The 105,000-nt window shown below is 39.8% G+C and overlaps 8 protein-coding genes, 7 long non-coding RNA genes and 1 pseudogene across 19 annotated transcripts; 14 read left to right on the top strand and 2 right to left on the bottom strand.

Moving 5' to 3' along the window:
* Positions 1–6,123: 6,123 nt before the first annotated feature.
* Positions 6,124–7,253, bottom strand: LOC134193545 (uncharacterized). The gene is made up of 3 exons (XR_009972089.1): positions 7,151–7,253; positions 6,307–6,359; positions 6,124–6,165 (listed from the first exon to the last, which is right to left on the bottom strand). It is a non-coding gene; the product is annotated as an uncharacterized LOC134193545 (long non-coding RNA).
* Positions 7,254–15,394: 8,141 nt separating this feature from the next.
* LOC134193445 (synapse differentiation-inducing gene protein 1-like) lies at positions 15,395–16,417 on the top strand. The gene is made up of 3 exons (XM_062662277.1): positions 15,395–15,426; positions 15,520–15,606; positions 16,103–16,417. The coding sequence occupies exons 1-3, from the start codon at positions 15,400–15,402 to the stop codon at positions 16,241–16,243; spliced, it is 255 nt and encodes an 84-aa protein (XP_062518261.1). The 5' UTR covers positions 15,395–15,399; the 3' UTR covers positions 16,244–16,417.
* A 6,843-nt stretch (positions 16,418–23,260) lies between these two features.
* On the top strand, positions 23,261–24,807 carry LOC134193364 (uncharacterized). Its single transcript, XR_009972059.1, has 3 exons — positions 23,261–23,390; positions 23,453–23,539; positions 24,041–24,807. It is a non-coding gene; the product is annotated as an uncharacterized LOC134193364 (long non-coding RNA).
* A 6,716-nt stretch (positions 24,808–31,523) lies between these two features.
* LOC134192838 (zinc finger SWIM domain-containing protein 1-like) lies at positions 31,524–32,916 on the top strand (annotated as a pseudogene).
* A 1,604-nt stretch (positions 32,917–34,520) lies between these two features.
* Positions 34,521–37,637, bottom strand: LOC134192717 (uncharacterized). Its single transcript, XR_009971968.1, has 3 exons — positions 37,493–37,637; positions 35,309–35,509; positions 34,521–34,627 (listed from the first exon to the last, which is right to left on the bottom strand). It is a non-coding gene; the product is annotated as an uncharacterized LOC134192717 (long non-coding RNA).
* Positions 37,638–37,978: 341 nt separating this feature from the next.
* LOC134193290 (uncharacterized) lies at positions 37,979–42,394 on the top strand. 2 transcript variants are annotated; one of them, XR_009972048.1, is made up of 7 exons: positions 37,979–38,097; positions 39,007–39,117; positions 39,159–39,187; positions 39,245–39,347; positions 39,865–40,061; positions 40,125–40,195; positions 42,028–42,394. It is a non-coding gene; the product is annotated as an uncharacterized LOC134193290 (long non-coding RNA). The 2 variants fall into 2 exon arrangements; XR_009972047.1 differs by lacking the exon at positions 37,979–38,097 and having other exon boundaries at positions 38,156–39,117.
* Positions 42,395–42,777: 383 nt separating this feature from the next.
* LOC134193380 (synapse differentiation-inducing gene protein 1-like) lies at positions 42,778–45,591 on the top strand. Its single transcript, XM_062662213.1, has 3 exons — positions 42,778–42,935; positions 42,998–43,084; positions 45,238–45,591. The coding sequence occupies exons 1-3, from the start codon at positions 42,807–42,809 to the stop codon at positions 45,376–45,378; spliced, it is 357 nt and encodes a 118-aa protein (XP_062518197.1). The 5' UTR covers positions 42,778–42,806; the 3' UTR covers positions 45,379–45,591.
* A 7,624-nt stretch (positions 45,592–53,215) lies between these two features.
* On the top strand, positions 53,216–54,201 carry LOC134193454 (uncharacterized). Its single transcript, XR_009972085.1, has 3 exons — positions 53,216–53,470; positions 53,539–53,624; positions 53,802–54,201. It is a non-coding gene; the product is annotated as an uncharacterized LOC134193454 (long non-coding RNA).
* Positions 54,202–57,010: 2,809 nt separating this feature from the next.
* Positions 57,011–57,599, top strand: LOC134192763 (synapse differentiation-inducing gene protein 1-like). Its single transcript, XM_062661512.1, has 3 exons — positions 57,011–57,148; positions 57,211–57,306; positions 57,380–57,599. The coding sequence occupies exons 1-3, from the start codon at positions 57,053–57,055 to the stop codon at positions 57,524–57,526; spliced, it is 339 nt and encodes a 112-aa protein (XP_062517496.1). The 5' UTR covers positions 57,011–57,052; the 3' UTR covers positions 57,527–57,599.
* A 992-nt stretch (positions 57,600–58,591) lies between these two features.
* On the top strand, positions 58,592–61,269 carry LOC134193120 (uncharacterized). 3 transcript variants are annotated; one of them, XM_062661911.1, is made up of 11 exons: positions 58,592–58,611; positions 58,675–58,811; positions 58,871–58,952; positions 59,019–59,118; positions 59,723–59,808; positions 60,040–60,133; positions 60,194–60,273; positions 60,394–60,491; positions 60,738–60,876; positions 60,938–61,051; positions 61,123–61,269. In XM_062661911.1, the coding sequence occupies exons 2-10, from the start codon at positions 58,790–58,792 to the stop codon at positions 60,942–60,944; spliced, it is 708 nt and encodes a 235-aa protein (XP_062517895.1). In that variant the 5' UTR covers positions 58,592–58,611; positions 58,675–58,789; the 3' UTR covers positions 60,945–61,051; positions 61,123–61,269. The 3 variants fall into 3 exon arrangements, with proteins under 3 accessions (XP_062517895.1, XP_062517894.1, XP_062517893.1); XM_062661910.1 differs by having other exon boundaries at positions 60,738–61,020; positions 61,080–61,269; XM_062661909.1 differs by having other exon boundaries at positions 60,738–61,051.
* A 3,545-nt stretch (positions 61,270–64,814) lies between these two features.
* Positions 64,815–66,183, top strand: LOC134192837 (uncharacterized). Its single transcript, XM_062661597.1, has 4 exons — positions 64,815–64,901; positions 65,086–65,559; positions 65,634–65,838; positions 65,903–66,183. Exons 1-4 carry the CDS (start codon positions 64,815–64,817, stop codon positions 66,181–66,183), a joined length of 1,047 nt encoding a protein of 348 aa, XP_062517581.1.
* A 2,884-nt stretch (positions 66,184–69,067) lies between these two features.
* LOC134193286 (synapse differentiation-inducing gene protein 1-like) lies at positions 69,068–72,855 on the top strand. Its single transcript, XM_062662110.1, has 3 exons — positions 69,068–69,196; positions 69,252–69,338; positions 72,395–72,855. Exons 1-3 carry the CDS (start codon positions 69,137–69,139, stop codon positions 72,548–72,550), a joined length of 303 nt encoding a protein of 100 aa, XP_062518094.1. The 5' UTR covers positions 69,068–69,136; the 3' UTR covers positions 72,551–72,855.
* A 10,380-nt stretch (positions 72,856–83,235) lies between these two features.
* LOC134193420 (uncharacterized) lies at positions 83,236–90,083 on the top strand. Its single transcript, XR_009972078.1, has 3 exons — positions 83,236–83,669; positions 83,734–83,820; positions 89,842–90,083. It is a non-coding gene; the product is annotated as an uncharacterized LOC134193420 (long non-coding RNA).
* On the top strand, positions 87,571–89,128 carry LOC134193344 (uncharacterized). The gene is made up of 3 exons (XR_009972057.1): positions 87,571–87,862; positions 87,925–88,201; positions 88,364–89,128. It is a non-coding gene; the product is annotated as an uncharacterized LOC134193344 (long non-coding RNA).
* Positions 90,084–92,955: 2,872 nt separating the features above from the next.
* Positions 92,956–93,712, top strand: LOC134193336 (synapse differentiation-inducing gene protein 1-like). 2 transcript variants are annotated; one of them, XM_062662170.1, is made up of 3 exons: positions 92,956–93,095; positions 93,164–93,259; positions 93,332–93,712. In XM_062662170.1, exons 1-3 carry the CDS (start codon positions 92,973–92,975, stop codon positions 93,476–93,478), a joined length of 366 nt encoding a protein of 121 aa, XP_062518154.1. In that variant the 5' UTR covers positions 92,956–92,972; the 3' UTR covers positions 93,479–93,712. The 2 variants fall into 2 exon arrangements, with proteins under 2 accessions (XP_062518154.1, XP_062518153.1); XM_062662169.1 differs by having other exon boundaries at positions 92,956–93,101.
* A 4,580-nt stretch (positions 93,713–98,292) lies between these two features.
* On the top strand, positions 98,293–102,249 carry LOC134193423 (trafficking regulator of GLUT4 1-like). The gene is made up of 3 exons (XM_062662255.1): positions 98,293–98,444; positions 98,502–98,588; positions 101,893–102,249. Exons 1-3 carry the CDS (start codon positions 98,385–98,387, stop codon positions 102,046–102,048), a joined length of 303 nt encoding a protein of 100 aa, XP_062518239.1. The 5' UTR covers positions 98,293–98,384; the 3' UTR covers positions 102,049–102,249.
* The last annotated feature ends 2,751 nt before the right edge of the window (positions 102,250–105,000 follow it).

The following is a 105,000-nucleotide window of genomic DNA, read 5'->3' as shown; positions in this document are numbered from 1 at the left end:
GGCCGCTTGTCTTTGCGTGCTTAGGAGACTTACCGGTACGCAAACAATAAGATAACAGTGATTATCGCACACTATGAGTGTTTTCTTTTGAAATCTATCTAAGACTTTGTGACTCAGTTATGGAAGACGGACTAGCAATGTTCTTCTGTAAACGTCCACTATGTAAACGCTTGTTTATTTCTGACGCATTACTAAAAGAACACGAAAAAGACCACAGAAAGGTAATTTTGACTATTCATAGACGTCTCTAGCAGGAACTAGTCTCTAGAGGTATACAAGTGCAGTACTGAGTTTGAGAGTCGGTCTTCTATTGCTGTGACAATGTAGATATTACTACTGTACACCACAATAAATGTGTTTATATAAAATCTTACAGCTTGACGCCTAAAATGTGACTAGAGTCTCCTTGATGAGTTTACGCATAGGTAGATATCGACTTGTCATAAGACTGTAATTACACTGTCTATTTGTCGTTGTCAGTTTGTATGTACGTATGTATGCATGCTCATCTGCCTGTATATCTGTCTGTATGCAGGTGTGTATATGTACGTTTGTACATGACTGCATGTAAAAAGTTGTATTTAGTAGTTTATTGTAAATATAGTTTGAAACTTAATTAGTTTTAAAAATTGCTTGTAGTTGTTTGTTGGAGACGGAGCGACTCTTTTGCTAAATACACAAATGGATATATAGTTGTCACGACTTTAATAAAACAGAAAAATGTATGTATGTATATATGTCTGGTTTGTAAATTGTTATTCTGTAAAGTCCATACTGTAAACTTTTCTGTAATTGTTGTTGTTGTCTTTGCCACACACACACACACACACACACACACACACACACACACACACACACACACACACACACACACACACACACACACACACACACACACACACACACACACACACACACACACACACACACACACACACACACAAACAAACATCAAGATACTTGTGATCGCGTAACATATTAGTGACTGAAGCAAACTGAAAATTATTACACGTGGTACAAGAGTATATCTACAGACATGGAGTAGCCGTTTCTTGTATACAAACATTTCAAGCAACTTCTGTCAACCAAGTTCAAGAGAGAAGGGTTTAAGAGTATACTTCTAATCAAATAGTGGATCAAAGCTTGAGTTTTCGTAGAATGCAACTTGGAGCTCGTATTATTATTCAGTTCCAGTGTAACCTTGAATGACACAGAGCCCTAATCGGTTTTAGTAAACCAAAAATTGTGTATGTATGTAACAAGTAAATTGAAATAGATACTCTTTTCTACAAGACGAATATGAACAATTTGAAATGGTTTGGATCTGTGTACACAGTTGAAGTTGGTTCAGAAGGGACTACTGATTGCCAATGCTTCAACTAACCTCTTGAGAAACTTTTCATATTAATATGAAAATGATACGGCTTAAAAATTCTGAATACTGCGAAGACAGACAATTCTGAATTAATGCACACATGGTTGTACTGTATTGTTAGTTTTTTAATAGATTTATTCGTGTATTTTCTTGAGAGACTAGACTACATTAGACTGGCATAACTTTGATTCGTTTTGTAGGAAGAGTACATACATTTACCAATGGCTAGAGTTTCTGTTTGCATGGGGTACAAACAATTATGAAGAATATATACCTTTTAGTAGGTGGCTTGCAACTTCCTCTGCTGTCTATATGCAAATTTAATTAATTAAACAATGTCAATTGTCTCATTACTACATATACTTCCTTGCAAATCGAAAGATGATTGTGCTCATGCTTAACTGTAATGGCAACCTCAAGCTTTTGATTTGAACCTCAAGCTTGGTAAAAAATAGAACATTAAAATGCTGGTGCTAGTGTCAGTGCAGTCAGTGGGAGCTAGTGTGTTGACAAATAGTAACTAAACCAAGTCCTATTATCTTATCCTATGTAGAATGAGCAAGGCACTGCAACAGCTGCAAGCTTACCGTCGTCACATATGAATTGCCCTGAATGCACCCAACTTTCAAATCAAAGCAAACACTGAACAGGCACAGAAAAAAAGAAGCACACCACTGTGACTACAAAGGTCATTTGGCACAATTGTTAGAGAAGTCATGTACACGTAAATTTATGAAAATCTTACTGATGATCTTATAAGTGACCACAAGTTAGACTTGGGTGAGTACTAGTAACAGATTTTAGCTAAGATTCAAAACTTCATTTCAAGTTGGTATTCCGTGTTCATGAGCACAGGCATACGTGAACTGGAATTTAAAAGTAGTGAAGACTTCTATTCCTGGAAAGAAGCAGAAGAAAGGAAAACTTGCACATATTACCGCATGGAAAGATTAACAAAATCTACACAGACAACTAATAAACATGTTGCATGGACGCAAACAAGTTTTTAGACACTCTTCTGTGGTTATAGTTGAACATCCTGTGATCATTATAGTACACTTCACTATTACAGAATCATACACTGTCTACTATGTCTGTTGCTGCAGTCATAAAGCCAAACGGGAGAAAGGACCAGAATGTGACGAAAAAAGAAAGCAAACCAGGGAAACAAAACGCATGCCAACTGTGCCTGTCAAGAATAAATGCAAAATTCCTTCCATATGGAATGGTAATTGTTTGGTATGTAAGTGCCCAAACCAATCATTACCCAAGCCAAAAAGAGATGCAGTATTTACCAATTCCAGGCAGTGTCAAAGAGATGGTTTCACAAAAACTAGCAATGGGTGTGACAACCGAAATAATTCTTAATGGTGGATTGTAGCTTTTAATTCCTGTAATGTCACATATTAAAGCTGAAGCTTATTTCTACAAAAGCCGGGTTTGCCAGCAGGCTTCTATTCAGGACAGGCTTCAAGTTTAGATAAGTATTATGCAACAACCATACTACTCTAATAGTTGTAGATTCTAGTATGGAATGACTGGTGCAATTCTGTAGGAATGACTTATCATCAATCAACCTTGGCTTGTATTCAAACTGGCTACCGTGCCAGAGACAATATTTAAAACAATGGCTTCTATTTGAGACACGACTGGCTTTTCTTCAAAGTCGTCGACTTTAACATGCAACATTATGGTGTATTGTCTGGTCTGATATAGATAGTTAAGTTAAAGCTGTTTTTTGTAATAGATATATGGAGTGGCATAGGCAACAGATGTGAGAGATCATCATTCAAGGAGCTTGTGAAACAAGAACACTTTATCACCAGACAGGATGTTCACAACTTGGCACGATCAATGTCAGAGCTCAACCACTCTAATGATGCACAATCTGTCAAAGCAATTGTTGAAAAACTTGCCACAGAACAATTCAATCCAGTTTTGGGCTACAAGGAGTTTGGCGTGCATGATAACAACTTTCCTAATTTACCTACAGACTCGTTTCTCCTGATTATACAAACGAAACATCAGAAACAAATGTTTTAGAGACATAGTGCACAAGTTGTCTGTGTTGATTCAACACATAATACAAATCAGCATGACTACAAGCTCATCGCAATAATGATAAGAGATGATTACGGTCAAGGTATCTAGATATAAATATTTATCTATAAATGTTTACTCACCACAAATGAGAGTACACTCTTTCCTACTTCTTGTAACTTTGCACTTTGTAGGGAAAACTGTAGCTTGGGCAATCAGCAGCAAAGAGGAAACTGCACACATGATCTACTTTTTTGAAGTTGTCAAGAAAGCATCACCTGATGCAACAGTTGCAACTTTGATGAGTGATGATGGTGTGTATAAATTTAATAAGATTTGCTTACTTTGCTTTTGAGAAACTCTAATTAAATCTTCATGTGCCAGACAACGCTGCGTGGTTTGCTGCTAAAAGTGTATTTGGTAGTGGCATCAAACACCTTCTTTGCAATTGGCATGTTAACAGGTAGACCTATGTGCACAAGCAAAAATATGTAGCTAATTTGATACCATTATGTATACATATTTAGAAACATTCGCAAGAACTTGTACTGTAAAGTAAAAAACAAAGAAGACCAAGTAGCTATATATATGAGCTTCTACATCATTCTAAATGAAACAGACAAAAGTAAGTTCCATCAATATCTAAATTCATTCATGAAAACATGGTCTACCAAACAACCAAAATTTATGGAGTATATGAGACTACATTAGAACTGCAGACTAGGTAGCAAGTGTTATTACCACATTACAAATAGTGGCAATAAACAGAAACTGTTTCAGAAAAGTGGGCCATGGCATACAGAAATTTTGACCACGCAGACACTGATACAAACATGGTCTTTGAAAAGTGTGTTCTATGCATGATTAAAAATATCAAACTATTTTGACAGATAAATGAGTAAGTCATAAGAAACTGAGCATTCTAACATTTTACAGATAATCTTTAACCTAGAAAAGTTGTCAATGTTTAGCATGAGTACTACATATACTGTACTCTTATCTGTACAGTTTCCATAGCAAGCTGAAAAGACACCTTTCATATCTTGCAAACATAGCTAATAGGAGAATAGACCATCTGATCAATGTGCTACTGAAAATAGAAGAAAGCGAGTTCTTAGATTCTCGAAAGAAAGAGCACTGGAATTCAGCCAACCGTTGGACACAAAAAGAAGAGTCACGACATCACCGTGCAATGATGATTAGTGACACCGATGTAGAGGTGTAAACACAGCATATTGCAAATTACGTGGAAGTTCATTGTTTACAATGTCACTAAAGGATTGTGGCGATAGTAATTGGAGAGTCAGGTCACAGTCAATTCCAGGGAACATCTGCACTATTAAGAAGCTTAGACAAGCATGTCCTCAGTCTCATTGCACCTCCTTCAATTGCCCCGTGTATGGATGCTGTCGGGATATGTACGAATGCAGTTGCTTTGACTTTGCTACTAGTCATCTATGTAAACATATTCATAAAGTATGTGCCATATCTACCAGCCATTCTACAGATCCTGATGAAGACACTGCAGAGAATGATTGTGAAGCCAATCATCCAAACAGCCATCCTCAAGTTCAGGTCAATAGTCAAAACCCAACGGTTCTTTCTGTACCAGCAGAAGACCCACAAATATCTTCCAAAGGTGACCACAATTACTAGAATGAAACAGCAGAAACAATTATTTTTTATTGCCATATAACCTTGTTATAGTGACATGTAGTCAACAGTCAAACAATTAATAATTTATTGATCTGACAGTAGTATAAATTACTAATAATCTGAATAATATCAGGGCTACTTGTAAGTATAGGTTATAGACCGGTGGCGAGTGTATAAACGAAATATACCCCGCTCCGCCCACGTTGGCACGAGGGCGAAGCCCGAGTGCTAACGAGCTGGACGCAGCGGGGTGTATTCGTTTATACACTTGCCAAAAGGTCTATAACCGACTTGTAGCACCCAGATGAGGCGATGATATCCTTGCACAAACAATTCACATCTTGATAAGCCAGCAGCCCAGGCAGTTATACGGCCCGATTTATTGACCGGTTAATATGTAGCGGAAGTGGGATATGTCACATATTGTAAGCGAATACTGGACAGTGATTGGCACAGACGAAGCTAGGGTGCTAAAATAATTATTATTTAAGGTAAGCCATTTCAATGTGATCAGCCGAATTTCACATTAGAAAAATTCTAGCTGAACTTTACTAATAATAACAGTCAAGAATAGATTATCTATTCTATTCCAAGTAAAACCAAAAAGTCAGAATTCACTTTTCAAACAGCTATCAAATTTTCAACAAAGCTACACAAACATCCTGACCATTAATTCAACTAATTAAAAAAACATTCAATGTCTGACCAGTTGTAATTGGCTCTGACAATTGATCCAGTATTGAAGCGACTTACCCATATTTTTTAATAAAAAGTTAGATGCAATTGTTTATTGTAAACCAACTGACATACACAAGCAGATGATCTTTGGACTATGTAGTTTAGATGTCCTAGTAGTGAAATAAGGAATTATCATAATATTACTTGGCAGACAGATAGATAAACAACACTATAAAGAGACTAACGAGATGTTATGCTTTGCAGCAAGTGCAACACAACTCAATTTGGTGACAACACTTGTCACACGATATGCCAAAGAATTGAATAAGGCAATTTTAACATTATTGTATTTGCCAAATGTACTGTCTCACCTCAAAAAGCAGAATTAACAAGCAGACTTGATCAGCATACACCATCTGCAGCAATGTACAAGAAAACAAAAAAAAGTGGCTCCAGGAAAGAAGAATGAACAGCAAGTCAAAGGATTTTACAGAGTGTCAGCAAAGAAAGGTAGAAAACGAAAGACAGATGTGTTATAGTATCAGAGCTTGCCTTACGAGGTGTTTCACATATAGCCAACTTGTATGTTTGTCAACTTAGAGCTCCAGACCTGCAAGAAACCAAAAGGATAAAAGATATTGTCCATAGGGTAAGTTTCATAGTTAGTTCTAATTAATGACGTTTCATGACATTGCAATAAAAGACCTGTTGACAGGACACAGACCATTTCCACATGTTGACTGATGATGAACCTGAAGCATCTGAATGTTCCATGGTGGGCATTGTACATCTACAGTTTGTTTCTTTCAACAAACCAATTTGAAAGATAGCACCTGTTCATTACATTACAGGTGTCTGATCATACTTATGCAAGAGCTAGTCCCGCTGCTGTAAGCAACAATACCTCACTACATAAAGAAGACTTCTTCATAACTTACGTTCATGTAACTGTAGGTAATTGATTATACTCATGAACTGACTGGCGACACATCTACAGTGATCAGAAGACCTGTTCCTACCCCTCATTGTGTGCAAGTTGGCAAAGGAACAAAGATTGATTGGATAACAAAAGAAATGCGAAAGCAGATGGAAAAACGAGGAAACAATCAGTTTGTATAATGTGGTTTAATTAATACATCAGCATTCCTGTGTAACATCTAGTTATCTAGTTGAATAGTAGTTTACTGTGTTTGTTCCACAGTATTTCAATCCTCTCCAATTTATCAACAGAATACACATTCTATTTGCTATTTATTTATTATTTGTAAACATTTGAGACATCTAAAACATCACACACACGCACACACGTACGCACACAAAATAACAGTTAGCTTGGCTGCTACCAGAGTATACTTTGTATTAGATGTTTACATGCACAATCCCTATGCTAGCTAAACTTACACGCAACTCGCTTCAAAAGTTGATAATAGCAGAAAGACCTCCGACGCCAACGAACTTAGGTGTACGTGTACAGCACTGTACACCATGCATGATGCTGTATGTACACTCAGTGCGATGTGAAGCGCGCTACAACGTAAAGGTACACTATGAACACGTGCTATGTAAAGCACACTAAGAGTCCATGGTGACATTTAACGGGCATCGTTTTGTTTTGATTAGCCTCGTACCCAAGCCCTCTTTCGCGCAAGAGGGCCTGGGTACGAGGCTAGGTTTTCATTGCAATCATAAAGACTCAAATGTCCTTCAGTACGTGCGCACGTGAGTAAGTTTACGCCTTCTGCAACCGGTCTAGACAAAAGAACACACGTAACTTCGCGTCGCTTCGCGTCGGGTAGCGTCGCGTCGAGTAGCGTCGCGTCGCGTCTGAATAAAAGCAAATCCTATGTCGGAAACGGACTCCTTTGACGCGACGCGACGTGGTTGTTTTGTAACTAGTTCTAGGTTGCACTCGCGCAAACAGCTTGTGCATGACGTCATAAGTAGACAAAGTCCAGTATGTGCACGAGTCTATTGCGCAGTAATTGTTCAGAGCGATGGCAGAGCTTTCCAATTCTATCGAGTTACAGCCAATCATATCTCAGCCACCGAACCACGATCTCGATGATTCCTCCCAACATGTCTCCCCTGGTTATCCAGAAGTACCAACTACCGTCCCCAGACAGGTTCAGATGTTGCTATATATAGACTACTATTACGTAACCCGACAACGTGTTTCTGATCTATAGGTGACAGACTATCTGCCACTGTCTCTGTGTACCATGATGTACTGCTTCTTTCCAATTGGGCTATGTGCTCTCCTGTACTCAATTAGGGTAACGATATCAAAATCTATTTTTAGCATTAATTTTTTGAGTGAGTGATGCGGGGAAATAAGCCACGCCTCTTACCCACACGTCATCCCTACTGTTATCTCTATTAGGCCTGTAGTCATAAAGTAGTAGAGTTGAAAATTAATATTATTTACTTAGTGAATTGATCGTGCTTAGCACTAAGTTTTGCAACAAGTCGTAAATAGAACTAGACACTAAACTATGCTATTCTGAATGCCTTGACGATGGACTGTAGTGACGTCAACAAAAACTAAATATATAAAATATTTTATTTAGGTATTCCTTATTTCGGAAGTCGTAGAAATCAAAGACTGACGAAAGTACAAATTTTAAAAAGTAGTGGAGTTGAAACCCAGCCAATTCTACGAGTGACTACAGGCCTGCCTACGTCTTTGTTGTGCGCGCCATCTACGTCTATTCTTTCGCGTTTTTGTATGTAGTGACTTTGTAGCTCTCTAGACGGTTTTTCAATTTTCTAGGTTCGCGAGGCCAATTTGGTTGGTGACCAAACTCGAGCGCAGCGAGCATCTCGTATTGCCTGTGTACTGAACGTCTTGGCAGTTATTTTCGCTGGGATCACTGTCGTAGTCATTATGTTTTCAGTGATAGCTTGCGCGAGTGAATACTCGAGTTGTTGAATTGGAATGGAAAGCTCCATTCTCGTTGAGATTATGTAATTTACTGTTGAGTTTAGAGTATAGCTAACAAAATCTGATATATATATATATATATATATATATATATATATATATATATATATATATATATATAGATATATAGATATATAGATATATAGATATATAGATATATGTAAGTTTTGCAGTTATATCTGATTTTAGCAATAACTTTACTGTATACATATCCTAAATCCTAAATATTAAGAGCTGCCTCTCAGAGGACAGACCCCCAGCGGCTAAGCTGGGCCCAGTGAGCTACTCGGAAAACTGTGGGTCTGTGCTAGCAAACTCCTTGAGCAGGGCCAATCACTCGCAGAATCCATATCACTGACTTGTAAAGCCAACTGTGGTGTGAACACCCGAAGTCTCACCAGGACTCTAGTGGCTAGTCGACCCCTGTGTTGAGAGAAGCAAATGTGTGTTAGCTTCTTGAACCTGCAACCATTTAAGGTCCCGGATGTGAACACGTCATATGATAACTCTAACCAACTGAGCTATCGCACCACATCTAGTAATCTCCAAGTACATCGTATGCTCTGAATCCCAGGGAGGCCACGCGGCACTGCAATCGTTCTCAGTCCAACAGGTCCTCAGAAGGATGGCTCCATTGAAGATTGCAGCCTAGCGTGACTTTAACGTAGCTCCTTGGTGCTTTTGCTTTATGATCATCTGAAACACATATAAGGTACAAAGCTAAAATTCTAACTGCAGCAACATAAGCAGAACAATTGTAATCTAATAGAAATCTGATAGAAGAATCGTTGTGAGATATTGTCTAATGTTCCATTTCCACAAGGTAGCGGTGAAGCCTTATCTAAGGATTCTGTTGCATTCGACGATTGTAGCTAAACTTGAATAGGCCTGTCGACTTACTGGAGTGCTTGAATTAAGATCAAATCACAACCAGACAAGTGTAAACAAACTTACCGAGTCTTGGTGTCTGTCTTCTGTTTTAACACTCCTTCTACCTGATTGCTGTCGTACATTATATGGTTTGAGTCTTGTAGAGCAGTAGAGGGTATAGTTGGCATTAACATCACCACTCCTTTTCAAATAATAGGTATGGTTGCCATTCTTCTCAGTGATTTCGTATGGTCATGACCATGCTTCTTCTGTTTTGCTTCCTTGGCAAGAGAGTTTCTTCATACTTCTTAGTACCATGTCTCCAATCTTACATACATATATCCACAACAAACATTGGTGGGATTGCATAGTTTTGAAAGAGTAAGAACATTTACTTTGTACTCGCCTTTTCTGTGTCTGGCATCATACTGAGCTTCCTGACGTTGTTGTGCCACTGATATGTTTTCTTGACTTCTATATCTATTGTCTTTCTCAGCAGGACCATTTCCTCAATTGCTGCAACAAGATCCTCGGCAGATAGATAAATTGTACGTGTATCATCAGTCAAGTTTTCTAGACAATAAATCTACCATAGTGTGTGTGTGTGTGTGTGTGTGTGTGTGTGTGAGAGAGAGAGAGAGAGAGAGAGAGAGAGAGAGAGGAGAGGGAGGGAGGGAGGGAGGGAGGGAGGGAGAGAGGGGAGATGAGGCAGACAAACAAACACACTAACATAACAAATTTTTTAATAAATACAATAAAACTGTATTCCCAAGTTATAACTACTAATCATTCAAAAGCATTTTCTTGCAGCAAGATAGTAGGGAAAGCACGTATATAGTAGAAAGAGTGTGTAACTAACCTTTTTTCTCTGTAAATACATCAACTGAAAATCTTGTCTCTTGACCATAGAGCAAAAAGAATGGAAAGTACTTACTGCTATTGTAGGCAAAAACAACTTGTTCCAAATACTTTCAGCAGTCGCTTTGACTGTCTCTCTAACAATTTTCAGAAGTGACCTCTGCAGAGTTTCATTGAACTTTTCAACAAGGCCATTTGTTTGTGGATGATAGGCTGTAGATATAATGTGATTTACTCGAGTCAGCTTGAACAACTCCATTCAGACTGTTTGCAAACTCTCTTTTTTGGTCAGACATTATGTGAACAGGCAGTACGTGCCGACAGAGCAATGTAGCAAGAAATTGAGCTACTCCGGATGCAGATTTAGTACACAGAGCACCAGCCTCTGCCCATTTGGTGTAGTAGTCAATGCAAGTCAGAATATACCTAATACAAAAATAGGTGTACAAATCTACTAAGTTTCACATTTCAATACTTTTGTTTATATAGAACTAGTTGTATAAAACAAGCATGCTTAAAGTAAGATATTTAATGATATTGGTTTATACTTAACAGAACAAACTCCATATTAATTTGTTCTTACTTTCTATATAAGCTTCATGATAACCAATATTTATCAGTTAATATATCTGTCTGTGTCTGTGTCTGTCTGTCTGTCTGTCTGTCTGTCTGTCTGCCTGTCTGTCCGTCAAAGATGTTTCGCTATTGATAAAGAACTTTAACTCTACATGACATTGAAATGAAAACAACTATGCTAGTGTCCGACATGAGAGTGTCTGATATCTGTCTGTCTGTCTGTCTGTCTGTCTGTCTGTCTGTCTGTCTGTCTGTCTGTCTGTCTGGGAGTAGATAGAGACATTCAGTGTTTTACTCATTAGCAATAGTCTCGGACTACAAGTAGAACATTTCATTTTAACAATAACTGTTTGTAGTAGTGAAGATTGTTGACAATAAACTTGATTCTGTCTGTCTGTCTGTCTGTCTGTCCGTCCGTCCGTCCGTCCGTCTATCTGTCTACCTGTCTGCCTGTCTGCCTGCCTGCCTGTCTGTCTGTCTGTCTGTCTGCGTGTCTGTTCGTATTGTTTGATAGTCTGTTTTTATGTATGTCTGTATAAGTATGCGTGTTATAATGCGGTATGTATTAATTCATGCAATTTTGTATGTAGTGCATATAGTATCTTTAGATATGTATAGACAAGTGTGTATTGTCATTGGATACAATTGCAACCTGTATGCACACATGCTGAATTCATAAAACCTCACTTGTGACCAAAATTAGTAACAAGCAGTGGACCAACAAGATCAATCCCAATTCTATGCCATGGTCTCTGCATTTTGATTGATTTGAGTTCTGACAACGTCTTCCTAGACTTCATATTTGCCTAGATCACACGTCTCAATGACTAACAATGAAAACAAGTACATTAACAGTCATTTCTATTTTGTCAAATTATTATAAATTCCACGTTATAGTCATTGAATATTTAACAATCCTTGTAATTGATCGACTAATTAATTCAAACGCTTTGTATCATAATAATTTCCTAGATTTAGATTTATTTCTACTTTATTTCTATGTCATTCTATTTAATATAATTAAACGCCATACTTTGTGACACGTTGCACATGTTTTGATATAGCAATGCACGTCCTCTACCATACCATGCCAAAAATACCTTTTTGATATTTTTCTCGAGTCTTGTCTCTCCCAAGGTGACAGCCGCCTAGAGTGTCATCATGAATTGACTGCAAGATCTGTTGTTGTCTTTCAAAGTTTGCAATCCATTGTCGTTTACTGTTTTCTTTCTCTTCGTTGTACCACAGGATACCGTGCTGCATAGATATCCGAGCTTGTGTAAACCTTCCATAATGACCCTCTTCCTGCTTTCTGTCACTCCTTCTACATACATCCCATCTTCAGGGTCTGTCAAATAGCGAGAGGCTTCTTCGTAACTCACAGGATTCCTGCAACCGGACATCGTTTCGCTTGTGAATACGTCCGGGAATAGAGAGAGAACAAAACTCTAACCTCTAGCCCAACTATGGAATCAATTAATCAATCAATAGTCGATCTGCCAGTGTTCTTGGTGAGCGCAAGTCTCTTATAGACATTCAAACTTGTATATCGACATTTTCTAAATTAACCTTGACCTGCATGTTTGTTTATTTTAGTGACATTTGTCTATTATGTATACTAATTAGAGTATTTAGTCAAGAGCATAATTTTCATTAGAGTGTTTTAGTATACGTGTTATGTATATAGTAGAACAGGGCTCAGTGAAAGGTCAGTACACTGTACCTGTACAAATACAATCATCATTTATTTCAATTCACACACATAATATAGCTATAACAGCTAATCAATCAATTGAACGGAACCAATTGTGTTACTATATAACCTACTGGATGGTCATGCAACTTAGATAAAGTATCCATGTTTTTTAGCAGCAGTCAGCATAGTTCCTAAAACATTGAAGTCATGTTAAACATTTGAGTCATGGAGAACAGAAACCTCAATAAATCATTCTTTCTACTCTTGTTTGCTAAATATCTGTTCAGTTGAATTCTACTTTTCGTTCTGTTTGTATTGGAAAATTGCACAATATCTGCACTTTGTCCTTCTCTTGGAATTTCTCTCTGCTGCTAAATCATACCATGCATGATCAAACTTTAAAACAAAATGACGAGCAACATGGAAGTAGAACAATTCTGCAACACCATGCACACAGTGCCACACACACACACAGTGCCACACACACACACACACACACACACACACACACACACACACACACACACACACACACACACACGCACACGGCACTTTGTGCCAACGACGTTTCAAAAAATTTCTTTGCTATCATCTGGTCGCTATGACGTCGACCCCATCCTGAATAGAAGCACCTGCGTTCACGTTCCATGTCTCAGGCAATCAACAGACGCATCCCTAGCACAGTCCATGTGATCCAAATCTAGTTCGATCACTGCAGGGAATCCGAGGAAGAGACTGTGCGCGGAACCGCAAAGCTCTGACTATGCGTTAGCGCTAAATCCGCTACTGCGCTAGGACCTAATCCGAGAAGAGAAATGATCCGATGTAGGCGCGATGTGCTAGCGCAGAATGTCTTTCGGTAGAAGTCCATTAGCAAGCAGATCTATTTGACGACCGGACCTAATCTGCTGCTCCGGCGTTGTCGTGTTATACGGGAACCGGGCACGACGGCGCGAGAGGGTCTGGTACGAGGCTAGGTTTACATTGATGTCCGTTAAATGTCACCATGGACTCTTAGTGTGCGTTACCGATATTGTAGCGCGAGTGATCAGATGTAGCTAGTGGGCGTATCAGGACAATGCGCGCGCAATTCAACCCTTGCCGCCAAACTACTTCGCGTAGAAGTCACTGGCCGCTTGTCTTTGCGTGCGTAGGAGACTTACCGGTACGCAAACAATAATATAAAAGTGATTATCGCACACTATGAGTGTTTTCTTTTGAAATCTATCTAAGACTTTGTGACTCAGTTATGGAAGACGGACTAGCAATGTTCTTCTGTAAACGTCTACTATGTAAACGCTTGTTTATTTCTGACGCATTACTAAAAGAACACGAAAAAGACCACAGAATGGTAATTTTGTCTATTCATAGACGTCTCTAGCAGGAACTAGTCTCTAGAGGTATACAGGTGCAGTACTGAGTCTGAGAGTCGGTCTTTTATTGCTGTGACAATGTAGATATTACTACTGTACACCACAATAAATGTGTTTATATAAAATCTTACAGCTTGACGCCTAAAATGTGGCTAGAGTCTCCTTGATGAGTTTACTCATAGGTAGATATCGACTTGTCATAAGACTGTAATTACACTGTCTATTGTCTGTGTCAGTTTGTATGTACGTATGTATGCATGCTCATCTGCCTGTATATCTGTCTGTATGCAGGTGTGTATATGTACGTTTGTACATGACTGCATGTAAAAAGTTGTATTTAGTAGTTTATTGTAAATATAGTTTGAAACTCAATTAGTTTTAAAAATTGCTTGTAGTTGTTTGTTGGAGACGGAGCGACTCTTTTGCTAAATACACAAATGGATATAAAGTTGTCACGACTTTAATAAAACAGAAAAAAGTATGTATGTATATATGTCTGGTTTGTAAATTTTTATTCTGTAAAGTCCATACTATAAACTTTTCTGTAATTGTTGTTGTTGTCTTTGCCACACACACACACACACACACACACACACACACACACACACACACACACACACACACACACGCACAAACAGACAAACACACACACACACACACACACACAAACATCAAGATACTTATGATCGCGTAACATATTAGTAGTTTCCTAGAGTGGCATTGTATTAGACCATGTTAGCATTTGAGTATGTCATTTCAATGTAAAAAATTACAGTATGCTGGGTAAATTTGGTAAAACCCAAAAACAATAATTATTGATTTAGTAAGTTCCAAATACAAAGAAGTCAACTGAGTAATGCAGACTACATTTAAACCTTTCAACAGGTGATGGTTGCAAGCAACATTCATCTGTTTAACATCGTTGTTGAACAGGTTGAATCTATGACAGGTTCTACATCGCATTGTGCACTGTTTTAGTGTCAATCCTATTCATCGCAGCCATTGTTAACAACGGAGAGAAATCGCTGGAAGGGGGTCCTGACTAGAGTGTTACCTTTAATGCACGCGTTATGTGTTTTTATTTGTACGGTGTGGCTCCATAACGCAAATAGAAGCCACCCGAAACAAATTTGCGGCGCACCGTACGTCGGAACAAATCCGCTACTACACCGGACAAATTCGCCCTTTGAGGTTTTCCTGAAAGTCACACCTAGACAACGACCAGGATGTGCACGGGTTTATTGATTGCGCAGTCAGTTGTTCAGCGCGATGACGAAGCTGTCCGAGTCTATCGACTTACAGCCCATCACATCTCAGCCACCAATAGACGATTTCGATGCTTTCTCGCAGCCTGTCATCCCAGGTAAAGAACTACCGACCGTCCGCCGTCAGGTTCAGATGTTGCTATATTTAGACTCTAATACTACGTACCGGACAACGTGTTTCTGATCTCTAGGTGAGAGACTATCTGTCACTGTCTCTGTTTACCATGATGTATTGCTGCTTTCCAATTGGGCTATTTGCTTTCTTTTACTCACTGAAGGTAATGATATCAACATCTATTTTTAGCATACTTTTGTGAGTGAGTGATGCATGGAAATAGGCCAGGCCCTTTACCTGCACGTCATCCCGACTGTTTCTCTATCAGGCCTGTAGTCATAATGTAGTAGAGTTGAAAATTAATTTTAATTACTTAAAGAAATGGTCGTGCTTAGTACTAAGTTTTGCGACAAATTGTAAATAGAACTAGACACTAAGTTATGCTATTCTGAATGCCTTGACGATGGACTGTAGTAACGTCATCAAAAAGGTAAATATATAAAATATTATATAATCGGGTATTACTTATTTCGGAAGTCCTAGAAATCAAAGACTGACGATAGTACAAATTTTGAAAAGTAGTGGAGTTGAATCCAGCCAATTCTATGAGTGACTACGGGCCTGCCTCTGTCTTTGTTGTGTGCACTATCTACGTCTATTCTTCACGTTTCTGTATGTAATGAGTTGTAGCTCTCTAGGCGGTATTTTCAATTTTTCAGGTTCGCGAGGCCAATTTGCTTGGTGACCAAACTCAAGCGCAGCGAGCATCTCGTATTGTCCGTATACTGAACGTAGTGTCAGTTATTGTCGGTTTTGTCACTATTGGAATCCTTGTGCTTGTGGTATTATTAGCAGCCTGAACACTCGAATTGTTGAACTGCAAGGCAAAGTTTTATTCTAGTTGATATTGCGTGATTTACTTTTGAGTCTAGAGTATACCGTATCTACCAAAGTCTGAAATATGTTTTGCATATATATCTGCTTTTTAGCAGTAACTTTACTGTAAACATATAGTAATCAGCTTACCAATCAAATAGTACAATTTGTGAAATATTGCGGTATCACTCAGTTGCAAACAAGTGTTCTCTCTCCATACAACAAACTAGCGTTTAATAGCTACCCTCGTGTTAGTTGTGTGTGTATTTATGTGTGTGTGTGTGTGTGTGTGTGTGTGTGTGTGTGTTTGTGTGTGTGTGTGTGTGTGTGTGTGTGTGTGTGTGTGTGTGTGTGTGTGTGTGTGTATATGTGTGTGTGTGTGTGTGTGTGTGTGTGTGTGTGTGTGTGTGTGTGTGTGTGCGCATACATTGTTGAGGTCATGCTTGCTTGCGTGCGTGTTGCGCGCTATGTGCGTGCTCGCTATCGCTAATTTAACTTACACACACAAACAAACACACACACACACACACACACACACACACACACACACACACACACACACACATACATACACGCACACACACACACACATTTAAAATTGATCGACAAAAATATCGGCTCATGTATGTATTCTTAATCAACATTGTAAAGCAAGTGATACATCTCAGACTTGCGCAATCCCACTCAGTAATAGCAGGATGGCCGATGTTCCTTCCCAGTCTATTGATCATGGCAGCGTGTATACGCCACCAGCTAACATTTCTTTTCCCCGCCAAAATTACGTGCAGTACATGTACCGACCACAAGTTGCAACGGTTATTGATCAGGTTAGTTAAATCGAATTGTTATAGTCTCGTTTAGTGTATCAATTTCTTGTGATCGCTAGAAAGTAATCCAACCGAAAGACTACATTGTTCTTTCGTTTTTTACTACATTCTGCTGTTGCTTTCCACTCTGATTTATAGCTCTAATGCTATCTGCAAGAGTATGTTGTGAACGCAGCATGTCTCTAACGAGACTGGCTCCTCCTCTTCACGTGTACACGTAACTACCTTGTTAGGCTCGCGGATGCAAACAACTGGGAGAGTATGCTGATGCGGTGTCTGCGTCCAAGTTTGCTCTAAGATTTAATGTCGCTGCTATCATTTGCGGTGTATTTTACTGCAATAATTGTCGTAATTGAAGTGATTTACGTAGCAATTTCATTGTCGTTGGTTGATAGCTACTGAGGAAACGCAGAAGTTGAATGGTGGAAGTATCTAGAGAAGTGAATCGGGATTTGATTAAAACTTTGAGAGTGTCAGGATTTGTGTTGATTGACTATTTGTCGCTTGCTATTAATTTACCTAGAACAGGCTCGTTGGAAGCACTTCAAAAGTAGTCCGGCCTAAAGCGCGCTAAGAGGACGTGGCCGGCATATACTGGCTTACTTCCTAACGTATTTACACAACTTGTTCTTTGATACTTACTCTCACTTACAAACAATATTAATTATTGTAATACGTAACTATACGCAATGACCACTGGGCTGCGAAGATGCAATAGTAACTTACGTTTAAACTTAATTATAAAATATTAGATATTGAATGACTTACTTCAAACAGGAAGTTTCGGGCAATCGTCAATTGTCCGAAGTACAGTTTTTGAAATAGTTGGGCAAAGACCAGGCCTACAGGATCGGAGCGAAAATGATTACGTCGTCGTCATTATCATCATCCATCATATTCTATGCATTCGTAATTGTTATCTTGTTTGCAAATGATCTGTAATGATTACAAACGTGTGTATACATTATTTTGTGTACGTGTTTATACCAACTAGATTATGTTTATTAAATATTGTTTACACACACACATGTTGTGCCGTCACTCTAACTGTATAGTGTTTATCTGGTAATAATTCTTTTGTAGTAGTAGTGGTAGTATATATAATTAATTGCTCGAGTACTTTGCACTTTTCTAATTTTATTATTAATTTTTATTAATTAAATTGCAAACAGAAATTAATATGCAATGAATAATATGCAATTTATTGTATGCAGTGCATACAACAGTGTCTAAATATTGACGCCTACAGGCTAGTTCAATCAATGCAGATCAGAGTTCGTAGCACAGTAAAGATTTTATAAAAAATAAAAATATGTTTAACGTCAAAAAATTATAATTATAAGTCAGTATACTCAATTGCCATCCTGGAATTCAATTTATTTAAAGGCGATTTGTGTCGAGAAAACAACGTTCAGCAGACGACGTTCAAAACTGAGACTCCCTTTCACTAGACGGTACATGTTTCTGCCAGAAACGTGCGCAATAAGTCAGCACTTTATCTAGATGAAAATCGCTGTTGTACCATGTCTGTTGAGTCTGTGACTCCCGAGAATCAACGGCTGCGCAGTAGCATTGTACTACCAGACCACTGGAAAACCGGTGCAGCTGTGGATTAGGTCCAGCCGGTCAAAAAGGTTCGCTTGCTAACGCACTTGTACCGGAAAACATTCTGCGTTAGCGCAGCGCGTCTCCTTCGGATCCCTGGAATCAATCTCTTCGCGGATTAGGTCCTAGCGCAGCAGCGGATTAGGTCTGTCGGCGATATTTTTAATTCGCGCATTAGCGCGCGCTCTTATTGTTCTTATATATTCTGCTCCTCTGTTTGTCTGTGTAGATATTGTCGAGTATGATATTTTAGGGCGAAAGACCCAGGCAAGAGTGGAGTTAATCAACAAGCTGATGCACAGGTCAATAATGGCCGTCAAAGTTTAAGTCTTGAACTCTCCAGTGTTGCCATTTCTTGTCCAAAACCGTTTACTACTACTAGGTGTACTGTTGATATAAGGTAAATGGCTGAACGGATAGCTGATGCAAGTGAATTAATTAGAGCGTAACTATCATGTGATCACGTTTATGTACATGTAGTATCAAGGCAAATATAGTGTAGTGGTAGGTCTACCCTGCAAGAACAAGTTTTAGTTTTCCCCAGGACATGAACAGGTTGTGTAGAGCGGTTGCATGTGTCACATGTCACATCTTTTCATTACAGTATTTACTTTACCATCATAGCTACATAGGTACACAGTATATTCTGGGCAATTGCCTCGCCACTAACGCCAGAAGAACAATGCAAAAACTCAAAGAAGTGTTCCTGAACAAGACCTGATTTATCAACAAACCGAATGATGAGTGCAAGCTGTTCCTTGTTGGCTGCATCAGCAGCCTCGTCTGCACATACTACAAAGAACTTGGCTTCTTTAACTTCCTGAATAATTTTTTCTGTATCCATTGGCTAGTAGCTGCAATTAAATCATTTTGGATAGTTGGAGAATAATATTGCGCATTTCTAGGTGCAGTTGCAAGATGCTGCCTGAGAATTTGATCACCAGCATCCATACCAAACCGAAGGAGTGCTTGAAAATTCCCAGAATTGCACACGTGCTTAGACTCCTCATCTGTTGCAAGCTTGTTCTCACAATGACCTCTTAGAGCAATGTTCTGCCTACAACAGAATATAACTGCTTTGAGAATACTCCTCAAAAAGGCTCTGTTTCTCTGAAATGACATCAAAAGCTTGAGTTTGCAACTGCTGCTCAACAGACGAATGTCCGTCCTCCATTTGGCCTATGTATGCTGCAGAATCCTCCAATGCTACTCTGTGAGTCGCCTGCACATTGTGTTCTTGAAGTGTTTGTTTCGCACGAGTAAAACATGTCATGGGAGTTGTTACCAACTGTCCAAGAGACAAGCGGCCTTTGGCAAAGAGAACACAGTTCACACAGAAGCCCCATCGAAAATTCAAGAGTAGGCCAACCAGGGGTACTCTCTTAACCATGGATGTTGAAATGACCTGGTTTTACCGTACTCTTTCTTGCTAGAAAACTTGAATTCGGAAGTTGACAGGAAGGCGTTAGTGAGAAGCCAGTACTTCCTCTCATCAGTGCGTGAGCAAAGATAATCCGTACTGTACCTTCCTAGGTCAGGGCAATTGTTAGACTGGGAGCAGCAGGCTGCTGAATAAACCGGGGTTGACTGTTCACTGCAAGTCGGTCGAGAAAGTACGGAAGAAGACGCGGAAGACAAACGGAAACGACTGCCGAGGCCTGTTGCGACTAAGACTGATATGAGCTCTATTTGATGAACTAAGTGCAGGTCAGCTAGACCATAATGCATGCTTCACAACTGACCTACAAATAACATAGTAGTGCAAAATACAGGCAACAAACGAGTTAGCTGTTGTTTCAGCTTCATCTTCCGTTCTCTTGACGAAACCAAACGACGGTGACAGTAGCGACGACTGTTCTCGCTTCTTCATCGTAATTTATTTTTCTAAAGACCTACAGTTTCGCGAATCGGAAAAGGGGCTTATGCAATGCAGTAGACACACCCACCCTCTTGTGGGTTTCCGGGCAACGTCGAAACATGCCTGGCTACGCCCCTGACACACACACACACACACACACACACACACACACACACACACACACACACACACACACACAACGGCACTTTGTGCCAACGACGTTTCAAAAAATTTTCTTTGCTAGCATCTGGTCGCTATGACGTCGACCCCATCCTGAATAGAAAACACCTGCGTTCACGTCCCATGTTTCAGGCAATCAACAGACGCATCCCTAGCACAGTCCATGTGATCCAAATCTAGTTCGTCGTCTTGGTCGTCGTCGTGATCACTGAATGATTGCAGGGAATCCGAGGAAGAGGCTGTGCGCGAAGATGTACAGCTCTGACCATGCGTTAGCGCTAAATCCGCTACTGCGCTAGGACCTAATCCGAGAATAGAAATGATCCGAGCTAGGCGCGATGCGCTAGCGCAGAATGTCTTCCAGTAGAAGTCCGTTAGCAAGGGGATCTATTTGACGGCCGGACCTAATCTGCTGCCCCGGCTAGCCTCGTCCCCAGACTCACGTGAGCCTGGCAGTGTCCGGTTCCCGTATGAAACTTTTAGACATCCGTGAGTCTGGACTCACCGCGCCTACTTTCACACACTTACTTCACTAAGTGTCATCGCACGTCATAGTCTTGGCACCCCACGTGACTACATAGTATTACGTCACAAACTCAATTAGCTTACATCTATGTAATGTGTGACCCAGCAGATTGTGTATCACGCCCAAGCTTCCAAACAGTGCATGGTGACTCTCCACGGTGAGTGATTCACCACGTTCACGCTATCCAAATCAAGACGACTTCAGCATGTGGAAAGGTGAGTGTATTCCTAGCTAAGTTATTGTCCTACTCGCGTAGACTGGCGAGCTTGCCAAGTCTAGTTACAGCGATCTGGACTCCACGTGTAGTTCACTCGTTGTTTGTCCGGACAAAGATGTCTTTTCCCCCTAGAATGGCCCTGGAGACTTTACGTTTACTCTCCCGAAAGTCATCATAATTGAAATCACGGAGAGCGGACTGCAATTCCATGTCAATGTGTCTCTTGTTGCCATTGCGTGCCCTACTGGCCATTAGAGTCTGTGCACTAGCAAGGGCCGCGCAGATAGCGGATGTGCGACGAAACAACGAGTGAACTAAACGCGCAGTCCAGATCGCTGTAACTAGACTTGGCAGGCTCGCCATTCTACGCGAGTAGGACAATAACTTAGCTAGAAATACACACACCTTTTCACATGCTGAAGTCGTCTTGAGATTTGGATAGCGTGAACGTGGTGAATTACCCACCGTCGAGAGTCACCATGCGCTGTTCGGAAGCTTGGACGTGATACACAATCTGCTGGGTCACACATTAGATAGATATAAACTAATTGAGTTTGTGACGTAAGTGCTATTTAGTCACGTGGGGTGCCAAGACTATGACGTGCGATGACACTTAGTGAAGTAAGTGTGTGAAAGTAGGCGCAGTGAGTCCAGACTCACGGGAGGCTGAAAGTGTTATACGGGAACCGGACATTGCTAGGCTCACGTGAGTCTTGGGACGAGGCTAGCCCCAGCGTTGTCGCGTTATACGGAAACCGGGCACAACGGCGCGAGAGGGTCTGGTACGAGGCTAGGTTTTCATAGCCTCGAATTTCCAGACCAGAGAGCGCGCGAAGCGTGCGAACTCTACTCTGGACCAAGTCGATACTAAAATGATTTCGGAAGTAATTATCAAAAGCGATGGTAAATGGTGTCTAACAGCATAGGATCGTTTACCTAAATCAATATATATCATTTGTAAATGGCATGACATCTCACAAACAAAGAAGAGACGTCTGCCGTGTTTGCGGCGATATCTTGGTGGACTGCATGAAACGACGACTCTTTGATTCTTCGGCAGACCGCTACCTAGTCTAACCGCTCGACTAGCGAGACTACCGCTCGACCAGTTGTTACAGGTGATGGTCTAGCGACGCTGCTGTGCATGTCCTCTCACCGCAAACTTGAAAATATCAAAGAACTGAAGCTGAAACTAAAACTAAGATGTGTGTGTGTAGAGTCTGATCATTGTTTTTGGCATGCAGAGTCTTGTCATTGTTGTGGCGTGCACTTAGCCGCCCACGAGGATTTCACACGCGCGCAATCAGGTGCTAGTGCACTTAGCATAACCAAGTATTGCTAAGCCAATCAGAATTTACAACCGAGATTCGGGTTGTAGAAGCTGATTGGCTTAGAAGGGCTATTTCCGAAATCATTTTAGAATCGACTTGGTCCAGACTAGAGTTCGCGTGCTTCGCGCGCTCTCTGGTCTGGAAGTTCGAGGCTAAGGTTTTCATTGCAATCATAAAGACTCAAATGTCCTTCAGCACGTGCGCACGTGAGTAAGTTTACGCCTTCTGCAACCGGTCTAGACAAAAGAACACACGTAGCTTCGCGTCGAGTGGCGTCGCGTCGCGTCGCGTCTGAATGAAAGCAAATCCTATGTCGGAAACGGACTCCTTTGACGCTACGCGACGTGGGTGTATTGTAACTAGTTCTAGGTTGCACTTGCGCAAACAGCTTGTGCATGACGTCATAAGTAGACAAAGTCCAGGATGTGCACGAGTCTATTGCGCAGTAATTGTTCAGAGCGATGGCAGAGCTTTCCAAGTCTATCGAGATACAGCCCATCACATCTCAGCCACCGAACCACGATCTCGATGATTCCTCCCAACCTGTCTCCCCTGGTTGTCCAGATGTACCGACTGTCCCCAGACAGGTTCAGATGTTGCTATATATAGACTACTATTACGTATCCGACAACGTATTTCTTATCTATAGGTGACAGACTATCTGCCACTGTCTCTGTGTACCATGATGTACTGCTTCTTTCCAATTGGGCTATGTGCTCTCCTGTACTCAATTAGGGTAACGATAGCAACATCTATTTTTAGCATTAACTTTTGTGAGTGAGTGATGCGGGGAAATAAGCCACGCCTGTTACCCCCACGTTATCCCTACTGTTGTCTCTATCAGGCCTGTAGTCATAAAGTAGTAGAGTTGAAAATTAATATTATTTACTTAGTGAATTGGTCGTGCTTAGCACTAAGTTTTGCGACAAGTCGTAAATAAAACTTGACACTAAGCTATGTTATTCTGAATGCCTTGACGATGGACTTTAGTGACGTCATCAAAAAGTAAATGTATATAAAACAATTTTTAATCAGCTTTTCCGTATTTCGGAAGTCCTAGAAATCAAAGAGCGACGAAAGTACAAATTTTGAAAAGTAGCGGAGTTGAAACCCAGCCAATCCTACGAGTGACTACAGGCCTGCCTATGTCTTTGTTGTGCGCGCCATATACGTCTATTCTTTCGCGTTTCTGTATGTAGTGACTTTGTAGCTCTCTAGGCGGTTTTTCAATTTCTAGGTTCGCGAGGCCAATTTGCTTGGTGACCAAACTCGAGCGCAGCGAGCATCTCGTATTGCCTGTGTACTGAACGTCTTGGCAGTTATTTTCGCTGGGATCACTCTCGTAGTCATTTATTTTTTAGTGAGGGTATGCGTGAGTGAATACTCGAGTTGTTGAATTGGAATGGAAAGCTCCATTCTCGTTGAGATTATGTGATTTGCTGTTGAGTTTAGAGTATAGCTAACAAAATCTGATATATATATATATACATATATATGTAAGTTTTGCAGGTATATCTAATTTTAGCAGTAGCTTTACTGTATACATATCCTAAATCCTAAATATTAAGAGCTGCCTTTCAGAGGACAGACCCCCAGCGGCTAAGCTGGGTCCAGTGAGCTACTCGGAAAACTGTGGGTCTGTGCTAGCAAACTCCTTGAGCAGGGCCAATCACTCGCAGAATCGATATCACAGACTTGTAAAGCCAACTATGGTGTGCACACCCGAAGTCTCACCAGGACTCTAGTGGCTAGTCGACCTCTGTGTTTAGAGAAGCAAATATGTGTTAGCTTCTTGAACTTGCAACCTTTGAAGGTCCCGGATGTCAACACTTCATAAGATAACTCTAACCAACTGAGCTATCGCACCACATCTAGTAATCAGCTTACCAATCAAATAGTACAATTTGTGAAATATTGCGGTATCACTTAGTTGCTAGCAATTGTTCTCCCTTCATACAACAAAATAGCGTTTACTCTCATGGCCTGGTGTCAGTCTTGTGTGTGTGTGTGTGTGTGTGTGTGTGTGTGTGTGTGTGTGTGTGTGTGTGTGTGTGTGTGCGTGCATGCGTGCGTGCGTGCGTGCGTGTGTGTGTGTTGTGTGTGTGTGTGTGTGTGTGTGTGTGTGTGTGTGTGTGTATGTGTGTGTGTGTGTGTACGTGTGTGTATACGTGCTTGAAAGCGTGTTTGCTTGCGTGCGTGGTTGGGACCTATGTGTATGCTTTCTATATAGCACTACTCCTCTTCATGTGTACACGCAACTTCATTGTTAGGCTTTCAATTGCAAAAAACTGGAAGATTATGCTAGTGCGGTGTCTGCGTCCAAGTTTGCTCTAAGATTTATTGTCGCTGCTATTATTTGCTGTTTATGTCTCATCACCTTAATCATTGTCGTAATTAAAGTGACTTACGCAGCAGTTTCATTGCCGTTGGATGATAGCTACTGAGAAACACAGAAGTTGAATTATTAAAGTATCTAGAGAAGTGTATTGGGATTTGATTAAAACTTTAAAAGTTTCAGGATTTGTGTTGATTGGCAATTTTGCTCTTGTTATATATATATATATATATATATATATATATATATATATATATATATATATATATATATACCTAGAACAGGCTCGTTGAAAGCATTTCAAGAGTACTTTGGCCTAAAGAGCGCTAAGAAGACGTTGTCCAAGAATAGCGCCAAACGAGCAGTCTAACCTAAACTGGTATACTTCCTAATGTATTAACACAGGTTGTTCTTCAATAATTATTCTCACATACCAACAATATTAATTACTGTAATAGGTGGCTGTACGCAATGACCAAAGTGATGCGAAGATGCAATAGCGACTTTTGTTTTAACTTAATTATAAAATATATTAGATATCGAATCACACATTTCAAACAGGAAGTTTTAGGCAATCGTCGTTGTTGGAAGTAAAATTATAAGATGGTTGAGCAAACATCAGACCGACAGGATCGGAGCGAAAATGAATATGTAGTTATTGTCATCGTCCATCATATTCTATTCAATAGCAATTGTTATGTTGTTTGCAAATGATCTGTAATGATTACTAGAGTGTGTATACATTATTTCATGCTCGGTTTTATATCAACTACATTATGCTGCACACACACACACACACACACACACACACACACACACACACACACACACACACACACACACACACACACACACACACAGATATATTATGCCGTCGCAATAATCGTATAGTGTTTATCTGTTAATAATATCTTTTGTAGTAGTAATTGTAAAATATAATTAAATTACCTGAGTACTTTGCACTTTTCTAATTATATTACTAATTTTTTTATTAATTAATTGCAAACAGGAAATAAATTTGCAATAATAGTAAACAATTTGTTGTATTCAGTGCATGCACCATTGTCTAAATAGTGACTCCTACATGCTAGTTCAATCAATGCAGATATTAGTGTGCGTAGCACGAAAGAGATTTTAGAGAAAAATAAAAATTTGTTTAACCTCAGAGAAAAATAATTGAAGATTAGTATACTTGCCGTCCTGGACTTCAATTTATTTAATAAAGTCAATTTGTACCGAAAAAACATTGTTCAGCAGACGACGTTCAAAACTCAGGCTCCCTTTCAATAAACGGCACATGCATGGCTGCTCTAAAGGTGCGCAAAATTTTATCAGTATGTTTATGTCAAAATCGCAAATTGTACCATGTTCATTGAGTTTTTGACTTCTGAGAATCAACGTCAACGCCGTAGCCTCGTACTACCAGACCACTGCAATACCGCCCAAATTCGCTCGTTGAGCTTTTCCTGAACTTTCACAGCTGCTTTTTTATTATGAAGGTGAAAACTTGTTTGCGCGTGCGGATTAGACGGCTGCAAATTATGTTGGAACAGGAAGTTACCTAGACCATAGATTTGCAGTTACAGTTTGTAGTAGAGGGAACTTTCTGCAAGCTGTAAGTTACTAGGTAGGTTGTAGATTTTTACTCACAACCAATAGTTTTTTCAGCATTAAACGAGACAGTGCTTTAACTATAAGCAGACGCGCAATTTTTGTTTGCCTCCGAGTTTCCCCAAAGTGCTTCATGTGATGATTTTGACCCTTTGCTATGTCTCTAACTTTTCTTAAATTGGATACAAATGATGGCGAACATCAACTTTGCATTGCTCTCAGTTCATCGTCTTACATATCAGGAGCAAAAACTATCAAGGTAAGAATTACTATTTGCAATGTCTTACTACTGAACTATCTAACAGTTAGTTCTCTATCTTTACGTGCTTGGAAGTGACATCATTGTTTCTCTTTTTTGCATGGAGGTCGGAGACTTAGGAGTGGAGCTCTGACAACAGTTCCTAATTGTTTCAGACGATTCCTGACATTTACGTTTTTCATTTGCGTTTCCAATTACGTTCTTTATTCTTGCATGAATTGATTCGGCGTAATGTTCACTATAGAATCCCAGACCGAATCTTAGACAATGTGTGTTTTTCAAAGATGTGCTTCTTTGGAGTGATTTTGACTCTGTCGGTAGTAGTTGAGAGATCTGATTAAAAATCACAGTCAAAATACAGGTAGATCAGCATTGTTGACTTGACTGCTGATGTGTGGCTTACCTAATATTGTGATTTCTTATTCTGTCATTTTTCTGGCAACGCGATTATATGTGTTGAAACGAAGTTTATCAAATGAATTCAGTGCTGCTTCTGCCATTTCACTAACTTGAAACTTGTTTTGAGGATTGTTTTGTTTGAATGTTGAGTGTTGAAATTTTTTGAGAATCTAGTAACTGAGGTACGCCCTTGTTCGCAGAAGCAAAATTATGGATGTCTGAGGTTTACATTCTTTTTCAGTCTTACACTGTTTCTGTTTGCCTGGTATTCTTGGACATCCATCTCTCTACTGTTGCTTGTAACTTTCACAAACATAGCATTGTTTGTCATGATGGACTTGCCCTCTAACTGCTGTTCTTGTAGAATAATTTTCTTTGCCACTGGTAGCACTCTCATTAAAAGCGTCGAACAGACATGTGACATCTAACACATATTGCTGTGGGATGAATCAGAAAGGAATTCTTTTTCACATAAACTCCAAACAAGCTTTTCAGTTCAACTTGAAGTATACACTGCAAGGGAACTGACGATCAGTTCTGTCGAACCCTAACATTCAACAAACGAACTCTTTAAACCGAACTGTTGTGCATGTCATGTATACTATAGTAGCAGAGAAGTTTTCTTTCATCATCTGTGTTACCATGTTTTGAATTGTCATCTGTGTGAACTTTGGTGTTCTGAGTTAGAGAATTTAGAGACGCTTGTCTCCGTAAATTTGGTTGTACATACTACATAATGCAGGTCAGTGTAAACGTCTACTCGGGTATTTTTCTTTGTGCTAATGTGTGAGACGTGATAATGTGCAGCTAAATTTAGCTATTTCTTGTATTACTTTTAGCTCTACAACATACTTTTCTTTACAGTGTAGTTACTGTAGCTGTTACTGTAGTAAGTCTTCACTAGTTATTCTGAATACACGTAGTTCCAATTAGTAAGCCTTGGTGAAAAATATACATTATGTGTGTTGCGTATACAATTTAAAAATTAGAGGCGAACACGTGGAGGCGTTTGGTGACGTGACCAGTGCTAATTATTCTTTTTCGTGCACGCCAATCTTTAATCCTTACTCATTCCACTTGTCTCTGGTGCTTTCTAGCTTCTGTACAATGTGGTCAGAACAGACGTGTGTGTACTTCAACCTGATCTGTTTCAGGTCTTTTCTGTTGCTAGTAGTGATCCACGTCTCTTGTCGCGGTTCGATCAGTTTTCGAAATTTCTCACCTTTGACCGTCACAATCGCTGGCAAACAAACGAAACTAATGTCTCTGTCACGATCGGCACGGTTGCCGCAACCCACAACAGCACAGCGGTTTTCATTTCAATACTAGAGTCTCGAATGTCCTCCAGCACGTGCGCACGTGAGTAAGTTTACGCCTTCTGCATCAGGTCTAGATGAAAGCCACACGTTGCTTCGCGTCGCGTCTGAATAGAAACAAATTCTATCCAACCGTCAGAAACGGCCTCCTTTGACGCGACGCGACACAACGCGACACTGCTAAAAATGAAGTGCTCTAGCTCCTCCTTCGAGTGCTATTCTAGCCCTTGTTTGTGCTGTACACCTTGGTGTAAAGTTATACACCTACTCACTGTTAGAACTAAAGTGCTCTAGTGACACCTTTCAGTGTTATTACTGAGGTTGTAAAATTTTGCACCGATATCGGTGCAAACTTTACTCCAAGAGGTGTAGCAATACCACATTACCTGGCTCAATTGCAGAGAATCCTATATACTTACGTGTGAGTGGCTGAGCGTGGATTGCCGGCGACATTATGAAAAAGACCGTGATGCAGAGGTACAGTATTTACAGTAATAATTGTCATGTGTATAGCGCTCAACTTCCCAACTTGCAGACTAGGTGTTTGTTGCAAAAACGAAGTGGCTAGAGAACCGGTACCGGCCTCGGATGCGGAGGACTTGGATTGCCGGTAATTTGCACGTGACCGATGATGTCATGCTCATTAGAAGCGACGAATGGCGGGAAGTTCGACTGATTCCGCATTCTTTTCTGTTGGGAAGAGATTCAACTCATTCGCCGACCTACAAGGGCGATTGTCGGTGTATGAGTCATCAAGATACACAAAATTATGAAGAAGAGACTCGAGAAGTGTTGAGGCTACCTGGAAGCGAATCAATCGTCCCCTTTCTGACGCAATTACATACTACGGGATTACGTATAGCTGCATTCGCGGAGGCAAAAATTCGCTGCCCGTGGAGAAGGAAAGCAGTCTACATCGTAAGTGCAGCTTGTGCGCTAGTAATTGTTTAGGAATCCAAGGACCTACACCTTTTTCATGGTGATGGGGCAAATTGTGGCCCCAGGCTAAAATACTGTACATACAGTAGTCTCAGATAAAAAGAACAAATGTAAAAAGAAACAGTAATTAACTACGCTCAGCAAATAGTGTTATTATATATATTATATATTATATATATATATATATATATATATATATATATATATATATATATATATATATATATATATATATATATATAGTTGATCAGTGAAACCTTTGATGTAGTTTTACATCTGCACCGCACTGTACTACACTATTGAAAATACATAAATATACCCAGTATACATCATTGCTGCTTTACCGTCTTCATTCTTTCTTCACACTTTCTAAAGACAGAAACGTCTTTCAATGAAGCATGTTCAAAATACAGCAAGTCACGGGCTGGGTAAAATGCTAAGATTCTCTCTCATCTATTAGTTTGTATCACGGTGGCAGTGTAGATGCATTTGGATATTCTATATTCTACAATTCTTAAGCAAATTTGAAATTACCACATTTAATATCAACTATGCAACAATAAAATTAATATCAACAATTGTTGGGGTACAATTTTAGACCTTTGGTTGATTTGTTTTCTAAATTCAACCGGTGATCTGAAACATATTTCTATATCATATTACACATTATTTTGTAATTTTATACAACAACAATTTCCTACTTTTAAAAACACACCAAAAATTTCGTCATGCTGTTACTTCTGTACCGAAGTGCAAAGTAACGTTACTTGTTGTGAGTGTTGCCTGACTTCAGTTCAGTATGCAAGCCATAAAAGAGCAACAGGATTTCCCTAATATGTAGGCTTTACGATCAATTCCATAACAAACCATAATTAAATATTCCTTGTACATACAGTACTAAAAATAAACTTCAAAGGATAAGCAAACACACCAAACTGCACCTAAGCTTAATTAATTGATACCAGAATTTTTTGCTAATGCAAATTTCTTAAATTTTATAACTTTAGTAATTGCACTCAACACAGATTTTCATTTAATTTTCCAATTACATTTTCATTGTGTTTTGTATTTTTTCTTTGTTGTTTCCATCAACAGGACTTTTAGGAAAGACTGCCCATTTGAATTGTCCTTAAGAGCTTCTGAAGATGGTCAATCACTAGTTGTGCGAAGATTTAAAGAGAGCCATAATCATGAAATATCGAGAGTAAGAATAATTAATTCATCTTGTACATGTACATGTACAGTACCAACACATACCCTATTATATCTAACATAAACGTCCTTAATTTTTCAAAGGGCCTGATAGATGTGACTTTATTAGAGACCAGACTGTGTCTTATGTAATTTCAATGTTGTTTAACTCTACATGGTTACATTAAAAATACAATTTAGATATCATTTATTACCATCCGATACATTACGTTTGACTACTGGTAATAGGTACTTTGCGAGATGCGTGCTTTTATTGGAGACTGTGCTTTTCATTCTTTGTATGAAGTCCCGTAGCGTGCTTTTATAGGAGACGTAACTGTATTGGAGACCTGTGTTTATTTTAGAGACAATACGGTATTCACCAATATGATAGCTGCATTAATACGAAATAGTATTATTGAATATTATAAACCTGTACAGGAACTATTCAAACAACTGCCCAGTCAGAGAAAGCTACCATTAGAAGCAAAGGAAGAAGCTGAAAAGCTAATAGAACTAATAGAAAAAAATGATTCAGAACAAGCTGGCAGAAATGACAGGAAACGTAGTGCTGCTAAAAAGTTGTGGTGTTTTACTTGCAGGAGCTAGTGTGAATGTTGTCGTCAGTGAAAATAACGTGTTGCAAGGCATCTTCTTTCAGGTTGAGGAGATGAAGCAGGCGTTTTCAGCATACCCAGAACTACTGTGTATTGATGCAACTTACAAGCTGCTGGAATTGAGATTTCCTCTCTATATAATGCTATAGAAGATGGCAATGGCCATTCTGAAGTGGCTGCTGCATTCTTGTTATTAGAAGAATCCAAGGCATCAATTACATGTGTAGCAAATATTTTCAAAGAAAACAATCCTGAATGGAAGTCTGTAAGAGTGATAATGGCTGATAAAGACATGACAGAGAGAGATGTTCTTGCTGCCAGCTTCCCTTCTGCTGCTATTTTGATACGCTTATATCACACATTGCGATCGTTTCGAAGAGAGATAACGATGGAGAAGATGGGCATTACCTCTGGCCAGCGAAGCACATGCCTTGAAATGGTACAGCAAATGGCCTATGCTTCAAGTGAAAAAAGTACCTGGATCTGATAGGCAGTTTCAAAATTGTGCTCCTGTGATTGTGTTGAAGTATTTTGATGATCAGTGGCACCCTATTAGGAAGCTGTGGACGATGGGGATGCAGTACAGCACAGGAAATTTCCTCAACAATACCAACAATAGATTGGAGTCCCTGAATGCAAAGTTAAAATCAGTAATTTCACGGTACTCATCACTAGAAACATTTGTTGACAAGTTCTTTCTTATTTTACGAGTGCTTTGATCAGAACGAGACTATCAAGCAAGCCTGTCTACTCTCAAAGTCCCTGTAACATACCATTCTATCACTGATGCAGCACTGATTAACTATATGAAGTATCTTACACCTTATGCCTACAGATTTGTTGCCCAACAGATGGATATGAAGACAAACGTACAGCTCGCAAATGATGGCAGCCAACATTACCATGTTGCATACAACGATAGTTGAATAGTAGTCACCCCCGCAACATGCCAGTGCATGACTCGGCAGTCAATGAAGTTGCCTTGTCATCACATACTGGCAGCTCGATCTGATCTCGGATTGAACATGTTCACTGAAGAACTTTGTGACAGAAGATGGTCTTTAGATTACTACAAATCTAACCACAGACCATTTTCACCTATTGCTCATCAAAGCCGGTCTACAGCAACCATCGTTAGCTTTGAAACACCATCAAGAAAAGTACACTCTCATGTGTGTTGTCAAAGTGATTCTCAACTGTTACACAAATTAGCACGTGTCCGTGTTGTAGTTTGAAAAATTCCATCAGGCTTTAAAGATTGCTACCAAACTTGTTAGTTTAGCTTCAGAAGCATCAGGAGTCAATTTCACCAGCAGATTAAATGTAATGAAAGAGTTGGCTTCTGCTTGGGAAAATGGACAAGTAGTGGAACTGATCAGTGATAAGATTCTGCTAGCGTCCATGCATATATGCAAACATATCTTTAACATCATACAGCCATATTAATTCTTTTGTGCCAATGGATTCAACTGAAGGAGAGAAACATGATGAGGTCTTACAACTACTGCTTAATTTTGACAAACCTTTGGCAGGTAATTGTCTGTCAGCATCTACGGATACCTGTGTATGTACATACTTACATACCTACCTACCTACATACTCTTGTTGGAGACACATGTATGGGTTAGGGGCACCAGCCCCTCAAAATCACTAGGGGATCGAACCCGAGTACTTCCGCTGACCTCTGCCTGAGTTGTTTTTAAGCAGACCTCCATGTATATTCCTAGGTGTGCCCGCTGACTAACTGAAGTATTACTACATGTAGGAAAGATGCACTTATGGCTCCTCAATATGACCTAAGTCAATCCGCATGATGTCCATGCAAAGTCAATCATCAATCTTCATAATACTTGCCATTAGCTCGATTGACTGACTGACTGACTGACTGACAAAAATAATCATTACACACAAGCTCTTGTTGCATACAAAACACTAAAGTTAAAAATATTATCCATGACAGTTCAAGTCAGTAGAATCACAGCAAACTGACTGACTGACTGACGATAATTTATTAGACACAAACTTCTACGTACAGAACACTAAAAGTTCAAGTCAGTAGAAGCACGGTCTCAGCGCTGATGGACTCACTGATCGAATTAATGAGAGACTACTAGTACATTTTATCAATTCTTTTGTGCCAATAGATTCAACTGAAGAAGAAAAACATGATGAGAACTTACAGCTACTGCTTAATCTTGATAAACCCTTTACAAGTAATTGTCCAACAGATTTTACACATACCTGTGTATCTACCTACATACCTACCTACCTACCTACCTACCTACACCTACCTACCTACCTACATCATAGTGGTTCACTGGTTTCAGTGAAGACACTTATGTAGTGTCTGCTTGCTCTCTATGGGAAGCAAGACCTAAATTAGAGATGTGTGTAGGACAATAAAGACTGAGAAAATTACCAACAGACGATATTGTAAAATATTGTACAACACTGATACATACATTTTTTCTTTGTATTATAGGAGTCTGCACGACTTCACCAAAAACGTACAAAATTTACAACAAATCACTCTAGTCACAAAACACTATGAAATCTAATCATGGTGTTACAGACTCAACCAATGGTACCCAAAACTTATAAAATTATTCTGTTTCTTTGCGTCTAAACCAACAGTGTCTAATACACGCATACATACATACATTTATACATACATGCATGCATACATACATATACACTTATACCATGGTCACAAGACGTGCGACCAGTCACAAGTGCTTAGTTAGATGGAGTATATGAAATATTGTACGGCAAGTGTGCAAGAAGTTCCGGTTAATATTGCACTCTCGCTTATCATATACACATCACATAACCATGGTATAAATTACTTATTATATAATTAGCATGCTATATGGCTTTTGGTAGCAGCAGAGTTTTAGACCTTGATAACCATGCCCCTCATGCTTTAAAACGCAATATAGCATGCTAATTACACAATAACCTATACATACATACCATATTTCCTTGAATAATAAACTGTACTCGAATATAACTGAAGGATCTGATCAGTTTGAAAGGATAGTAACCCATGTTTGAACAGTAACCCATGCCTTGGAGCCGAAGACTGGTATCCCACATTGTTCACACTCATTGTTTAGTTTGCCATTTGCCAAGAACTGTCCACGAAGAGAAAAGAGATCTGAAAAATTGAATATTGTCAAGGAAGGTAGAGCATCATCTCTGAACAATGTGTGGCAACAAAATACAAAATCGACAAACAGAACTTTCGTCAGTGGATAAAAAGAAATTTGAATAAATCTACAGGAAAACGAAAACAAATAAGTGGAGAAAGGCATAATGCCAGATGTTGAAAAGTAGTAAACATGTGCTTGAATAGTCACCTATGGAGCTAATTAGGTTGAAATAATAGTAACCCACGTGTTAATATTTGAGGAATTGTGGCACATACATGCATGAACACACACACACACACACACACACACACACACACACACACACACACACACACACACACACACACACACACACACACACACACACACACACACACACACACACACACACACACACACACACACACACACACACACACACACACACACACACACACACACACACACACACAAATATACCCTTTACACGCATGCACACTTGTATACTGTGCATACATACATACTGCACACATAACTACATGTATGCATTAACATATTACCTCTTTTGACACAGACAACAAACCACATTATTGTAAGAAAAACTAAGCTAATATGTTCCATACAATTATGTGTGTTGCAGCAGATGATCATTCCCTAAAATCAGACAAAACAAACTTTGCAAAGAATAAAGCAGTATGTGCACCTACTGAAAATATCATTGTTCAGGGTAAGTTCTCAAAACACTTCTCTTATTGTTGAATGCTAAGTAACATTCATGCTGTTTAATACATTGTGTCCGCTGATGAATAGTTTTCTATATTGACAGAGCCAAGAAGTGTTACAGTTAGTGAATCACAACCACTCTCTCATCCATCAGAAACTCTCTCATCTGAAGCAACCACCTCTAACTATGACAAAAGAAATTTACAAAATCTCCAAAGTGAGTTTTAACCAGAGGTATTAATTGCATTGATTTGAATACTCTACTTACTTACAACCTCATTCAATTTAAGTGATCAACATATCTGATAGCAGACTCTGTACCTAACAGTTTCACAAGCAACTAAATGCAAGCACCATGCCAGCTAGTTTTACACTAAATTTTTAGGCACAACAATCAGTATATCAACAGACTGTATATGGAACTACCTACAGAGTAACTATTTAATCAAAAACAGAATTAAATAACATGTTAGAAAAGATGATTAATTTTGGTGGTGTATGTGGAATGCCGACTTGACTTGTTAATTAAGCATTGCTAGTGTGGAGTTTTCAGTATCAGTGAAACTTGCGTGCTTGAGTTGTGAAAAATGGGCTCAAAACCTGAGATACCTGCTAGCTTTGCCTGCATAATTAGATGTCCAAGGAGAATATTATATTCCTAGTTGCCTTCACCCTACTGTTGAATTTGGCAATGCAATTAATTTGATCATACTTTTCCTTAAACAATGTACAGTACTCACAGAACAAATACCTTTACTCACTGGAACTATGTTACTGAGTGACTATTCTGCACATACCCTTGATGCACATAGTCACTGAAATATTGTATTATCTCTGCTAAGGATGAAAGGAAATCAAATGATACTGTTTCTAGGTATTTTAATGCCTCCTATTCTTTGAAAACGTGGCCGTCTAAAAGGCCAGGAATTGACTGTTATTGGTTTACCGGCTTAGAAGAAAGCAAAGTCAGGAAAAGTACACCCATTCATTAAGTTACACACATCATTGAAAGAAAGAGGTATTCCCATGTCCATTTACTTGCTTATAATTAAGGCCTTGTTCACAAGGTGCTTTTGCATACTTTGCAGTCATGTTAGCATGGTTTGTTGATGACACTATAGCAGCTTCTGCACTACAAAATCTCAAGACGTTGATCGATGAATCAGACATCAAAGTTCAGCAAGAAAACAGCTCTAATGCAGTCCTTGATGACAATGTTGACTTGCACATAATTCAAAAGTATTTCACCGATCATGCCTGGCTACTACTTACAGATGTTGTCAAGCAGAAACGTAGACATTGCAGTTATATTTGCCAGGTTTGATTTCACAACTTGGATGAAGAAGCATCAATTTTGTGTGACCATTGCCTCTTGTGGTCCCACATGAATTGTGTTGATCTCAAAGAAAGACCCAAATCAAAGTGGTGGTTTTGCCGAAGCTGTCACAAGACTAGCAAATAAGATAAACTGGCTGTAGAGGCAACCGTTGCTATGTAAAATTGAACATGTGTGTGTATTATGTGCAAGCTATGCAGTGTTGTTTGACTATATATTAAGAGCAACATCTGGCAGAGCAGATGACAGAATCATGTAATGCTATTTTACCAGTATCTTTTTACTCTCTTCAAACCACAGTGACATAAGAACTGAAATGATAATCTACCTGCCTATGTATGCACATGCCTACCTACCTAACTATATACCATATAACCAGTTATTACTGCAATTTGAGAATCTAGACAAAAGTTTTAGCTGCGAATTAAATTTCTGCATTCCAACCACGAAGACAGTTCGTGGTACACACATGTACACATGCATGTACGTGTGTCGCAACATGACTCCTGGGACTCGAAGATAAGCATAAATATTTGCAAATTCTATTTGTGCACTCCATGAATCTGATTTCTTTGCAGAATTCGCAGGACTATCATAATCGCAGAAATAGCCGGTTATACGTACAGCACATGCATATAGGATACCTAACTAACTACAAATCTCTAAAGTAAAGTTCAACAACTACATAGCAATCAATTATTAACTAGCTAATAAATTCAATATATTTAGCCTAGACAGTCAACACAGTCACTGATTAATTAATTAATTAATTAATTAGTACATTTATTACTACAATCGCAGTCATACAACACAGCTTCCAACTCTGTCGCACCATGTGAAATACATTCCGAAACTTGTTCTTTGTATCCAAATTACGTGAGAGTCGGCTTCCGTAGTCACGCAATGAACACTTCAAAACTAGGTGCTCCTTCCATTGAAAACGACTAGACTAGCTACGCATGTTCAAGAACGCGTGAACGTACACTCCATCACCGCATCCATAACATAATACGATAATGCGATAATGAACCCAGTTCGCATGTTAGCAGACATCCGGGAGTATGGGTCACGTGCAAATTACCCGCACTCCAAGTCCTACCGCATCCTGGGCCAGTACCGGCTCTTTAGCCACTTGGTTGCAAAAACGGATTGTGCCTCGTCGCGGGCTACGCTAACCGTCCGTTTTCGTCTACGGTGTTACCTTCCTTCTTTGCGAGATGTACACACTGCATTCGTGCGTGATGCCTGCACTACACGCACTGAAAGGAGATTTCCTATGGGTGACAAACACATTGACGACCGCCATTCTGAGTCAGGTGATTCTGTCACGTGCTCGTAAAATCGACATGTCATCAAATAAAGGTTACGGTCCTCCAAAAGGACGCTGGCGGGAAATGGCAAACACTGAATGATGTGGGAGTGGCCTAATGTGATTGAGTTAGTAGACTAAATAAATGTATAAATAGCAGATTAATCAATAGATTAATCAATTTTAAATTAGGATAAAATTTATTTTAATTAATTAATCTACGGAATATATATAAATTAATTAATTATATTTAAAGCAATTCCTGTACTACTAGAACAGCAACAAATATGTCAGTCCAGTTTCCGATGAGTGAATCACTTGTTGAGACTAGATTGGGTGCATCATTTGATTGAAAACAGTGTTCTAATGTATTGTTATGGTTAGTTAATTAATTGTCTAATTTGGATGCTGCTGTTAGTGGTGAGTTTTTCACTTACCCTGACTAAGCTGGGTGCTTCACCTAACTGAAACAATGTCATAGTGTATTGTTAGCAATATAGTTTAGTAATAGTAATTATGACATATTAATTACTTAATTAATTTGATACTGCTGTTAGTGGCGAGTGGTTCACTTACCTCGACTAAGTTGGGTGACTTTTATCTAACTGAAAACAGTGTCATAGTGTATGGTTGGCAATGTAATTTAGTAACAGTAATTATGACATATTAATTAATTAATTGCTTTGATGTTGGTGTTAGTGGCGAGTGTTTCACTTACTCTGACTAATTTGGGTGCTCCACCTATCTGTAAACAGTGTACTAACTTAATCTAACCATCCCTAATCCTCTATAACCTCGCCTAACCCTGAAAGAAAATGATGAGTACTGGTTGAACCACGGCTTGCATCATTGATTCCTGACGGATGTCCAGTTGTCTCAATTTTTAAACACATAACGCTATACACTCTATTTCTGATTATTAGTACTTGCTACCTTGTACTTGGTAACACTGTTTATGCATGGGATGTGTTTTAACCTGTAATGTGGTTTTATCAATACATATTTGCTAGAATAATCAGATGAGAATCATTGTCTAGCTTGGTTCAGGGTTCGGACGCACTTTTGTGCTAATCTTTACTGCAAGCATGATGGAGAAGTGGAATTGATTCTTGCACAAGATTTTGGCGATGGCAAAGCAAGAAACCAAAGTGGGTGGAAAATGAATGATTGAACTTGAACAGATATATAGGGCTGAGTTTAAAGACATTGATAATTCAGGTATAACTGATATAATGGATTTAGGTTTACTTGTTGGTAACACTTGTAAGTGTGTAGGTTGCAGATGCTTTGCTGTAATGGAGCTGATGATGGTGCAGTTTTCCAGCAAGACGCAGAAACCAGTTTGACAAGAAGTCAAAGTTGATATATCTGAGTATCAGTAAGATTGTTTCATATGTGATAGTGTGACAATGTCCCATTGTATATTACAAGATTGAAAACATTTTGAAAAATGAGAAAGATGTAGGGTGTGCTGTGACATCTTTCATGAATTCACTCATACAGACTGATCAATACATCATCCGTACATTGCACCATTTTCTAAACACTATGTGATACCTTGGAAAATGGTGCAATGTAGGGATGATGTATTGCTCAGTCTGTATGAGTGAATTCATGAAAGATTCCACAGCACACCCTACATGGTCTTGTTTCTATTCTTCTCGTACGGCAACCCTACATTGTTTTAATTTTTCCAATTGTTTAGTCTTGTTTACATTCATCACAGTTTGTCAGATTTACTCAGCAATGTGTGTGTGTGTGTGTGTGTGTGTGTGTGTGTGTGTGTGTGTGTGTGTGTGTGTGTGTGTGTGTTTGCATGTTTGTCTGTGTCTGTTTCTCTGGTTCTGCGTGTGACATCTTGTACAAGTTAATAAATATGTTGATGTTTTTCCTAGCTTGGCTGTGAACTTGGATGTATTATTGCTTTTGGATATCATGAACAATCGACTTTCTTGTCGACTTTCTCTGAGAAGTGGTCTCAAACATGTAAGATAACTCAACCAAGGACAAAGAGAGTTGAAGGCAGGTGGCAAAAGAATGAATGACCTAGTCAGAAAATATGAATATGATCTCTTGAATATGGAGGTGAAAAGTAATTGATCTTGATACTATTACAATGCATTGTGCAGTTTCTAAGTGCCTTGCTTTGATGAAGGTCATACTCATGTGCTATTGTCATGCAAACGCCAAATACCAGCTATAGATGCTGTGATCAAGTATTTATCGGTATGAAATTTTTCTACAGTTGTCGTACATCTATATTTTGCAACATATATAGACACTTGGCCTCAAAGTTACTAGCTATGACATTTTTGCACTCTTATATAATACACACACACACACACACACACACACACACACACACACACACACACACACACACACACACACACACACACACACACACACAACACACACACACACACACACACACACACACACACACACACACACACACACACAGACACACACACACACAGACACACACACACACACACACACACACACACACACACACACACACACACAGACACACACACACACACACACACACACACACACACACACACACAACACAACACACACACACACACACACACACACACACACACACACACACACACACACACACACACACACACAGACACACACACACACACACACAGACACACACACACAGACACACACACACACACACACACACACACACACACACACACACACACACAGACACACACACACACACACACACACACACACACACACACACACACACAACACAACACACACACACACACACACACACACACACACACACACAGACACACACACACACAGACACACACACACACACACACACACACACACACACACACACACACAGACACACACACACACACACACACACACAACACAACACACACACACACACACACACACACACACACACACACACACACACACACACACACACACACACAGACACACACACACACACACACAGACACACACACACAGACACACACACACACACACACACACACACACACACACACACACACACACACACACACACAGACACACACACACACACACACACACACACACACACACACACACACACACAACACAACACACACACACACACACACACACACACACACACACAGACACACACACACACAGACACACACACACACACACACACACACACACACACACACACACAGACACACACACACACACACACACACACACACACAACACAACACACACACACACACACACACACACACACACAGACACACACACACACACACACAGACACACACACACACAGACACACACACACACACACACACACACACAGACACACACACACACACACACACACACACACACACACACACATACACACACACACACACACACACACACACACACACACACACACACACACACACACACACACACACGCACACACACACAACACACAAATGGATGCGCACTTTAGTAAAGTACTGGAGATAGCACCCCCAGCCTATTTCTAGGTGGCTTCCAGCGCTACTCGAGTTTTAGGCTGCGCTGACATACCCGTAGGTACTTGGCCAGAGCATCCAAGGGCACTGACTTTGGCGCAGTCTCAGGACTGGACCTCAAGCCCACATGTATCAATACTGCATGATGCTTTGCCAAGCCAGCGGTCTTGTCCACCTCAGTCAATGACCAGGTAATCATTTATTGTCGTCATGCCCATCCCATACTTGAACTCATGACCCTAAGGTTCCGGGTGTTTTTGTTCTTAAAATGGGCTCTCTAACCAATTGAGCTAAAGGTGTCACACACACACACACACACACACACACACACACACACACACACACACACACACACACACACACACACACACACACACACACACACACACACGCAGTAGATTTGTTAAGTAGATTAATTCTGTTTGTGAAGTATGCAATAATATGTTATGCCATATAGAACATATTTAATGTGCGGTCCACTGGATATGGATACCTTATGCGTTTTGTGTATTCTCCTAGGAAAGTGATGATGCAGAGTCAACAGTAGACAAGGTCTCTCAAGTTGCTCTATACATGATTGTATGTGGCAATCCAGCCAAACCAAGCCATGTTATTGGCATCCGAGCTCATCATCATGTTTGAAATTCAGTGCAGCAACAGCATATGTCTTCCAGCGCTATTGCTTGCTGTAATTTATGTTTTCAATACAAATTTTCCTCAATCTTTAGCAACTTTTTACTGTTGCCTGGAGGCCATGTTACTGGGATGTATTTCAGCTCCAGTGATATCTAATTTTTTAGCTGGATTGCCATGAGGAACTTTGATGAATTGTGTTTTGCTTTTTTCTTAGTGCGTTGATTCACTAGTTTTGGTTTAAATGTTTAAATACAAGCAATGGTATTAAAATCTATTCTAATGTGCACGTGCCAGAACCGTTGGCCGCGGACTCCAGACCGCCTTTAGAAAATGGTGCTAATAGTAGCCTGCAAAAGAATAAGATAAACACCTTTCTGGTGTTTGGGTAACACTAAACGAAAGTTGTTTTAAGCACCGTGAAATGGTGTAACAGTTTTACACCAGATAGTGGTGTTTTCCTGCACGCTTGCGAGTGTCAGAATAGCGACAGCATCTTTGCACGTAATTTGGTGTTTGTAGAACACCTTTGTTTTGATAGTGCGACGTGTGGTGTATTGTAACCAGGCCTAAGTTGCACTTACGCGACAAGCAGTATCGTGACGTCACACTTAGACAAAGTCCAGGATGTGCACGAGTCTATTGCGCAGTAATTGTTCAGAGCGATGGCAGAGCTTTCCAAGTCTATTGATTTACAGCCCATCATATCTCAGCCACCGAACCACGATCTCGATGTTTCCTTCCAGCCTGTCTCCCCAGGTTATCCAGAACTACCGACTACCATCCCCAGTCAGGTTCAGATATTGCTATAGATAGACTACTATTACGTACCCAACAACGTGTTTCTGATCTATAGGTGACAGACTATCTGCCACTGTCTTTGTTTACAATGGTGTACTGCTGCTTTCCAATTGGGCTATTTGCTTTCTTGTACTCAATGAGGGTAATGATATCACCATGTTGTTGTAGATAGATTTCTTTCTACAATTGGGTTATTAGCAATAACTTTCGTGAGTCAGTGATGTGACAAAATGGCCACGCCTCTTTACTCACACGTTATCCTACTATTATCTCTATCAGGCCTGTAGAAAATTAATATTAATTACTTAATGAATTGATCATGCTTAGTACTTAGTTTTGCGACAAGTCGTAAATAGAACCAAACACTAAGCTATGCTATTCTGAATGCATTCACAATGGACTATAGTGATGCCATAAAAATAATTAAATAAAATATTATTTATTCAGCTATTCCTTACTTCGATGTCCTAGACATCAAAGACATAGGAAAGTACAAATTTTGAAAAGTGGTTGAGTTAAAACCCAACCAACCCTACTAGTGACTACGGGCCTAGTTATGTGTTTGTTGTGTGTTGATCTACACCGCTGTACAAAAGTTTAATGTAACCCGCTGATTTTGACAGAAAACGCTATTTGAAGTAGTCTTCTTGGCCAGCTACCCTTCACGTAATTAGATCATATCATCAAACTGCCTATTATAGGCAGAATTGCGGTGTACCTTCAACCTTGTCTTGCAGAGAGAAATATGGAACTGTTTGCTTTGGCACCCTTTAAGGGTCCCTCATACTGCCACTAGTCTTTGTCACGTAGTTCTAGAACGCTTCATAGTAGGAGTCCAATCGATTGGCATGAAGTAATTTCTAAAACCAAGCACTTTCTGCCCATTCTGTACAAGTTGGAACGCATTACATTATTCTGGAACTGTTGCCGGTCTTACGCCTTTTGAACACGTGATTTCGTCGAGCCAGGAATTCCATATTTGTGTGATTTTATACGCGCAACCGTAAAAGCGCTATTTCTGAATCGTTTTCGGTTGCGAAATGGATACAAATAGCTTTAGAGACTCGAATAAGAGTTTACCTTTTTAAGAGGCAAGTTTTTCGCAACGGCAACTACTAGAGGCATTGAGAGAAACCAGAATTTCAGTAGGCGACGTCCAAAAACTCTTTGGTGGTACAAGGAAACAGGGTCACTTCATGACTTCCGGAAAGCTGGGATGCTTTGAAAGACAACGAAGAGGAATAATCTCAATTTCGTCATTCTTTCAATGAGAAACCGACGCGCAACGTCAAACGACCTATCCAGAGCCATTTCCTGTGAAGTCCACCCCTCTACTGTGCGTAGTCGTTTGCGGAAATTGAGTCTTCGCGGTTGTGTAGCAAAGATAAACCTCATCTAGGCAAAAGGATAAGAAGGAACAATTGAAGCATACTAGAGAGCATTCTAAATGGGGAAAAACAGAATGGGGTAGACTAATGTGGAGAGATGAATCATCTTTTCAACTATTTTCTACCAAGGGAAAGGTTTTGGCTAGACGTAAAGTTAATTAACGAACGTTACAAACAAGAATGCCTAGGTTCTACTCTGAAGCATGGAGGGAAATATGTTACAGAATGGGGATGTTTTCAGCAATGGAAACTGGAGACCATATTTAGAGAAGAAGGAATGATGGATAGTGTGATCAAAGTATGCGAAAGTCGTGACATAGCACATGATACTCTCCGCTAGATGCCAAGAGTCTTTAGAGCTAGCTGTGTCTTTTTCGCTATCGAAAAAGATTCAAAATTAGCGCTATTACGGTTGCGCGCAAAAATCACACAAACGGGGAATCGCCAGTTCGAAGAAATTACGTGTTCTCAAGGCGGAAGACGCGAGATAGTTCCAGGATAATGTAATGGCGTTCCAACTTGTACCAGAATGGACAGAAAGTGCTTGGTTTTTAGTACATTTCTTCAGGCCAATCGATTAGACTCATACTACGAAGCGTTCTACTTCTACGAGACGATGACTAGCGCCACTTTGAGGGAACCCTAAAGGTGCTAATGGAAGAGTTTGATATTTTTCTCTGCAACGTAAGGTACACGGTATTTCTGCTTACAGTAGGCAGTTTGGTGATATGCCCTAGTGAACGGGAGTGTATCTGGTCAAGAAGACTACTTCAAGCTGCCTTTTCTGGCAAAATCAGGGGTGACATTAATTACTTAATTAATTAATTATACATTTGCACAACCGTATTCTTTCATGTTTCTGTATGTCGTGGCTTTGTAGCTCTCTATGCAGTATTTAATTTTCCAGGTTCGCGAGGCCAATTTGCTTGGTGACCAAACTCGAGCGCAGCGAGCATCTCGCCTTGTCTGTGTACTGAACGCCTTGGCAATTACTTTCGGTCTGATCACTCTCTTAGCCATTTTGCTTCTAGTGTTTTTGAGCCCATAGGCTCGGATGACTGAACTGGAAGAGAAAGCTGCATTCTAGTTGATATTGCGCGATTTGCTGTTGAGTTTAGCTAATTAGAATATAGCTAGCAAAATCTGATATATTTGTGCAGATATATCTGTTTTAGAAGTAACTTTACTGTATAGATATAGTGAATAGCTTTCCAATCAAATAGTACAATTTGTGAAATATTGCGGTATCACTTAATTGCAAACAAATGTTCTCCCTTTATACAACAAAATAGCGTTTAGTAGCTACCCTGTTGTCAGTCTTGTGTGCGTGTGTGTGTGTGTGTGTGTGTGTGTGTGTGTGTGTGTGTGTGTGTGTGTGTGTGTGTGTGTGTGTGTGTGTGTGTGTGTGTGTGTTTACTTGCTGGAGTGCGTACTTGCTTGCGTGCTTGTTTGGGAGCTATATGTGTGTTCTTGATATCGCGCTCTTCCTCTTCATGTGTACACGTAAGTAACTTGTTAGGCTTGCGAGTTCAAACAACTGAGACTGTATGCTCATTTTCGTGGCTACGTCCAAGTTTGCTCTAAGATTTAATGTCGCTCTTATCATTAGCGGTGTATGTCTCATCACCGCAATAATTGTCGTAATTGAAGTGATTTACGCAGCTGTTTCATTGTCGTTGGTTGATAGCTACTGAGGAAATACAGAAGCTGAATGATGGAAGTATCTAGAGAAGTGTATCTGGATTTGATTAAACTTAGAAAGTAACCGGATTTGTGTTGATTGACAAGTTTGCGCTTGTTATAGATATACCTGGAACAGGCTCGTTGGAAGCATGTCAAAAGTAGTCCGGCCTAAATCGCGCTAGGAGGACGTGATCCTCCAAACGAACAGTCCAGCATATGCTGGCATACTTCCTAATGTATTTACACAACTTGTTTTCCATTAATTACCAGCACTTACAGACAATATTTATTACTGTAATAGGTAGCTACACGCAATGACACCAGGGCTGCGAAGATGATATACATGCTTTTGATTTTACTTAATTATAAATATATTACATATCGAATCACTTATTTTAAACAGAAAGTTTCGTGCATTCGTCGACTGTCTGAAGTACAGTTTTTGATAAGGTTGGGCAAAAACCAGACCGACGGGATCGGAGCGAAAATGAATATGTCGTCATTATCATCATCCATCATATTGGATGCATTAATAATTGTTATCTTGTTTACAAATGATCTGTAATAATAACAAACATGTGTATACATTTTACAAACTCTCCTCCTTGATCAGACATTATGTGAACAGGCAGTACGTGCCGACAGAGCAATGTAGTAAGAAATTGAGCTACTCCAGATGCAGATTTAGTACACTGAACACCAGCATCTGCTCATTTGGTGTAGTAGTCAATGCAAGTGAAAATATACCTAATGCAAAAATAGGTGTACAAATCTACTGAGTATCACATTTCAATACTTTCGTTATATAGAACAAGTTGTATAAGACAAACATGCTTAAAGTAAGATATTTAATGATAATGGTTTATACTCAACAGAACAAAATCCATATTAATTTGTTCCTACTTTCTATATGAGTTTTATGATAACCAATATTTATTAGTTAATGTATCTGTCTGTATTTGTCTGTCTGTCTGTCTGTCTGTCTGTCTGTCTGTCTGTCTGTCTGTCTGTCTGTCTGTCTGTCAAAATTCATATATTTTCATAAATGAATGCTATTACAACTAAAACTATTTAGAATGTCTGTCTGTCTGTCTGTCTGTTTGTCTGTCTGTCTGTCTGCCTGTTTGTTTGTCAAAGGTATTTCGCTATTGATAAAGAACTTTAACTCTACATGACCTTGAAATGAAAGCAACTATGCTAGTATCCGACATAAGAGAGTCTGATATCTGTCTGTCCGTCCGTCCGTCCGTCTATCTGTCTACCTGTCTGCCTGCCTGCCTGCCTGTCTGTCTGGCTGTCTGTCTGCGTGTCTGTCCATATTGTTTGATAGTCTCTATTTATGTATGTCTCTATAAGTATGCGTGTTATAATGCCGTATGTATAAATTCGTGCAATTTTGTATGTACTGCATATCTTTAGATATGGATAGACAAGTGTCTATTGTCATAGGGTACAATTGCAACCTGTATGCACACATGCTGAATTCATAAAAGTTCACTTGTGACCAAATGTAGTAACAGGCAGTGGACCAACAAGGTCAATCCCAATTCTATGCCATGGTTTCTGCACTTTGATTGGTTTGAGTTCTGACAGCGTCTTCTTGAACTTCATATTTGCCTAGATCACACGTCTCAATGACAAACAATCAAAACGAGTACAGTAACAGTCATTTCTATTTTGTCAAATTAAGTATTCTACAATCCTTATAATTGATCAAGTATTTAATTCAAGCGCTATGCCTTGTAATAATTTCCTAGATTTAGATTTATTTCTACTTTATTTCTATGTCATTTCAATATAATTAAACGCCATACCTTTGGACACGTTGCACATGTTTTGATGTAGTAATCCACGGCCTGTACCATACCATGCCAAAAATATCTTTTTGATATTTTTTCACGAGTCTTGTCTCTTCCAAGCTGACAGCCGCCTAGAATGTCATCATGGATTGACTGCAGGATCTGTTCTTGTCTTTCAAAGTTTGCAATCCATTGTTGGTTTCTGTCTTCTTTCTCTTCGTTGTACCACAGGATACCGTGCTGCATAGATATCCGAGCTTGTGTAAATCTTCTAATGACCCTGTTCCTGCTTTCTGTCACTCCTTCTACATACCTCCCATCTTCAGGGTCTTTCAAATAGTGAAAGGCTTTTTCGTAACTCACAGGATTCCTGCAACTGGACATCGTTTCGCGTGTAAATACGTCCGGGAATAGAGAGAGAACAGAACCATAACCGCTGGCCCAACTATGGAATCAATCAATCAATCAGTAGTCGATCTGCGTAGTGTTCTTGGTGAGCGCAAGTCCCTTATAGACATTCAAACTTGTATATCGACATTTTCTAAATTAACCTTGACCTGCAGGTTACTTTATTTTAGGAACATTTGTCTATCATGTATACTAATTAGATTGTTTAGTCAAGAGCATAATCTGCATTGGTGTGTTTTAGTATACGTGTTATGTATATAGTAGAACAGGGCTCAGTGAAAGATCAGTACCTGTACAAATACAATCATCATTTATTTCAACTTTACACAGATAATATAGCTATAACAGCTAATCAATCAATTGAAGGGAACCAATTGTATACTTATATAACATACTAGATGGTCATGCAACTTAGATGGAGTATCTATGTTTTTTAGCAGCAGTCAGCAGAGATCCTAAAACAGTTGAGTCATGTTTAAACAGAAACCTCAATAATGCACGCTTTCTTCTCTTGTTTGCTCAATACAATATGATATCTGTTCCGTTGAATTCTACTTTTCGTTCTGTTTGAATTGGAAAATCCCACAATATCTGCACTTTGTCCTTCTCTTGGACTTTCTTTCCGCTGCTAAATCATACCAAGAATAATCAAACTGTGGACCAAAATGACGAGCAACATGGAGGTAGAATGATTCTACAACACCATGCACACAGTCACACACACACACGCACACACACACACACACACACACACACACACACACACGCACGCACAAACACACACACACACACACACACACACACACACACACACACACACACACACACACACACACACACACACACACACACACACACGGCACTTTGTGCCAACGGCGTTCCAAAAATTTTCTTTGCTAGCATCTGGTCGCTATGACGTCGACATCCATCCTGAATAGAAAACACATGCGTTCACGTTCCATGTCTTAGGCATTCAACAGACGCATCCCTAGCACAGTCCATGTGATCCAAGTCTAGTTCGTCGTCGTCGTCGTCGTCGTCTTTCAGTGATCGCAGGGAATCCAAGGCAGAGACTGTGCGTTAGCGCTAAAGCCGCTACTGCGCTAGAACCTAATCCGCGAAAAGAAATGATTCGAGGTAGACACGGTGCGCTAGAGCAGAATGTTGTCCGGTACAAGTGCGTTAGCAAGCAAACCTATTTTGACTGCCGGACCTAATCCGCTGCTACACCGGCCAAATTCGCTCTTTGAGGTTTTACCGAACTGTGGCGTCACACCTAGGCAAAGTTCAGGATGTGCACGTGTCTATTGATTGCGCAGTCTGTTCTTCGGCACGATGACGGAGCTTTCCGATGCTATCGAGTTACATTCCATCACATCTCAGCCACCGAATTACGATCTCGATGTTTCCTCCCAACCTGTCATTCCGGGTTTGCCAGGACTACCGACCGTCCCCAGTCAGGTTCAGATGTTGCTATATATAGACTACTACTACGTACCCGACAACGTGTTTCTGATCTGTAGGTGACAGACTATCTGCCACTGTCTCTGTGTACCATGCTGTACTGCTGCCTTCTAATTGGGCTATGTGTTCTCATGTACTCAATTAGGGTAACAATATCAACATCTATTTTTACCTATAACTTTTATAAGTCAGTGATGCGAGAAATAAGCCACGCCCCTTACCCACACATCATTCCTACTGTTATCTCTATCAGGCCTGTAGTCATAAAGTAGAAATAATGAAAATAAATAACTGTTACGTAATGAATTGGTCGTGCTTAGTACTAAGTTTTGCGACGAGTCGTAAAGAGGACTAGACACTAAGTTACGCTATTCTGAATGCTTCGACAATGGACTGTAGTGACATTATCAAAAAGTAAATATATAAAATTTTTTTAATCAAGTATTACTTATTTCGGAAGTTTAAGAAATTAAAGACTGACCAAAGTACTAATTTTGAAATGTAGTGGAATTGAAACCTAGTCAACTCTACGAGTGACTACGGGCCTGCCTATGTCTTTGTTGTGTGCGCAATCTACGTCTATATTTTCACGTTTCTGTATGTAGTGACTTTGTAGCTCTCTAGGCGGTATTTCAATTTTTCAGGTTCGCGAGGCCAATTTGGTTGGTGACCAAAATCGAGCGCAGCGAGCATCTCGTATTGCCTGTGTACTGAACGTCTTGACAGTTATTTTCGCTGGAATTACTGGTACAGCCACTTTTTTTCTAGTATTATATTTGACCTATGAACCCGACTGATGGTTGAACTGTAACGGAAAGTTGCATTCTAGTTGATATTGCGTGACTTGCTGTTGAGTTTAGAGTATAGCTACCAAAGTCTGATATATGCTTTGCAGGTATATCTGTTTTGAGCAGTAACTATACTGTATACATATAGTGATTAGCTTAGCAATCAAATAGTACAATTTGTGAAATATGGCGGTATCACTTAGCTGCAAGCAACTGTCCTCCCTTCATGCAACAACATAGCGTTTAGTAGCTACCCTAGTGTTAGTTGTGTGTGTGTGTGTGTGTGTGTGTGTGTGTGTGTGTGTGTGTGTGTGTGTGTGTGTGAGTGTGTGTGTGTGTGTGTGTGTGTGTGTGTGTGTGTGTGTGTGTGTGTGTGTGTGGTGTCTGTGTGTCTGTGTGTGGGTATGTGTGTGTGTGTGTGCGTGTGTGTGTGTGTGTGTGTGTGTGTGTGTGTGTGTGTGTGTGTGTGTGTGTGTATGTGTGCGTGTGTGTGTGTGTGTGTGTGTGTGTGTGTGTGTGTGTGTTTGTGTGTACGTGCATGCCTGTTAACGTCAAGTACGCTATACACTGTATGTAATGTAAGTTGATAGATATATAATTTGCTAAAACTTTTTAACTTGATTGTCTTCTAAAATATATGTTGCACAAATCTACTTATTACTGTAGACATAAGGCAGTGACCTTATTACTGATGATCTGTTTGTGCCGTTTTTACATTTGCTATTTCTGACATACGAAAAGTTGGATGGTCTATAGTACAATACAAAACATAGAAGTAGTACTGTTGTACTTTTGTGAGGCTTATACTAAAGACCCTGGTTTATAATTTTAAAAATTTCCACTTGCTCTACAAATTCTATCGATATAAAATAAGTCATCCAGTTTCTTGTTACTGGATATTCTACATGCATTTCTGGTAACAGCTTAACCTATAGATCAATGAACCACTTCTCAAACTTCTACTTTGCCAGGTGCTCAATGCTGACTTTTTTGGTCAATTGCAAGCTACTCATTGTTAACTTATATGGCCAATATATTTTCCGTGAGTTATAACCCATTTAGATAAACAGTGATCCATGTACTGTACGTGGAGAATTACTATTAGCTCAGGTGCAGTATATACATATGTATGTTTATATATATATATATATATATATATATATATATATATATATATATATATATATATATATATGCAAGCTCCAATGCCCGGCTTCGCCCGGGTAATAATTTAATCGCACAAATTATTGATTTGCAGACATTGTTTGCTATTAATGACAGACAGACAAGACAGACAGACAGACAGACAGGTCGCCTTTCTAATTAGGTAAAGATTATAGCAGAAAGTATCTAAAAATGCGTTTGATGGTTAGAGAGGCAGAAGGGGTGTAGCCAGGTCAGGTACAGTTTGTATAGAGAACCGTTTACTCTCACTAATTAGCCGTGGTGTAAGTGCTTTTACCGTTTAGTAGCATTCAGATAGAATTCTCATTCATAGTTATATGCCGTTCAATTGCCGTTCCCAAAAGTCCCGTTGATTGGATTAGGGATTGTTTGAAGCCATTTCGACTTGGACGTTGCTGTCGTTGCGAGGAACAGGTGTATCGAACTTGGCATCTATTCGAAACGTGTCCAGTTTCAAAATCCCATTGATTGGATTATTGATCCCGTTGAAGCTATTTCGACAGTCCCGTTGCGGAGAACAGGTGTATCAAACCAGGCATCTATAATTTCGACGTGAATCCCGTAACGTGCAAGTCACGTGCAATACTTACCCGGGTAATCTGTTACCCGTATATAACAAATGCCGACTCTCACCATTTCGACAGTCCCGTTGAACGGCGTCTCTTCGAAGACGTTGCTGGCGTTTCGGGAAACAGGTGCATCAAACACGGCAGCTCTTCGACGGTCGTAGAGTGGCAAACGAGTGTGGGCGTATTTTTTCAAGACCCGGATATCAGCAAAAACTATTTTTTGTTTTCCGGTGTCGCCCGCAATAAACGACACATTCGGCGCGTACCGTCCGACGTCGGGAACGGGCAGTCTGAATACGGTGGAGATACGACTCGCCGTTCCGGAGATATTCGCGCGCGAGCGGAAGCGAGTGCGATCAGCAGGAAATGGCGTCGTCGTGGGAGAAGTCAGGAAGACGACCACAGTCTCGCTTTCGACTCGAATGAATTCGGCGTGCGCAAGCCAAATTCGGCCGAGGTCGGACTCGCCGTCTTTGAGAAACGCTAGTACGGACGGACACACAGACAGACAGACAGACAGACACCTCTCCTTTATATATATATATATATATATATATATATATATATATATATATATATATATATATATATATATACTTCTAAGCGGTCATTTGTAGTCGTGGTAAAAAATTTGTGGACTGTAAATACTTGTGAGGGTCAAACGTGTATATAGTATTTATATACTAACCATTTTCCATTGTGGATTTGCCACTGATTCTACCATAACAGTCAATTTATTAATTGCTAAAAGCCAAATAAAAATAGGCGTGTCCAGCAGCATCGTGAAGTGAAGCCCTTCATTTCTAGAGGTCACTCTACGCCTTTGTGAGGCACCTGATGTGCTAGGTCATTGTTGTGGTTGTTCTTGACGTCTAATCCAGTCGATGCACTCTTCCAGTAATCCCCTATCTCTAATTAATTGAATTATGGTATTATCTATATTGCTCGCGCATGCTCTAGTAGGTTCGCAGTCAGCGTAGACTCGAGCCAGTCTCTCCCCTCTTTCGTCATTCCCCAGATTGTCAATCCTCCACAGTCAGCGAGTTGCCTAGAGCACATGCATGTCGGACCCTCCCAAGTATTCCTATCAACCATTGACTAGTCAGCCACCGAACCACGCGACGGATGACCCTCCCCACTATTCCGATGCACCCTCGACTACTCAGCCACCGAACCACTACGTTTATCCTCAACATGTCTACCCAATGTATCTCTCATAGCATCAAGTTGTGACCCACTTCCAGGTTTGCACTACTTAGGAGGTCAGTCTAATACGCTCTATGGGCATCACGTTCTTCTCTGTATGATCCAGGGAACGATTACTTTGGACTGTCTGTCTTCACTTTGCTGTTCTGCTGCTTTCCAATTGGAATATTTGCTCTGCTGAACTCGTTAAAGGTAGTCAGACACATAGAACAGTATCAAAACATTCTGTCTTGCGTATGTCTCGATCCACCTGCAGTTGTATAAGTGCTTGGAATACGTCTATAGATCTATTCTTGTCATGTTTCCGCATACCATCTTGTGACCTTGTGGCTTGGCGGTGTTACTAGGCAGTGTTGGTGTGTTTCCTAGGTTCGCAAAGCTATCACTGCTGGTGATGAATTTAGTGCAACTGAAGCGTCTACTAATGCTCGACGACTGAACATCGTTGGAATTTTATGTGGCGTCTTTATCTTCGTCATCTTAATTATTGTGTCCTGTGTATATGTGGCGAATAAGTCTTCTTGCTATAACGACAGTAATGGTCACGAGATATGTTAATCGCAGAGAAGAATACAATCTATCTGACTTAAGCAATTTTGTTATTAGATAAACTGAAAACGCTGGAATTTTTTTATGTTGACCGTCATTTCTAATGTTGTGTTTGTGCGATTGTAGTTGATTTCTTAGCTATATTACACATATGCAGCGACTTGTTTGCAAACTGTAACTGTCTAATTTTTTTTCAGGCCAAAATATTGGTCTAAACGTAGGCATTTTGATTCCTTTCATCAAATAGTTTAGTAGCTATTCTGCATGTGTCAGTTTCTGGATCAAGAAGTAATGATCTACTATTATAGTCACTATTTCAAAGTAAATGAGTATATTTGCTTTCTGTGGTACTGCATTGATTCTACTTGTGCAAGAGATTATTTTTTTCAAATTTTATCAATAGAATTGTTGAAAGATATACTTGGGCTAGTATATCACAAACTAATATATATATATATATATATATATATATATATATATATATATATATATATATATATATATATATATATATATATATATATATATATATATACATATATATGATGTATCCTTGTATACTTGCGCATTAGTAGTAATTTAACGGTTATGCATTCTTCTACTTAGACATTAACACGTGATGGCATTTGCTTTCAAGGTAACAGTATTCTTAGGTTTGAAGCCAAAAAAGTCCATCATTGTGTTGGAAATTAAATTGCAATAGGGAAGCGATGTTGTAGGCAGCAAGTAATATGAATGGTCATATATACTAAAGCCTAATTAAGTATAGTAACAATAAATATGTTTAATTTTTAAATATTAGGTAATTAGTATTGAGTATTAAGTATAATATAAACCTTTAAATGTATTAGATAACTAGAAGGCTTGGAAGCATTGTCTACATCACAACGATTAATTATTAACAATAATTTAGAATTTAATTAATTAATTAATTAATTAACAAACAGTGACTGTATACTCCAGTATTACATGACTGTACGTTCTACGTGGTCTACAGTTATGTATAACGGAACTGGCCCAATATTTAAATTTGTACCTTCACTTTGTGCTCAATGCCTTTTATTTCAATTGTATATAATTATTTGATAAGATACCTAATCATGTTCCAGATGGTATCCAATGCTTGTAATGAAAAATGTACGCTAAGAGGTGGCATATAATAATATTATGTAAGTAGCAATAAATACTCATCTTTCACCTTAGCAATTCAAGTAAGTCACTTAATGTTTACCGTACAATTCAAACTAAGCAAGGCATGCCCTGATTGCAATACAAATAGAGTGCCAGTTATTGCTAATGTGATATTATACTAATAGGGACGTAGCGTGTCATTGGCATATACACATAGCTATAGCCCCATCATTTCTGGCATCGTCATAAAAATTATGAACTATAAATACGTGTAAGCACCAAAGTTGTACATAGTGTATATACCACCCATTTGTCCAGTCTGGATCTCACACTGATTCTACGTATCAGTCAATTAGGAGCTAATAAAGTGGGTGTATTCGTAAAAGTGGGCGTGTTCCTTAGCATTGTAATGTTCAGCCTCCCAATTTCTAGAGATCAAACTGCGCCCCTGCTGTACACACTACTCAAAATTTGGTGAATGATGCTCTAATAAAGCTTTATGTGCCTATTAATTTATTTATATTGGGATGCCATATTATGTTTAGAACCGCGGTTATTCACGCCTAGCAGGATGTCTCTAATATTGTTTGCTGATGCATGCAATCTTGCTTGCATTTGTCAGCCTTCTCCTGAACACAATGGCAGTGTCCTCCGAGTCTATTGATTTGTCTATCACCACTCAGACACTGGACCAAAACGCTTACACTCAACGTCTCCACTCGATGTATCCAGAACGACATCAAGTTGTGACCGATTACTAGGTTTACACTACTACAAGCAGACGTCGATCTAAATTAGAATTGTCTTCTCTGAGTGATTCAGGCGAGAGACTATTTCGGTCTATCGATCTTCACTTTACTGTGCTGCTGTTTACCGATTGGAATATTCGCTCTTCTCAACTCGATGAAGGTACAGTGTACTCCTATCTTGCGGATGTCTGTACGGTATACTGTAGTTGTGTAAACAAGTGTCTCAATTCTTTGTACTGTAGGTGTAGTCCTGTCGTGTTTTCGCATTTCATAGTGTAACCTTGTAGCTAGGCGATGGTTCTGTTCTCTAGGTTCGCGAAGCTAACGCGTCTGGTGACGAATTTAGTGCGACTCAAGCGTCTGCTACTGCTCGTCGACTGAATCTTGTTGGGATCATTTTCGGTGTAGTTGTCATGGTCATTGTAGTTGTCATGGTCATTGCTGTGGTTCTGTTTAATGTGGTCGGACTTGTTTCTTGCACTCGCAACTATGGTGGTCATAACAAGTGTTGAAATCACAAAGGAAGACAACTCTTTGCTGGATTTAGTGCAATTTTGATATTGACAAGTATCTAGTTACTAAAATTAATATTATTAAATTGTAATTTACTTAATTTGTCTTTGTATTTTTGCAGCATCTGTCGTATTTGACTATTTAGCTGCTCTAATTAGTATACTTGTAGCAAAGTTTTGTGTAGAAAAATTTGCTAAAATAGTTTCTGACTAACATATTCGTTGAAGTATCGATCATTAGGTATTTGAATCAGTTTTTTTATATTTTCGACTGTCGTTCTACGTTTACCTTCTTTCTGTATACGTTCAATCAGCACTGAGATAATATTTTACTAAAAATGACTCAATGCAGAAAATATCATGTGATACAGTACCGTTGCTACAGTATCCTCGCGCGGAAGAACCACCATAAGCAAAGGGAAGCCTAGAATGTCGAGGCTATTAATCTATTACGTAAAGCCAATGCATCAAAAATCCGTTTAAACCACACTTTGAAGACTATCTCAGAGACTAAACTGTAATCAATCAAAGACATTCCTATGAATTATTGCTTAGTTTAGACTTTTACAAAAGAAATATTAGTTGAATTTGATATCAACAAATAACGTTAAAGGTTCTGTCTTCGTGTTTACAGCTTGCTCAAGTAATAGAAGTACCTCCTCATGATTAGTCTGTCCAGATGATGTCTCCTGTCGCAGTGGAGAAGTATCCAACGCAGTATACTCCGCAATATCCGATTGCCTACCCTCAGCAAGTCCACGTAGAAACAGGAAAAGTAAGACTCTAGTCTTTCTCCAAGCACAGCAATTGCTATGTGTCGTTGTCTGCTTCCTTTAGACCTCTCAAATAAATGATTACATGGGATTGTCAATCTTCACCTTACTGTGCTGCTGTCTTCCAATTGGAATATTCGCAGACATAAACTCGATGAAGGTCTATGCCCTTTTTTCCAGCTACAGACATACTCGAGGCAGAATGTCTCATGACTAACTTCCGCTGTCTTTAGGCGCGCGACGCCATACTCGCTCGTGATGAATTTACGGCGTCTGAGGCTTCTGCTACGGCTCGCAAGCTGAACACCATCGGAATAGTCTTTGGCTGCTTTATCGTCCTCGCCATAATTGTATTTAACGTGATCAGGCTGACGTCCTAATCAATTATTTTGACGAAAGACATCGATGATAAAACGGATGTTGTGAGAATTTGCTGTTGCAGTTAGCGGATTTTGGGAAAGTTGTAGCTTCTGACGCTTCAGAACATCGCTGTTGTGAGACGTTATGTATTTCTGCACTTGTGTGCATGGTATTTTCAGTTCTTTACGAATGTGCTTGTGTATTCAGCCGCGTTAGTGCTAGAAATCTGAAACTGAATCATGTTTGATAGTACACGAGTTGATGTTCGTTCACGTCTTCTCTGCAGGTATAAATGCAATGATCATGAGCGGCTTTTTCTATCTATACGCAGTGTTGCTTCATCGTTAGCACTCCACGCTTCTGATCTTGATAGATGACATCGGTGCGAAACCTTTTCTACAGACACAGCCATATCGATGAGCAACACTAAACAGGCTTCTAATCTACGGTCAGGGAAAATCACCGGATGGGTGTGAACCAGACTCAATTAGGAATAGTTTTGCTTGTCGGACTTCTGCATCAAGTCATTACCCATATATCTATATATAATCCTATAAGGTCGTGTGTGTTGAAAAAGGCGTGCGTTGCGCCACAAAATGGTTTTTGGACAATGCGATCATTCGGTGAGAGTTTCACAACAGCAGACTTGGCATAAAGATACGTAAATACATAAATATATGTATACAGGAAGAGACATCAAATCACTAGTTTGTAACTACAGCAGGAGTAAATGCAAGAGGTGGTTTGGTGGTTTAAAGAAGCTGCGTATTTAGATAAACGTAACCCTACCGTGCTTACTTACTAAAACCATGACTACAACTATCACCTTGTTTGTTATCTAGAGCAATCGAGTTGGCTCGCTGTAATTACACGTCAATTGCCTCAAGTAGATTTTTGCCGTGGCCGAGAGGGGTCATGCCGTGTGCAGTGTGCGGCCGTGCCGTGTGCAGTGCGCGCCCGTGCCGTGTGCAGTGCGCGCCCGTGCCGTGTGCAGTGCGCGCCCGTGCCGTGTGCAGCCCTAGCCTCGTACCAGACCCTCTCGCGCCGTTGTCCCGTATGTTTCCCTGTTATACTGGAACCGGGCACGACGGCGCTAGAGGGTCTGGTACGAGACAGTGCAGCCCGATGTAGAGTTACGTAGTGTAATCATTGATTTTGATGCTTCTAGTCGTTTTCCCAGTAAGATAGAACGGCTTGCTGTCTCTCTGAAGTACATCATTCGTGTTAACTACGGCGCATGCGCCAATCAAGTACACTCTGTACAGCCTACAACGTACTGCCAAATGGACGCTGCTCAGATAGATGGTATCTACTCATTAGTTTCTAGCTTGCAGTTTGACTGACACGATTTTGGTTTGGTTTAGAGAGAATTAGAATTTACTATCAAGAGGGAAAACCTTTGAAGGTGATTCTAGCGTATTTGGCTGCGAATCACGTTGTTCGGAGGTGACTAGGAACGCTTACTTATTTACTTGCAAACCTCTATTTGTGATACTGTGAATTGCATTGTAGTATGAGCTGGCTGAAGCGAAAGACTAGAGTTCTTGGTCTTCGAAGAAGAAACTGTAGCTGGGATCTACTAGTACTGCCTGACATCTTGCAAGCAATGCAGGTACTGTATCTTGCGTACGTGTTTACAGCTAGAAATGCTACTGTAGTGTATAGTACTAACAAATTTACGAACAGCAACAATAGCAGTCACGTGATTTCCTATTCTTAGTAGCAGGCAAGAAATCTTTCTACAGTACTGTACCACACTCATGGGTTGCTATTTTTTCGAAGTGATTGGATATACGAGTTACTATTTAAACAGGGTTGGGGTAAGTAACCGAGCACTGCTACTATTTTCAATGTAATCATGATTCAACATTGGCGTAGCCACTTACATTTTTGAGGGTTTAAATTGATATTAATATTATTAATTATAATTTGGTGCTTATGTTTAAGCTATGTTTATGTTTAAGAAAGTTAATTATATTAATTTAGTTAATTAGGAGGGAAAAGTGGCAAATCTTTTTCAACATTACCAATGGCTACAGAACTTTCTTCAACAATTTGTGTGTGTGTGTGTGTGTGTGTGTGTGTGTGTGTGTGTGTGTGTGTGTGTGTGGGTGGGTGGGTGGGTGTGTGTGGGTGGGTGGGTGGGTGTGTGATGTGTGTGTGACGCCACTCAGGGATTAGTATAAATAGGGTTTGTGTGCTTGTGTCTTATATAGATAGAAATTGAGCGGTGTGGGAGAGGTGCTGGTTATCGGTCTCTCTGGAAGAGATTAAAGGATCGTCATGGGCTAGCAGTACGACGGTTGGTAAACTTATTAGTTGTATGATTAGTTACACTAAAGTTTGCATTTGTATCTCATTGAGCTGAATAAATTGCACCTCGACATTTCAGTCATTGAATATTCGGTTAGTCAACGTGTTTTGTTGTAGACATACATAGAAACAGGAAACTTTAGATACTTGTGTTTGCCTTTGGAACAGGAATAAGCGGGGATGTAGGAATACAATTGTTGATTGCAGATTGTGTAAACAGGGATATCTTAATGACATTACTATCAATTATGGATCCGGAAGGAGCAAAATCTAAGAAAGATCGACGACTGAAGCGCAGAGTTTATGTAAACGAGGTACTAAATTTGAGAATATGACACATGATATATCAGTAATTGAATTTCTGTGCATGTTAGGGTCCAAATTATGTTTGGCATACAGATGGCTATGACAAGTTCAGTTCTTTTGGGATTTACATACACAGTTGTATTGATGGGTATGCTGCCTTAATTTTGTTTTGCTGTGTCATCAATTAGGTCACATACTGACTTTGGACTGACATTAATTTTGTGTGTGCTTATTTTGTTCTGTACAAATCCTGTTGAATATAATGTAGGTATTCCAGAAAGATCTTGTGGATGAAGATTTCCCCCACAAACAAGGATCCAAGTGTTGTTGCTGAATATTATCTTGATGTTGTTGGAGATATTGGAGGTATGTCACTTAAATTTTTATTGTGTGAATACTTTCTTACTGGAACGTTTCTGTAGCACAACATTGTTACTAGTATTTCTTATGCTTAATAAATCTATTAACATAGTAGCATTGTTTTGTATTTGTTTACTTACATCTGTTTATTTTCTTTGAACATGTTTGAGTTGTTTTATATATACTCATATTTTATGATTTGCATAGCAATAATGCAAACTAGTTGTTGTAATGTTCCATTTTTCTGGATAGGATGCCCTAGAGTGCTTAGATCTGATCATGGCACTGAGAATTGTCATCTAGCTACTGCACAAATTACTTTTCGCTTCTATGGTACTGATGCTTTAGCTGCTGACAGAAGCTTTCGTTATGGAAATCTACTACAAACACAGTATTTGGAGCAAGTGTTTAGAGTAACTGCTAATGTTTCTGTCTGATATCTGTGTATGAAGAGAATAGAAGGATGATGGTCCCAGCTGCGAACACAAAATGACTGACAAATGGATACTATTGTTTTAGCAACTGTCGGAAGAAGGTTGGATATACTGAAATGATAACACAAAAATGTAAGTGGTGTAAGTGGTCTGTGTGTAGGCAAGTAATTGCTAAAGACATCCTTTTCGTGTGGTGTATGTAGGACATGTTTTTGGTTTGTGTTCACTCAAGCTATGGAGGCAGAGTTAGACTATTTTACTCATTGGTGGAATACGCATCACATGCGGAAAACACACACAGCTAGCTGTCCTGGTGGAGTACCAGAAGATATTTTTGCTCTTCCTCAGCTTACAGGCATGTTTGTTATATTATGCCTTCGTGTTGATTTGTCACTATTCACATTGTTTATGTATTTAGGATCTGAGGATTACTTGTGTGCTGTTGATCCTCAACTGTATGATGAAACATATGAACTACTTGCATCTTTTCAACCTTCATTTTACTGCCGGGAATTTGCGGAAGCTACACAGTTGAACATGCTTGACATAGATATCAATGTTATTGATGTCAATCTAAGCGATTGTGTTAAAGCATACTAGTGCCTTGTAGCTGCTATGGAGTTCTGAGGTAACGGACACAGGTATAGATAATAGTGTTTATATCTAATATATATGTATGAATTATATCTGTGAATTTATAATTCTAATTGAGCAATGCTGCATCTTGGGAATTCCAGGGTGTTCTGTATGTAATTTAGAGGTGACATCACGTGGGCAGCAACATACAATCTGTTTGTCAACAAGAAATGTCACAAAACAAAGTGCATTCTTAATTGTACCTCCAGCACACAATGAAAAGATGTTTTACCAAGTGGCAAAAGATTACGTTTAGCTTACTCAATGGCAATTCGAAAAACCTTATTACTTCTCAGACGAAAACTCAACTCAACTCAATAAAGAACAAACAGTTTCTGACTGAAAGTACATTATTCTGGAAGGTTAACTTCTGTGAGCTTAGAGACTACGGAGTCTGCAGAAGGTCGCTTTTCAGGACTGATCTGCAAGCAACTTGCAACAACATCTTTAGCAACTGATGGCATAACTCTAGAAATATCTGGTCCTCTGGCATAAAAGAAATGCTGTTGAATGGCCATTGGCTTTCTGTTGATTTCTTTCCAAATGAAACATCCTGTTAGGAGTTCATACAGCACACACCCTAACGCCCATATGTCCGTTTGTGTGGAATAGACGCAATCAAAGACTTCTGGAGCAGAGTAAGCTGCTGTTTCCATCACTGCTGCTGTGCCCATGCTTGTTATTTCTCTGGTACAAGCAAGCCCATAGTCTGCTAAGTAGGGATGATAAGTATGGGCATCTATCTGTAACACATGTTGCAAGTTATATCCCACTATTTGATTATTTCACATCACTCTTACTAAAATGTTGTCTGTCTTCAAATCTCTATGGAACACCTTAGGTTTGCATTATGCATGTATCCTAGAGCCGATGTCACTTGAGCAGCAATTTGCATTCTGTTTGTCAACGAGAACTGTAAAGGACAAAGAAGGGCATTCCTCCAGTGCACAATGAATATAGTACATGTTACTATTTAATAATTCATTAACAATCTCACCTGCAATTTTGAAGTCTGTGCAAACAGAGCTCGAAAGAGACTTGTTCCGTATATAGAATGTTGATGGCACTTCTTTCGCCCATACGAGGATCATTGTAATGTGCGGCTGCGGAAGATGTCTAGACGACATAAACATCCATTCAATATTGTTGACAGGCATGTTTGCAATGTATATGGTCACCAACAAGAAAACTGAAATTTCTCCCTCAGGTGTAATGGGAGAATTTTTTACTTGCTCAAATTGAATTATTTTAATGGCAACTCTGGACCCACTCCACTTTGCTTCATACACTGTGCCAAAATTTCCTTTACCCAGCTGCTTTCCAATCTGAATGGTACTTGGCTGCACTTCTAGCTTGACACACAAACTATCTGTACAAAACGATAAAGTTAACAACACGATGTAGCAAACATGTACAAGTAATCAATGGTCAATATGCTAGTTACCTAAAGGTGATTCTGTCTTTCTGTCAGCATCAGACGTGGCATTCACTTGCTGCTCATCAGTCTGAACTCCTAAAGACTTGTATGACAAATGAATTGATGTTTGTACTGCTACAGATGTGGTCGCAGTTGCTGTGTGATGGGACTGGATTGAACCAGGGGACCCATACGCTGATCCAGGCTCTTCACCTTTTCCTACAGCACTGTCATTGTGTGTCCTATCAACAAATGTGTATAATCTAATTGTAACTGGTTTATGAAGACTGGGTGTACCGACCAGCTCTCATAAACTGTGAAAGAGTCATCAGATGTAACCTTCATCTCGTCATAGATTGCAATGTCATTATCTAGTTTGCCAAATTTATGTAAATGATGAATATCTGCACACGCAAGCGCACGTGCGCGCACGCACACACACACACACACACACACACACACACACACACACTGGTTTTATACCATCAAAAATGTTGGCAAGACGTTTGTATTTTCTTTTCAATTTGGGTCTCCTTTCTTCTTCATTTTCTTCACTTTGTTTGTTGCTAGTACATGCTAAAGCAGTGCCATAACAAACTATAAACTAGGAAAGTTATCATGCACAATCTATTTATACCATGTTTTGAAAACTTCCTCTTTCTGTTGGCTGTGTGGTCAGTGGACGGTTCGGCCATTTAATTTTCTACATTTCAATTTTCATGTTTTCATTTTTCAATTTTCAATTTTTAGTAATTTTTTTAAATTTTAATTTTTAATTTTTCATATTTTTGTAAAATGGTTTTCATGGTCAGTGGACGGTTCGGCCATTTAATTTTCTACATTTCAATTTTCATGTTTTCATTTTTCAATTTTCAATTTTTAGTAATTTTTTTAAATTTTAATTTTTAATTTTTAAATTTTTAATTTTTAATTTTTAAATTTTTAATTTTTAATTTTTAAGTTTCCATATTTTTGTAAAATGGTTTTCATCTTTTGATGTGTTGATGCTTGTGATCTTTAGATTTATCTTTTAAAATTTGATTTTTAGGCACCTATGTGCTCAAAACTAGAAACTTGAACGCGCTGTTCGCTTTTCTATTTCTAACATGAATAGAAAATAGAAAATAGAAAATTGAAATGACCGAAGACGCTAGACACAGCAGGGGTCTCAGCGGGGGTCCCAGCAGGGCTTCCATTCGCACGCGTGTCTCAGGAGATCACGTTTCCAACACGCTAGCAGGTGTTTGTTTTTACTTTGCTTTCCGTCACGTGCCAAACCACGTTGGCAACTCTTGACAACTCTTATTATTATTAGTCAAAAACAATATGGGGAGATGCAAGTTGTGGTGACCTAACGTAGACGACGCTTACAAAACAACTGTAGTGGAGGCTGCGAAAGTCTACCCAAGAATGTCTTGCGGTGTGAGAAAGCAGTCGACCCGTCCAATTACTACCGAGCGGTGGTTCGGACTCTTCTAGAGCTGCAATGCGATTAGTTTTGACGTTTATTGTTAGCCACTCATGGGGTTAGCTAACTCTTCTCACAAACAACCAGACTAGAGGCTTCGAAGCAAATCGTTTAGCACTAGGTGGGGTGTGAGAACATACGGCCACGCCTTTCCCTCTTCTCGCAAACAGCTACCTCCGCACACTAGCTACTATAGTGTATCGATAAAGAAACTCTCTGAACATCAAAAGCTATAGGCTTTCCAAATGTACAAAAGCAATTTGCTAACCGTAGACATCATCACCCTTGCTAGATCTCACTCATGATCATTGAGGGAATTCCCCGGGAAGGCACGCCCTCAACTTGCACAACCAGGTAGTATTGCAGTCGCTGTAATGGACGAGGCAGACATCAGACGAATGGTAGAAGAAGGCATTTCGCATTCAGAAATAAGCTATAGATTGAGGCGAAGACATCCTGGAGTTTGAGGACTTTCTGAGAGATCGGTGAGAAGATTTTGCTTTGAACACGACATCCACTCTAACTCGGGTGTGTCGAATCGTGAGTTGAGGCAAATCGTTGAAGCCGGTGTTAGAGAGGTAAATTGTAAATATGTACACACTCTAAATATCTATATACATGTGATTACAACGTTGCTGAAATAAGGTTGGGCCAGCATACGGGAGGAAGATGATGAAGGGCTACTTGCAAACTAGAGGCTTTTGTGTATGGGAAAAGAGAGTTGGATGGGCTCTTGGACAAGTTGCTCCTGGATATCACAGAAGGAGGCAAGCTCTTGCGCATCGACGAGTAAATCCCATACCCTATTACGCTCAATACTGTGGTCACAAAATGCACATAGACCAGAATGAAAAGCTTGTGATGTATGGAGTTACACATGTCCTCGCCATTGACGGCTATAGTGGATTCATTCTTGGCATCATCACGATGCCTATCAAAAACAACATTTTGATTTACAGCCACTTATTCCGACCTATCTTGATACAATTTGGTCTGTGGGATCAAATACGAGTTGACCATGGGAAAGAGTTCATTTTGTCTCTATACGTGCAGGAACGCTTAGCAAATTTAAGGCGAAATCAAAGAAGAGCTCCCCATGTTCAGTCAATGTCAAGGGAGGTATAGACACCAACATGAATGACACACAATGATTAGGATGTGATTGTAATATACTTAATTCTTTAATTACCTAGAATCATCCAGCAGAAAGAATATGGGTGGAAGTCAACCAAAGAGTTAATTATCCTGTTAAGGAATGCCTTAATGATCTGGTGGAAACCGACCAACTAGACTTGAACGATGACATTGTCAAGTTTTGTATCTCGTGGCTGGCTATGAGAGTGTGTCAGGCTGGAATAGAACTATTTGTTCTAGCGTGGAACAACCATCCTATTCCAGGTATAGGATAAAGTCTGCATATTACTGTCAATTAGCAACACACTTTGTGTAACTTTGCCTAGAGGGAAAGGAACTCCTAATCACAGAGTTCAAAATCACCAGGCTGTTAGACTTCCAGCAGGAACAATTCCAAGTGTAGACTACGCAGTGCAGTTATTCGAAGGAGAGGGAGGAATTTTGAGAAGGCCAACAGAATGCGGCAATGATCCGATTGCGGACAACGCCATCCACTTGGCCAGAAGTCAATATTTTACATTAAATCACGGAACCTACAATGATCTCTACTCAGCAACAGTAAACGGCTTACTCCATGTCATGACGCTTGGCGCTATTTCTATCATTTGACAATTACTTTGTAATAGTTGCATGATGAAAAATAGCCATTGGAGTACCGCTTCATTAGAGAACCTAAAAAATAGCGACTGCAATACTACCTGGTTGTGCAAGTTGAGGGCGTGCCTTCCCGGGGAATTCCCTCAATGATCATGAGTGAGATCTAGCAAGGGTGATGATGTCTACGGTTAGCAAATTGCTTTTGTACATTTGGAAAGCCTATAGCTTTTGATGTTCAGAGAGTTTCTTTATCGATACATTATAGTAGCTAGTGTGCGGAGGTAGCTGTTTGCGAGAAGAGGGAAAGGCGTGGCCGTATGTTCTCACACCCCACCTAGTGCTAAACGATTTGCTTCGAAGCCTCTAGTCTGGTTGTTTGTGAGAAGAGTTAGCTAACCCCATGAGTGGCTAACAATAAACGTCAAAACTAATCGCATTGCAGCTCTAGAAGAGTCCGAACCACCGCTCGGTAGTAATTGGACGGGTCGACTGCTTTCTCACACCGCAAGACATTCTTGGGTAGACTTTCGCAGCCTCCACTACAGTTGTTTTGTAAGCGTCGTCTACGTTAGGTCACCACAACTTGCATCTCCCCATATTGTTTTTGACTAATAATAATAAGAGTTGTCAAGAGTTGCCAACGTGGTTTGGCACGTGACGGAAAGCAAAGTAAAAACAAACACCTGCTAGCGTGTTGGAAACGTGATCTCCTGAGACACGCGTGCGAATGGAAGCCCTGCTGGGACCCCCGCTGAGACCCCTGCTGTGTCTAGCGTCTTCGGTCATTTCAATTTTCTATTTTCTATTTTCTATTCATGTTAGAAATAGAAAAGCGAACAGCGCGTTCAAGTTTCTAGTTTTGAGCACATAGGTGCCTAAAAATCAAATTTTAAAAGATAAATCTAAAGATCACAAGCATCAACACATCAAAAGATGAAAACCATTTTACAAAAATATGGAAACTTAAAAATTAAAAATTAAAAATTTAAAAATTAAAAATTAAAAATTTAAAAATTAAAAATTAAAATTTAAAAAAATTACTAAAAATTGAAAATTGAAAAATGAAAACATGAAAATTGAAATGTAGAAAATTAAATGGCCGAACCGTCCACTGACCCTGTGTAACTGTTGCTACTGGTGATTATGTCCTGATAACATGTTGCTTAATTAATGTACTAGCTGATATTTTAACTGTATAATCATAAATTACCTGTTGACGCAAAGCTAGAGATAGGAGGCCTGATGGTCTCTTCTTTGCTTTGTATTCTCCAATCGTCCAGCGCATATCCATGGAAGGTTCAGGAACAATAACTCCTCCAAGAGACGTTATTAGAAACTTGTGCTCATTCTCTGGGTCAATACTCAATTCTTGTTTAGCTGCAGCCACACAATCGCTGTACGATGTATCGACTTCCAGCAGTACTTCAACTGGTGCTGTCTTCTCAAGTTTTTTCCTACTCTGTCCAACAAACAGAATGACACCTACACATGTTTCAAACACAGTATCTCAGCAATCACCGTTGATTCTGATTATACCTGCCAAGAAAGTACTGTACTACTTTAATTAAGTTAATACTTGGTGCTATTGATAAATTACTTGGATATCCAAGCACTTTATAATCACTATTTGGTTACAGTCTGTGGAAATTGTATGCTACATGCTATTATAATGTTTATAAATTATCTGTTATAACCACTATGAAAAATAAAGCAAAAAGTTATTAATTAAGTGACTGCAGAAACTTTCAAAACATCATCAGCCATCATTCAGGTATGACTTTTGAAGGTGTTATAATGTCAGACTACAACTTCACAAGTAACAGGCATTAAATTAAGTCTTGTACTTAATTAATGTCAACACTTACAACAACAATTTTAGAATTCTTTCAAATTCCAGAAAATCTGCCTGCTGCTTCTTCAGCCTTTTTTAAGTGCTTCAGCTGTTTCTGCGTCTCTGCTGTAGTAGAGAGCAGTTCCTTGGCTGAGAGAAGTCGTTGAGAAACAGGACAGTTGTCATCCTCTAACTTGTATCCTTCAATGTAAGTAAACAGATAAAACAGCTATAGCATATGAGAGTACATCTCATAAACATATACATAAATCAGGGGCGGATATCGGATTTAGAAATGGGGAGTGAACCACATTGACAATCGATCGTAATCTAGTACTAGTTGTAAGCTTACCGTAGTTTGAACTTTCTGACTCGCAATGGCGGCCAAAGTCGTGCATGCAGACCCTGCCGGTATATTATTTTTGGTCGAGAAAGGTAGATTTATCTGAGAAATGGTGGGTCCAACGGCTCCCGGTGCACCACCCCTAGATCCGCCACTGATAAATGTAGTTCTGACCAAACACATTTCCTGTAGAAAGCCCACCCACACCCAAGTACAGTGAAACCTCCCTAAATAGAACACCACTAGGGAGCCAGCGTTAATTTACAGATTCATGTCCTAAACAAGCTTGCAATAGGTCCTGTAAACTGGAAGCTGCAAGCTCAGGGTTTGATGTACAATTTTGTACTGTAGTTCATTGTCACTGATTTGTCTTGCTGTGATATTTCCAGTCTAACACTGCAGCACAACATCTGACTAGCTAAATGACAAAATCCTTGAAATGTTTTATTGTTGAAGTTTATATTTATATATAATATTATACATTTTTATATTTTTATAGGTCTCACAAGGGACTAGCCGTACAATCTAAACTACATGTAGCTACTATCATTTTAGCATTGCCATATGTGTGTGTGTGTGTGTGTGTGTGTGTGTGTGTGTGTGTGTGTGTGTGTGTGTGTGTGTGTGTGTGTGTGTGTGTGTGTGTGTGTGTGTGTATTATTAAGAAAACGGAAGCCGTATGTATTACGAACCATGCTTGTTTTCACGCTTGCGCATACCGATCCACTGTACAGTATAGTAAGAACAGCTTCCAAGCATCCCGGCAAGCTAGCGCTGACGTGACTCGAATCATGGACAGAACTGGAGTTGAACCGCAGTCTCAGCCGCTGCTTAGTTCTAAGTCAGAAGAGGTTTGACGCTCAAATTCGCTAACGGAATTTTGTCTAAACGTGTATTACTACGCAGGTTAAGGATTACTTGGCACTCTCCATCATTACCTGTCTGTTTTGCTGTTGGCCACTTGGACTAGCCGCAATCGTGATGTCAGGAAGGGTTCGTACACTAATTCACTGTACACACGACTGTCTTGTATCAATCATGTACGCCCCTTTTCCGCATTCCTCTGTAATAGGTAGAAGACTGGATGGGTTCACGCATGGTACAACGTGGCCCGTGGTTAGTAATCACGTGTAATGCCCAACGTCCGCTTCGCTGTTCGACACATCATAAGGGCTTTGTGTTTAGCTAAGAACGCCGTTCAAATTTTCAAGCTATTATACTAAATAAATTTCATCCACGATTCGTAGAGACTGTGGAAAGTTTTGTAGATCTCAGGAAGTAGAACACTTACACGTTGACTTGCATGTCATTCGAGAACATGTAATTAGGAGGATCATTTAGATCTCTAGACAGAGGAAAGCCGGTGTCTATCTTGATTAGTTCCATAGTATGTGCGGATCAATGGCGTGCATGCGTAGATCCTGTTCATCAGTTTTGGTAATTTCTTCAAACCAGGAATCTTTTTGCTTTCTAGCTGGTACCTACTGTCTGTTGCCCACAAGCGTGAACTCGGATGTGAGTACTGAAGTAGAGGTCACACCAGGTGTACTCATTAGAGCACTAACAGCTGCTCTAGTTGGGCAATGATATTTTACCAATTGTGTAAAAAAATGGTTGCAGTTGCTGATCCGTTGATCTTACAAGATAATTGGATAATAGCCATTGCTCCACCCGTTTGTGTTTGATATGCACAAGTGTTATCCCTCCGTTTCGTTTGCAGGAAAGGCTTAGATAATTTTATAAACAGAAATGCCAGATATAGCGGTTTCTAACGATACCGAGATCATCGCGAAAGTCCACTAAACAGCAAAGATATTGACGATTTTCAAAGTTCACACTTATGGGGAACAGACAGTAGGATAAGTGCAGACTGACCGGGCTTAGCACGTATTCCTAGTTACCAGAAATTTCTGCATGTTTAGCACAAATTACCAGAAAAGAGATGAACAGGTTCTCCTGGATGCAAGAGACTAAAAGTACCAACAGAAACCAGGCGTGTTCATGGTGCTGTGTTATGTAGTTATTGCTATTATTTTAATCTTATCTAGAGATTTAATTGCTGTTCTGAAAAGTGTCTTCCTCTTGTTTCTGTATAGCGAACCTTTTTGTTGTTAGTTGTTAGTACCATCTGATGTTCTCTAAGTAGTAGCTGCGCCACCAATCAAATAAGAAACCTTTAGCAGCTATTGACGTAAATAGTGGGTGGTGCCTGACAACCACTGTTGCTCTTAGAGTAGTTGTGTTATTACAACTGAAAGATACCCTAGTGCTGTCTCCACCGCGTATTTGGCTTTATCTTCAAACTACAGTACTCTTGTAGTGGTCTCTTCAATTGTTGGATGGACACTTAGTAACTGAATCTGTGTTTACACCGTCGCTTCTACTAAAGCCTTCTAAAAGCCAAGATAGAATTGTCTCGTGCAATTACACAATCAGACGCTAAGAAAATGTATTTAAAATTGTATTGTTTCATGTGCCCACACCGTCTTTAAATCGTCTGTAGGAGTCAAAGCACAATGAAAAGTTAGCACATGGATCTAAATATCGTAAGAGTTGAGCAATGATAAGTTCCTGTACAAATTAAGGTCGTAAGCCAATAACTAAACTTTGTTCCAGAATTAGGGTCAGTTAGACAAAAGTAGGCTGCTGATGCGTAACGTTAGAACGTCATACGGATACCATTAGAAAGCTTTATGTCTAGTACGAACGTCTCTCGCTTGTAGGATTCATTACACCGGAGATAAGCAGAGACATGTGATGCTTCCGGTAAAATAATGAAATAGTAAAAGGTGGAGTCTTCTCGATCATGGATACCGTTCTAATTTCATACCTACTGTTATTAGATTGGTACGTTGTCCTAAATAGTAACCAGAAACAATTTGAGAATGTAATCGACACGCTAGGTACAGCCACCATCACTTTCTACAGCACGGTCGTCTTGGTTCTGCTTAGTTTACTGGCAAGGTATTCCAACAGCGGTAATGAGACACCACGCGTGATTGTTACAACAATAGGGCATCTAGTACACACTATAGTGCTAGGCATTCTAAGCCACTCCCCAAAGCCGCAACTGACTGCCATCGATTTTGAGCTAGCAGTTAAAATATTTGCTGTGTAAACAGCGTCTCGTGAATCTGATTGGTTGTTCGTCCTCTTCGTTGCTCAATCGACGATACCGTACTTTTTCAAAAGAACGCCGCCTTTTAATAAAGGCAGCAGTATAGATAATTGATATTTCATACATCGCACACGCTGGACACGTCTTTGAATTACCTGAACCGCACGGCTAAAAAGTAACGAAACGTTTATATACGCAGGCGCGGATCATTGTGCCCTGCCCGGTACCAAGGTATTACTGGTACGGGTGTTACTGTGTATTACTCATTTCCCGGATGTTTTGCAGCAATATCTACGCAGCACGTTATCTAATCAGCTATTATTAAGGAATTTTCTAGGCACTGAAATAGGACTTAGAAAATAGTGAATTTTTATAATTATATAAAGGATAATTTTGCTGCTAGTTGTTGAAGCATCGGTGTCGTTGAACTCTTATTAATTAACTTATTAACAGGACACCAAGCAAAATTGAACACTGTATGGATCCGCGCCTAATACGAGGTTGCATTCAACCTCAAAGTAATAGGGTAAGCGTAGCGCTTTTAGAGGAGAAAGCTAGATCAGGCTTGGGCCAGATGTGCGTAGTGTGAATGCCGAGACGGGGGCATAGTGTAACCTTTAGAAATTGTATGGGCTAGACTTCACGATGCTACGGGACACGCCCACGTTTATAACACGTCCACTTTTACTGACTTCTAGTTGATTGATACTGTATCAGTGTCAGATGTAGACTGGAAAAGGGGTGCTGTATATACTCTAGACAGATTTGGTCCTCACACGTATCTAATTACAGTCCACTTATATGACCACGTCTACAAATAATGGGGCTATATATCTCTAAAGCCCATATGCCGCGCTACGCCCCTTGGGCTAGGAGGATGCACATGCATCTCCAGTTAACTAAGCAAATAAATGAAATCTATATATTTTAGGTGCGTGAAGCTAAATTGAGGGGTAACGAGCATGAAGCGATTTCTGCGTCTTCTACTACTCGTAACCTGATCATCGCTTCAGTCATCTGTGGAATTGCTATTTTCATTGTTCTTATCATATTATTGTTTGTTGTCAAACCACAACAGTCAAACTGATTGCCATGAAACGTGAAAGACAGAAGAAATATGTCGTGACGTTAGTAGGCAAACTGAATAGTTTGCTAGTGACAATGTATTGTGTTGAGTTACTAGTCTGATTGTGCCAAGTTTGTGCTATGTATGTGTTTGAATTGGTTGTCGCGAGTGAGCAAAATGAGCTGGTGTGCAAATGACAAAGACTGAATCAAATAATTAGAAGATCTAGATTGCCAATGCCTTTGAGCCCTTCTATGTAAGCAGATTTAAAATTCAAAACATCTTGGCGCTTAGTGTGCAGTGCATATCAGTAATAATTGTGCACTTTAATGCAAAAAATCTGAAAATGCATCATGTTTGATAGCACACGAGTTGATGTTCGCGCACGTTTTCTCTGCAACTATGCATGCATGCAGTGATCATGAGCTGCTCTATACATCTCAGTTGCACAGTTGCCTTATCGTTAGCACTGCATGCTTCTGATCTTCATATTATCTGACGTATGCACTGACACGTACTACGTACACTGCCAGGCAGTGCATGCGGGCATTTCCGTGTTAGCAAATGTATAGATGACATCGGGGCGAAACCTTTTCTACAGACGCAGCCAGACTGATGCGCAACACTAACCAGACTTCTAATCCACGGTCAAGGAAAATAACCGGATAGGTGTGATCCACATTCAATTATCAATAGTTATGCCTTTAGGACTTCCGCATCAAGTTATTACCCACATACATAATCCTATAGGGTCGTCTGTGTCGGAATAGACGTGCGTTGCGACCCAAAATGGATTTTGGATAAATTTGATCATTCAGTGAAAGTTTCACAACAGCAGACATGGCATATAGATACATAAATACATACATATATGTATACAGGAAAAGACATCAAATCTCTAGTTTGTAACTACAGCAGGGGTAAATGCAATAGGTGGTTTCCAGCAGTAAAACTGGCCTATTAGGCATGATTATCGTAAAAACACAACAGGTTGGCTAAAAAAGCTGCGTATTTAGATAAACGTAACCCTACCGTGCTTATTTGTCATGAGTACTACTATCACTTGGTATGGTAGAGCTATCGAGTGGGCTGGGTGTAATTACGCGCTCATTGCCTCAAGTAGATCCATTTTGGTATAGATGCAACCATGCAGCTCATTCCTGAAACGCTGAAGCCTCACTACTCTGCAACAGGGAATCCTTCGTTGAGGGAACAGTTTCAAATTCATGATCATAGTGAGCGTGCTGATCTTCAGCAGGTGAGAATCGAACTACAAATATAATTTGATCTGCACCAATTTGCAAGCCGATGTCCTGATCTAACTATGCTTGCAAGTATGATTAGTGCTCAGTAGATCTTCAAAGCGGTACTTGTCTCTAGTGCAGATGTACTAAAGTGCTAAACCATTGGTTCCTAGGTTAGGTTAGAAAAGCTGCTGCACACCAATTGGCCCCGCTAATAATTATTGAGTTTACAAACCAAGATCGCTAACCATATGTATATATATATATATATATATATATATATATATATATATATATATATATATGTATGTATATGTATATATACAGGTCCCAATCAGGACCACCTCTACATTCCGGTGTTAACCTTGGTCAGTGGATTGTCTGGCCTTTTAATTTCCTACATTTAAATTTTTCATGTTTTATTTTTTAATTTTTAATTTTTAATTAATTTTTTAAAAATGTAATTTTTAATTTTTAATTCTTAATTTTTTTAATTTTTTACTTGCATTTCTATTTAAAAATTTTGTAATTATTAAATTTTAACTTTTAATTTTTAATTTTTAATTTCTAATTTCCTTTTTCAATTGTTTTGTGAAATGGTTTTTCATCTTTTGATGTTTGGTTCTTATGACCTTTAGATTTATCTTTTAAAGTTTGATTTTTAGGCACCTATGTGCTCAAACCTAGAAACTTGAACGCTCAGTTCGCTTTTCTATTTCTAACATGAAGAGAAAATAGACAATTGAAATGACAGAAGACTCTAGACACCGTGGGGCTCTCAGCGGGGCTTTCATTAGTACACGTGTCTCAGGAGATCACTTTTCCAAAACGCAAGCAGGTTTTTGTTTTTACTTTACTGTCCGTCACGTGCCAAACCACGTTGGCAGCTCCTGACAACTCCGCTCTGACACACAACGTTGTGCCAGTGAATACTTCGTTCCCTAGCTGTGTAGGTACGTGCATTGTACACAACACGCTACCTTTACCGTAGATGAACCGGTTGGAGGGAAATGCTACAAATATTTAGATCTATACTGTAGATAGGGTCCGCTCTAGAGGATAGCCGAGTTGGTAACTGTGGTGACGAAGTATACAGACTCGTTTGTTGTCTAGGAAAAATCGAGACACAAATAAAACATCGAAACCATCAACCTGTACTACAAGTAGTAGACTGCGCGCTTTCAAGGCACACAACTAGGCCTACACGGTACCGTACAGGGGTGGGCGTGGCACTCCGTAGCAGGTCACATTACTTCATTTCGTCGGACATGGAACTACCAATTGTGTTTCCATCTGCCACAAACCAAGGTGCTGGTGTCTCCTCGTCATGCGACTTGACTGCAGATATGAACGTACACGTCGACAATGACAGCCCAGAGATCACCGAGTGACACGGTAGAACTCTTCAATCATTGTCTAGCAATGCACTATTGACTCTAGTACAGTAGTTATACTCAGAATTGGCATAGTAGTCTACTTAGGAACTAGCTCTAGCTAACTGTAGCTGACTAGCTACATGTATGACCATGTTCTTTCAGTTGTAGCCGGACATTGTTCTACATTAGTTGAGTCAATTAATTGAGTTGAGTTGAGCAAATACAGTTCAGTTGAGTTGACTTGAAATAGAGTTCAGAAGGCGTTATAGAACGATGGACGTGCATGTCTGTTTGCTTGGTGAGTTGTGCGACGTCATGCAAATGAAGAAATGTGACCTGCTATACAATGCCACACCCACCCTTCTACGGTAAAGTGTAGAGTGCCCGTGAAAGCGCTTAGTCTACTACTTGTAGTAGGTTGACGCGTTCGATGTTTCAATTGTGCCTCGATTTTTCTTAAACAACAAACGAGTCTTTATACTTCGTCATCACAGTTGCAAACAAGAGGATCCGCTAGTGGGGAGCCTATCTAGATACATACACACACACACACACACACACATATATATATATATATATATATATATATATATATATATATATATATATATATATATATATATATATATATATATTTTCGTAGCATTTCCTCTCCAACCGGTTCATCTACGGTAAAGATAGCGTGTTGTGTACAATACACGTACCTACTAGTACACGTCGTATGTATTACACAGGCCGTTTGATAAGGCTTTTGCATATCAAGAGTCGTTCTTAACTTATTAAGAACGTTTGATCTTACAACAAGAATGCTGCTAATAGAGAAAGTAGCCCAATAACAAGGTCACTAAACGGTCCGCTGCCTTGACATCAACTCACAGTTGCTCTTGTTTCGCAAGTAGTTGCTTGATATTTCTGACTCCTCTTCTCGTTCTGCTTCGTCTTGATAGCCTGCAACTTCCTCTACTGTTAACTAACGTCTTTGTATTGTAATATGACCTCTAGAATGTACAGTTGCTGTGATATCACTTAACATCTGAATGTGGCAAATAAATACAGCTTCATCATTAGTCACTTCCGAGCGCAAAGTCAACGCGAAAAGAGAGTAGAGACCGCGTTATACACTGGCTTAACGTTGTGTGTCAGAGCGGAGTTGTCAAGAGCTGCCAACGTGAATTGGCACGTGACGGAAAGTAAAGTAAAAACAAACACCTGCTTGTGTGTTGAAAATGTCATCTCCTGAGACACGCGTACGAATGGAAGCCAGTTGAGACCCCCGCTGAGACCTAGCTGAGACCTCGGCTGTGATCCCCGCTGTGTCTAGTGTCTTCGTTCATTTCAATTTTCTATTTTCTATTTATGTTAGAAATAGAAAAGTTAGTAGTTTTGAGCACTAAGGTGTCCAACAATCAAACTTAAGAAGATAAATCCAAAGATCACAAGAATAAAACATGAAAAGATGAAAAACCATTTAAAAATTATGAAAAGGAAAATAAAAAAAATGTTAAAAATTAAATGTTAAATTTTAAAACTTTTAAAAATTATTAAATAAGAATGGAAGTATAAAAATAGAAAATAACAATTTGAAAATAAAAAATAGACCAAAAATTGAAAATTTAATAATGAAAACATGAAAATTGAAATTTAGAAAATGAAATGGCCCGACCATCCACCGACCAACCTGGCTATCAACATTCTTGCATTAGAAAGCCACAATTTAACAAAAAGATGCTGGTGCAAATTACACAGACACACACACACACACACACAAACACACACACACACACACACACACACACACACACACACACACACACACACACACACACACACACACACACACACACACATACACACACACACACACACACACACACACACACACACACACACACACACACACACACACACACAAACAATAATATATATATAAGTATGTATGTATGTATGTATGTATGTATGTATACAGACTGATTACTAGACAAATTATGAAAGGATGTTCTACGTGCAATCACTTTTAAAAACCTGTAGACTACTTGGTGACAGAAGTCCTAAAGTTTCAACCACAAGGGGTGAAATACACCACCAGACTGTGAGACTATTCTACCATGCTTCTGTTTTTTTTCAATTTCTACGGCTTCAGCTGCTGCTCCTGTGTGACTGGCTGCTTTGACAAAGTAAGAAGGGTGTAAAGAATTCCGAACGGTAAGGTTAAAGTACGTTAACAGACCTTGTTCAAAGTTTTAAGATAAAGAGCATCACCTGGGGAGTGTTCGATTGGGCTCTTCCAGCCTCTTCCAGAAGACACACCCTTCTTCCAACCTCTACACGTAGCAGCGCAGAAGCTGGTAGAAGTTAGGCTTGCCCCAGACGCAGTGTAGATTGCTGCCTCGAATGCGCCGCCATCACCACTATATTAGTTGTGATGGCGGAGAATCCGGGTCTACAATCCACACTGCGTATGGGGCGAGGTTAGGTAGAGGTTGGAAGAGAACGTGCTCTTCCAACTAGCAGCGGAGTCGGTAGAGTTTGCTCTTTCGACTGTAGAGGTTAGAAGAGGGCGTGCACACGGAGCCTCTTCTGGAAGAAGCTTGAACAGGAAGAGCCCAATAGAAGGCGCTCCTGGTATTGTTTCACAAGTGCTGTTGCATTTCATCTCACGACGAAAACGAGAATCATATCTACAGTGGAAACCGTAGCCGGCAAAGTTCCTCCTCCTCGCGTGATTCACGTGCGTTTAGCTCAGCGACTGCGCGGAAGAACCTGGCTTGCGAGGCTACGTATCTATCTATCTATAGACGATATTTGGGGGACGCAGTTTCTAGAGCATGCGCAATCTCGAGGGTAACACGTACCTTTCACCGATCCCGTTGTACACAATGTTTACGTTTCCGGGCCTGCTTCTGAAGCGTAGATCATGTTGTTGTTGACAATACATGTAAGTAAGTTCACTACTTACCATTTCGTGCATCGTGTGGGAGACATTGTCTGCGTAGAGACGCGTAGGAAGCCATTTGTCGAGTACGGCTTCTCGAAGGTATGAGACTGTTGTTCATGATGAAGTTGTCTGATTTTGGCTGGACTGGTTTTGGCGAGTGAAATGCATGCGACCTGGGGACCCATTTGGGGTGACCAGACATGTTGTTTCTGGGCAGTCTAGCTTGCTTCTGTATATATGTGATTGGCCGAGTCGTAGTTGTTACTGTGATAACTTGAACTAGATAGGTACTGACGCAGATCACATTACAGTACATGTTGTATACAGTCTGTATATTGCTTAGAATTCCCTGCAGCAGTTTATGTCTAAAGTAACACAACACAAGCGCACTATCCCATACCTGCAATGTCTACATAAGACAGCAGAGGCTGTCTTAGGAACAGAAGACACAGTCTGAGACAATGCGCTGCCTATGGCTGTTTGAACAGAAAAGGAAAGTGTCCGCTTACACCAGCAGGTGAACGTTTATGTGGTTGTCTGGAAATGAAGAAGAAAAAAAGCCTTTATCATCATCTATTGTCAAGCTGAATAAATTACAGGCCATGAAGCCACGTATCTGTAATGAAGTTGTTCGAACACTTAGTCGAAAATCTTTGAGCGGATAGAATTGGAAGCCCGGAAATGGTGCTGTTATTTGTAATTTGCATTATGAGAATTACATAGGGTCTACCCGTTCTGACTCTAACCTCCTCCCCTCGTTGTTAAACTATAAAATTTTCAAAGAGGTAGAAAGAGAAAGGTGCTTGTGCGTTGCAGAGCAGGAGCAGAAGCAATTACCTCATCCGCAGTTGATCAAGACATGTCAGAGAATAGTAATATTAGTGAAGATGTTGATTGTGGTACTACTATTGACAAATATGTCACTGAGGCTGAAGCTGATGATTTACGCCGGATAATTGAACAGCAAGCAAATGAAGTAGTGGACTTTTAAAATAAAATTGGAGTTCTCGAGCAGGATCTTGCATCTGCAAAGTCTGAGTTTCAAAGAAAGGCATTCTCGCTCAACAGACTGCCAAATGATAAAATTAAGTTTTACACAAGTTTTTGTCGAGAAATGTGCTTGATACAGTGTGGAGTTGGATTGAACCAGCAGCCAAGACTATTAATGTGTACAGTAAACAAAAGAAATCAGGCCAAGATACCTCAAGTGATGTAAGTAAGCTCACCGCCTTCCATGAGGAGGTTGGATAGGATAGATGAATGTTTGCTGACTCTAGTTCGACTCCGTTTGGGATCTCCAGAAGAAGACCTTGCTTACTGCTTTGAAGTTAGTCAGGCTCGAGTTTCAAAGATTTTTACAAACTGGCTACCCTTCCTTGCTGCCCAATTTAAGGTCTCATTTTATGGCCAACTTCAACAGTAGGGCCCTGTCATGGTATATTTAGCAACTTTGCAAACACTGTTGCTGCAATGGATTGCACAGAGGTCTTTACTGAGAGACCCTACAATCTACAATCTTAAAAGGCTATGTACTCTGACTACAAGTCGCACACTACCATAAAGTATCTTGGTGCAGTTGACATATTCACTGGTGCATTGGTTTTCTTATCAGCTGGCCAAAGCGGCAATGCATCTGATAGATACATGGTAGAGACTAGTGGAATTTTGGATGTTCTCATCCCTGGGCAAAGAGTCCTTGCTGAGGATTCAAGGTGATGACCTCTTCGGCAAGAAAAGGACTTCCCTGACAATACCTAGTTTTATGAAAGGAATAGCTCAACTTCCTGCAAATGAGGCCTCGATTAGCCATCTAATGGCTTCAGGTAGAATATATATATATATATATATATATATATATATATATATATATATATATATATGTGTGTGTGTGTGTGTGTGTGTGTGTGTGTGTGTGTGTGTGTGTGTGTTAAAGAGCATTTGGTCGCCTGCGTGAATTTATAATTTTGAATAGAGTGTAGCCAATTAAGCAGAGCAAAGGCTTGCTAGATGACATGTTTATTATAGCTGCTGCACTCTGTAACTTGCAACCAAGGCTAATCAAACATCAAGATATGTAAATTGTTTATTTGTTTACTAGACTGTCTATAGCTCATAGCAATATTCATTTAACTAGTGGAGATTCGTAAGCTACGTAATGTACTGTAAGGAATCTGGATGTACTATTCGTACCTACAATGGTACGCGTGTATACGATTATTACTATTTGTTTCAAATATTCAGACATTAATTGTAAAATAATTTCTGCTCCAATCTGTAGTCTGTAACACTGCTCTAGCCTTTGCTTCATTGAGTCTCATAGCATGACATCGAAAACAAATTTTTCTACATGTAAGTCTCTTTTGGTATATATCACAAAATGTGCCCAATGTCGCTCAGATATTGTCATCTGTTCCATCACTTGAAAAAATTGTCTGTGGCCTTCTTTTAGTCTCATGCCGCTAGATGTCTTTTCCAGGTAGAAATCTTTGTCCATGCAAGTTCTTGAATTGTCTTTGCTCGGTTTTTAAACGTGCATTTTACTTCGAGAACACCTTTACTGCCAATTTCTACTATCAGTCTGTCTGCGGTAGCTCCTAAAAATGGAGCAGAGACATCAATAGGAAAGCCACACTCGCTGACTCTGATATTGGGAAACTGCTTCATATACAGGAAAACAGCCGAAGCTTCCATTGCTCTACCATATTGTATAGAAGGGGCGAATCTGGCTGACCTATATATACTAAGTAAAGTAGAAATAGCTGATGGTGGCAGTGATTGCAACTCATGTTGCCTACAGCAGATAAGTCCAAAATTGGAAGCTGTCAATCGCATGGACCTTGCATCTTCCCAAATAGATGAACTGCTTTGACTTCTTGTCGATTGCTCTATATAATTTGCTTGCTCTCTGGTTAATGATAATGCAGCTATTAAATCCTCGACAGCCAGGTTTTCTCCAGTTTCAAGTAATTTGAATCAAAGTTTATCTCTTGGATCAGGTAAGTCCGGACTTGGAGATGAAAAGCATCCTTCACTCATTGTGCTGTTAGCACTGTCAATTTGACGATAGGATGACCAAACTGTTGAAATCTTCTTAGAGACTAATAAGTTCAACAACAATGATAGCTCCATTAGCATGTCTTCCCACTGAGGACGAGTTCGTACTGCACAATGTTGAAGAGAGGATGCTTTTATCGGAGCTATGGTATCCGATGGCTGATTCCATAAGCATGGTTCAGAAGTGCATGATGAACCACCAAGTTCACTATATAGGATGAGTAACGCAGTAATGTGAACACAAGACTGAATAAGACCCGCTTTGCAAGAACAGCTAGCTCCCTTGATACAGACTAACACTCCATCATTTACACCAAGTAATGCAAAAGGAACATATAATGGGGGTGATAATCTCATAGTGAGGTGGCACTTGGCTTTGCAGTATACCACATTCCCATCTCCATTATGAAACTCTACATCATATACATTGGCACTGTGAATCAGTCGAATCCCAGTATTCCATGTTTTAGAATATTTCTCATAACTTCTCAAGTACTCCTGCTCAATGTCCGAAAACAATTCATGAAAGTTTTCAGTTTTGGATATCCATCCAGGATTTCCGACAGGAGGAAGCTCGTCATATGTTAGGGGATTCAAAAACTGGACAAGATGCTCAGTTGCTCCCAACTTCTTTTCAAGTGTCATGGTGCTCATAATATCAGACACTCGATCAGCAAGCTCACATCTCCTACCAACCAGAGGAGCGTTGGAGCAGTTCTCTCTAAGCCACGTTTTACGCTGAACTACAGTCCAACGAGAAACACGCTCAGAAACCGACATAGTAAACAGCAGGAATTCTACTTGCAACATAACTTAGAGTGTAACAATGTTTTCCTATAACACGTTATTTTATGCGTACGTGTACACAAGTATTGCGTCCCTGTACGTAAGCCCGTTGTCTGAAACAGTTGTGCTAGTGTCACAGGTACTAAAAATAAACCATTTAAATTTTTTATTTGATGCTGAAATTTCTTGAGGTGAAACCTCGCATTTCATTCAATGATTGATTGGGATAAAGAAGATAATTATTAAGTCTTAGGAATTATACTGCATTTATTCTACGTTTCATTTCAAATAGGTTCCTTTTTCTGTTACATTCCAATACCAGCTCAAAACTTTCTGTGTGTGTGTGTGTGCGTGTGTGTGTGTGCAAGTAAAATTAGCGATAGCGAGCAAGCACATGGCGCGCAACACGGACGCAAGCAGACATGACCTCAACAACGTATGCACGTACGCACACACACACACACACACACACACACACACACACACACACACACACACACACACACACACACACAACTAACACAATGGTAGCTACTAAACGATAGTTTGTTGTATGGAGGGCGGGGGCCGTTTAAGGATTTTCGGATGGGGGTTCCGTGACGTCACAAAGGTTAAGGATCAGTCACGCCTCCAAATATAAATTAGCCATTTAATCATCAGTAGCATAGACCGGAAGTATTCGTTAATTAACAAATCTACAGTACCGGACAATTTGAATTGATTTTGCAAGCCTACATGTCTTTCGCTAGACAGGTAAATGTTACCGCTCTTTCTTTTCTTTCAAAAAAGGCTTCTACAGATCGACATATAATATTACGGTTTCATGAAATTGTGATGTTGTGACCATCATATATATTTTCATGAGATAAAAAATAACTACTTTAAAACATTATCATTGCAAGAAAGTAACGAAGTGATGGTTTTCGAGCTGGGCCAAAAGGTCACAGTTGAATTTCAACTAACTTTTAAAATATTCTACTTACTCTACAAATTCTACAGATATAAAATAAGTTATACAGTTACTTATTACTGGATATTTTACATGCATTTCCGGTGACTGCTTAACCTATAGATCAATGAACGAGTACTTAAACTTCTACTTTGCTAGAGTGCTCAATGCTGACTTTTCTGGTCAATTGCAAGCTACACATTGTTAACTTATATGCCCAGTATATTTTCCGTGGGTTATCTAGCGTTTAGAAAGACAGTGATCCGTGTACTGTACGTGGAGAATTACTATTAGCTCGGGTGTAGTATATAAAAGCCAGACAAAAGTAAGCATGTTTATAAAAGTAGACGTGTCCATAAAAGTAGGCGTGTTTATAAAAGTAGGCTTGTGTATTAGCATCGTGAAGTGAAGCCCTCCATTTCTAGAGGTCACTTTACGCCTTTGTGAGGCGCCTGATGTACTAAGTCATTGTTGTGGCTGTTGTTGACGTTTAATCCGGTCAATGCACCTTTCCACTGATACCCTTTCTCTAATTAATTGAATTATACCTCATCTATATTGCTCGTGCATGCTCTAGTAGGTTCGCAGTCAGCGAGTTGCGTATAGCGCATGCATGTCGGACCCTCCCAAGTACTCCTATCAACCATTGACGAGTCAGCCACCGAACCACGCGACGGATGACCCTCCCAAATATTCTGATGCACCCTCGACTACTCATCCACCGAACAACAACGTTTACCCTCAACATGTCTACCCAATGTATCCCGCACAGCATCAAGTTGTGACCCACTACCAGGTTTGCACTACTTCGGACGTTAGTCTAACTTAATGGGCGTCAAGTTCTTCTCTGTATGATCCAGGTGAAAGATTACTTCGGACTGTCTGTCTTTACCTAGCTGTTCTGCTGCTTTCCAATTGGAATATTTGCCCTTCTAAACTCGTTAAAGGTACTCAGACACATAGAACAGTATCAACACATTCTGTCTTGCGCCTGTTTCCATCCACTTGCAGTTGTATTAGTGCTTGGAATAGCCGCGTCCCCAGACTCTCTCGCGCTAGTCTTGTCCGGTGCCCGTATGACAATTCCAGGCGCGAGAGAGTCTGGGATTATCCCGCCTACTTCCTGCCATATCTCCTTACTAAACGCTCACTAAGTGTCACCCCCAACGTCATCACTGTCACCCCAAACGTCATCAAGTGTCCCGTAACTTCAAAATCAAATTAGCGTTAGCACTAATCCAATAAACGTACCACACGGGATGCTATGACCATTGTTTGGTGTTTGTGGCACATCCAGGACTTACAGACAACTGAAGCATGTTGAAAAGGTAAGTCTATGGAGTGTTAGTGACGGGAGTTGTGTAAGCTTGTAGTCTGAGATCTACGATTGGCGGAGTGATGACCATCTATGTAGTTCACACGCACATCTCCTTTGCGGTCAGTACGTACACCGTTTGCGCGCAGACTCTATTCTATAGCAAAAAGCGCGCAATGACTAGGGAACGGGTTGATCTTGACAGAAAACTACGGTCTACTTTTCGAGGAGTCTTCAAGTATGAAAACTTTCGGGAGGGTCAACTTGAAGCTTCCAGGGCTATTCTTTCGTGAAAAGATGTATTTGTTAGAATGAGGACTTCTGGTGGAAATTCACTGTGTTATCTGCTACCTGCTATGGTCCTGTCTCGTTCATGCATTGTTGTTAGCCCTTTGATATCACTGATGGATAATCAGGTATCTAGAATTTAGATTGTATTGAACTTTTGTAGCTTGACACAGGCCAAATGTCTGTATCCTCCTCTCTCTCAAGGTTAGTAAACTGGAGGAAAAATCAGTTTCTGTTACTCGCATAGCTTCTCTATCAGATAATGAGCTGCTGGAGGATACATGTCTAGGAATATTCAAACTGAGTGAGCACTTGCATTGTAATTGTGGTTGTTCTGACAGGCCCAACAGGGTATCTTGTCTTTCATATTTCAGTGTACATGTCACCCGAGGCAATTACTGGAATTTTTGCAGAAAGGCAATGTCTGAGAGATTGAAGAAAGTTATTTCCTTCATTGCCATAGATGAAGCTCATTTAATTGAAGACTGAGGTAAATTTCGCCCTGCATATAAAGAGCTTAACTATATTCGTTCCTGTCTACCGTCTGTCCCACTCATGGCTCTTTCAGCAACAGCTCCACATCATCTTATTGTTTCAGTCACTCAACAGCTAAATATGCCTGATTATGTCTTAGTGCCTGGATCCTTAAATCGGCCCAACCTCTTCTTTTCTTTGGATTCATCCTAGTGTATGTTGTCTGTCTTTCACTCACTTTCTTCAATGTTTTCATCAGTGAAGTCCCCAGAAGTAATTCCTAAGACATTGATATTTTGTAGGGCTAAGGACACCCTGTACAGTGTTTATGCCCATCTCGTCCGTAGCTGTAGTGCTGCCACCAAGGGCTGTGTAGGTCAGTATCACGCGACGATGTCTCTAGAGAGTCGGTCACAACACTATGAGAATTTTAAGAGTGAAAGGCAGAGAGCAATGGTAGCAACAAGTGCATTTGGTCTTGGGATAGACATTGATGATATCACTGAAGTGATCTTGTTTGGTGTGCCAGACAAGGCATCAGAATTGGTGCAGTTAGCTGGTCGTGGAGGAAGAGACTCAAGGCGATTGTGTCTGGTTAGATTTGTGGCACATGCCCGTGATCTTAAAGACACTGGGCCTGACGTTGTAAAACTTTGTTCAAATACATCTTGTTTGCAGAAAGTAATAACTCGTAACATTTTGCAGTCTGAGGAGCTTTTACCAGCCTCTGACTTATGTTGCTCTTTCTGCTCTTCTAGTGAACGTCCACGTGTGTTTGTCACCGAAATACCATGTACAGATGATGGCACTCCAATTCTTTGTAAATCTGGAGCTTTGAGATCACGTCGAGTTCTTGCAGGGCAGAGAGTTGCATTAAAACAATCGTTGCTAAAGTTTAGGGAAACTGCAGGAGGCACACGATTTAGGCGGAGAGGTCTAGATGGAGTACTTTCCATGGCAGCGATTGACAAAATTGTAAAAAGATGTAACAAGATTTGTTCAGAAGAAGATGTGGTACCACTAGGTGTGGTAAAAGAGTTTAGTGCCCCTGTATTTCAATTAATCGAGGGTCATATACCTAACACTGTAGCCCAGGTTGCTTTGAGGCGTACAAGTGATAACACAGATGTAATTAACTGTAAAGAGCGCTGTAGAAATGTTTTGATGGATTGTAGCAATAACCTATAAAATTTATGTTAGTGGTATAATTTAGTGCTATAATAGTGTTATAACGCTACAATAAAGCCTAGCACTTCGTCATGTTTCATTGTCTTGCAGAAATCGATTTCCTCATGGTCTTAATTTGTCTTCATCAAGATGTAGTTCCTCTTTCTTCAGGAATTTGGCCAGCCATTGTTTGGACAATGCAATGTCATATCCTTTACGCTCTGGTGTTGTGAAGCATCTATTTGATGGTAATGTTCTTTGAGAAATTCGACAGGTTGCTCTGGAGTCAATCAAGCTCGATATCATCATTTGAATGTCTTTTTTAGCCTTTGAGCTTAGATGTCGTGTTCCGTTGTGAGTAGCAAAGACCTCTTCATCACACAATACAGCTGCATCGTGTAGCATGTGAGCTGCTAAACTTATCACTTTTAGGTGATGAAGAGTGTGGTTACCACCAGATGACCTAAGTGCTGTTGTGATCACGAGATTGTGATGTTCAACAGCCATGTCAATTGTCTTTCCATGACCTGGCCGACCCGACGAATTGACTGTTCTGTTGTGAGTGACTATGTAGGACAGCCACTTTGAAAAATCAGCCTTTAAATTTGCCAAGAGATTAGCAGCTTCGCTGCTGTAGTTGGTCCTTTTTGATGCTAGGAAATGCAGTAGCCACATTCTCCAATGCTCTATAATTCGCGGACCATCCTCGTGTTTTATGGCATCTCTGAGGTCTTCATACAGCAACGCCATTTGTAAGAATGACCGATGGAAGTTGTACATATGGTCAGTGTCTTTTTTGTCTTCATCAGTTGGAGCTGATAGCACTTGGTTTGCAAATCTCTCAGCTGTTTGGTGCAGCCGTAGTTCATTCACTGTGCTTTGATCAAATGAAATGTCTGCTGATTTACGAGAGATGTTTGGAAATGTTAGCAGAGATGCAGTCAAGTGGGCTTCTAGTGCATGTCGCAGGAATTCATCTGCTTGCTGGAACATTTTAGCAGCTATTGTGACGTTGGTTCTATTAGTCAGTTTGCTTAGGTTGGCCAATGAGCCAGGATGCTCTGGTGACTCCCAAAATGTAAGATAGATTACATTCAAACACTCCCACATAAAATGGAAATTTCCTGGGTTTTCTTTGCCCATCGAAGACGGGCATTGGGGACATCAGCTACTCTTTTGCGTCGAGCTCCACGGATTGCTCTACAGGTAGCTTGGTCTCCAACGACACATTGCTGAATTGTATCATCTATTGCCAACATTTTCTAGAATTCTTCAAGTATTGTGACATTGTTGTCTATATAACTCTCATCAACATTAATCACTGAAATTGGATGGATGACAGACTTTGTAGCATGCTTCCTTTGGTTGGAGTAGTATGATGTTGATGCAAGGTAACTGAAGCATTTGAACTTTGTTATGAGCATTGTTTCCACCTTCTTCTGTGCAGATTTATGGAAATCTCTGTCATCTTCATCATTGGGTAGGATGTCGTCGACAGATAGATCCACTCCTTTGCATTGTGGAATGCCGGCAGTGCTGTAATATTCGAGTGGTGGTAGTTTGGAAACTTTGAAAGCTAAGTGACTTGTAAAGTTCCAGGCTTCTGCATGTCTTGCAAATCTCTCATGTCTCAACTGTTTGTTAATGTTTATGTTGTCATAGGCAACAATCCAATGACCACGTTGGAGCTCTCTTCTTTTTTCTATTGCCCTGGCTGCATTTTCTACGTATCTTATAGTCTAACTGTATGAAAGACAAATGTCAATGTGATTGAGTGTTGTTATGACTGATTTGCTTGTTGCCCTAGCAATCAACATCAAGCTCCGTAAAAGTTGGAAACTCTTTACATGGTCACTATTTATTTTTGCAAGTACAGCAATGGCAGTCAGACTGTGTATGTCTTTTAAATTGGTGACTGTTCTTGTGAAATCTCTACTGCCACCTATAGTTGACAACAGCAACGTGGTGTTTGGTGCATACTGCAACAATTGGTCATACAGTTGACTGAAGGTGAAGTCAGACAAAGTATTTGGATCTGATTCTTCAATTTAACCAATGGTCAGTGCTCCTACGACTTGCTGCAGGTTAGCCAGCTCTGAGTCTATCTCAGCTCCTACTCTGTCCCATGGGATTGGCTGAATTTGCTGCATTTGGTGCTGCAATTGATGCTCCATATCCTGTTTGACCTGCTTCTCCCGGTGCAATTGAAGCTCTAAGTCTTGCCTGATTTGCTTTTCGTGCTGCAGGTGAAGATCCAAGTCTTGCTTGATATGTCTTTCATGTTTTAATTCATATTCCAAGTCTGCTATCAGTTCAGTTGTTGGTGACAGATGAGGACGCTTGGCGGTATGGTCGGTCTTATTTCTAATGCCACAATACATGTACGATCGGCTTCCTTGAACTCTGAAATTTTTCGGTGTACTTTATTTGCTGAGCCAAAGGCAACTTGTATGAGTTTTCAATATCGCTGGAAGATATTGCAGCCTCTCCAGCAGACTCTAGGGCAACGTTCATGCAGTCAAAAACATCTTTTGTCTGCACCCTGTCTGACTCAGTTCCAAGCTCAAAATTCTCGTGAAGCCTACAACAGTGTCAACTGTTAGTTTGGCTACAATAGTTGAGCAGAGGATTGTGTATATCACAGAGTATTTGCCTCTTACAGCTTGACATAACGTGAATTGACTTCATCAGAGGAATCTGTCGATGAATGTTCCATAGCCATGGCAGGACAACAGAGACACTGGGCAGTGAGAGCTGAATAGACAGACTAAAGTATACACTGTAGTTGGTAACCAACAGAAGTGAGCCAGCACTTCAATACACTTGCTTATATCTATATCCTTAAACGGATACGTTCAGTTTCTAGGAATTGTTAGTAGTTACTGTATAGTAGTTGCTAGAGTACTGGGAAATCATGATCTGAAATGATCTCAAATATGATGTCATTGTCACTGACATTGTGCCATCCGGTACAGCGGTTTCCAATAACTGATTAGGAATGCACACGTTATGGGAGGAAGTCGAATGACATAATTTACTACTAGAAGTAGTAGATCGTCGCTTCAGTAGAAGAGTCGAGTAATTTACAATGATGAGATATTTTACAGTCTTGACAGTCACGTGTTCAGCTTCTAACGCGATACGTTGCTAGTCACAAGACAGGCTGACTGCGATTACACGATCACACGTAACAGTAATGTAACATAAAAGAGCTCAGTCAGTGTGTTTACGCATGTGATTTTCAAGCAGATAGATTCAAACCGTGCGCTCTCATGATCACGCGTACCTACAAATTATGTAGACGTCCTCAGCGGCCATGGAAACTTTGCCATGCACGTTCTGTGTACACCGGACGCGGCCGGCATGCCCAGAGCTTGGCAAATTGCGCTGGGTGGATACACAGATGGGTCTCACACTAGTCTATTGCATTAGTGCTAACGCTAATTTGATTTTGAAGTTACGGGACACTTGATGACGTTTGGGGTGACACTTAGTGAGCGTTTAGTAAGGAGATATGGCAGGAAGTAGGCGGGATGATCCCAGACTCTCTCGCTCCTGGAATTGTCATACGGGCACCGGACAAAAATAGCGCGAAAGAGTCTGGGAACGAGGCTAGCTTGGAATACGTCTATAGATCTATTCTTGTCGTGTTTCCGCATGCCATCTTGTGATCAAACTTGTGGCTAGGCGGTGTTGCTAGGCGGTGTTGCTGTGTTTCCTACAGGTTCGCAAAGCTATCACTGCTGGTGACGAATTTAGTGCCACTGAAGCGTCTACTAATGCTCGACGACTGAACATCGTTGGAATTGTATGTGGCGTCTTAATCTTCACCATCTTAATTATTGTGTCTTGTGTGTACGTTGCGAATAAGTCTTCTTGCTATAAGGACACTAATGGTCAGAAAATATGTTAATCGCAAAGATGGATGTGATCAATCGGATCTTGAACAATTTGTTGTTAGATAGAATGAAAAAGTTAGAATTTTTTTGATATTGGCCATCATTCTTAATGTTGTGTTTGTGCTGTTGTAGTTGATTTCTTAGCTATACTACACGTATGCAACGACCTGTTTGCAAACTGTAATTGTTTAAATTTTCAGGCCAAATTATTGATCTAAACGCGGGCATTTTGATTCCTTACAGCAAATAGTTTAGTAGCTATTCTGCATGTGTCAATTTCTGGATCAAGAAGTAATGACCTACAATTACAGTCACTATTTCAAGGTAAATGAGTATATTCGCTTTCTGTGGCACTGCTGTGATTCTACTTGTGCAAGGGATAATTTGTTTTCAAATTTTGTCAATCGAATTATTGACAGATATACTTGGATTATTAGTAGATCTAAAACCAATCTATATGATCTATACTTGTATACTTAAACATTAGTAGTAATTTAACGGTTATGCATTCTTTTACTTTCACATTAACACGTGATGACGTTTGCTTTCAAGGTAACTGTCTTCTTAGGTTTAAAGCCAAAAGGGTCCATCAGTGTGTTACAAGATAAATTGCAATAGGGGAAAGTATGAGTTAATACTTAATACTAAATACCTAATACTTAAAAACTAAACTTATTATAATATATAATACAAATATAAATTTTAAATATAATGTAATATAAGTATAATATAAACTTTTAAATAAGTATTATATTTACCTTTAAAATAAGTATAATATAATCCTTTAAATATAGTAGCTAATTATAAGGCTTGGAAACATTTGTCTAAATCACAACGCTTACGTATAATTTAGAATTTAATTAATTAATTAATTAACTCATTAATAAACAATGACTGTATATTAAATGACTGTTCGTTCTACGTTGTCTATAGTTATGAATAACGGAACCGGCCCAATATTAAAATTTGTACCTTTACTTTGCGCTCAATGCCTCTTTTTTTCAATTGTATATAATTAGTTGATAAGATACCTAATTATGTTCCAAATGGCATCCAATGCTTGTATATGAAAAATTTACGCTAAGGGGTGGCATATAATATAATATTATGTAAGTAACAATACAGTACCTATAAACTCATCTTTCAACTTAGCAATCCAATTAGGTCACTTAATGTTTACCGTACAATTCCAACTAAGCAAGGCATGCCCTGATTGCAATACAAATAGAGTGCCAGTTATGTGTAATGTGAATTATACTGACAGGAGACGTAGCGTGGCATGGACATATACACTGAGTTATAGCCCATCATTTCTAGGCGTGGTCATAAAAATTGTGAACTGTAAACACGTGTAAGCACCAATGTTGCACATAGTGTATACACCACCCATTTGTCCTGTCTGGATCTCACACTGATTATACGTATCAGTCATTTAAAAGCCAATAAAAGTAGGTGTGCCCATACAAGTGGGCGTGCTTCGTAGCATTGTGATGTTCAGCCTCCCAATTTATAGAGATCAAGCTGCGCCACTGTTGTACACAACTACTCAAACTTTGGTGAATGATTGCTTAATAAGCCTCAGTGGCCATTAATTAAATTATATTGGATGCCATATTATTTTTAGACCGCGGTTATTCATGCTTACATGATGTCTGTAATATTGTTTGCGAATGCATGCAATCTTGCTTGCATTCGTCAGCCTTCTCCTGAATACAATGGCAGTGTCTTCCGAGTCTACTGATTTGTCTATCACCACTCAGACACTGGACCAAAACGCCTACCCTCAACGTCTCCGCTCGATGTATCCAGAACGACATCAAGTTGTGATCGATTACCAGGTTTACACTACTACATGCAGACGTCGATCTAAATTAGAATTTTCTTCTCTGTGTGATTCAGGCGAGAGACTATTTCGGTTAATCCGATCTTCACCTTACTGTGCTGCTGTTTACCGATTGGAATATTTGCTCTTCTCAACTCGGTAAGGGTACAGTGTACTCCTATCTTGCGGATGTCTGTACAGTATACTGTAGTTGAATAAATGCCTCAATTCTTGGTACTGTAGGTTTATTCCTGTTGTGTTTCCGCATTCCATAGTCTATCTTTGTAACTAGGCGATGTTTCTGTTCTCTAGGTTCGCGAAGCTAACGCATCTGGTGACGAATTCAGTGCTACTCAAGCGTCTGCTGCTGCTCGTCGACTCAATGTTGTTGAAATCATTTCCGGTGCAGTTGTCATGGTCATGTCTGCGGTTTTGGTTCTTGTGGTGGACCTTGTTTCTTGCTCTGGCAACTATGCTGGTCGTAAGAGATGTTGAAATCACAAAGGAAGAAAACACTTTGCTGGACTTAGTGTAATTTTGATTTTAACAAGTATTTAGTTACTGAAATTAATATTATTAAATTGTAATTTAATTACTCTGTCATTGTATCTTTGCAGCATCTCTTGTATTTGACTAATTAGCTGCTCTAATTAGGATACTTGTAGCAAAGGTTTGTGTAGAAAATTTTGCTAAAATAGTTTCTGTCTAACATGTTAGTTGAAATATCGATCACTAGCTGTTTGGATCAGTTTTCTTATATTTTCGAATGTCGTTCTACTTTTTGTAAACGTTCGATCAGCATTGAGATGGTATTTTACTAAAAATGAGGCAATGCTGAGAATATCACGTGTTACAGTACCGTTGCTACAATATTCTCGGGCGGAAAGACCACCGGAAGTGAAGGGAAGCTTACGATGTCGAGGCTATTAATTAATCTATGACGTAAAGCCAATGCAGCAAAGTTTTGTCTAAACAACACTTTGAAGGCTATCTCAGAGACTAATCTGTAGTCAGTCAAAGACTTTACTATGAAGTATTGCCCAGTTTAACCTTCACAAAAGAAACATTAGTTGAATTTGATATCAACAAGTGACGTTGAAGATCTGGTGTTATTGTTTACAGCTGGCTCAAGCAATGGAAGTGCCTCCTTATGATCAGTCTGTCCAGATGGTGTCTCCAGTCGCAGTGGAGAAGTATCCACCGCAGTATTCGCCGCAGGATCCGAGTGCTTACCCTCAGCAAGTTCACGTAGAAACAGTAAGAGTAAGGCCCTCATATTTCTCCAAGCACAGCAATTGATACGTGGCGTTGTCTGTTTCCAATAGCTCTCTCAAATAAATGATTACATGGGATTGTCAATCTTCACCTTACTGTGCTGCTGCCTTCCAATTGGAATATTTGCAGTCCTAAACTCGATGAAGGTCCATGCTCTATTCATAGCTACAGACATGCTCGAGGCAGGATGATTCATGATTACATTACGTTGTCTTTAGGTGCGCGACGCCGTACTCGCTCGCGATGAATTTACGGCGTCCGAGGCTTCTGCTACGGCTCGCAAGCTGAACATCATTGGAATAGTCTTGGGGTGCTTTATCCTCCCCGCCATAATTATAGTCAACGTGGTCAGGTTGTCGTCCTAATCAATAATGATGACCCAAGGCGTCGATGATAAAATGGATATTGTGAGAATACGCTGTTGCAGTTACCGTGATTTGGAAAAGTTGTAGCTACTGATGCTCTAGAACATTGCTGTTGTGAGACGTTATGTATTTCTGCTCTTGTGTGCATGGTATTTGCAGTTCTTTACGAATGTGTTTGTGTATCTAGTCGCGTTAGCGTTAGAAATCTGAAACTGGATCAAGTTTGGTAGTACACGAGTTGATGTCCGCTCACGTCTCCTCTGCAAGTATAAATGCAATGATCATGAGCGGATTTTTCTATCTACACGCACAGTTGCCTCAATGCTCCTGATCTTGATAGATGATATCCGGGGGAAACGTTTTCTACAGACACAGACATATCGATGAACAACACTGAACAGGCTTCTAATCTACGGTCAAGGAAAATCAGCGGATGTGTGTAATCCACACTCTGTTATCGATAGCCTTGATTGTAGGACTTCTGGACCAAGTCATTACCCAAATATCTACATATAATTCTATAAGATCGTATGTGTCGAAATAAGGGCGCGTTGCGCCGCAAAAGTGTTTTTGGATAATGCGATCATTCGGTGAGAGTTTCACAACAGCAGACGTGGCTTATAGATACATACATACATACATATATGTATACAGAAAAATGCATCAAATCTCTAGTTTGTAACTACAGCAGGAGGTAAAAGCAAGAGGTGGTTTCCAGCAGTAAAATTGGCCTATGAGGCATGATTTTCGTAAAAACACAAACAAGTTGGGTAAAGAAGCTGCGTATTTACATGAACATAAGCCTACCGTGCTTATTTGTTAAAAGCATGACTACAACTATCGTCTTGTATGTTACAGAAATCGAGTTGGCTCGCTGTAATTACACACCAATTGCCTCAAGTATATTTTGGGAAGCTGCAACCATTGCAGTTCCTTCCTGAAACGCTGAGCACTCACTACTCTGGAAAAGGAAATCCACCGTTGATGGCACAGTTCTAAAAGTATGATAAAAGCGAGCTTGCTGATCATCAAGCAGGTATTTTTAAAACTGCAAATATATTTTTATCCGCACCAATTGCATGCCAAGTTCCTGCGAAAAATATGCTTGCAAGTCTGGTTAGTGCTCAGTAGATCTCCTAAACGGTACTTGTCTATAATGATCATGAAATAATGTTCTAAACCTTTGGTTCTAGGTTAGGTTACAGAACAGCTATATACATACATTCATACATACATACATACATACATACATACATACATACATACATACATACATACATACATACATACATACATACATACATACATACATACATACATACATACATACATACATACATACATACATACATACATACATACATACATACATACATACATACATATATATATATATATATATATATATATATATACATATATATATATACATATATATATATACATATATATATATATATATATATATATATATATATATATATATATATATATATATATATATATATATATATATATATATATATATATATATATATATATATATATATATGTATATATATATATATATATGTGTGTGTGTGTGTGTATATATGTATATATGTACAGATATGTGTGTATATATATATATATATATATATATATATATATATATATATATATATATTTTTTTTTTCCAGTAAACCACACCTCTATATATATTAATATATATATATATATATATATATATAAACATATATATTATATTATAGGTCCCATAGGGGACTAGCAGTACCATCTAAACTACATATATATATATATATATATATATATATATATATATATATATATATGTGTGTGTGTGTGTATATATGTATATATGTACAGATATGTGTATATATATATATATATATGTGTGTGTGTGTGTGTGTGTGTGTGTGTGTGTGTGTGTGTGTGTGTGTGTGTGTGTGTGTGTGTGTGTGTGTGTGTGTGTATGTATGTATGTACAGATATGTGTGTATATATATATATATATATATATATATATATATATATATATATATATATATATATATATATATATATATATATATATATATATATATGAGCGAGACGAAGACTCTGTTAGGGAGCGCCCAAGATGAGCAAGAAATTTAGTGTTTGAACTCCGTTACTGCATGTGCGCAACAGTCGCCTGAGGATAGACATACGACGTCTCGCCTATGTCCTACGCATACTCGATATTACTGTTGTAAAGCCATTGTGAAGATACGCGACAGCTTGGCTTCTGTCCTTTGCAAACGTGAGCTAACGCGAGCTATTTCAAGCTTAAAGAACTAACGCACGTTAGTGACACGCATTTGCTTTCTTCTACACAATGAATATGCCGCGGAACCCACATTGTTTTTTCATGGCTTTAGCTAGGGTTTTGCTATGGAAAGTAGCATAACCCAGTTGGATTAATGACCCATTTACCCTAACTGGGCTTTCTTAAATTCGTCCAAAACCCCACTGAAAAAATTCATAACTCATTTTGGTTATCAGAGCTGAGTTTTAAATAACCCAAATTCCCCGCGTTACCATGGATTACTGCAGTATTCAACATTCCATGGTAACGGTAATTGGACATTGAACTGATTGTAATCATGTCTTATTATATTTCCAATTAGCTTATCTAATCGCCACACCTTCAATTACGTGCTAATAACCATTAGGCACGCGCACTCTAGACTAGCAAAAATGCATTTGAGAAATGTTCTTCACAAGCGTCACTGTTTCTGCTTTCTTTTCACGTTCAGTAGCAATCCCTGTCAGTTATTTGCTTTTTCACTTGGTTTCTGGTAATTCTCTTGCCCATGTGATGAATCGCTAACAGCAGCTGTGGTTTCTTTCAGTTGAACCGCCATGATCGCGAGTTACCTCTGGTTAAGCATTCATGCAGTACTTGAGACTTTTATCGTTTCCTAATAGAAAGAAGTCGTTGCAACTGCAGTAATACAGACAAGAAGAGACAAAAGGTACCAGTTTTTTTTCAAATCTTGTTCAAAAGTCTCGATCCCTGGCCAGCTCCATGCATGTTCGTCTTTTCTGGCCTAGGCTTCTTCATCGATGGTTTCATCTACGTACAATATCAACAGGAAACGTGACTCATTCTACATCCGAAGAGCGACAAACACGGCACGTAGACAGACTATGTCAACTAGAACGTACCCGAAATCGCTGGACTGTGCTGTACATGTGGTAGCTAGAGGTGAACTTCCGTGCAAGCCTAGTCCTCTTTGCAGACGCCGCGACTGTGAACCGCCAAACAGACTGCCGCTTGAGTTGAAGTGCCCGCGTACTTACAATTTGAACAGTGCTTAATGGTGATTGGCTAGAGTGAAGACTCCCGTTCAAGTATGCTTTTCCAAGCTTGACACCGATTGGTTCATTTCGATCCTCCTCAATCCAGTTGCTACGGTCACATTATGTGAGGCCCAAGCTGGTAGCAGTTTAGACTCTAGACTTGCTAATTGCTACTCTACTATCCACTAAGTATGAAAGTAAACACTATCCGTCTGGTTGGTAGGCATGACCTTGGATCACGAGTGCACACAGGGTGGTAATGACAAGACAAACAAAACATTGCAACAATTCTGTCTTCCAAATGGCTGAAAACAAACAAGGATTTAGAGAAAGTGCATCACTTTTTAGGGCAGAGCTTTAATAATACTGAAAAGTTTACAATTTACCCTATTCTTGTGCCTCGGAATTCTAATGCCCTGCTCGCGCCAACCGTGTCCGTTTGTAGATGTGATTTCCCTCGTTTTGCTGCAGCCCACCGACCTAGTGGAAATTTATTCGCGCACTGTTCAGTTAGTTGGAAACAACTAACAACTGCATTGTGTTAGGCTTGTGTTTCAAAGGTTCCAGTGGGTTTTCCTAATCTGCAGCTAGTTCACGATTCATGCTTTGCTGTCAAGTTGGTTTTGCGACGAAATGTTAAAGAAGATCGTTTCCTACTACATCATTTTGATTTAGCAGTCTTCCTGACGTGGAGGTATACGTACGCATCAATTCTCTGCTCAGACTGGGTTTCATATTTCCCAACCCTAGTGTTACGCGGGTTCTTTCATCAAGAACCCTAAAAACCCAAGGAAAACACTAGCTATGTGGCGTGGGGTTTTGCCGCATATTCCCTGTGCTACGGATGTGTCGTGTAAATGCGGGGCTGGAATACTGGGCTGGCACGAGCTGGCGCGGCTCGGCTCGGTTCGGTTCGCTATTCGTGCTCGTGTGAACCGGCTGAAAGTAAGAATTAGCATCGCATTGTAAATTGCAGCCCAGATGCGCTTCCATCACCACTACGTTTTGTATGGTACCGCCTTTCTGGGTAAGAATAGGTATGTAATCAAATTGTTCAGCGCGTGTCGTACTAATGTTATTAGCTAGGAACTGAGCTTTCGATTGGACTTTGACGTTGTTCTAGCTTCTGTACTTGTTGATATTGCAATTTTAGGACGCTGTCAAGCGTTGGTAAGAGATTGCAGCTACCGTAGAGAGCGTAGCGGGGAAATGGAAGATCAGAAATTGCACTTGCAACGCATCATACGTCTTTAAACGCGTGCACAGGTTCTCAGTTGAAGCTGCAATGTGTCCTATGCCTCTATTGCAATGCATTTTTTAGTACATATTGCACGCTAATTAGCGAAGATACCATGCTACAGCCGTTTCCCGTAATCTACTACGCCAACAAAGTATACTTGTAACTAACACTAATCATGTCCATAGGGACAAGGTTAACGCAGACCGCAAGGGGCGGTACCATACCAGACGTAGTGGTGATGGTAGAGCATCCGGGGCTGCAATCCACACTGCGTCTGGAGCGAGGCTAAGTAAGAATAGCTTCCAAGCATCCCTGCAAGCTAGCGCTATCGTGACTTGAATTATGGACAGAACTGGAGCTGAACCGCCGTCTCAACCGCTGCTTAGTTCTAAGTCAGAAGAGGTTTGAACGCTCTAATTCGGTGACGAAATTTTTGTGTAAACGTGTATTAATACGCAGGTTAATGATTACTTGGCACTCTCCATAATTGTCTGTCTGTGTTGCTGTTGGCCACTTGGACTAGCTGCAATCGTCATGTCAGGAAGGGTTCGTATATTATGACATTGTAGACACAAATGTCTTGTATCCATTATCTAGTACATCCCTTCTCCGCTTTCCTCTATTACTCTAGCTAAACAAGACTGGATGGCTTCACGCACTACGTCCGCTTCGCTGTTCGACACGTCAACAGGGCTTTTGTTTAGCTAACAACGCCGTGCAAATTTTCAAGCTACTATACTTACTAAATTTCATCCACGATTCGTAGTTACAGACCGTGAAAATTATTGTAGATCCAATGAAGTAGAACAGCTACGCCTTGACTTACATGTCATTCAAGGAACATGTAATTAGAAAGACCATATAGATCTGTAGACAAAGGAAACCGGTGTCTATCTTGATTAGTTCCATTATAGATCGGATGGATGGCGTGCATGCCGTAGATCATGTTTATCAGTTTTGGTAATATCTGCAAACCAGAAATCTTTTTACTTTCTTTTTAGTAATTGGAATAGGTGCAGACTGACCGGACTTAGCTGGTATTCTTAATTATCAGAAATATTTCTGCATGCTTAGCAGAAATTACCAGAACAGATATAACACAGCTCCTCCTGGATGCAAGAGATGATAAATACCGACAGGAACCGGGCGTGTTCACGGTGCTGTGTTATAGTAATTGCAACTATTTTGGTTGTCCAGTAGAAAGGTTTTTTGGCTGTTCTAGAAGTCTCTTTCTTCTGTTTCTGTATAGTAAACCTTTTTATTGTTAGTTTTAGTACCATCTGATATTCTATATGTAGTAACTGCGCAAACAAATAAGAAATCTTTAGCAGATACTGACGTAAATAGTGGGTGAAGCCTGACAACCACTGTTACAACTAAAAGATACCCTTGTGCAGTCTTCACCGCGTATTAGGCTTTATATTCAAACTACACTACTCTTCTCGCGGTCTCTTCAATTCGTGGATGAACTTTTAGTAACTGAATCTGTGTTTACACCGTCGCATCTAATAGAGCCTTCTGAAAACCACAATAACTACAATTTTCCCGTACAATTACGCAATCAGACACTAAGGAAATCTATATAAATTTGTATTGTTTCATGTGACCTCAGCGTCCGTAAATTGTCTGTAGTTGTCAAAGCACAATTAAAAGTTAGCACATGGACATAAATATCGTAAGAGTTGCGCAGTGATAAGTTCCCATATTTAGGTCGTAAGCCAATAACTAAAATTCGTGCCAAAATTAGAGTCAGTTAGACGAAAGTAGGCTGCTGATGCGTAACCTTACAACGTCATACGGATACCATTAGAAAGCTCTATGTATGGTGCGGACGTCTCTCGTTTCTAGAATTCATTACACCGGAGATAAGCAGAGACATGTGATGCTTCCGGTAAAATAATGAGATAGAATAAGGTGGAGTCTTGTCGATCACGCGTACCTTTTAATTGCACACCTGATGTAATTACATTGGTACGTTGTCCTAAATAGTAGCCAGAAACAGTTTGAGAATGTAATGGACACACAAGATACAGCCACCATCACTTTCTACGGCTTGTTCTGCGTAGTTTACCGTCAAGGTATTCCAACAGCGGTTATGAGAAACCAAACATAATTGTCACAATAATAGGGTATCTGGTACACATTAGGGTGTTAGGTATTCTAAGCCACTACCCAAAGCCGCAACTGACTGCCATCTATTTTGAGCTAGCAGTTGCAATTTTTGTTGTGTGAACAACGTCTCGTGAATCTGATTGGCTCTTCGTACACTTTGTTGCTCAATCGCCGAGACCGTGCTTTTTCAAAAGAATACCGCCCTAAATAAAAGCCGCAGGGTAGATAATTGATATTTCATACCTTACGCTCGCTTGACACATCTCTGAATTGTCTGAAGCGCACGGCTAAAGAGTAACGAATCGTTCATATAGGCAGGCGCGGATCGTCGTGCCCTGCCCGGTACCAAGGTTTGTATTGGGTGTTACTGTGTATTACTCATTTCCCGGATGTTTTGCGGCAATATCTACGCTGCAGGGTATCTAATCAGCTGTTATCTAATGACTTATCTAGGCACTAAAACGGAACTTACAAAATAAAGAATTTTTATAAAGGATAATTCTTGCTGATAGTAGTTGAAACATCGGTTTCGTTGAATTGTTATTAGGCAACTTATTAACAGAGAACCAAGAAAAATTAAACACTGTATGGATCAGCGCCTAATACGAGACTGCATTCAACCTCAAAGTAATAGGGTAAGCGTGGCGCTTTGAGAACATGCACAGGCTACTATGGATAGTCGAACGTCGAGTTGTAGCCTAGATTGCCACACGGGAAAAGATAAAGGGAAGAAGTAGAAAGCTAAATCAGGCTTAGGCCAGACGTGTGTTGTGTGAATGCGTAGACGGGGCGTAGCATAACCTCTAGAAATAGTAGGGCTAAACTTCACTATGATACAGACACGCCCACGTTTGTAAACACGCCCACGTTTATAAACACGCCTACTTTTACTGACTTCCATTTGATTGATACAGTATCAGTGGCAGATCTAGACTGGAAAAGTGGTGGTGTAGATACTCTAGACAGCTTTGGTTTTTACACGTATTTGATTACAATCCACATTTATGACCAGGTCTACAAATGATGGGGCTATCTACTATATAAAGCTCAAATTGTTTGTGTGTGTGTGTGTGTGTGTGTGTGTGTGTGTGTGTGTGTGTGTGTGTGTGTGTGTGTGTTCGCTTTTGGCGGCCACGTCTTCTGTCCGTTCGCAACCGAAATTGTTACACACACTCGGCACGCACAGGGGAAGGTTTGCGTAAAATAATAAAAAAACTAAGCACCGGGTCCCCTCTCGAGGGATCGACCCCCGCGTAAAATTTCTCGACGACGCAAACGCTACACATTCCGGTTCATTCCAACACACGCCCACACCAGTCCTGTGTAGACTGTATGCATCGTCGTCCTTCGCAAAGCTTCGAGCGATCGAATATCTATTGCCGACGACACTTACTCTTCTAGCGCTTCGTTTCTTTTCAAATTCTGATTGCATTTGCACCGAATCCAACCTACATGTTTTCTGCAGCAAGCGCTACACGGGGAGTGTGTCGATTTCGTTCGAAACAAGCGCGTAGAACAAGATTCGAATTCATTCAGCATCTTCGGAACCTCGCAACAAAGATTGCACGTGACGTGTCCACAGACCTACCTATACACTACAGTATCTTGCCCGTACGAAGGACGGGCCATGGATACTAGTATATCTATATAGGCCATTTGCCAGGCTACGCCTCTGGCCAGGAGGATGCACGTGCATCTTCAGTTAACTAAGCAAATAAGTGAAATCTATATATTTTAGGTGCGTGAAGCTAAATTGAGGGGGGACGAGCATGGTGCGATTTCTGCGTCTTCTACTACCCGTAACCTGATCATCGCTTCAGTCATCTGTGGAATTGCTATTCTTATTGTTCTTATAATATTATTGTTTGTTGTCAAACCACAACAGTCAAACTGATTGCCATGAAACGTGAAAGACAGAAGAAATATGTCGTGACGTTAGTAGGCAAACTCAATAGTTTGCTAGTGACAATGTATTGTGTTGAGTTACTAGTCTTATTGTGCCAAGTTTGTGCTATGTATGTGTTTGAATTGGTTGTCATGAGTGAGCAAAATGAGGTGGTGTGCAAATGACGAAGACTGAATCAATAATTAGAAGGAGATATAGAGTGTCAATGACTTTGAGCCCTTCTATGTAAGCAGATTTAAACTCCAAGACTTCTTGGCGTGTGGTGTGCAGTGCATATCAGTATTTATTGTTTACTTTAACGGTATGCATGTTTACCAATGTCTTTCACTGTACATCTGGTAAGTAATAAATAGATTTATTAGAACAGAGCACGTTGTACTGGCAGAGACGTCCACTGTAGCAATAAAAGAACCGACTGATTAAATGTGTCAGATACACAACTGTGTAGTAAGAAAGATATACGGATCTAGATCAGATGTCTTCACACTATGTGATGCCAGAGCTGACTCTTTAACTTTCACACATTTTACGCGAGTCTCCCGCATTTCTAGACTATATCTTTTACGTCTCACGCTCAGTATTTTTACGCATGTCTGTATTACACTGCTAAATAGACAATCCGTTCAATCACGACACATACATGACAAGTGATGCTCAACGTGATGGGGTACGCGAGGCAAATTAGGGTTCGCGATGGCAATTTCGTATTATCCATCTTGCTCGGAAAGTCCGTTTTATATCTTTGTTTTGCTGCTTTGTTTTTAGTCGTGAAAAGCGCTTTTGGCTCAATTTGCACGGACGCGTGTTTGCACGGCAATACCTGTCATGAGCAAAATTGGATCAAACATTCTGAAAGTCACGTGATCCTTGCAGGTTATTATTTCTACGCATTTCATGCATTTTTATTTCTTTATAGATTGACGTACAGGCATGCCATTGCAGTATAATTTAATTAACTGGTGCATTAAATTAATAAAAATAATTATGTATTCTCGGTACGTGAATCCACATCGATTGGCGACAAATATGGAGCGACTACGGCTTCTGCAAATACTTTTGGCTTGCTTTAGTCGGCTGTGTCACTGCTGCCTTGGTTGTTATCATGCACCATTAAAATTTGTTTTATTTTCAAACTAGAACTGCAAGACTCTGATTGGCGCAAAACGTGATGTCAAAAATACCTTTTGACGTCAGTCCCACCATTTCAGCAAACTCAGCTGCTTGTGAAATTGCAAGGTGTTGAGTTAGTATTTTCTATGCTAATTGTGAATGTTGATGCATCTAGAGAAGCTCAAAGACGTTGGGTCTCTATAAGCGTATTAAAATTGCTTTCATATTAGCAGTATCCCTAGGTAAGCATGCGTTGTTAAAATTCCATTTCATTCTACACAGTTTTAGACACAAAGTTTACATAGATATAGCAGAGGTGTAGCTGCACAGGCATGGGCCAACAGGCTTGTCTTGCATGGGTTTGACATGTGGACGTGACGCTCCATGTGCCCTTTGAAATTAGAACGCCTACTTATGTAATAGATCTAAAGAATATAAGTAGGTTTACAATAACATAAATATAGAGAATCAAGAAAACGCCAAAGTAATAACACGTCCTTTCCTAGAAAATCTATGAAGTTACAGTACATGGTGTGTCAGTGTAATTTTTCACTTATTAAGATTAATTAATTTGTTTGAACTGTCACCAGCAAAATTTTACAAAGTCCCAGGATACTCAAAAACATTCCTGAAACGCAGGCGCAATTTGGTTACATCGGCATCTACAATATTTTATGTATTTGATATCAACAACACGTTTCAGATCTGGTTTGAGACGTGCTGCGTTCACTCAAGTGATGGACGTGCCTTATCCGGCTGTTTAGATGGTGTCTCCTGTCGCACCAGTTGAGATTCCGCGGAAGCCAAGTCCTTACCCTCAAGAAGCAGCAGCTGTTTCTACTGCATAAGTAACAATAAATACTAAATTTCACCAAAAACGAAAATTACTACGTGGCTCTGTCTGCTGCCTATAGACCTCTCAGATAAATGATTACATAGGATTGTCAATTTCACCTTAATTTTCTGCTGCCTTCCAATTGGAATATTTGCTCTTATAAACTCAGTCAAGGTATCAATAGAGCCAGATGCACTAGAGGCAATGCATTTGTGCATTATACACTCTCTGTTGTCGTCAGGTGCGTGAGGTCAAACTGGTCGGCAATCGAGCTAGGGCATCTGAAGCGTCTACTGTGGCTCGACATCTAAATTTCAACGGGATAGTCATCGCCATGTTTATACTTCCCGTCATTATTGTGCTCAACGTGGTGAGAATCAAGCCGTCCTAATCTTGTGATGACAAAACACCTCGAAACTTCTCGGTGATAGAAACGAATGACTGTTAATTAAATTTAGTGTTGGGTTAGAGCTCTAGAGGTGTTGTAAATCCGATAATATGCATGATGTTACATTTTCCCCTAATGTACATGATGTTTAATTGTACAGTCTATTGTTGTGTTTGAACGGTAGCTCTTAAATAAATTTGCATAAAAATTTGAAATTTTTCTTCTTGCTTGATAGCAGATTTGACATAGTCTATGTTCGCCTATGTGCGTGTCTCAAATGGGCCGTGAACGTCTAATTTCAATTGGTTAATTACTGTGAAAAATTAATCTCAATTTCAAAACTAATAATTTAATAATTGTTAGCAAGTACTGAGACATGCCATGTGCATGAATCGACTTCACCTGTTGTCGATTACGATTGCGTTAGATTATGAATTTGTATTCCGTATGAATATAGGAATTTAGGGTCTTTATCACTAGCCTTCTAATTCAGTGTTCTACCGATACTGGTATCGGTATTGGTATCGGTATCGCTATTGGTATCGTTATCGTTATCGGTATCGGTATCGAAGACGATACCGGAAGTAGAAGGTACATCGCGCATGGG

The sequence above is a fragment of the Corticium candelabrum genome, chromosome 17, assembly GCF_963422355.1.
Source record: "Corticium candelabrum chromosome 17, ooCorCand1.1, whole genome shotgun sequence".
NCBI classification, from domain to species: domain Eukaryota; kingdom Metazoa; phylum Porifera; class Homoscleromorpha; order Homosclerophorida; family Plakinidae; genus Corticium; species Corticium candelabrum.
The sequence above is the reverse complement of the archived record's forward strand: the minus strand, read 5'-3'. Positions and strand labels throughout refer to the sequence as shown.

Coding starts and splice junctions, on each gene's coding strand:
- LOC134193445 (XM_062662277.1), top strand. CDS start 15,400: ATGCTTTCTCGCAGCCTGTCATCCCAG. Junction 15,427..15,519: donor CTCGCAGCCTGTCATCCCAG/GTAAAGAACTAC, acceptor TCTGATCTCTAG/GTGAGAGACTATCTGTCACT. Junction 15,607..16,102: donor CTTTCTTTTACTCACTGAAG/GTAATGATATCA, acceptor TCAATTTTTCAG/GTTCGCGAGGCCAATTTGCT.
- LOC134193380 (XM_062662213.1), top strand. CDS start 42,807: ATGGCAGAGCTTTCCAAGTCTATTGATTTACAGCCCATCATATCTCAG. Junction 42,936..42,997: donor CGACTACCATCCCCAGTCAG/GTTCAGATATTG, acceptor TCTGATCTATAG/GTGACAGACTATCTGCCACT. Junction 43,085..45,237: donor CTTTCTTGTACTCAATGAGG/GTAATGATATCA, acceptor TTAATTTTCCAG/GTTCGCGAGGCCAATTTGCT.
- LOC134192763 (XM_062661512.1), top strand. CDS start 57,053: ATGATGTCTCCTGTCGCAGTGGAGAAGTATCCAACGCAGTATACTCCG. Junction 57,149..57,210: donor TCCACGTAGAAACAGGAAAA/GTAAGACTCTAG, acceptor TGCTTCCTTTAG/ACCTCTCAAATAAATGATTA. Junction 57,307..57,379: donor CAGACATAAACTCGATGAAG/GTCTATGCCCTT, acceptor CGCTGTCTTTAG/GCGCGCGACGCCATACTCGC.
- LOC134193120 (XM_062661910.1), top strand. CDS start 58,790: ATGGACGCTGCTCAGATAGATG. Junction 59,119..59,722: donor ACATCTTGCAAGCAATGCAG/GTACTGTATCTT, acceptor TGTCTTATATAG/ATAGAAATTGAGCGGTGTGG. Junction 60,492..60,737: donor TGTTGTTGGAGATATTGGAG/GTATGTCACTTA, acceptor TTTTCTGGATAG/GATGCCCTAGAGTGCTTAGA.
- LOC134192837 (XM_062661597.1), top strand. CDS start 64,815: ATGGACGAGGCAGACATCAGACGAATGGTAGAAGAAGGCATTTCGCAT. Junction 65,560..65,633: donor TTCAGTCAATGTCAAGGGAG/GTATAGACACCA, acceptor TTAATTACCTAG/AATCATCCAGCAGAAAGAAT. Junction 65,839..65,902: donor GAACAACCATCCTATTCCAG/GTATAGGATAAA, acceptor CTTTGCCTAGAG/GGAAAGGAACTCCTAATCAC.
- LOC134193286 (XM_062662110.1), top strand. CDS start 69,137: ATGGACAGAACTGGAGTTGAACCGCAGTCTCAGCCGCTGCTTAGTTCT. Junction 69,197..69,251: donor TTAGTTCTAAGTCAGAAGAG/GTTTGACGCTCA, acceptor ATTACTACGCAG/GTTAAGGATTACTTGGCACT. Junction 69,339..72,394: donor CAATCGTGATGTCAGGAAGG/GTTCGTACACTA, acceptor TATATATTTTAG/GTGCGTGAAGCTAAATTGAG.
- LOC134193336 (XM_062662169.1), top strand. CDS start 92,973: ATGGAAGTGCCTCCTTATGATCAGTCTGTCCAGATGGTGTCTCCAGTC. Junction 93,102..93,163: donor TTCACGTAGAAACAGTAAGA/GTAAGGCCCTCA, acceptor TGTTTCCAATAG/CTCTCTCAAATAAATGATTA. Junction 93,260..93,331: donor CAGTCCTAAACTCGATGAAG/GTCCATGCTCTA, acceptor CGTTGTCTTTAG/GTGCGCGACGCCGTACTCGC.
- LOC134193423 (XM_062662255.1), top strand. CDS start 98,385: ATGGACAGAACTGGAGCTGAACCGCCGTCTCAACCGCTGCTTAGTTCT. Junction 98,445..98,501: donor TTAGTTCTAAGTCAGAAGAG/GTTTGAACGCTC, acceptor ATTAATACGCAG/GTTAATGATTACTTGGCACT. Junction 98,589..101,892: donor CAATCGTCATGTCAGGAAGG/GTTCGTATATTA, acceptor TATATATTTTAG/GTGCGTGAAGCTAAATTGAG.